This window comes from Lissotriton vulgaris, chromosome 11 (genome assembly GCF_964263255.1).
Source record: "Lissotriton vulgaris chromosome 11, aLisVul1.2, whole genome shotgun sequence".
NCBI classification, from domain to species: Eukaryota; Metazoa; Chordata; class Amphibia; order Caudata; family Salamandridae; genus Lissotriton; species Lissotriton vulgaris.
The window spans coordinates 160,005,210-160,145,060 of record NC_141699.1 but is presented as its reverse complement, the minus strand read 5'-3'; the positions used below and the strand labels follow the sequence as shown (position 1 = coordinate 160,145,060).

General features: G+C 46.8%; 1 protein-coding gene across 1 annotated transcript; it reads left to right on the top strand.

Annotated features, from left to right (window-relative positions):
* The first annotated feature begins 41,225 nt into the window (after window positions 1-41,225).
* ARPC3 (actin related protein 2/3 complex subunit 3) lies at window positions 41,226-85,150 on the top strand. The gene is made up of 7 exons (XM_086943016.1): window positions 41,226-41,323; window positions 57,126-57,225; window positions 59,391-59,467; window positions 61,944-62,012; window positions 62,860-62,986; window positions 63,399-63,493; window positions 84,883-85,150. Exons 1-7 carry the CDS (start codon window positions 41,318-41,320, stop codon window positions 84,943-84,945), a joined length of 537 nt encoding a protein of 178 aa, XP_086799142.1. The 5' UTR covers window positions 41,226-41,317; the 3' UTR covers window positions 84,946-85,150.
* Window positions 85,151-139,851: the final 54,701 nt, after the last annotated feature.

Below are 139,851 nucleotides of genomic sequence, written 5' to 3'. Positions count from 1 at the left end.
GGTTGCCCTATTCAGTCAGGAAGGTGCAGGCTTTGAAGGTGGGGGTGTAGAACCTGCACTTGCAATTGCGAGAGGATGTCTGCCCTGAGGGGAAGACGGAGCGGAGGATGCAATGAGAGGTAAAGGAGGTCTGTGTACCACACTCTTTGCGACCAAACCGGGGCGGTAAATATGACTTGGGCCCGGTCTTGGCAAATCTTCCTCAGAACTTGAGGAATCCAGGGTATGGGAAAACGCGTAAAGAAGCTGTGAGCCCCAATCTAACTGAAACGTGTCCCCCAACACCCCCACAGTGGATACTGGAGACTGCAGAACGACAGGTAGTTTGTGTTCTCGTGAGTGGCAAATTGGAGCAACCAAGGAAATCCCCAAATCCTGAAAATGTGATGGACCACCTCTGGATGGAGAGCGGCTGAGTACTGCCGACTGAGACAGTCTGCTCGCTTATTAAGCTCTCTGGCCACATTATTGCAATCACAAAAATCTGATGGTCCTGAGCACAGGACCAGAGTCGCAGATCCTCTCTGCAGAGACGATATGACCCAACTTCTCCCTGCTTGTTGATGTAGCACATTGCAGTAGTATTGTCTGTCAGGACCTGAAACGACTGACCGCGAAGGGAGGGAAGAAAGGCCATGATAGCCAAACGTATCGAACGCAATTCTAGAATATTGATGTGAAACAATCTTTCCTCTTGAGACCAAAGACATTTGACCTCCTGATCCCCTAGATGTGCTCCCCACCCCAGAGTGGAGGCATCCATTATCACTGTGGCCACCAGAGAAATAGGTTGAAACGGTTTCCCTTGAGACAGGTTGCCCGAAACACTCCACCATAACAGATCTGCTGACCATCTCCTTGAGATCTCCGTTGTGTTGAAACCACTGCCTGTGGAGGCACCACTGGAGGGCCCTCATGTGCCAGCTTACATGGTTGACCAACAGTATGCAGGGAGCGAATTGACCAAGCAAACGCAAGACCTTCAGGACTGGAACAACCGCTCCATTCTGAAAAAGTGGAAAGATAGCCTGGGAAAGGAAGAGGGAACTCCCGGAAGGGTAAGGAATACCATTCTCAACAAGGTTCAACACCCAGAGATCTGAAGTAACAGACCTCCAATTATGTAGAAAATGGGACACCTGTCCTCCCACGAAACAAGCATGCTATAGGATGGAGGAGCTAGAGCTGCTTTCCTGCCGTACCAGTTAGAGAGGCAGAAGAGAATGAGGAGGAGACGACTTGCTGCCGAGCTGAACCTCACAGACGACCTCTACCTTTTCCCCTGTATGACCTATAAAGTAGGTTTGCCTGCTGCTGCTGTTGCGGCTGCTGCTTGGCTCAAAAGGATAAAGTCCTGCCAAAACCACGAAACGTGCGGTATCCAAAGCCCCTGGACTGGGACTAGAGACCCAATGATCTTGCGGTGGCTCTGCTGTCTTTAAAGCGCTGCAGGGCCGAGTCTGCCTTGGCTCCAAATAGATGAGATCCGTCAAAAGGCAAGTCCAGTAGGGTAGCTTGGACGTCCGGTGAGAACCCAGACCTCTATAGCCGAGCGTGCCACCTGGTTGCAACAGAGGAACCAATTACCCTGGCAACAGAGTCTACATTGTCCAGACCCAACTGTATGACCTGGCGGGTTGCCGCTAGAGTATCAGAAAGTACTTCTGAAAAATGGCCCTGAACATCTTCCCGGAAGCTTCAGGATCACTACCCTTGCCAAGTCCATCAGAGCATGGATATAGTGGCCCAACAGGCATGTCTCATTTGTCGACTTCAGAGCCATACTACCCGAAGAGAAGACTTCCTTTGCGTATTGCTCCATACGTTTGGATTCCCTATTTGCAGGCGTAGACTGGAGTAGACTGGAAAGTCCCTGCAGACTGCTTAGAGGAGCACGACGCTTGGACCACTAAACTCGAAGACTGGTGGGTGGATAGAAAAGCAGGATCCCCTGGAGCCACCTCATACCTCCTTGCCACAGACTTGGACACCGCAGGAGCAGTCACTGGTTTCTGCCACACCTCCAAGATAGACTCAGTCAAAGCCTCATTGAAAGGAAGCAAAAGCTCCAAAACCGAAGAAGGGGAATGGAGCCCCTCCGTCAAGATGTTAGACTTCAGTTCAGCACTAGACAATGGTAAATCCAGCAGATCAGCTGTCTTCCAAACAACAGAGTGATACGAAGTCACCCTTGGAAGACCTTTTGGTCAGGAGAGCTCCCATTCAGCAGATGTATCCAGGCCACTAGCCTCCTGCAGACCCTCAAATTCTTGATCAGGTTCGATAATCTCACCCTCCTCAGCCTCCTCATGCTGTTCTTGATACTCTCCTCTTCCATAAATCTTTGCGCTTCCCTTCTAGACCTCATTCTCGGGTGCAGCACCAGACGTGGCGGCAGTGATTTTGAGATCGGCGGCGAAGGGAGGTCCACCAGGATAGTAGACGATGCCGGACGAGGTTGTTCCGGCACCGGGCCGGAGCCAGACGGTGTCGTAGAAGATCTGCCCAGGGCCCTCTCCCCTTCCAGAGACTGTACCGGGGTCGAGAACCTTTGCATTGGGAGGGGTCAACTCCTCAGAGCCATTGGCATAAAAAACATGAGGTGCTTGAGGGAAGTGAGGTGGCAATCCTCCCAGGGACTACGCCAGCGGACCCATGGGGCCAACCGGCGCATCAACAGGGTTAGCTGCTCTGGCAAACAAGCCAAACAAATCGTTGAGAAAATGCGAAGGATCCATATTCAGAGTCTGGAAGGCAAGATACTGTGGATCCGGTACTGCGGGTTCTGAGACCGCTCGAGGAGGCAGCACAATTGGCTCTTGTTGATGCGCCAGTGACCCAAGAGCCCGGGTTGGAGTAGCCGGCAGCGGAGGCGTGGTTTCTCTCGATGCCGGGGAAGTCACTGCTCTCAGAGACGGGGCTGGAGTCACCTCAGTAGGAGAGACTTCGTCCTTGCGATGACACCGGGGAGCGTGAGACCCCGACTTCTGTGTTCTATCCTTTGACGAGCGACATCGAGATCCATTGCACCGCTTCTTTTTATACTTCCTCAACAATTTTGAGTTACGCGGAGTCGGCGACTTGTACTGGGACCTCGACCTCCTTCAAACTCTTTCCTGCTTTTTTGCTTTAAACAGAAACAGCTCGGCCTCCATCTCCTTTAAAGCCTTTGGGTTCATGCGCCTGTATGATGAACACTCTTGTCGTGGTAGGATTAGAGACATCACACACAATTTTCATGGGGGTCAGTAATCAACATCTGACCCCCACATTCCCTGCATTGCTTGAATCCGGACTTCCTCAGGGTAGCCATGGTCGCAGCTACAAAGACCCGAAGACTTGCAACAAAGAAACTCCCAGGAATGGAGAGCCCTGGAAAAAGAAGTTCGACGGCACGGAAAAAAGTGTACTGACACCAGCACACTGACAAGGTCTATTCATGGCTCCGATGACATCACGCAGAGTTGTGTGCGGAGCTGTTCCATTGTGACGTCCTCGTCGATGTGGGAGAGCTAAGGAGAAAGGTTTCTATGGAAAGCTCCACATGGGGGTAATTCAAAAGTTGAGGAATCCACAGGCAGATGTATCCATCAGAAATGTGATTATATTTGTTCTACTTTTTCCATTTGAAGAGTAGCATGTTTTATGTAACATTGGAAAAAGGCAGAATGTTCATAATTTGTTTAGTTGTGATGACAGAAATCATTGATATCTGGGGGATGGATTGTTCACTCATCTGATACTTCCTTAAGTAATGCAGTACCAGGTGAAATTGGGGAAGCATTTAGGTGATATTGAGAAAGAGGTTATAGAAAAACACAGATACTGATTAGCAGGTGCTTCCTATTTCTCTCCAGTTGGTCCATGTGGCTTCTATTTGCAGTGGTCCTTTACATTTGTGGGATTATTTTTTTATGAAATGGTTTCTACTTAACACTTGTAACAAGAATTAATCTGTCTATCTGCAAACCTGCTTGCATATAAGTGAAGCTCCTACACCCTTGAATAGCTGGGGGTCCAGCTTCCCACCAACTGTGACAGGATTATTGAATAATCCCAAAAATTAAGGGCCCGATGTAGGTAATCTCGATTTACCTACTCTTAAATACCGAATCATACCGATTCGGTATTTAAGAGTAGGTAAATGGGATGTAGGTAACTCCACTTTTGAAATTACCGAATCGGAATGATTCGGTAATTACCGAATTGGTATTTACTGATTCGGTAATTGCCATTGATTCCTATGGGCCTCAAGGCCCATAGGAATCAATGCCAATTACCGAATCGGTAAATACCGATTCGGTAAAATTACCGAATGTGCAAGGGGGACAGGGTGTCACTTTGACACCCTGTTGCACCCCTCAATTGTGCATGGGCGCACATGTTGCTGACATACATGCCCTTAGTGATACTTCCAAAGGGGCAACATTTGTGCCCCTGCTGCTGCACAGCGGCAATGCAGAAACTTTTCTCAGCATAAACCATATTTCTTCCAATAATCAATCTTAATCCATAGTGAACCAACATGGTAATCCAAGTAATCCCAGTTTATCAAGTCACTCCGGAGACAGCCAGATGGTGCTAGAATGTTTATTCTGCATTTTCAGATATCATGTGTCGCCAAACATGCTTAAACAATGATACGTGCTTTAAACATTCCTTCGAGTCAGCACAGTAAAAGCCCAATGCATTTCGAACTCTTCTAAATTCTTCCTCAGGGGCACTGTAATTAATCAAAAAGAGCTGTATAAACAATCAGACTGAAGCGCAAAATATAATCTAACTGAAAATAAAATAATATGAACAAAACATCATCATGAAAGTCTAATTAACCTAACCCACCCTCTACTACATTCCCCATTAATTAATGCCTTAGCGTGAAACAAAATGCTGTAAAATCCACACCTTTTTTTTTTTTTTTGTGTTCAAAGCTTTTTTATTTGGAGCTGCAAGAAATACGACAGTACATAAGACCAGTTCGTGGATATACATACATTGCTATAATGAAATCATAAATAAGTCCAGAAAAAAAAAAAACATAAGACCAGAAACAAAAAACAAAATGTCCACACTCAATGTCTAATAAGCAGATGTAGACGAGTTGCGTCCAAAGTAACACGATGACTTGTTTAGCATGACCATTATCACATGACACGACCTGTGGAGAAAAGAACACCAACAATGGGTAGCAGAGGCAACATGAGCTAAGCATATGTGTAGATCTACACTGTATACAATGGGAGGATGCACATGACAGCTTATGTAGAAAAGTGCACTGAGTACCAAGTGTTCAGATTCATGGGGGTTTGAATGCGTCAAAGTGGTCATCTAGTGCGGACCAGAGTTTCCTGAGCGGCGGCCTCCATGGGGTGGAAGTTAAAGATATGTTATCTGCACCTCTTAAGTGGGAGACCCAATTTAGCCAGTGGGGAAAGGAAGCTTTGTGCGTGCTTTTCCAGTTATTAAGGATGATTTTGACCCCAGCCGTCAGCAGCAGGTCCAGTAGGGCTTTGTCATCATCATTGAGTGTGACGGCTTTGGCAAAACCTAGAACAAGCGTTGCAAATTCCCTTGGTAAGGTGATATGGAGTACTGTGTGTATGAAATCAAAGATCCTGTCCCAATATGAGGTAACACAGGGGCATTTGAAGATTAGATGTTCCAGATCTCCTCCCATATTCGCACAATTCCAACATGTGTCGTCGGGTTTGATTTTGTGAAGGAACAACCTCCTGGGAGTCCAGAAGGCCTTATGAAGCAGCCAGAACTTGGTCTGTGAGAGTGTAGGGCTAATTTTGTGGCGGGTGGTTGATTCCCAAGTGCTGGCCCAGATAGTGTCTGAGTTAGGTGTGGAGGAGAATGAGTCCCAGTACTTTTGGAGAGGTGCATTTAGGGTGGACGATTGCGGCCGCATTAGTTTGTACAGTCTAGAGACTTGGTGCCCCAATTTGTTAAGTGAGGTAAATAGACCCGGGAGGGAGGGGGGGACAACCGTCAGGTTAGCCTTCGCTAGTGCTACTTTAATGTGTAAGAAGTTATAGAATTCAACGTTATGGAGGTGGAACTTATCCTGAATTTCTTTGAAGGTTAGTGGATGCGAGTTCTCGATCAGTTGGTGTGGGAATAAGATACCCTTGTCTATCCAGGTGGGGTAGTTGAGAGGCTTCCCTTTGTATACAATTTTGGGGTTATGCCATAGAGATTCCCAAGAGGAGAGACGGAATTGATGTGGGAGGCATTTACTGATCTTTAGCAGAGCCAATTTAGTATTTTTGAAGATGGGCCCCGGACCTAGGCTGGGACGGAGTTTGGCGGTGAGTAGGGCGCAGGGGTTAAGACCCTCAAGAATAGATTTTTCCACAAAGAGCCACACTGGGGTGTAGTCAGATTGGGAGGAAATCCAATGCGACCCTTGTTTTGCTAAGAAGGCGATCTGGTAAGTTTTGTAGTCTGCCAGATTGACCCCACCTAATTTCTTGTCTAGTCGAAGTTTTTTTAAATTGATTCTGGCTTTTTTGCCCTGCCAGAGGAATGCCGAGATGACTTTGTCCAGTTTGGAGTGGAATACATTAGAAAGGAGGAGTGGGAGCATCGTGACCAGGTAGTTAACCAGGGGGGATATCATCATTTTTATAGTTTCAACCCGGCCCCACCAGGTGAGGAAGCGGGGTGACCATCCGTCCAACTGACTTTTGATTTTGTCTAGGGTTTTATTCTCGTTGTGTTTAAGGGTACTCAAAAGCTCATCAGTGAATTCGATCCCCAAGTATTTAATCACTCCCGTTTGCCAGAACAGGCCCGAATTGCCCAGCACTTCTCTCGAAGTGTGGATATTAAGAGGTTTTACTTCGGACTTATCCCTGTTTAATTTGTACCCGGAGAGGGAGGAATATTTATCTATTGAGGACATTAGTGCGGCAATGGAGTTGGCAGGGTTCTCGGTCGCTATCAGGATGTCGTCTGCGTATGCTGCTAATTTGATGCGTGAGTTTCCAAAGGAGATACCCTCAATGTCCCTGTTATTTTTGATATCTGTAAGGAGTGGTTCAAGGGCTAAAAGAAAGAGAGCTGGTGATAGGGGGCAGCCCTGTCTGGTCCCCTGGTACAGACGGAAGGGATCCGAGAGGAAGCCGTTAATAGCTATCCTGGCAGAAGGGGCAGAGTAGAGGGCCATCACCATCTTGATAAATGGGTTGCCAAGGTTGAAAGAGAGCATGCATTGGCGTAGAAAAGACCACGAGACCTTGTCAAATGCCTTTTCTGCATCTAAGGTTATCGCCACCATTGGTACAGAAGTGGATTTTGCCTTTTCTATAATATGACACAGTAATCTAGTGTTGTCGTTAGACATCCGGTTTTTCAGGAAACCTACCTGCGAGGGGCTAATTAATTTGTGAAGGATGGTATTTAGTCTGGTCGCCAATATTTTAGCATATATCTTGCAATCTATATTTATCAGGGATATTGGACGGTAATTTTTAGTGAGTAGTGGGTCCTTCCCTTCTTTGGGTAATACTATGATTGTGGCCTCACTCATTGAAGGGGAAACACCGCCACAGGCCGCAGTAGAGTTATAAAGTTTAAGAAGCGGAGGGTCAATCTGGTCTGCAAAGGCCTTAAAGAAGGGTGCAGTGAAGCCGTCTGGGCCTGGGGCCTTATTATTCTTCAGGGATTTGATTGCTGCCTTGAATTCTGAACTAGAGATTTTTGAGCCCAGCTGTGCGCTGTCTGCTTCGGAAAGTTTTGGAAGGCGGAGTGAATTGAGGTAGTCCTTGCAGGCGGATTCGTCTAATACCTTGTCATTTTTGTACAGATCTTCATAAAATGCCTTGAAGGTATCGAGGATGTTTGACTGTTTAGTGTGAATGACATTGCATGAGGTTTTAATGGACGATATGGTGGACAATTTCTGTTTGTGTTTCAGGTATGAAGCCAACAGTTTCCCGGCTTTGTTGCCTTCGCATAGCTTCAGGGCCTTAAAGCGGTTAATCCAAACCCCCGCCCGTTTACTGGTGATGGTATTGTATTCGTATTTTTTTTTGGTTAGCGTGTCTAGAACACCTGAGTCAAGCGGGTCGGATTTGTGCTGAGCTTCTAGAATACCGATCTGGTGTTCCAGAGACTCAAGTTCCTTATTAAGTGCCTTGTTAGATTTGGTCCTAATGGCGATGATGACCCCGCGTATTGTGGCTTTCAGCGCATCCCACAAGGTGCTAGGTGAGGTGTCGGGGTTGTCGTTTAGGGAAAGGTATTCCTCAATTGCGTTCGATATTATTAATTTGTTTGCGGGGTCTGAGAGTGTCTCCTCATTAAAGCGCCATCTCTTCGGGGGAAGGATCGATCTAGAACCAGCTAGTTTGGTGTGGATACAGGCGTGATCCGAGACTAATTTTGGGGCTATAACGGTCTCTTCTATAAGATGCGTGAAGGGGCTTGAGATCAATATGAAGTCGATACGGGAATAGGAGTTGTGTGGAGCAGAATAAAATGTGTAATCCCTACCGTCCGGGTGTTGTAGGCGCCATGAGTCTTTCAGGTGATATCTGTCGCATAGACGAAGGAGGGCCTCGTGTGAGCGGGAGGGGTGGAAGGCACATCTGGATTGCCTATCGAGAATTGGGTCAAGGGGGAGATTAAAGTCGCCTCCCATTATCAACAAGTCATCTGAAGGGATAGGTTCTAATGAGCGGCCGATTGAATTCCAGAATTCTGGGTCGTCTGCATTTGGGCCGTAAATATTTAGTATATGTAAAGGGTCGTCTTCCCTGAGGAGGTTAGTGATAGATAGCCTGCCAGCATCGTCATGGGAGTGTGAGACTAGAGTAAGGTTAGCTTTTTTCGCTAGGATGGTGATAACCCCTCCCTTCTTATGAGAAGCAGGTGAGGATAGGATATGTGATGCCCAGTGGATGTTCAAGAAGCGGAGATCGTCCTCTGACAGTTTGGTTTCTTGGAGTAAAATTATGTCCCCCTTGGATTTGGATATATACTCAAGAACTTTCCTCCTTTTTACCGGGTGGTTGAGGCCCTTAACATTAAGGGAGACAATCGTAAGATCGTCAGCTAGAGAGTTTGTCTTAGCCATTTGGGTTGAGAAGCAGCGTTGAGAGAATGCGCTCTGATTCAAGGGATATCATCAGCGACACCCCCAAATGCTCCTTACAGACAACGTGAGGGCCCCTGCGTGAAGGTACAGTGGACTGCAATGAAATGCAACTGACAAGTGTGGAAAAGGAAAACATATGAACAAAACAAAACATAGACAAAAAAATATAAGGCACTTTGAACTCTTGTAGCTCCATTTTCTCCCCCCCCCTGCACCCCTCCCCTCCCCACCCCCTCCCACAGTCCCTCCCTCCCCTCCCCCCCTATGCGTACATCGGGAGTGCGACGGCAGTCCCGTGCAAGGCGGAAATTAGGGATACATATGTGGTAGCTGTAAGCTTCCTTAGGCTAATGTAAGATAATGTTGGCATTAGTACCTGCAATTTTACAAACATCTAACTAATTCAAACTGCCTAGGTGGTGGAAAGAGCGACTTATTAACCATAACAATAACAATGACATGGGCGATGAATGGAAGGCAGTAGTGCGAACAGGATATAACTATTACACCTATAACTATCTGTAACGGTGAGCTATAAAGAACATTGCTGACTAAGTATAATCGGCACTATTACGACAATCATACAACGTTATACATGAAGGATCAACAGAACAACAGGGCTTAAGGCCTACTCACAGTGCCGATACCACGTGGAAGAGACCTGCAAAGGGAACAAAATGTCCGCTGTTAAGCATAGTTCGGCATATTGCGCTGGAGGATGACAACACGACTTCATTTGTGGAAGTATAACAGTGAGGATGGAATCGAGATTAGACTGACAGATTGCTCATGGACTTTAAGTGGGGTCAAGTCTTCCTCTTGTTCGAGAGGCCGGACGCCAGTTCCATTTCCTGTTCCTGACGGTCTTCCAGAAGATCAGCAAGGATTTTGGGGTCCGTGAAGAATCTCGGGTGGTCGTTGATTACAATCCTGAATTTCGCTGGACCAGCAAAGGAGAAAGGAATGCTTTTGGACCTTAGCTTTTCTCTGAGTTCCAGGAAACCTTTTCGTATTGCCACTGTGTCCCTTGAGTAATCTTGAGTAAAGATGATTCTATGGCCGTCCCACGAAATGGGGTGGTTTCTTCTTGCGAATTGGAGGATCAACTCGACGTGTTGGAATCTGAGTGGTTTGCAGATAAGTGGTCTGGGACCATTTGAGCTCTTAGTAGCGAAAGTGGGGATCCTGTGTGCCCTATCCAATTCAAGGCCGTGTGGGAAGTCCAGTTTGGTGACCATTGGGATCCATGCTTCGATAATGCCACGCAGGAATCCGCATCTTTTTCTGAATTCTCCGGAACACCAAAGATTTTGATGTTACCTCTTCTATTCCTGTCCTCCATTTCCGCGTTATGGCGCTTCAGCTCATCCGTTGTCTTTTCTAGGCATTTGATTTTGGAGACTGACTGTTTTGAGATGTCCTCCATGTCGCTTATTCGCTGTTCCGCCGCGCCCAGGCCTGTGTTAATTACATTTATATCAGCTCTGATCGCGGTAAGCTCAAGTTGCATTGAGTCGGTGTTGGATTTGGTGGATTTTGAGAGTTCATGTAGATCTGCCAGTTTCCTGAGGATCATTTCCATGTTAGCTGCCATGTCGGCTTTTCCTTTGATGGGTGAGTCCAAGAGAGAGTCTGGTTTCACCTTTTTAGGATTGTTCCTGTCTTCTCTGTTCGCCATTATTGCCTGGTGAGTGTGCTCGCTCGCAGTGAGTCTGTCTGACCCTATATAGTGTTGGTGGAGAACTCTCCTGGATGGCACGGATGAGCACCTTTGCGATATGAGAGGGTTGCAGGATTGCCGGCCCCGTCAGGATTGTGCTCGCGTTTGTCCTGAAGCAGTCAGATCGTAGGTGTTGTAGAAGGACACCGCTGGCTGATAAGGGTGAGCTCTCTCTTGACAAGAGAGTCGGCTGCAGGGCTGCTTATGCGACTGGGAGCGCCTGAGGCGATGGGGTGGTGGGGCCAGGGTCCAAGGCGTGAGTGGCACCAGTTGTTGCTTGCAGACAGGCAGGAAGTACATAGAATAGCGTGTAGACGCAAGGGATGATCTCTGCGTAGTTGGTGAGGTGTGATGTTCTCTCTCCAGAGTGAGAAAAGCCACTATGGGTGGTAGAATGCAGCCATGCGGTAATGAGGTCGGTTTAGGCACACCGCGTGGTCACAGTGGCTCAGGTGCAGGCTGTACACAGATGTTGGTGATGAGGCAGGCTGGGGTTGCACATCCCTTCGCTTGGAGGGAGGTCAGGGCTCAGGATGGCAGTGGATAACCTCGAGGCGACTCAAGAAGCTCTCTGAGAGCTGGAGTGTAGGGATTGCGTGGAGATCGAGAACAATGTCGCCGCCATTTTAGGGTCAGGCATTATGAGCCGGTTGGAGTCCGCATTGCCTTCCTGCTACTTTCTCCTGACGGCAAATGGGCATTTAGGGCGGGTTTTCAGGGCAGATGAGTCCTTACCGCCGGCTGTGTCGGATCGATGGCATACAGCGCACTGATGGTGCTCGCGTGGGTCAGGCACCCCGGCCGTGACTAGGCGCCGCCATTTTGGGCTGAGCCCGGAGTGAGGGACGCGCGAAAGTCCTAAGGGCAATAAATCCCCCAAACAGCACTCACAGTCAGCTCTCAGGACATCGATAGGCGCAGTGAAGGACCCGGTGCAGGTACCTACGATTGTAGCCGGATCGCGCCGTCGGAAACACTAGAATCACGGATCTCGCTCTCCCTTTTCACGGAGCACTCGGTCTAGGCGGCCATTCCTCCTGCCGTCCAAGCCACGCCCCGTAAAATCCACACCTTAACCCCAATGCTCTAAAACATAAAGTCCAAAGCTTTTCATGCATGTATGTCTGCAACATGGCACATTTTTTAAAGCAAAAAAAAAATGCTTTTTGAAGGGTTTTCATTATTTACCACCAACTTCTAGTTGGTGGTAAATAACGAATTCTTAAACCCTTGTAGCACTGCTTACAGTGCTACCTACATGTTAAATTACAGAGTCTGTAATTTTACCGATTCGGTATTTTACAGAATCGGAAAAATTACAGATTCGGTAAAATTACCGATTCTGTAATTTAACATGCCCCTACATCTCATTTTCCAAATACCGGTCGGTAACGGCCGAAATTACCGAATTTCGGCCGTTTCCGACCGGTATTTGCCTAAATACATCGGGCCCTTACATCTCAAGCAGATGGCGGCGTGGTCTTTTAAGTGAGTTGATACGGCAAGTAGACCATGCTAGCTTCAAAGGAAAAATTCATAGAACACTTATACAAAAATCACTTCAACATTAATTTTAACCTCTTGTTGAGATTCCTTATTTTCTGTTATCAAAACACCAGACCAAAGAATGAAATAAAACGGTCCTAAAAAATGTTTTGGCTGCTGTTTTATTCCCTCAGTAAAAATGACATTAATGTATTTCACCTACCCTATTCTTTTGGAATTCTATATTTTTTATATCCTGAAACATAACCGCACCCGAAATCACATGTTTACTCTAACCTTTGATACTAGCATATAATCTAGCCTAACCATAACCTAAACAATCTTCTACCTTTGGCCCTAACAATGTTTGTAACTTTTACCCTTACATTCAAATAAACCCAAGCCTAACCTTGACCCTAAACGTCAACAATGGCATACAAATTATATCCTGAACCAACTCATAACCCATGTTAAGCCAAACCAGAACCTAAACCCATATCCGTTATGACTAACCCTGGCCCCGACCCTAGTTTAATTCTAATTGTGAGAACTTACTCTTATCTTTACTTTAATTCTCAATTTATCCTTCACCGTATCATTCTCTTTATCATTTTTTTCATTGAAAAGTGTTTTTGTGATATAAAATCAGACATATTTACACATTCTTCATCATGAACATGGTATCCCCTCTGACTGATGTTTTACCCACACCCAGTAAACCAGTCATGCAATTGGGGCTAGGAAGAAGCATATTGTTAGATAATGTGTTAGCCTCGTGTGGATCGAATTATAAAGGGTAATAGAAAACGGCTTTGTTCTTAAACTTTAAAGAGCTAGCGAGGCCTCTGCCCATGAAAAGGAATACATGCTTGAAACGGAGCTCTGAATGCTGATTGGCAAGTTGGTTTGTAAATGCCCTCGAAGCAGTAACTGACCAACCAACTCCTAGATGCATCGAAGAAGAGGGCAACTGGTGCAGTCTTATATTGAGTCAGAAAAGGGGGTGGTGATGAACAGAGTGTCTGAATTAAGCAGACCACTCTTACCCAGTCCAAAGATCAGAGCTTGATCCATCACCGTTATTTAGCTCACTGCACCATCCCAGCTCAGAACCTAGCTATATGCAAATCAGTCTGTCCCTGGCCCAGTGCATCATGGGAACAGGGCAGACTAAACTACCAAGCCAATTCTTCACCAGAAAGGAGACAAGCTTCCAGGGACTGGTTTCTGGCATTTCAGCCGTCGTCGGCCCGGCTTGCTTGAATCCTGATGGTGCAGTGAGCAAGGGACTCATGTCTGAGTATACCCTGCCACACCGTAGCTTGTTTCCTTCCCAGTATAAGAATTGGCTTGGTAGTTTGGTCTGCCCTGTTCCCATGATGCACTGGGCCAGGGTCAGACTAATTTGCATATAGCCAGGTTCTGAGCTGGGATGGTGCAGTGAGCTAAAAAACGGTGATGGATCATGCCCTGATCTTTGGACTGGGTAAGAGTGGTCTGCTTAATTCAGACACTCTGTTCATCACCACCCCCTTTTCTGAATCATTTTTGTCTACCATAAGCGTGGAAGGGTATACTCAGATGTGAGTCCCTAGCTCATTGCACCATCAGGATTCAAGCAAGCCAGGCCGAAGACGGCTGAAATGCCAGAAACCGGTCCCCGGTAGCTTGTTTCCTTCCCAGTATAAGAATTGGCTTGGTAGTTTGGTCTGCCATGTTCCCATGATGCACTGGGCCAGGTTCAGACTAATTTGCATATAGCCAAGTTCTGAGCTGGGATGGTGCAGTGAGCTAAAAAACGGTGATGGATCAAGCCCTGATCTTTGGACTGGGTAAGAGTGGTCTGCTTAATTCAGACACTCTGTTTATCACCACCCCCTTTTCTGAATCATTTTTGTCCACCATAAGCGTGGAAGGGTATACTCAGATGTGAGTCCCTAGCTCATTGCACCATCAGGATTCAAGCAAGCCGGGCCGAAGACGGCTGAAATGCCAGAAACCGGTCCCCGGTAGCTTGTTTCCTTCCCAGTATAAGAATTGGCTTGGTAGTTTGGTCTGCCCTGTTCCCATGATGCACTGGGCCATGGTCAGACTAATTTGCATATAGCCAAGTTCTGAGCTGGGATGGTGCAGTGAGCTAAAAAACGGTGATGGATCAAGCCCTGATCTTTGGACTGGGTAAGAGTGGTCTGCTTAATTCAGACACTCTGTTCAACACCACCCCCTTTTCTGAATCATTTTTGTCCACCATAAGCGTGGAAGGGTATACTCAGATGTGAGTCCCTAGCTCATTGCACCATCAGGATTCAAGCAAGCCGGGCCGAAGACGGCTGAAATGCCAGAATCCGGTCCCCGGTAGCTTGTTTCCTTCCCAGTATAAGAATTGGCTTGGTAGTTTGGTCTGTCCTGTTCCCATGATGCACTGGGCCAGGGTCAGACTAATTTGCATATAGCTAAGTTCTGAGCTGGGATGGTGCAGTGAGCTAAAAAACGGTGATGGATCAAGCCCTGATCTTGGGACTGGGTAAGAGTGGTCTGCTTAATTCAGACACTCTGTTCATCACCACCCCCTTTTCTGAATCATTTTTGTCCACCATAAGCGTGGAAGGGTATACTCAGATGTGAGTCCCTAGCTCATTGCACCATCAGGATTCAAGCAAGCCGGGCCGAAGACGGCTGAAATGCCAGAAACCGATCCCCGGTAGCTTGTTTCCTTCCCAGTATAAGAATTGGCTTGGTAGTTTGGTCTGCCCTGTTCCCATGATGCACTGGGCCAGGGTCAGACTAATTTGCATATAGCCAAGTTCTGAGCTGGGATGGTGCAGTGAGCTAAAAAACGGTGATGGATCAAGCCCTGATCTTTGGACTGGGTAAGAGTGGTCTGCTTAATTCAGACACTCTGTTCATCACCACCCCCTTTTCTGAATCATTTTTGTCCACCATAAGCGTGGAAGGGTATACTCAGATGTGAGTCCCTAGCTCATTGCACCATCAGGATTCAAGCAAGCCGGGCCTAAGACGGCTGAAATGCCAGAAACCGGTCCCCGGTAGCTTGTTTCCTTCCCACTATAAGAATTGGCTTGGTAGTTTGGTCTGCCCTGTTCCCATGATGCACTGGGCCAGGGTCAGACTAATTTGCATATAGCCAAGTTCTGAGCTGGGATGGTGCAGTGAGCTAAAAAACGGTGATGGATCAAGCCCTGATCTTTGGACTGGGTAAGAGTGGTCTGCTTAATTCAGACACTCTGTTCATCACCACTTCCTTTTCTGAATCATTTTTGTCCACCATAAGCGTGGAAGGGTATACTCAGATGTGAGTCCCTAGCTCATTGCACCATCAGGATTCAAGCAAGCCGGGCCGAAGACGGCTGAAATGCCAGAAACCGGTCCCCGGTAGCTTGTTTCCTTCCCAGTATAAGAATTGGCTTGGTAGTTTGGTCTGCCCTGTTCCCATGATGCACTGGGCCAGGGTCAGACTAATTTGCATATAGCCAAGTTCTGAGCTGGGATGGTGCAGTGAGCTAAAAAACGGTGATGGATCAAGCCCTGATCTTTGGACTGGGTAAGAGTGGTCTGCTTAATTCAGACACTCTGTTCATCACCACCCCCTTTTCTGAATCGTCTTATATTAAGGGCCTGCAAACACACCCCCTAATACTTTTTCAGCACAGATATTTTTGACATCATTTTTTGAGTGGGAATGGTGCTGGATTTAAATTGTAACACTCCTACAAGTGATCAGTGAGATGCAAGGAACATCCCCTGGCAAAACATCAGTGAAGGCTTTCGTCTTGCAACTGATGGTTCTTGGAATGCTGTGTGGAAATGGAAATGAGAAGTGCGGTTAATTCACAACAAAGACTGCAGGTGTGCTTGTGCCCATGGACCCATGGCGCAGCAGTGGAGCTTCTTCTTTGGTGCAGCAACGAGGGAAGAAGGAGGAGGGCCGTTGATCACTCTAGCTCTATCATTACCTATCCATAAAATTGGTGGAAGTAACCACCTTAGGAGACTTTGGGAGGGTTGTGGGACCCAGTCCAGAAGCAGAACACCACTAGAACTAGAGGTGAGAATAAGGAACCACAGGGGCAAGGGGAATGTGTTGGGATGAGATACTCATTCTCTATAGGAGCGGTACATATTCCTGTTACCTGGATGGCCTGGGCCCCAATTGTATGGCACCTAGCAATTTCCAGTAAGTCATGATCACCCAGTATTGTAAGGTCTGTGGAGCTACAGATCAAGGAGACAGCAACCATGATCATAGTACTACTGGTAATCTTCATTACACTGAATCCTTCGATCTTTCATCACACTCCTTCTCTGAGTGCGATCACCCCTGAACAAGACATTTAACTAGCGCAACCCTAAAGATGTTTGTAACTCCTCCTATATTTCAGGATAAGAGATGTTATCTTCTTTAGGAACATAAACATCTTCTAATACGAAGTGGAGCTCGCTGACATTTAGAGGCACTTGCAGCACTAGAGGGTGGGTGGATGGATGGCAGAAATGTGAAAACTAAGCTGAAGAAAGACTCTGTGTAATGAGGATTACTGTAACTAATCTGAATATTCTCATTACCTTCTTCAACTCTTTATCTAATGAGGGTATTGCAAGTCATATGGGTGGCGTATGAGCAACACATAAGAGTGCTGAGTGTCTGCAAAACGTGGAGAATGTAAGAATGCATTAAACGAGAACAGGCGTGAGCAATTCACAATCCAGGCAAGGCTTCTGTGCTAAACACATCTGTCCTTACAGTATCAGCAAAGGCAGAGACTGCCATCTTGCAGTGGTCAGAAATTGTTTGAGGTGCATTGTAAGTGGCTGCCTGAAAGATCTCGAGCGTAGAGCCGTGTACACACTGCCCAGAAGGTTGTCATCATCTTCATGAACTTCCCAATGGCAGAAGAAACGTATCAAGGGGAGTAATTGTGGTCAATAATGAAGACACACTCAGATGCTATCTGAAATATCATTGAAGTTTAATAAGCCATCTAAATACAGCGGCCCGGGTGAGCAATGGCAGATCCTTGAGCAGTTCCAGTCTACACATTCCAAACACCAAGAATGTTATGGGTCTCAGGAACACCATTACTCCATACCACCATACCCTGAGACAGACCACACTCATGAAGACCCACAACACCCAGGCACGAGACTACCAGCACACACAGCCCAACACCAGATGGACAACACACACACCTCTCTCTGTTAAACAAAAATGTAATACATAAAGGAAAAGGTGCCACAGATAAGGATAAATAACTTCTTTATTTTCAGCTAAGAAGTGAACAACCAGCAGAGCAGAACAGCAACTGTCAGGACAATCAACTAACCACATTGTCTCTAGTAATTATTACATCACACGTTCTACCGGAAGCTAGACCCAACAATAACCTAGTCCTGGTACCATTAGGTAAAGACTCCATCCTACTCAGTCATTCTTCACATTTCCACCAACAGTGCTCCTTTAAACCGCCTTTATCCTGGATTTTTCCAAAAATGTTCAGCATTGCATCTGGTACTTTTTCTACACCTATAATGCAGCCAAACCTTCCCCATCGCCATTAACGAGCTCTTCACTACACTAATATGTTACGAAGGTTCTTGTAGTAGTGATGCAGAGGTGAAGAATGTAAATATTGTGCAATTCAACTCCAAAAATAGGCGAGGCAGAGCAAAGCCAGACACTACCAGTACATGCCTCCACTCCTCACAAAATACCTTCCATCATTCTAAACTCCACATAAATACCCAGAACATAGAACTAAAACAAATTCTTAATAAGTTTTATATCTCACTATATACTTACATATACACAACCACACTACACAATCCCCCTAAAAACAACAAAACAAGGCAAAAAGAAAAAGTTATTCGAACAAGTTATCATAAATTTCTAATTTTCTATGGTCTCTCACTGTCTTCCCACAAGTTGTTCAAATGCCTCCATCAGTACACGTTATACCCTCTTTGTCTCTGGTACCACAAGTTACATCACAGTTCATGGAACTAGCCTCAGATGATGATGCTGAGCTTGGGCCCATATTTCCAGAAGTCTGCCACCAATATCTGCTTGTGGGATTAGCAGCGCTCCCATTGATACACAACCCGGTTTTTACTATGGCAATACAAATCATATGCCAAACACCACCATCTTTTTGGTCAACAGTATTATTCATTATCTTGAAAATCCTTTTAGGTTCGCTAAATCTGTTCTCACCTTTGGCAATTTTTCTGGCACTTTTCACATGTACCCTTTGTGACTGTTGCGGTAGATAGCTAATCTACCACAATATTGTCATTTAAACATCTAAGATCTACACATAAATAGATTTTTGAATTGGCTCGCCTGTTGATGACCACTAGTGAATCCATTTAGATGCTTCAGTTGGCTTAATAATACCAGAATCTTATCATTTCTTCAATTCTTTCTTCGCTTCATCTCGTACAATAGCTGGGATATTCTGGGTTTTGTATATTTTAGGGATAGCAGAGATTTTACTCTAATTTAATGAGTGAGTGCTCTTACATCAAAAGGTTTTACTGAATTCCTCTAAATCCCATTGTCTCAAACTCTCACCATAACATGCAACTAAAACCTGCTCGGGAAACAGGGAGGGAGCACACTCCTGACCTCTCAGCCTGGTCGCCCCTTCGCCCCCTGCTCGGGGCTGTTAGGATCCAAGACAATATGTAAAGCTCTTTGAACCTTCCAACCCAGGACAGATGGACCCTCGGCTACCACATAAAGCTTACAAACGGCGTGTCTGTTGAACTTAAATACAAGCAATCTAAATCCTAACATGTCCACTTTGTCCCCAGTAAAAATCTTAAGATTAGCATCTGTAGGTTCTAAATGAGAGCCTATGAACAGCACAAATTATTTTTCCAATACTGAACGTGCAATGATAGTGAAAAGGGATCCAGAATCCGCTGCAACCTCCAAAGAAACTCCAGCAAAAGAAACCAAACACAATGGTTTATTCCTATTATTGTCATTATTGATCAATACAACTTTTTTTGTTTAAATTATGCAGTATTCTCTCTTAGCTAGTTTCCTCATCTGACAACTCTGGCCCACTTTTTAACACAAATTACCAAGTTTTCTTTGCTTTTTTTCCCCTGCATACTTTTTTAAAATAGCCAATTGTGCCACATACTAAACACTTTGACCCCTTTTGCTGGGCATTTGTCGAATCTTGCAGAATGAGAGGTACTTTCACAACAATGACACGTGATGATGGTTGTTTGATCTCGAGAAGCATTAAATACTTTTTGAAACTCTCTCTTACTACTCTCACGGTCACCTTTATCACTTTTACAAACAGGAGAAATGGTGGTAGTGTTCCCCTAGCAAGAGGTTTGGCGTTTTGACGACTGGTTTGGGGTCGGCCGACTATCGACTCTTTAGAGACTTACCATGGTCTTTATCTTCGTTCATACGTTTTAATCCTTACGAGGGACCTCCCGCCCAGTACTGCCTTACTAAACACTAAAACGGGCGCATTATTCTCTGGGATACGTGGAGGATAGGTTCCCTAATATTCATACCAAGTATAACTAACCTCTATTTTTCTGCCTACCGCGATATGCTATGAACAATAGAAGACTTTACACACAGTCCTAGCTGTGAGGATAGGAGTTGAGGGCATATATTCTCCTTTTCTACCATTATTGAGGACCCGCATTTAGGTGAACATATTCCACCCCAATAATCCGGACCCTGGATATCACTCCTATCTGTATTTTCATCTTCTTTGCCTTGAAAAAGTCTCTGTGAGACGAAATACGTGTCGGCAGTGTGAGCTGTGAAGTTGTTATAAAAATATGGAAATATAATAAAAAAAGAATAACATTTGGAAGAATACAACTTGACTTGGATCTCTGAATTTGGAGTTGTGGGAGGAATAACATTGGACATTATATAGCTATGATTGTCTACCAACGGTAGATTGTATAACTGGTGTTGACATATTTTGAATATAGACTTATGACTCCATACATCACATACTAATTGGACATTGAGCGGAGTGCTAAGTGGCCTGCTCTCTTTTTCTCTTCTACCTTTATCACTTTTATGAACGTCATGGCCCTTTACTGTAGCATCAGATAGCTTGTTGACAAAAGTGTCAGTGCCTAGTGGTAAAGTGGCCTTTGTGCAGCGTTCCAACAGTTCAGCTTTCTAAACCAGGGCAATATTAAGTTGGAATCTCCTTCAAACCAGTCTCTCCTGTATTCCTTTGTTTTTAGAGTACATAACTATTTGGTCCTGAATTATTTCGGCATGTATATTCTGAAACTTGCATGTTGCTGCTAGTTTTCCTCAATACTTTCACCCTTCTCTTGTTTTCTGTGCAAGAATGTACATCTCATTACACAGCAACACATACAGTGGGTGTGTAATGTTCATCTAGAACCAAAATTGGATTTTTTAAAACATTGGTGTCTACACTTCTGTCAAATACCTTATGTAGGACACTTTGCCACTCTGATGTCGGCTGAAGCTATTTGCAGCTGGAGAATGAAGAAGTCGGATAGCGTTCTCTGATAGCCTTCTACGTTAAATGTTAATGTGTGGCCCACTGATACTGAATCGAAATTCCCATCTTGGTAATGTTTCATTTACTTTCTTTGCCTGTGTACTCACCAGCATGTCAGCAGTTGCAGCGGTCACATGTTATATCACTCAACCAGCCACACAACAACTTGGTGATGTTCTGGTTAAGCAAAAAGAACAATTGATGGATGGAAGCTGAACAATGTCAAACATTCACCACCAGGAAAGAGATCTGGGCCAAAATCCATTGATTTTGTTTTTGCTCACTTTGCCATTCCAGTTTGGACCCCACCATATGCAAATCAGTCTTGACCCTGCTCCCCATGGGTAAAGTCCAGCCCAAACTGCCAAGCCAGGTCCTCCCTGGACTGCAAACAAGCATCCTTGGACCGGTTTCGGGGTATCACCCGTCATCAGCCAGGCTAGATTGTCTTCAGTGTCATGGTGAGCACAGGACACACATCTGGGCATAACCGTCCCACTGGGGGTGACAAATACAAAAAGAACAATTGATGGACGAAATGCTGAACAATGTCAAACATTCACCCCCAGTACAGAGATCTGGACCTAAGTTCATTGTTTTTTTACTCTACACACCAGTTCAGTTTGAATCTAGCCATATGCAAATCAGTCTTGACCCTGCACAGCTTTAGTTGCCCTAAGAGGGAAGGGTATGCCCAGACTTGACTGCTGTGCTACTGGATTCAAGCTAGCCTGGCTGATGAGGGGTAATTCCGTGAAACCGGTCCCAGAATGCTTGTTTCCGGCAGGGAGGACCTGGCCTGGCAGTTCAGGCTGGACAGTCCCCATGAGGAGCAGGGACAAAACTGATTTGTATATGGCTAGGTCCAAACTAGGGTGGCGTGGTGGGCAAAAAGACAGTGGATTAAACCCAGATCTTTCTGACTGGGGTGAATGTTTGCATTTTGCAGCATTCCGTCCGTCATTTGTTCTTTTTATTTATATCCAAGCAACATGAAGCATATGACACAAGTAGTGGAATGTAGAGCATTGGTAGAACGCCACGTCTTTTATTGTATGAATTCTTCAACATTCAAACCTGAAGCCAACACATTTATACACTTTCTTAAAAATCTATTGGATGTTTTGCACTAGACCAGCGGGTTGCAGTAAATACAACTTTACGTTCATTTGTGCTACGTCTAGAACTTTCAAGAAACCTTTATTTTGTCAGAAACAAATTATTCCCCATTGTCAGATACCATTACTTTGTGCATTTAAAAGTCTTATAACCATGTTTGTTGTGATCTGACATTCAAACTAATAATAAATTCATTTTAATCAACAAGAACCGCCAAGTGCTGCATGTGCAATAGAAGAATAACAAATGACCCAGTGAAATGGCAAATTTCTCTCAGTTTTTTTTCCGTAGAGGTACAACACACAGCAGTCTCTTACTGACAATTCTTATCTGGATCCAGTGTAGTGAGAACGCCCAGCCTTATGTCAAGGCAGTTATTATGTGCAAACCTCTAGACCTTACATTTTTATAGGGTTACACTCGCAGGAAACCAAACTTGCAAATGATCTTCTCAAATGTGATTTTGTGCACTCCAAAAATATTTGTTAATTTGCATAAGTAGATGCCATGTCCGTGGGAGAATGGCTGTCACCTTACATGGCTTAACACACTTAAGATAACAATGCAAAATAAAAGTTGGCTCGGGTGGATTGAAAGGGAAATCTTGGAATTTGGAGATACTTTTCAGGGACGGAATTATCCCTTTCAATTCTAGTAATGAAAAATGTGATCTTCCCTACCTACACATCAAACTGTAGCGCACTCTATGGAAGACCATCACTAAAACAGCAAAAACATGTGCCCACTCCAAAAACCAGAATTATTCACCCCTGCATGGACATACACAAAATACAACATCTCTAGTTAAAGCGTCACAATTCTACTCCGTTTAAGACCAAATGCACAGGTTAGAAATAAAGAAACAAAAACCTTCAGAGATGTTAATGTGTCGAGATTTATAGAGCAAAGGGCTACTCGACACAGTGTCTCGGCGCTATGCGGCAAGACATAGAAAAGAGAGTTAAAGATCCACTACTGCATACAGATAGATAATAGCAGGTATCTCTTCCCTCCAGAAAACACACACAACAACATGGAGGTGAATTTTTAAATGTTTCAATTTGTCGACCCAATCTCTGTTCCTTCCCTCAAATCAAGGTCTGTCACCCCAAAACAATTGAGAACGTAGGTCTCCTTGACAGAAATAAGTGCTGGAGATTTAACAAAGCAAAGGCATCTACTGAACATATGATGATACTATGTATGTCACTAACCAACCTCTGGACTAAAATCAAACATACTTTAATGGTATCCTGCCCTTAGTTATCACTAGTAGCTTGGTCCAGTTTCCTTAATTAGTAAAACCTCTAGGTGGTGCCCAAGTGAAACTACTTGACACTATACTATCTATTGCCATGCAACAAATAACTATCACATGGAAATGGAATGTACCAAAAAGCTATGAACAATAGTGTAATGTATTATGTAATGCTCACAAGCATCATCTTACGACTGATTTATGTGGGAGACTCCCGCTTTTCTAAGTAAACAAAATCCGGTAATTTTAACCTGCTTAAAGTTTTCTCCACACTCAATTTCTCTCTCTTAGTTGTTCATAAATGTTTGCATGCATGCCCTCACCTCCTGGAGCATACGGCTGAAAAGAAGTTGGGCAGCTTCTCTATCTTTAACCGCACTTGCTAGTTTGGATTTAGCAAACTCTCATCAAAAAGTGCCGGGTCTAAAATCAAACAATTGAAGAAGTCCCTAAACCCCAATGCCTCTTATTAACATAATCCCTTGTGCATGATGTTTGATTATCATTATGGTAAGCAGACCTTTTAAGTCACCTGCAAACTGTCGGTGTCACCTGCAGGGGCTCATTGTCTTCAGGGGGACTGGGAAGGTATGGTGGAAGAAAACCAGCTCCTCTCAATTAGTTAAAATACTGTAAGAGGAGAGTGTCCTTCCTGGCGGAGTCACTCTGTGTTTTGCAGTGGACTCGCACACTGGCTGGGGGACAGCCGGAAGGGGTATAAGACACACCCCAGTGCACGTCAACTTTTAAAGTGGTAGTTGTGCACTATTGTGCAAGAATACACTGGGCCTGATTCACATGCCTATCTTTTTTTGTGCGGAGTTCTCGAAAACGTACTAGTAACTCGTAGTTTGTGAATACCAAAAAGTGTCTGTTTACCTTTGTGAATCTGACCCACTGTTTTTGTCTCGTCATAGCAGCCATCGGCTACAACATAGTCATATTTAAATGTTTTTGTGGATATTGCCCACAGTAACTACATCTGAGGGAAGGGATGGGGGAAATTTGATGGAAAATTCACATGGTTTGGGGGGGAGCATTGTTGTACTATATTGAGATTTTAAAGTGCTCTTTAGATTTTTATGCACATTATACTGCAAGGCATATTTTTGAACATTTGTAGAAAATAATGCATTTAAAGCAAATATGTGCAGTTTTATTTAATGTCCTTGTGACCTTCAATAACACAGCACGTATTTCTATATAGAACTTGGCTTCTCATTCACCTGAAATGCTGGTAAGAGTGTGGCAAAAAGTATCTTCTGATGCCCAATAGCCTGGGAATGTTGGTCAAAACTGGGTGTGATTGAATACACCGTGATTATCAACCAAGGATGCCCCAACACCTATAATCAAATCACAAATTGGAATTTAAAAATGTGAATAAAGCAATAAGATCAAAACAAGCTTTCTCTTTTCACACTCCAAGCTGATGAATCTTTCTGGCTGGGTCAGGTGGCTCAGTGGACTGAAGCATCTACCCCAGTGATAGTCACAGTTTTGAATCCTGGTGGGTCCACTCAGCCTTTCATCTTTTTTAGGTCACTTAAAATAAGTACCATTAATTTGGGCAACAATAAACTACAGTTTTTCTATCAATGGTTTATAAAGACGGGGTAAATGTGGGCGCTATAAATAAGCCTTTTTCTTTTGCATTTTCAGGCATCTAAATCTTCTCTTTCCGACGAGCCCTATAACACTTCTGTTTAAAACCCTCTTCTTGCTAACACTTAACTCCACTTTTTCAATATAAAATCTACCAGGAAGGACTAAATGTTTACGCTTATCATTGCTATGTTTTCTACTTTATGTTACAGTGTAAAAAGGTCTAATGTCCCTCTCAGTGAGGTTATTGCTAAACAATTACTGGCATAAATTGGCAGCAACTTTATGGGAGATTTGGGCACCTCTCCCAAAGACTGTTCTGAAATATGAGCATCAAATGTTCTGTTATGGTGTAATTTAGACCAGCACCATAAGTAATTAATGAACAGATTGCTTCTCAAGAACATTTAGGCAAAATAAGTGGAAAATGGCGTGGTCTAAAGCACACCGGACCAAAATCTTTTGTCGAAATTAGATGGAAGTTTAGGGTCTCTTCCCCAAGTACTTTTTGCGGAAATCAACGCCAATGGTGAGTTTTAAAGCGCATTAAGTCAGTAATGTTGGTGAAAATGAATACAATGAAAATATCATTTTACTGATGCCATTGGGTGTTCTCCACTAAAGAATTGTTTTTAAAATGACTAGGACAGTAGAAACTACAGGGGCCGGCAGTGATGAAAATGGAAAACTGTAATCTGGGAACTCATTATAGGGACGGGAACGATTAGGGATTGCTCTGGGTGTTACTGCAGCTTGATGTCTTTAGCATCTGCTACACACTGCCTAGGTGAAATGTACTTCTGGCATTCAACATGCCACCACCATATTATCATCAGCACTTCTTAGCAACGCTGCTATTCTTTCTTGGACAATGCCAACACTGCTTATCAGGACCGTATTTCTAATGGCAGTGACACACAGCATTGGCTGTAGGACTCAACACAGTGTAATTGCTTGTACATGCTTTAAATGACAAATGTTACTATTATCCACTTTAATGTTAAACTATTGGTAACTGCCTTATCAACGCAGGCTGAGCCATGCGTGCCATTTCCCCGCAAGCCAAACCATGCTTGCCTTAACCACGCATTACCCTTTACCACGCATAACCCTTTACCACGCATATGTGTAGTTGAGGCAGTGTGCGATGGCAGTGTGCGATCTAGATGCTGGAATGGGCGGGCAGGAAGAGGAAGGATCAGGAGAGGACACGGTCATGTAAGTGGCACTGGGGCTGTGATTTTGGGGGGTCGTTTTTAGCGCTCTGGGGGGCGGGTTGTTTGTAGGGCAGGGGGGGCTGGGTTTTAGGGCTCAGGGCAGGCGGGGGGCCGGAGTCATTTTCATGGGTAAGGGGTCAGTTTTTAGGGCTCAGGGTGGGAGGGTTTTAGTCAGGTTGTTTTAAGAACATGTGGTCAATTTTTAGGGGGCGGGGTGGAGGAAGGGACAGTTTTCAGCGCTAAGGTCAGTTTTAGGTATCAGGGCGAGGGGGCAGGGTCAGGTAGTTTACAGGTGTAGGGGACAGTTTTTAGGGCTCAGGTGGGGGCCAGGGTGAGGGTAGTTTTTCGGGCGTGAGGTCAATTTTTTCGGTTCAGGGCTAGAAGGTGAAAAGAGACAGTTTTCAAGACTGGGGGCAGGGGTGTGATCTTTACCACACATGTCCCTTTACCAATCATGTCTTTACCACTCATGCCTTTACCACGCAATTTCGTGGTAAAGACGTGCTTGTGGTTGAGACCGGGTGGTTCAGGCATACGTTGTACCATCATACAACCATAAACTATATATTGACCGTCGGAAGATGAAAGACTGAAGTGGTATTTCCAGGGTTTGAGCTTATTACCTGCCAATTAACAGCCTTAATAAAATTGTCTTGACTTCCACTTCTCACCAGCATTGCTATACCTTTCATGGACAATTCCAACGCATCTGAAGAGGGCTGCTATACTTTCATGATTGTTTTGCTACAATACTTTTCAACAGGGCTGCTAAGAGTTTCATGGATTGTCTCCACACTTCTCAGTTTGCTGCTGTACTCTCTTGAACAGTGTAATCACTTCCCGGTAAGGCGGCATGCTTCCAATGGGATCACACCATCACTAAGTAACAGAAGGCAGATATGTAAATTAATATGTAATGTCATCATCAACAAGCACAAACAAACAGATAATGAGAGCTCCCCTCACCTTGCATTATGCTAATTGGATAAAATTCACTGATATAATTCAGTCTACTAAGTCAAAATAGTGAAGCAGCTAAAAACAATGCAAAGGATACAGATTGTAAATGCAGCGTACGGAGATTCCGGCACGAGTGCGGAGATGCCGCACTTGTAATTATACAATATGGAAGTCCATTTCTGAATCACGCCCACAGTGTATTTTTCACTAATATAGCCGTCAAACATGATTTTAAAAAAATGTTTAATGCAACACGAGACCAAGTTGTTGAAAGAGGTTCATGTTGACCACACTGTTCCTCTCAGCACCCCTGAAAGGGGCATGTTTCCATTCAATAATCATTCAATCAGTAATAAAGATATTGATGGCATCCAATATTTTCCTGATAACATATAGTAACCTTGAAGCAGTAGGGCCAGAGGACTTGGCCAGGCCATCCTAGGACCCATCCTTACTCTGTCTATTCTTTTTTTCACTGAAACCCAGCCTGGTCTCATCCATGACACACACACTCCACTTTCACAGGGAGGGACACCTTCCTGTACAATCAACGTTCTTCTGAGTGTTTCTGCCACACTTCCAAATTATGACATCCTATTAAAACCATGAAAGTATTGTATATGTCTACATTTCTATCAACATTTCAATAAATGTCTTGTGGTAAGACACCAAACCTGCCAGTATACTGATCTTTTGTCCATGTTATTCTGAATAATGAAAATGCACCAATGTTCTGTATATTGTGTAGGCATTTATATAGCGCACTGCTACCCGTAGGCGTCCTGGCGCTTCGACCGCCGCGAAACCCTTCCTGGCTTCCCTGAGAGATGGTCCCTTAATGGGTATCTCCAGGGTGAGACCAGGCATCCCCGGCGGTCTGGGGGGCCGTTAGTGAAGATGAGGCAAGCTAATGCCCAGAGTTGCCGAGTGTGATCGCTGATCAGAGTGGGCACCGAGGCGAGAGAATTATCGAGTCCGCTGACCCTGGTCCAGAAACCTGCCGCGCCGGGAATCGAACCCTGGTCCCGGGCCGTCCTCTGCTCTCGGGTCTGCCGCCTCTAACCAGTGAGCCACACTACTTCACTACATATTATTAGCTAGCCACCTAGTACGTCCACGACCCATTGTGGCAGTCTGTAGCCCAAACATCACCCTAATTTGTGTCTTGAAAAGTTGACAGTTGTGGGAATGGACTTGTTTATCACTAATTTCTGGCTTTATGGACATATTTTTCCACATATGCAAGCGATTTTATACACTATTCCCACTTCCCCGTTTGAAGAATAATGGTTTCCTCTTCTTCTTCCTCTCCCTCCATGTCTGGTTCTTTCAGTATAGACTTAGGGCCAGATTTATCATTGGATTGCGTTGCCCTTGCGTCACGCGTGTTGTCACAAGGACAACGTGATCCTTCAGTCCGATTTACCAAGCAACACAAGATGACACAAGGCCACCATGCACGGCCCTGCATTTCTTGGTATATCTGAAGTAACGCAAGGCAGCGCAACTCACTGTCCTGCGGTACTCTACCCTGGGAAGGCATTCCATGGGTGGAGCATTGGTGTTCCCAACAAGAGACAGTAAGCCCAAGAGGGTCGCCAAGAATGCCTGGAGATAGTGGAGAAATACCAGCAGGCATAGGGGAGAGAGTGAGTGTTTGAAATGTGTAGAGGAGAGAACAGAAGTGGCTGTCAGTGGTGGTGAAGAGACAGGGATGAAGGTATAAAAGTGTCTAAAGGGGATGGGGAAAATGAACATAAGAGTCTGAGTGAAATTGAATGTGCCAGAGGTGAAGTAGGTTTTCAGCCCTTACACACCAAAGCATTGTATAAGTGGTTAAAATTATAACCAGTATTAGCTAATAAGTCTAGACTTTTTGACCGCATAGGTTTGCCAATGTTTTCTGCTGATGGTGCGTAGGATCAGCAAAAATAAAAAAGAGGGAAAAACTAACATGCCTAATGATGCAGCTACTGCTGGCTGCTACGTCATTCCTTCGGGATTACATTATTGATGATGTATGTTTTGCACGTATCACCACGGTGAGTGCACTTTGGGAATCACGTGGGCATCATCTTTTTATTTACCGATCCAAGATTACGGACGACAGTTGGATCCATAAATTTAAAAAAAATTGTTGTGTCAAAGTGCTTTTTACACTGCAGAGCGATCCAACCGCAAATGAAAATTGCTTGGCCCACTAGAACAAAAACAAAATATTATGGACTGCGAGACGTTTGTGGACCAATAGTGGTGTTGGTAGAAGGTGAGGGAAGCAACAGGGAGGGGGTGATGGAGCAATCGAGATGCTTAGGGCTGGGTCCATGAGAGACCAAAGAATAGAATTTAATCAAAAAGTGGGGAAAGTATAGCAGAGATTGGGGGAAGGTATGAGGAACAACATATGGGGAGGTGTCAGTTTGGGGGGAAGCAGCATGAGGGAGAAAGCTAGTAAACACATACTTTCTTGGAGAGCTGAAAGAAAAAGAAAAAAGTATGCATATATACCAAGCGGCCCGATTTAGGTGGGAGACAAAAGTGGCCTTTTTTAGCTGTCTCCCATCTAAAATCTCTCCTGATACAATATAAATCAACAGGTAAAATACATTCTCTAGATTTATTTCTCAAAATCTCCCACTTCCATGTTCTAAAATGTTGGCATATTTGTGAAGGTGAGCAGTAGAAGAATACAGGCCATTAAATCAAACGACAGTAAAGAGGATAAGCTCCAGGGGAGGCACGAACACAAGAAGAACAAGCACTGGCGTTGCCAATAGGTCTCGCAGTAGGAAAGTTGGAGCTATTGGTTTTGTAAATGACAAAGCCCTTTATGTATTTAAAATGATAACCAAAGTGAAAGGCATTGTTATTTGCAATTGTAATGGCTCCAACTGTCGTACTGCGAGACCTATTGGCAACGTGAGTGGTTTTTCGTGTGTGAGTGGCGTTGTGTGTGTGAGTGGCGTTGTGTGTGTGAGTGGCGTTGCGTGTGTGAGTGGCGTTGCGTGTGTGAGTGGCGTTGCGTGTGTGAGTGGCGTTGCGTGTGTGAGTGGCGTTGCATGTGTGAGTGGCGTTGCATGTGTGAGTGGCGTTGCATGTGTGAGTGGCGTTGCATGTGTGCGTAGTTGAGTGGCGTTGCGTAGTTGAGTGGCGTTGCGTAGTTGAGTGGCGTTGCGTAGTTGAGTGGCGTTGCGTAGTTGAGTGGCGTTGCGTAGTTGAGTGGCGTTGCGTAGTTGAGTGGTGTTGCGTAGTTGCGCGGCGTTGCGTAGTTGCGCGGCGTTGCGTAGTTGAGCGGCGTTGCGTAGTTGAGCGGCGTTGCGTAGTTGAGCGGCGTTGTGTAGTTGCGTGGCGTTGCGTAGTTGCGTGGCGTTGCGTAGTTGCGTGGCGTTGCATGTGTGAGTGGCGTTGCATGTGTGAGTGGCGTTGCATGTGTGAGTGGCGTTGCATGTGTGAGTGGCGTTGCGTTGTTGCGTGGCGTTGCGATGTTGCGTGGCGTTGCGGCGTTGCGTAGTTGAGCGGCGTTGCGTAGTTGAGCGGCGTTGCGTAGTTGAGTGGCGTTGCATGTGTGAGTGGCGTTGCATGTGTGAGTGGCGTTGCATGTGTGAGTGGCGTTGCATGTGTGAGTGGCGTTGCGTTGTTGCGTGGCGTTGCGTAGTTGCGTGGCATTGCGGCGTTGCGTAGTTGAGCGGCGTTGCGTAGTTGCGCGGCGTTGCGTAGTTGCGCGGCGTTGCGTAGTTGAGCGGCGTTGCGTGTAGTTGCGTGGCGTTGTGTAGTTGCGTCGCGTTGCGTAGTTGCGTGGCGTTGCGTAGTTGCGTGGCGTTGCGTAGTTGCGTGGCGTTGCGTAGTTGCGTGGCGTTGCGTAGTTGAGTGGCGTTGCATGTGTGAGTGGTGTTGCATGTGTGAGTGGCGTTGCATGTGTGAGTGGCGTTGCATGTGTGAGTGGCGTTGCATGTGTGAGTGGCGTTGCGTAGTTGCGTGGCGTTGCGTAGTTGCGTGGCATTGCGGCGTTGCGTAGTTGAGCGGCGTTGCGTAGTTGAGCGGCGTTGCGTAGTTGAGCGGCGTTGCGTAGTTGAGCGGCGTTGCGTAGTTGAGTGGCGTTGCATGTGTGAGTGGCGTTGCATGTGTGAGTGGCGTTGCATGTGTGAGTGGCGTTGCATGTGTGAGTGGCGTTGCATGTGTGAGTGGCGTTGCGTTGTTGCGTAGTTGAGCGGCGTTGCGTAGTTGAGCGGCGTTGCGTAGTTGAGCGGCGTTGCGTAGTTGAGCGGCGTTGCGTAGTTGAGCGGCGTTGCGTAGTTGAGCGGCGTTGCGTAGTTGAGTGGCGTTGCATGTGTGAGTGGCGTTGCATGTGTGAGTGGCGTTGCATGTGTGAGTGGCGTTGCATGTGTGAGTGGCGTTGCATGTGTGAGTGGCGTTGCATGTGTGAGTGGCGTTGCATGTGTGAGTGGCGTTGCGTTGTTGCGTGGCGTTGCGTAGTTGCGTGGCATTGCGGCGTTGCGTAGTTGAGTGGCGTTGCGTAGTTGAGCGGCGTTGCGTAGTTGAGCGGCGTTGCGTAGTTGAGCGGCGTTGCGTAGTTGAGCGGCGTTGCGTAGTTGAGCGGCGTTGCGTAGTTGAGCGGCGTTGCGTAGTTGAGTGGCGTTGCGTAGTTGAGTGGCGTTGCGTAGTTGAGTGGTGTTGCATGTGTGAGTGGCGTTGCGTTCTTGCGTGGCGTTGCGTAGTTGCGTGGCATTGCGGCGTTGCGTAGTTGAGCGGCGTTGCGTAGTTGAGCGGCGTTGCGTAGTTGAGCGGCGTTGCGTAGTTGAGTGGCGTTGCATGTGTGAGTGGCGTTGCATGTGTGAGTGGCGTTGCATGTGTGAGTGGCGTTGCATGTGTGAGTGGCGTTGCATGTGTGAGTGGCGTTGCATGTGTGAGTGGCGTTGCATGTGTGAGTGGCGTTGCGTTGTTGCGTGGCGTTGCGTAGTTGCGTGGCATTGCGGCGTTGCGTAGTTGAGCGGCGTTGCGTAGTTGAGCGGCGTTGCGTAGTTGAGCGGCGTTGCGTAGTTGAGCGGCGTTGCGTAGTTGAGCGGCGTTGCGTAGTTGAGCGGCGTTGCGTAGTTGAGCGGCGTTGCGTAGTTGAGTGGCGTTGCGTAGTTGAGTGGCGTTGCGTAGTTGAGTGGTGTTGCATGTGTGAGTGGCGTTGCGTTGTTGCGTGGCGTTGCGTAGTTGCGTGGCATTGCGGCGTTGCGTAGTTGAGCGGCGTTGCGTAGTTGAGCGGCGTTGCGTAGTTGAGTGGCGTTGCGTAGTTGAGCGGCGTTGCGTAGTTGAGCGGCGTTGCGTAGTTGAGCGGCGTTGCGTAGTTGAGCGGCGTTGCGTAGTTGAGCGGCGTTGCGTAGTTGAGTGGCGTTACATGTGTGAGTGGCGTTGCATGTGTGAGTGGCGTTGCATGTGTGAGTGGCGTTGCATGTGTGAGTGGCGTTGCATGTGTGAGTGGCGTTGCATGTGTGAGTGGCGTTGCATGTGTGAGTGGCGTTGCATGTGTGAGTGGCGTTGCGTTGTTGCGTGGCGTTGCGTAGTTGCGTGGCATTGCGGCGTTGCGTAGTTGAGCGGCGTTGCGTAGTTGAGCGGCGTTGCGTAGTTGAGCGGCGTTGCGTAGTTGAGCGGCGTTGCGTAGTTGAGCGGCGTTGCGTAGTTGAGCGGCGTTGCGCAGTTGAGCGGCGTTGCGCAGTTGAGCGGCGTTGCGTAGTTGAGCGGCGTTGCGTAGTTGAGCGGCGTTGCGTAGTTGAGCGGCGTTGCGTAGTTGAGTGGCGTTGCATGTGTGAGTGGCGTTGCATGTGTGAGTGGCGTTGCATGTGTGAGTGGCGTTGCATGTGTGAGTGGCGTTGCATGTGTGAGTGGCGTTGCGTAGTTGCGTGGCATTGCGGCGTTGCGTAGTTGAGCGGCGTTGCGTAGTTGAGCGGCGTTGCGTAGTTGAGCGGCGTTGCGTAGTTGAGCGGCGTTGCGTAGTTGAGCGGCGTTGCGTAGTTGAGCGGCGTTGCGTAGTTGAGCGGCGTTGCGTAGTTGAGCGGCGTTGCGTAGTTGAGTGGCGTTGCGTAGTTGAGTGGCGTTGCGTAGTTGAGTGGTGTTGCATGTGTGAGTGGCGTTGCGTTGTTGCGTGGCGTTGCGTAGTTGCGTGGCATTGCGGCGTTGCGTAGTTGAGCGGCGTTGCGTAGTTGCGCGGCGTTGCGTAGTTGAGCGGCGTTGCGTGTAGTTGCGTGGCGTTGTGTAGTTGCGTCGCGTTGCGTAGTTGCGTGGCGTTGCGTAGTTGCGTGGCGTTGCGTAGTTGCGTGGCGTTGCGTAGTTGCGTGGCGTTGCGTAGTTGAGTGGCGTTGCATGTGTGAGTGGTGTTGCATGTGTGAGTGGCGTTGCATGTGTGAGTGGCGTTGCATGTGTGAGTGGCGTTGCATGTGTGAGTGGCGTTGCGTAGTTGCGTGGCGTTGCGTAGTTGCGTGGCATTGCGGCGTTGCGTAGTTGAGCGGCGTTGCGTAGTTGAGCGGCGTTGCGTAGTTGAGCGGCGTTGCGTAGTTGAGCGGCGTTGCGTAGTTGAGTGGCGTTGCATGTGTGAGTGGCGTTGCATGTGTGAGTGGCGTTGCATGTGTGAGTGGCGTTGCATGTGTGAGTGGCGTTGCATGTGTGAGTGGCGTTGCGTTGTTGCGTAGTTGAGCGGCGTTGCGTAGTTGAGCGGCGTTGCGTAGTTGAGCGGCGTTGCGTAGTTGAGCGGCGTTGCGTAGTTGAGCGGCGTTGCGTAGTTGAGCGGCGTTGCGTAGTTGAGCGGCGTTGCGTAGTTGAGTGGCGTTGCATGTGTGAGTGGCGTTGCATGTGTGAGTGGCGTTGCATGTGTGAGTGGCGTTGCATGTGTGAGTGGCGTTGCATGTGTGAGTGGCGTTGCATGTGTGAGTGGCGTTGCATGTGTGAGTGGCGTTGCGTTGTTGCGTGGCGTTGCGTAGTTGCGTGGCATTGCGGCGTTGCGTAGTTGAGTGGCGTTGCGTAGTTGAGCGGCGTTGCGTAGTTGAGCGGCGTTGCGTAGTTGAGCGGCGTTGCGTAGTTGAGCGGCGTTGCGTAGTTGAGCGGCGTTGCGTAGTTGAGCGGCGTTGCGTAGTTGAGCGGCGTTGCGTAGTTGAGTGGCGTTGCGTAGTTGAGTGGTGTTGCATGTGTGAGTGGCGTTGCGTTGTTGCGTGGCGTTGCGTAGTTGCGTGGCATTGCGGCGTTGCGTAGTTGAGCGGCGTTGCGTAGTTGAGCGGCGTTGCGTAGTTGAGCGGCGTTGCGTAGTTGAGTGGCGTTGCATGTGTGAGTGGCGTTGCATGTGTGAGTGGCGTTGCATGTGTGAGTGGCGTTGCATGTGTGAGTGGCGTTGCATGTGTGAGTGGCGTTGCATGTGTGAGTGGCGTTGCATGTGTGAGTGGCGTTGCGTTGTTGCGTGGCGTTGCGTAGTTGCGTGGCATTGCGGCGTTGCGTAGTTGAGCGGCGTTGCGTAGTTGAGCGGCGTTGCGTAGTTGAGCGGCGTTGCGTAGTTGAGCGGCGTTGCGTAGTTGAGCGGCGTTGCGTAGTTGAGCGGCGTTGCGTAGTTGAGCGGCGTTGCTTAGTTGAGCGGCGTTGCGTAGTTGAGTGGCGTTGCGTAGTTGAGTGGTGTTGCATGTGTGAGTGGCGTTGCGTTGTTGCGTGGCGTTGCGTAGTTGCGTGGCATTGCGGCGTTGCGTAGTTGAGCGGCGTTGCGTAGTTGAGCGGCGTTGCGTAGTTGAGTGGCGTTGCGTAGTTGAGCGGCGTTGCGTAGTTGAGCGGCGTTGCGTAGTTGAGCGGCGTTGCGTAGTTGAGCGGCGTTGCGTAGTTGAGCGGCGTTGCGTAGTTGAGCGGCGTTGCGTAGTTGAGTGGCGTTACATGTGTGAGTGGCGTTGCATGTGTGAGTGGCGTTGCATGTGTGAGTGGCGTTGCATGTGTGAGTGGCGTTGCATGTGTGAGTGGCGTTGCATGTGTGAGTGGCGTTGCATGTGTGAGTGGCGTTGCATGTGTGAGTGGCGTTGCGTTGTTGCGTGGCGTTGCGTAGTTGCGTGGCATTGCGGCGTTGCGTAGTTGAGCGGCGTTGCGTAGTTGAGCGGCGTTGCGTAGTTGAGCGGCGTTGCGTAGTTGAGCGGCGTTGCGTAGTTGAGCGGCGTTGCGCAGTTGAGCGGCGTTGCGCAGTTGAGCGGCGTTGCGTAGTTGAGCGGCGTTGCGTAGTTGAGCGGCGTTGCGTAGTTGAGCGGCGTTGCGTAGTTGAGTGGCGTTGCATGTGTGAGTGGCGTTGCATGTGTGAGTGGCGTTGCATGTGTGAGTGGCGTTGCATGTGTGAGTGGCGTTGCATGTGTGAGTGGCGTTGCGTAGTTGCGTGGCATTGCGGCGTTGCGTAGTTGAGCGGCGTTGCGTAGTTGAGCGGCGTTGCGTAGTTGAGCGGCGTTGCGTAGTTGAGCGGCGTTGCGTAGTTGAGCGGCGTTGCGTAGTTGAGCGGCGTTGCGTAGTTGAGCGGCGTTGCGTAGTTGAGTGGCGTTGCGTAGTTGAGTGGCGTTGCGTAGTTGAGTGGTGTTGCATGTGTGAGTGGCGTTGCGTTGTTGCGTGGCGTTGCGTAGTTGCGTGGCATTGCGGCGTTGCGTAGTTGAGCGGCGTTGCGTAGTTGAGCGGCGTTGCGTAGTTGAGCGGCGTTGCGTAGTTGAGCGGCGTTGCGTAGTTGAGCGGCGTTGCGTAGTTGAGCGGCGTTGCGTAGTTGAGCGTCGTTGCGTAGTTGAGTGGCGTTGCGTAGTTGAGTGGCGTTGCATGTGTGAGTGGCGTTGCATGTGTGAGTGGCGTTGCATGTGTGAGTGGCGTTGCATGTGTGAGTGGCGTTGCATGTGTGAGTGGCGTTGCGTTGTTGCGTGGCGTTGCGTAGTTGCGTGGCATTGCGGCGTTGCGTAGTTGAGCGGCGTTGCGTAGTTGAGCGGCGTTGCGTAGTTGAGCGGCGTTGCGTAGTTGAGCGGCGTTGCGTAGTTGAGCGGCGTTGCGTAGTTGAGCGGCGTTGCGTAGTTGAGTGGCGTTGCGTAGTTGAGTGGCGTTGCATGTGTGAGTGGCGTTGCATGTGTGAGTGGCGTTGCATGTGTGAGTGGCGTTGCATGTGTGAGTGGCGTTGCATGTGTGAGTGGCGTTGCGTTGTTGCGTGGCGTTGCGTTGTTGCGTGGCGTTGCGTAGTTGCGTGGCATTGCGGCGTTGCGTAGTTGAGCGGCGTTGCGTAGTTGAGCGGCGTTGCGTAGTTGAGCGGCGTTGCGTAGTTGAGCGGCGTTGCGTAGTTGAGTGGCGTTGCGTAGTTGAGTGGCGTTGCGTAGTTGAGTGGCGTTGCGTAGTTGAGTGGTGTTGCATGTGTGAGTGGCGTTGCGTTGTTGCGTGGCGTTGCGTAGTTGCGTGGCATTGCGGCGTTGCGTAGTTGCGCGGCGTTGCGTAGTTGAGTGGCGTGGCGTAGTTGATTGGCGTTGCGTAGTTGAGTGGCGTTGCGTAGTTGAGTGGCGTTGCGTAGTTGAGTGGCGTTGCGTAGTTGCGTGGCGTTGCGTAGTTGCGTGGCGTTGCGTAGTTGCGTGGCGTTGCGTAGTGGCGTTGCGTAGTTGCGTGGCGTTGCGTAGTTGCGTGGCGTTGCGTAGTTGCGTGGCGTTGCGTAGTTGCGTGGCGTTGCGTAGTTGCGTGGCGTTGCGTAGTTGCGTGGCGTTGCGGCGTTGCGTAGTTGCGCAGCGTTGCGTAGTTGAGTGGCGTTGCGTAGTTGAGTGGCGTTGCGTAGTTGAGTGGCGTTGCGTAGTTGAGTGGCGCTGTGTAGTTGAGTGGCGTTGCGTAGTTGCGTGGCGTTGCATGTGTGAGTGGCGTTGCGTTGTTGCGTGGCGTTGCGTAGTTGCGTGGCATTGCGGCGTTGCGTAGTTGCGCGGTGTTGCGTAGTTGAGCGGCGTTGCGTAGTTGAGTGGCGTTGCGTAGTTGAGTGGCGTTGCGTAGTTGAGTGGCGTTGCGTAGTTGCGTGGCGTTGCGTAGTTGCGTGGCGTTGCGTAGTTGCGTGGCGTTGCGTGGTTGAGTGGCGTTGCGTGGTTGAGTGGCGTTGCGTGGTTGAGTGGTGTTGCGTGGTTGAGTGGCGTTGCGTGGTTGAGTGGCGTTGCATGTGTCAGAGGCTAAATGTAGCACAGGGAGACCTCCAGTGGTAAGACAATCAAAAACAACTTAGAAAACATTTGACAGTATGAAGAGATCAAACTCATGAACAAGCGTGATACACCTCAGCTAAAAATCATGATAAATAACAACACACATTAGAAGTGAAACTGCAAGTACAGAAGGACCAGCTTTGCTTGTTTAAAACTCCCACTTCAGGCAGATGAGTGTAATGTGTAAAGCGTCTTGTGCACATGAGCAGATCGGAGTCTGGAAGCAAATACAAAGAAGAGGAATGACTGAGGCGCATTGGTGTGAAGCACATCAAAGGGCTTCTCCTCCCCTAATTAGCCGTTCTGGGGAAACTGAAAGTACGGCCGGCCTGCGGCCGGCCATGAATAATTAGGGGAGGAGAAGCCCTTTGATGTGCTGGGCTGGCTGGCCCTGAATGCGCGTGCATGTTATCACGTGGTTCACGGGCACTGCAAGAAAACCGCGGCTGAAAGCCCTTTGGTTTGAAGAGAAAATAGCCGACTTGAATTCTCCCCATTTCCCATTCCTGCGGAATGGTAAAGGCTCGACCTAAAAAGGCAAGTCATCAAATAAGAAGAAAGCAATAGAGAGTGGCAATAAAGCAAACTAAGGATAAGCTAAGCCAGCTGTATGTTTTTGGTATGGTCCACAAGAGGCTTTTACTTAGAGACTTCTACAGCAAGTCTGTCAGGGGAGGCCTGGAAAGGAGAAAAATTCTTAAATGAAAATTATCACACACTCTCACAATCCCAATTTGCAGTACTCTGTCTTAATACAGTTTCACTTGAAGCGTCACCCCTGGGACATGAAAAAGTCACATATACCCACACTGCAAACAATGGATTGTCACGCAGGAGCAGACCAATATTTTGCCAGCTTTGTAAATAATTTATGAATGATGAATTTACAAACATGAATTTGTTCTCCCTTTAACAACAACACCAATGTTTTCTCGATTATATAAATTGAATGTAATGTCTTAGTCAGTTTATAATCATTACTAGCAGGGCACAAGTCCAGGATACACATGGATAGATGGCGTCTACCCACTCTTTTCACAGGGTGGACGCCGTCTATAATGCAAAGAGGTTAAGCTCCACAGAAATACGGTAAACTTATCCTGGTGTAATTTTCAGACACTGGAACACATTCAGCAGCGTCTGCATATGGTCTGCTTTTGCTCTGAGCAGCAACGTGCAGGCCGGGAAGGGGCTTATCTGATTTCAGCTAGGACCATAACAAAGGCGAAGCTAACCCCTTCCGTGCTCCCGTCGGACAGCACTCCCTCCCCAGTGATGCCAACGGCCAACACAGCCCCGCCCACCCTTTAGAAAGCCTGCAGGCGTTAAGGGGCCATTAGACCTGACCTCCTATTGTTGGAGTAATCTGGCAGGGAGCCATCGGGAACCTCACACCTAAATGCACTGGTGGGTTAGCAAAGGCACAGAGCTTATCACTTCACAGGTATTCAAGAGAGGCATGCTTTTGACTTTGTTTAGTCCCTTCATATAAGCCACTTCTGTTCAACCTTTATATGCATCCCCTCATGGTTTCCCTCCGTCAAACCCCAGCTACTATCTTTAATTATGCTGACGACTTACAATTGATTTTTCCTGTTGATTCCTCCCCCTCTTCCTGCACTAACTTTCAATCCACCATGCTTGCTATCTCTGAGTGGATGCACTACAGTCAGCTGAAACTTAACCCTAACAAGACGGAGCTGGTGCTGATGGATGGGCAAGCCAACCCTTGGAATTCCAGCTTCTGGCCTCCCACTCTCGGGACCTCGCCCTGCCAACTCGGTAAAGAGCCTGGGCATCATCATAAGTAGTGACCTATCTATGAGGCCTCAAATTAATGCAGTTACATCATCCTGCTTCTTCCATCTGCGCAGGATATGCAAAATCTGTAGGTTTCTCACCACTGAGGCCCTCACCCTTGTCATCATGGCTCTTGTCACCTCCCGTATTGACTACGCCAACTCCCTCTATGTTGGAATACCAGCTTTCCATCTACACCGGCTGCAGTTGGTGCAAAACCAGGCGGCCAGACTGGTCTTTCGTCAGCCCAAACATCAACATATCTCGCCCCTGCTGAGGAGACTGCATTGGCTTCCTGTGGCCTACCGCTGTATGTTCAAACTTGGCTGTATTGTTTTTAAGGCTCTTGTCGATCAGGCTCCTGCCTTCATCACCTCCAGCCTTCAGCGGTACACCCCCTCGAGAGACCTTCGGTCCATCTCCCACAACCTTTTGATGGTCCCAAGGTACAAAGTTAAAAGCATGGTGGCTCGTGTTTTTCTTTACTGGCCCCCACTCTGTGGAACTCCCTCCCCATCTCTCTCAGACTATGCCCCAGTTATGTGCATTTTCGTAAACTTCTTAAAACCCACTTCTTTCAGTTAGCCTATTGAGGTTTTCTGCTGTACTGCTTACCCGCTGTTGTCTTTGAGCGCCATGAAACCATTTTGGTGACTGTGCTCGGAATAAATGTTTTTAACAAAACATAACAAGAGATATGAGCCTACACAAAACACAGATCTCTCCAGCAAACACATTAACCTCCAGATTTATCGTACCATTATTATTAAAATCCAAGATTTAATTGCCACACAAAGATCTCTGCAGCAGGTGTCTTAACACTATAAGATATTTTAAAATGCTGACTTTGCAACCAATTAAGCAGAACAGATTTACTGTCACGTTTCTCCTTGTTGCCAATTTCTCTGTGGCAGGGTTTAAAAAATAAATGTATAAATTGAGGTCCAGATTTTGCTTCAGCATTGTGTTATATCTTTTTTTAGCATGACACAGACGCAAAATCTCATTTGTTAAACAGGGTAATGCACTCAAATGTACTCATGATAGACCTGCTACAAATATGTTCGGAGCTATACAAAAGGAGATGATGGACGGAGCGTTTGAGCAAAACAAACACTCACCCCCAGTCAACTGATCTGGGTTTAATCCATCACCATTCTTTAGCTCACTCTGCCACCCCAGTTCAGACATGGCCATATTCAAATCAGTCTGACCCTGTGCCTCATGGGAACAGTCCAGCCCGAACTGCCAAGCCATGTCTTCCCTGGACCAGAAACAAGCATCCTGGAAACTATGTTCGGGTCATAAGATCTGATGTCATTTGATGTCACTTTGTGTGATGTTGGTACGCGCCATGATTCCACCTACATAGCCTAACTTGGTAAGTCCCCCCACATCTTTTTTAGGACTTGTGGCTTGTATTACTAGTTCTTCACTATCTAAAATATACTTAGAATAAAAGGCGGTCACGGTGTTCTTACTAGACACTTCCAGAACTAATACATCCATTTTCATGTCCCTCAGGGAAGTTCTTTCAATATTGTAAATTTGTAATCTAGGCCTGTACATGTTTTGTGTGATTGCCTTCTATTGTTTTATTTTACTTTTCTTCTTTCTCGTTTGTTTCTGTAACATGTAAATTTGTCAAATTCTCCTCATGCATTAAATACGAACAAATAAATAGACAACATTCCAAGATGGCCGCCCTATTTGCTTTCCCTGGGCGGTCTTCTAAACCTCAGCGCCAATCATTTGTGACGTACAACGGTTCAGGCACGCACTGTGAAAAGCCAGCTATCTTCCGATATATATAAAAGTGTGTTCGCTCTAAAGGGAGCAAATGTTGCAACACGCATTGAAGTCTAATACCATCACGACTTAAGTGTGCTTTCATTTTCTTATAATTGTTATCCAAATAAAATAAAACAACACCAATTACACCGAGTATGTAGATTTTATAGAGGTTATAATAAGTACAATGTTTTTCATTTCCAAGAAAAGAATGACTTTAATTCGAGGCATTTACCACATAATCAAGCCGTCCTTTCCCTCCCGTTCTATGTGATGGTAGCCTAATGCCCGTTAACGACGGCATTTGCAGAAGTGCTTTATTGCTGTTTCAAGTGCAGTCAGTGCTTGGCGTTATATCGCCACCTTGTGGTGGTGTGTGGGGTTGTTGCGGCTGCGCTTCGATTCTGCTTCCTGCTTCGACTGCTCAGGGCGTGACAGCGGAAGTGCAGAGCCCAGTCTCTAGACTCTGCTGAAGCTCCCCGTTCATCATCCCCAGCAAAGCCGAAAAGAAGAGTCCAGGATGCCGGTGAGTTGCCTGCGGGGTTTCACGCGCCTTCTTCCTTTCAGTTTCTAGCGATGGTGACAAAAACGAGGCTGTGTGTAAAGCAGGGGAGAGTATTTGTGCGATAGGTGGTAGTCAGGAAGTGAGAGGCTGATCAGGCCCTGGACCAACCACCGTCTGATACTGCAACCAAGGGCCCAACAGCCTCCCAGTGCTAAAGGGAATGTCGCAAACTGGGAATGATTCTTGTCCACCGGTGAACATTTTGTCTCACGGTAAAGAAATAGGTACATTCTTAAATTGTGAATATCTGCATTCACACAAGGAATGCTGTTGACTTGTGTTGACGTTTGGGCATAAGTGCTGTTCTAAATTCTGTAGACTGGAATATGAGGTAACGTTTACTTTTTTAAACATTTTTTTAAGTCGAGCCTACCAGCCAGTGCAAACGATCTGGTTGCAAAAGACCGACTATGTGCTTAGGCTTATCAAGAATTTACAATGAGCTTACAGCCCTCCCATTGCTTACCATTGTGGGCCTCAGTGTAACTTTAATTTTCTTGGTTCTTATTTAAAGGCTTTTCCTGGCCATCCTGTTTTTGTCCCTCCCCTGTAACATAGCCACTTACTCCCTCTGACTGACTGACTTCTATCCTTCCACTGCTCGCAATTTTGGGTCATAACTTTTTTTCTTTTTGCTTAAGCACTCCATCACCTTGCATGTGTTTTACAGGTCTTCCAGTGCTTCTTTTCCTCGCCAAATAAACACCCCCCTGTGCTCCGCGTTTGCTGGCTCTCTCTTATGTGCTTCTTTCAGTGGTTGATGTGGGCAGGATCGGAGGAGCACAACATGCCCATACTTTTTTGATTCGAGGAAAACTGTTCCCTTAATTTCGTGAAAAGACAACTGTCCCGGAACTGTTAATTCAGACACTTGAAATGCTACAGACAGTGCAGGGGTGGACTGGGAAAGGGGGCATTCGGCCAGTGCAGAAGCCCATTGGTTGAGGACAGCTGTGAGACATTATTTCCTGTCTACGTTTAAGGATGTTCGAGATCACATTAAGAATGACATTTGACCCTCTGAGCAATCGCAACATGCAGGGCGCCATCTTCCGCCCCGCCTGCAGACACAAGAGGGCGGTCTCGCCACGGGATTCCAGCAGAGCTCTCACTGCCTTATGAGGGTCAGGGTGAGGGAGTCGATGCAATGACAGTCTTCCTTTATTTTAGCCGAGCTGCTGGAATGTTTTACTAATAAATAGGAACAGGGAAACCAGGATATTTCTCTTATATGACACAGAATGTTTGTTGAAAAAAGAACAGCAGCGTTTGTTGAGGTATACTTGAGGTGAGGAAGTGGCTTTATAACTTTAACATTCTCCTGGACCTATCAGCCGCCTTCGACACCGTTTGCCACTGCACCCTACGCACCCGCCTCCACAACGCAGGGATCTGCGATAAGGCCCTGGAATGGCCCACCACCTTCCTCTCCGGCAGACCCCAGAGCGTCCGCCTCCCCCTTTCCATTCTGAAACCTCCAAGATCATCTGCGGCGCACCCCAAGGATCATCCCTCAGCCCGACATTGTTAAACGTCTACATGGCACCGCTTGCCCACGTCGCCCGACTGCACAACCTCAACATCATCTCTTACGCTGATGATGCCCAGCTGATCGACTCCCTCACCGCCAAAACCAACCTCCACAAAGGAATGAAAACCGTCGCTGAGTGGATGAAGAACAGTCTCCTGAAACTGAACTCTGACAAGACGTATGTCCTCATCCTCGGATCCACCCCCTCAGCCTGGGACGACTCCTGGTGGCCGACCGCACTGGGAGCAGCACCGAGACCCACTGACCATGCATGCAACCTGGGGTTTATCCCTGACTCAACACTCTCCATGACCAAGCAAGTCAATGCTGTCTTGTCCTCCTGCTTCAACACCCTCCGCATGCTCTGCAAGATCTACATGTGGATTCCCACCGAAACAAGAATGGTCACCCAGGCCCTCGTAGGCAGCGGGCTGGAGTACGGAAACACCCCCTACGCCGGAGCCTGGGCCAAACTACTGAAACGACTACAGCGCATACAGAATGCCTCTGCATGCATGATCCTCGACATCCCTCGCCACAGCCACATCACACCCCACCTGAGAGACCTGCACTGGCTTCCCGTCAACAAGAGGATCACCTTCAAACTCCTCACCCACGCACACAAGGCACTCCACAACACTGGACCGGCATACCTCAACAGACTCACCTTCTACACCCCGAACTGCAAGCACCGCTCCCCTGACCTCCCCCAAGCATCCGAAGAGCGACCACCGGCGGCAGATCGTTCTCCCACCTCGCCACCAAGACCTGGAACACCCTCCCCATCCTCCTACGGCAGACCCAGGTCTTACTAACCTTCAGGAGGCTACTCAAGACCTGGCTATTCGAGCAGTAGCAGCACCCCCCCCCCAGCACCTTGAGACCCTCACGGGTGAGTAGTGCGCTTTACAAATGACTGATTGATTGATTTTCTTTGCCTATGCTGTGCCGGGCTGGAGCAACAGGAAATTACCTTGCAGCTACTCTCTTGGTTGGATTGCCAACAGATATGCTTCTTATGCAGGGGCGTAAGTCCAAATAGTGCAGCAGGTGCAGTAGCCAGAGCCAGTTTGTCGGCATCATCAGTCGCTCATTGGATCGTACATCATTAATCTCAGATTGAGTCTGCAACAAAGGGCGTGTTGACTGTTATGCCCTCAGCGGCACTCTATTTATCATAGGTTTCGCTCTTATCGCGGACGGCGTTTATCTGCACCCCGATCTGACTAGTGGTTCTATCACAGAAGGCTCTTACCTGCATCCCAGTTTTTCTCTAATCGCGGACGGCGTTCATCAGTACTCAGGCCCGACTCGTATGTGTCTAAGTTTCAGACGGCGCTCACCAGCATCCCGGTCCGGCTCGTGATTGTGTGTAAATCACGGGCGACGTGTACTTCGAACTTCAGTTGGGCAGATCTACTTCAGTAGTTTTATATTACCATCTCGTGAAGGACACTTCTTGACATTACGCAGCATTGAATGCATAGTTTCCTGTAACATTCAGGGCAGCAAGACTTTTAACCTTGTGGCTTTTCCTGGTGAAGGCAACCCAGTGCCGAAACGTGTGTAGATTCCATCTGATCTCGAGCCACGTTTTCAACCATTGTTGTCTTGCCCTAGAGATCATTTTGTTCTCAGTGTTGGATTATAGTGCTGAATCTACCAACATGAATTAGGATGAATAACTTTTTTGAAACCGTTAGATCAGCAATTGTGGAAATCATCCTTTGAATCCATTATACATTTTTTCACGATCATTAATTTGAATATACATCAAGTATGAAAGTGAATGAGTGAGTGTAGACACGTTTGGAACGAGCATGGGAATTGATTCAACTATTGATCATGTCAATTGATATAAAGAATAAGGTTTTTGTAGTGTTTTTAAGACCATATATTTGTATATCTTGGTTCCTTCAATGTATTTATTATCATATATTGTGACAATTGTTTGAGTTGCCTTAGGACTTCACATTTGCATTAGCACTGAATGCCAAAGGGATAAGGAGCCAATTGCACCCCAGGTATGTCCCTTTATGCTCAAGATAAACAGGCTGCTGACTTAAAGCAGGTCTTTTTTACAGCAGGTGTGTAGTGCACTGGGATTACAGGCTATTGTAGTACAAATTCTAGGGAGAACTTTTGAGGCCAATGAAAAGTTGGAGAAAGGGCAATGCAACTGGGTGACACACAGTCGCACTCAGGGCCAATAAAGATTTCCTCTCTTTATTACATGAGCAGAGGCCAGAAAAAAACTAGGCTTTCTTAATAAAAAAAAAAAAAACAGAAAGAACATATGCAAAGCCTGCTGTGTAATGTTTCATGCAATTTAAATGTACCTTGCCATTATCCGCCACAATGGTTCTAGTTTTGATAATTTTGAAAGGATAAAAGGCTAAGTTTGCCCGGCCCGAGTCCAACTGTGCCCCGGAGTGTGCACATGAGCTTCTGCAATAGGCATTTAAATAATTCCGTGATTTTACAGGCTTGTAAAATACCGTAAGCCACCTGTTCTGGTCACCTGGTTTACTCACAGGCGAGAGTCTTGCAGTCTAGTATGTCATTGTGTGTGTGTAGTGGGTTTTTGTGCAACTTTCAAAGTGCCCTAAGATCTTCACATGGCAGGATGGCCACTCTCAGTGGCTTCATTAACCCCATGCATGTGGAGGACGGCCCCCGGGCCGTCCATCGTCACAGTGGGCGTATGCGGAGTACGGCCGGGGGCCATCCGAACTCCGCCCACTCTTTATTTCCCCAGCACCACGGAATTGCACCACGATCAAGGGGTTAACATAAATATTTTGGGGGGCTTCCAACTGCAGTTGCCAAGTAGAAGAGGTGGATGACTGAAGCTAGCATTTGGGGATGAGCAGAAATGTCTAATTTGGTGAGGTGACATTTCAGTCAAGGCCTGGAAAATAAGTATAAGTAAACCTGGAGGCCATTTAAAGTATTTGAGCAAACCGGATAAGCAAGAGTTTGGGGATTCTTATGTGACTAGGAAGAGCAGTGATCTGCAGGGTGAATAAGAATTTCAGAAACCTAAGAGTGAGAGGTGTTAGGAGAGTGAGGTTAAGAATGATGAGCAGGAGCCTCTGCAAAAATAAAATTGAGACTGGACACTTAGATGTATGAGAACGAGCCTCAAGGAGCTAAATTGAGCAGGGCATTTGCTGCGAACCTAAGAGTGAGAAGGAGCTTGTTGGGCTTAGGTTTGCACAGGCTCTTGGAAGATGTAGAGGTAATTGGGAACCTCAGGGCCATAGTTGGCACAGAGCATCAGTTGAGCTGATAGAAAAGACGCCACAGAGAATTTCAAAGTAAGCATTGTCTTTACAGACATGGGAGTCAACAGGAGGTTCTGGTAAGAGTGAGCAAGAGATGGAGGGTCTTCGGGTGAAGGGGTATATAAGTGGACTTAAGGGTAAACAGGATTGCAGGTCCTTTTCCTAACATCTGGTGCTATGCGTTCTCATATAATAGGGCTAGAGTTGTCTGTTATGCTATCCTTTATACTGTCTGGCCTAGTTCCCTCTCTCCCCGGTCAGGTATTGGGGGCTGCAAGGGGTCTCCGCTTTGCAGCCACTGGCTGCTAGTACATCCACTAATTGCTCCCATGTGGAAACCATCCTAGTAAGCAGTGGCCTGGGGTGTGTGGTATCTCTTTTTCAATGACCTCTTCTATTCTGTCTCGTACCTCCTCCCAGAATACGCGCAGAGTAGAATAATACCAGAACATATGTAATATATGTCAAGTCAAGTCAAGTCAATGAATTTATATAGCGCGCTACATACCCAGAGGGTCTCAAGGCACTTGAAGAGGGGTGGGGAATTACTGGTCGAATATCCACGTTTTAAGTTGCTTTCTGAATGCTAGGTGGTTCTTAGTGAGGCGAAGGTGAATGGGAAGTGAGTTCCATGTTTTAGCAGCCAGGTAGGAGAAGGATCTTCCTCCCATGGTGGTTTTGTTGATGCGAGGTACAGCAGCAAGGGCTTGATTGGAAGAGCGCAGCTGGCGGGAGGGGGTGTAGAAGGAGAGTCGTGTGTTGAGGCATTCTGGTCCGAGTTCGTAAAGTGCTTTGTGTGCGTGGGTTAGGAGGCGGAATGTTATCCGTTTATTGACGGGGAGCCAGTGGAGGTCTTTCAGGTGATCAGAAATATGGTCTTTACGTGGGATGTCTAGTACGAGTCTGGCTGCTGCGTTCTGGATGCGTTGGAGTTTTTTCTGAAGTTTTGCGGTGGTGCCGGCGTATAGGGTGTTTCCGTAGTCCAGTCGGCTTGTAACCAAAGCGTGGGTGAACGTTTTTCTAGTTTCGGTGGGGATCCAGCGAAATGTTTTTTTGAGCATGCGGAGAATGTTAAAGCAAGATGATGAAACGGCGTTGGCTTGTCTGGTCATCGAGAGTGAGGAGTCCAGGATGACGCCAGGTTCCGAGCGTGGTCCGTCGGGATGGGTGCTTTTCCAAGGGCCGCTGGCCACCAAGAGTCGTCCCAGGCGGAGGGGGAGGTGCCTAAGATAAGGACTTCTGTCTTGTCTGAGTTCAGTTTCAGACGGCTGTGCTTCATCCACTCGGCTACTTCTTTCATTCCTTCATGTAGGTTGGTTTTGGCGGTGTTGGGGTCTTTGGTGAGTGAGAGGATTAGTTGAGTGTCATCAGCGAAGGAGATGATGTTGAGGTTGTGTTGGCGTGCGATGGCCGCGAGGGGGCTCATGTATACGTTGAAGAGGGTGGGGCTGAGTGAAGATCCTTGTGGCACGCCGCAGATGACTTCAGAGGCTTCTGATTTGAATGGTGGGAGGCGGACTCTCTGAGTTCTTCCGCCAAGGAACGAGGTGATCCATTCAAGTGCTTTTCCTTGGATTCCGATGTTTCTGAGGCGTTGTAGCAGGGTGATGTGACAGACTGTGTCGAAGGCTGCGGAGAGGTCGAGGAGGATGAGGGCGACTGTGTCTCCATTGTCCAGTAGAGTTCGAATGTCGTCTGTTGCTGCGATGAGTGCGGTCTCAGTGCTGTGTTTTGCTCGGAAGCCGGACTGTGAAGAGTCGAGGGATTTGTTGATTTCGAGGAAGGTGGCGAGCTGGTTGTTGACAGCTTTCTCGATGACTTTGGCCGGGAATGGGAGGAGCGAGATGGGGCGGTAGTTTTTGAGTTTGGTGGGGCCAGCTGTGGGTTTTTTCAGAAGGGTGCTGAGTTCGGCGTGTTTCCAGCTTTCTGGGAAGGTGGCGGAGTTGAGGGAGCAGTTGATGACGTCTCGGAGGTGTGGTGCTATGATGGAGTCTGCTTTGTTGAAGATGTGGTGAGGGCATGGGTCTGTGGGGGATCCTGAGTGGATGGAGTTCATCAGTCTGATGGTGTCCTCCGTGGAGATTGGGTTCCAGTCATTAAGGATGTTCAAGGAGGGTGAAGGTACAGCAGAAGGTTGTGTAGGTTGGTCTCCGGGTTGGTTGTCGAAGCTGTTGTGGATGTCAGCGATTTTGTCGTGGAAGAACGAAGCTAGGGAGTCGCAAAGGGTTTGAGAGGGAGTGATGTCGTTGGAGTTGGCAGTGGGGTTGGTAAACTCTTTGACGATGTTGAATAATTCCTTGCTGTTGTGGGCGTTGTTGTCTAGTCGGTCTTTGAATGCGGCTCTCTTGGCAGTTCGGATCAGTTGGTGGTGTATGCGGGTGGCGTTTTTGAAGGCGTCCCTGGTGCTGGTGTTTGGGTCTTTTTTCCAGGCCTTCTCAAGGGAGCAACAGTGTTTCTTGGATTTCTTAAGATCATCGTTGAACCAGGATGCGTTTTTGTTGCCTAGTTTGATTTGACGCTTTTTCAAAGGTGCTAGGATGTCGGCGCTGTTGGTTAGCCATTGATTGAGGTTAATGGCTGCTTGGTTGGGGTTCGAGGAGTGGGCGGGGGGGTTTTGAAGAAGCGATGAGGTAATCTGGTCGATGGTGATTTTGTTCCAGTTTCTTCGCAGAGTAGGTTGAGGATGGTTGTGGGTTGCGGTCTTTTTGTAGGTAAAGTGAACGCAGCTGTGGTCCGTCCAATGGAGAACTGTGGTGTGACTGAAGGAGATATGTTTGCTGGAGGTGAAGATGGGGTCGAGTGTGTGACCTGCGTAGTGAGTAGGGGTATTAACAAGTTGTTTAAGTCCGAGGTTGGCGAGATTGTCCAGAAGGGTGGTGGCGTTGCGGTCGTTGCTCTTTTCCAGGTGAAAATTGAGGTCTCCCAATAGAATGTAGTCCTCGGAGGGGAGGGCGTGTGGGGTGATAAAGTCTGTGATGTCTTCACTGAATTGTGCACGGGGTCCTGGTGGCCTGTAGAGGAGGGTGCCTCGGAGTGTGGTCTTGGGGTCGGTGTGGATCTGGAAGTGAAGGTGCACCTGGGGCAAGCTGCTGTCTCCACCCCAAAGTATCTTCTAATTTGCATCGGGGTAAGTATATGCTCTGTGCAGAACATAATAGTTTTAGTTTGAACCTCACATTCCTGGACACTTTCAGAGTCCTTTCGACTATTATCTCTCCAACTGCTTTAGGAATCGGCCTTCCAAAGTCCTCCTCCCACTGCATCCGTAGTCTCTCTAAGGGTTTCTGTGTGTCGTGGCGTATCGCCCTACAGAGGCAAGAGACCGTTTTGATCTCCCTGCTGAAAGTATTACATACCAGCAGCCATCAAGCTCTCAGGGTTCTGTAGTGCCATTGCCCCAGCGCTTCCGCTGTCTCAGTGTAAGAGCTATGTGCATTAAGAAGTGGCCTCCAGGCAGGTCATATTCCGTCTGGAATTTTTCAAAGGGGAGCAGTTCAGAGTCCCGGAAAAGGTCTCCTATTACCCTCACCCCGCTTCCAGGCTTCCAGTCCCGCCCAGTGTCCCCCCTCGTGGAAGATGTCAGAGCAGGGCTATGGACAAGTCAGGGGAGTAGGACACTGCAACCAACAGGTCTCCAATTTCTAGCCCAGTATTGTCACCATCTTGATTTCTGATGTGTCCCCCACAGATTCCTCTGCACACATAGTAATATTTTCTCAAGTATCGGGCAGTCAGCGCAAATTGGTGCTGTTCTCTGCCCGGGTTCCTCCCAGCAGCCAGCCACTGGATCATCCAGTTAAGTTGAGCTGCTCTGTAGTATGTTTCAAAATCCGAGAATGCTAATCCGCCCGCTGTTGTGGCGGGCTGTATCATGGCCAGTGCCACTCTCCTGAGACCCGTTCCCCATATGAACAATACGATCATCGAATCTAGATCTCTAAATATCGCTCGGGGAATTCTAACCGGGAGGGTTCCGAATCAATCAATCAATCAAGATATTTGTATAGCGCACTACTCACCCGGAGGGTCTCAAGGCGCTTGGGGGGGGGGGGGCTTTCTGCTACTGCTCGAACAGCCAGGTCTTGAGTTGCTTCCTGAAGGAGAGGTGGTCTTGGGTCAGACGTAGGTAGATGGGGAGGGAGTTCCAAATCTTGGCTGCCAGGTAGGGGAAGGATCTTCCTCCCGCGGTGGCTCTTCGAATGCGTGGAACGAGGGCGTGGCTGGTCGATCGTAGCTGGCGGGTGAGAGTGTAGAAGGTCAGGCGGTTGTTGAGGTACCTAGGGCCCAGGTTGTGGAGGGCCTTGTGTGCGTGGGTGAAGAGTCGGAACGTGATTCTCTTGCTGACGGGCAGCCAGTGCAGGTCTCTTAGGTTTCTGGAGATGTGGCTGTGTCGGGGGATGTCCAGGATGAGTCGTGCGGAGGCGTTCTGGATGCGTTGAAGTCTTTTCTGTAGTTTGGCTGTGGTTCCGGTGTAGAGGGTGTTTCCGTAGTCCAGTCGGCTGGTGACGAGTGCCTGGGTGACCGTCTTCCTGGTTTCGGTGGGGATCCATCAGAAGATCTTTCGGAGCATGCGTAGGATGTTGAAACATGATGATGAGACGGCGTTGACTTGTCTGGTCATCGAGAGAGAGGAGTCCAGGATGAAGCCCAGGTTGCGTGCGTGGTCCGTTGGTTTGGGTGCGCTGCCCAGGGCAGGGGGCCACCAGGAGTCGTCCCAGGCAGAGGGTGATGATCCAGGGATGAGGACTTCCGTCTTGTCTGAGTTCAGTTTCAGGTGGCTGTTCATCATCCACTCGGCTACGTCTTTCATCCCTTCGTGTAGGTTGGTTCTGGCGGTGGCTGGGTCATTGGTGAGGGAGAGGATCAGCTGGGTGTCATCGGCGTAGGAGATGATGTTGAGGTTGTGTTGGCGTGAGATGGCTGTGAGGGGGCTCATGTAGACGTTGAAGAGGGTGGGGCTGAGTGATGATCCTTGTGGTACGCCGCAGATGACTTCGGTGGCCTCTGATCTGAACGGGGGGAGGCGGACTCTCTGGGTTCTTCCGGCGAGGAACGAGATGATCCACTCTAGTGCCTTCTCTTGGATTCCGATGTTGCTGAGGCGCTGTGCTAGGGTGCGGTGGCAAACAGTATTGAACGCTGCGGAGAGGTCCAGGAGGATGAGGGCCGCTGTTTCCCATTTGTCGAGCAGGGCTCGGATGTCGTCAGCGGCTGCGATGAGGGCTGTCTCGGTGCTGTGGTTGGCTCGGAAGCCGGACTGCGAGTGGTCGAGGGATCCGTTCGTCTCGAGGAAGGCGGCAAGCTGTCTGTTGACTGTCTTCTCGATGACTTTGGCAGGAAAAGGGAGGAGCGAGATGGGGCGGTAGTTCTTGAGGTCGGTGGGGTCTGCTGATGGTTTCTTCAGGAGGGCGCTGAGCTCGGCATGCTTCCAGCTCTCCGGGAAGGTGGCGGTGTTGAAGGAGCAGTTGATGATGTCCCAGAGTTGGGGAGCGATTTAATTGCGGGTTTATATAGCGCTAGGAATCGACTCCCGGAGGAGTATCTCCGCGCTTCGACTGCTGGGGAACCCGTCCTGGCTCACCCTGAGAGATGGTCCCTAATGGGTATCTCTAAGGTGCGACCAAGCATCCCCCGCGGTCTGGGGGGGCCGTTGTGAAGATGAGGCAAGCTAATGCCCAGAGTTGCCGAGTGTGGTCCCTGACTGGAGTAGGCACCGAGGCGAGAATTATCGAGCCCGCTGACCCTGGTCCACAACCCTGCCGCGTCGGGAATCGAACCCTGGTCCCGGGCCGTCCTCTGCTTACGGGTCTGCTGCCTCTAACCAGTGAGCCACACCACGCGATGGCGGTGTCGGCCTTGTTGAAGACGTGGTGGGGGCATGGGTCGGTTGGTGATCCGGAGTGGATGGTGTTCATCGTGTGGATGGTGTCTTCGGTGCAGACCGGGGGTCCAGGCGCAGAGAGTGGTGGTGGGGGACGTCGGTTCGGTGGTTGGGTGCGTGGTCTGTGCGCCGAAGCTGTTGTGTATGTCGGCGATCTTGCTGTGGAAGAACGAGGCGAGTGAGTCGCAGAGGTCTTGTGAGGGAGTGATGTCGTTGTTTCCGGCACTGGGGTTGGAGAGCTCTTTGACGATGCTGAAGAGTTCCTTGCTGTTGTGTGCGTTGTCTAGTCGTTCCTTGAATGCTGTCTTCTTGGTGGTGTGGATCAGTTGGTGGTGTTTGCGGGAGGCGTGCTTGAGGCCGGTCATGTTGTCTGTAGTCTGGTTTTTTCGCCAGACTTTCTCAAGGGTACGGCAGTTCTTCTTGGAGTTCTTGAGGTCGTCGTTGAACCAGGAGGCTTTCTTGCTGCCGGGCCTGCTGGGATGGTTTTTCAGAGGTGCGAGGTCGTCAGCGCAGTTGGTGATCCACTGTGTGAGGTTGTTGGCTGCTTGGTTGGGGTCTGTTGAGCTGGCGGGAGGGTTCTGGCTCAGTGATGTGGTGAGCTGGTCGGTGGTGATCTTGTTCCAGCTCCTGCGGGGAACCTGTTGCGGGTGGTGGTGAGTCGTGGTCCTTCTGAAGCTGAAGTGGACGCAGCTGTGGTCTGTCCAGTGGAGTCCGGTGGAGTGGCTGAAGGAGATGTACTTGATGGTGGAGAAGACTGGGTCAAGCGTGTGTCCGTCGCAGTGGGTGGGGGTGTTCGCCAGTTGCTTGAGTCCGAGGTTGTCCAGCAGGGTGGTGGTGGTGGTGTTGTCGTTGTTGTTCTCCAGGTGGAAGTTGAGGTCTCCTAGGAGGATGTAGTCCGCGGAGGGGAGGGCGTGTGGGCTGATTAAGTCTGCGATGTCTTCGCTGAATTGTGTGCGGGGTCCTGGGGGTCTGTAGATGAGGGTGCCTCTGAGTGTGGTCTTGGGGTCGGTGTGTATCTGGAAGTGAAGATGTTCGGCGGCTGTGAGGGTGTTGTCGGAGTTGGTCGTGATGCGGATGGTGTTCTTGTGGACGATGGCGATGCCTCCTCCTGTCTGGTTGACGCGGTCCCTCCGGGTGATCTTGTATCCGTCCGGGATGGCGTTCATCCATGTTTCCGTGAGGAAGGCGACTTCTGGAGATGTGGTGTCGAGCAGGTTCCAGAGTTCCACGGCGTGTCTGTGGATGGAGCGGGTGATGAGCAGGATGCACTTCAGTTGGTTGCTGCTGGTGCTCGGCTTGGCGGGTGCGGTACAGGTCCGGATGCAGGAGAACTTGCAGGATTGGCAGGCGAAGGGTCCGTGGGTGCGTCTTGGGGTGGCTCGGTAGCAACCGGGGGTCCGGCCGGTGTTGAGTGCGTTGAGGGTGGCGGCGTCATAAGTCCGGCGGGTGGGCTGGCATCTGCGGGGGCCAGGGGGTTTGGCGCTGGGCGCGGTCCAGGCGCAGACGGACTTGCCTTTGGTATACAATAGGCATGGGAATGTCACCATTTTCAGGATGGCTACTGTACCAGCTACGATAGCGACAGGGACTTCCAAAAATTTATAAAGGTTCGGAGCGAGCGTATCGCTTTGCCCACATTGCCCTCCAAGAGCTTTCTGTGGCCATGTTTTATTTTCACCTCTAGGTATGCTAGGCAGCTGGGTTCCCACTGGAGCTCACCTATGTCGGCCGGCGGGGTCTGTTAGGCATCATAAGGAACAACTTTGATTTGTGCCAGTTGATCTTCAGGCCAGAAAGCCTACCAAAGTGCTCCAGCATGGACTGTGCCCCTCTCAAGTCCTCTGTCGTATCTCTGAGGAAAAGCAGGTCGTCCGTGTACAGGGCTATGTGGTGGTGTGTGTCTCTCACCACCAATCCTCTGTAATCTTGCCTTATTTATTTGTTAATATGTTGTGTTAAAATGGGTATGTTTGCTGTCATAATTGCAGCAGTTTTAATTCAAAATAAATGTGCATTTGTTATCTTGTGTGTTAGTGCTTTTTGGCATGTATGACAGGTCATTTGCTGCCGTACGTTTTAGATGTATTTGTTAATTTGGCGTAATGTGCTTTGGATTTTTGGAGTTTGGATGAAGAAATGTTTGTTGTCCTGATGCATGAATGTATTAGGACATTAATATTTTGGGTCGACATTAAAGATATTTGTAGTACTGACATGCACATATTTTAAGGTAGATGGTATGGTTTGCTAGAGCATGTTGATATTTATAGGAACCTATTAGTCAATTTGCTTTTTTTCTTCATGGGTTTGAATGATTGGTTATATTCGTAAAGCTTCCAAAGTGGCCCTAAGATCCATGTCATCTTTTCAGCCAACCCTGACATTTTAATCAAAAGGACCTGTCAGCCCTCTGGCCATTACTCCACATCTTAACTTCACTTCAAACCCCCTCAACTGTTTCTCGCTACCACTTCCCCATTTGTTCAGGCAACACGTCTGCTGTTCAGCATGGCTGAAAGTCACTGAAAAAATCGCTATAATGCAGCCAGCGCAGGCCACACCATTACCCTTTTTTGTGTTAGGAGGGGCAGGACAATAAACTCAACATGGGGTGCGAAGAGACTCGTGTTGGCTCACCATCCTGTGATTCTGTGCTTTCAGTGACTTTCAGCCATGCTGTACCGCAGATGTGCTGCTAGACAAGGCCAAATAGGGACTGTGTTCTCTCTCGGGTACCTCTCATTCCCAAATGGTCCATTTATGATTAAATGCCTATGCAGAGAGGAGTTACTCCATCCATTTGGCCCTTCTTTATATTCACAGGTGGATTTTTAATTTGGCACAGTTGTGCTTTAGTAATATCTGGTGTTGCAGCAAGTGGGACCAGCATGCACAGTTTGCTTCACATTTTGCTTCGCCTTTCATTAGTGTATCCCATGCACAGTGCTTCGCCGTGTGAGTTGGGGACACCTATTATAGTTCATACAGGCTAGGGATGTCTCAATGTGATTGACTGGTCCTGGGATCCCCATCTTTTTCCCTTCTGCCCAACACCGATGAGAGTAGATAACCATAATGACATCAGATGTGCAGCAGGGGTACCATTTCCCTTTTGTTATGTCACATGCTGATCTGTATCTACTGTGCTCCGGAGAACAGGCAAGTCTCCACCCTGGATCTGGAAAATGAAACGGAGATGGACGTGCTCCAGCAGGTACCCCAAGTTATTGCGACTTGAGGCGCGTTTCCTCATGGCTGTTGCTTGGGTGGTAGGTGTTGCATTGCACACTCGGCCCAGCATTTCTCCTGTACCTCAAGATAACTGAAGGGGACCTGGTGCAATGCCTGTGAGCTGGGATGGCTGGCACCTGCCTGTAACACTCATGCACTTACCTCGCATCCAAGTACACCAGTGCTTGATTCTCTCTTTGTGTGAGAAGCTGATTCAGCAGCTGGATGGGAGTAGTCTGCCTTTCACAAACCAATTACCACGCCATCAGCCAGGGCATCTATTTCCAGCTGGTGAATTCTAATTCAGAGAGAGCTGGGAGTTCAGACCACAGAGAGTTTTGGCTATTCCCAAGCTGTAGAACCAGCCCAACGAGCATGGAAATTAACTCCCAGGTTGCGGGCATGTCCCACAGTTGTAAGCCTACGTAGCCACTGTGCACAGCTGGACAGGTAGGGTTCTTTGCCAACCAGATATGGGCAAACCAAGGAGGCCAACCAGATTACAATTGGCACTAGGCAACCTGGCCCAGGACATGATAGGGGACGCAGAGCTTTTTCTGGTCACATGAGTGTGAGTAAGTTGGGGGGCAGATGCTTAAAGTGTTGCAGCCTGTGGTCCCTACGTGAAAGAAGCTCACATTAGTTACTTCTGTTAACCCTGTGCTATCTATGGAAAAGGGAATTCTCTGACTGTATGAAACAAACTCTACAGCTGCCCGTGCCAAACCTGGACTGTATGTAGGGGGTTCTTGTCCTGCCTGTACATGTTGTGTTGGTATTTGTGGAAATTGGGACTAATGCTGTATCTATTCTGTATGAGGGAAGGTTGCATTGAGGGTCTTCACTGTACCGTGTGTATGTGTAAAGAAGTTTGCACTACTGCTGCTCATGCTATTCACCTCTTTTCTGTTGGAGTAATACTGTACTGTACCGGTTCTGAGTACAAGCACCTTGTTACTGCTGCCCCTGTTTGACATGTTCTGGGTATGAGGCAAGCTTGTGTGCCAGCTGCAGGTGGTATGCCTTTTCTGTATGAGAAAGCATGCACTGCTGCTTCCCATGTTATATTTTTTCTTTGTGTGAGGGAAGAGTGCAATTTTGGGGACAAGCTTAATCTGGTCGGTGTTTGGGGGAAAAGTCCCCTGCTGCTGCCCATGCTCTCTCGTTTGTGTCCACCTCACACCTGCACAGCTGGTGCAGTGCTGTATCAGTCTGTGTTTTATGAGAAAATGTTACACTGATACTAGTGGTGTAATACACTTTCTGTTAGAGGAACATTTTGACTATAAAAAAATCCTGACAATTGACTGTGATAGTCCTGGAGCAGTCTTGCCGTCATACTTGTGAAAGACTTTTCCCACTCATGCAAACGATTCATTTTTTGGTTGAGCCTTCTAGATACTGCAAGCGCTGCCTGTTGTGAGGCATATTGTGGCTTACCAACACTAGAGGTGCTTGGATTGCTCACCATTGGTTGGCTTTCTATGTCACTCTTATTGACTTGTTTCTTATTCGTGGGCCAGCTTAACAATCTCCTGTTTACCCAGTGCGCCCTCGACATGTCTAGCCCTGTTTAGAGTGAGGGCTCCTGTTAATCTCTGATTGTTTATTCGTACCAGACGCCTTGTTTTGCTGTAAATCAGCCACCGGCTTGTCTGTTTCATGCAACTAATATTCAACATAGCCCATATTCTCAAGCGTGTTTCCATGCTGTCCTGTCTGTGGCTAGGATCGCCTTCCATCACGTAGTTATTCATTCTGTTAGGCAATAACTGTTAGATTCCGCTCTAAAAGCCTGTTCACACTTTATATTTTTATTTCTCACACGTCTAGGCCTACCACTCAACGTTGATGGAGCCAGATACCAAATTAATTGGCAATATGGCCATGCTGCCAATTAGAAGTCAGTTCAAAGGACCAGCACCGAGAGAAAGTAAGTTCAAGCTGCCACATGTCCAGCCCCTCTTTCTTCACATTCTTCCTGTTATCTTTTAAAGCCATGTCCAGACACAGCCCATGAAGAATGCTGCTTAGCAAGACCCATCTTGTCTCTTTTGATCCTCCCTTACTTGATGTGTTTCTGCAATTCCCCAACTTTGCTTACATTTTTACACTGCCATATATACCATTCGACAATTCTCACACCGCATAGCTCCTTTTAGCACTTTTTTTCCCCACAACAGGGTGCTGTTTTACATTCCCATCGCTGCTGATCGCATCTAGATTTCAGCTGAAAATTCTTGCGCCAGGGCTGCAGGAGGATATGTGGTGTATGTGGCATTTCCTGCCACAAGTTGCAGTGGACAGTTCACCCTGTTTCTTTGCTTGCCTTAGAACATAGTTCTAGGTTTTACTTTAGACATGTGAGCGGTTTGCAACATGGTTGTGACACCAAAGCTGTTGAGTCTGCAGTTCACTTCAGCTAATAATGGAAGACTTTGGAAACCCATCATGAATAGCGGAACGCCGTTCTTGCACACATCTCGCTGTTCTCAAACAGCTTCGAGCTCCTTGCTGGAAAGAGAAACGTATACCTGTGGCCCAGCAAGGACCCAGATGCTTGGTGGATATTTCTTAGGCAAGGAAAAAAATTCTAATCAGTAGCTAGCTTCTTGCACAGGCACACAGATATGTGCTCCAGTGAGCAGCCATAAGCTGTTAGGATTTATTTTTTGGGGCAACTAAGAAAAGTTTTTAACAGCTTCTATCTCCTTTCTGGGACATAGACGCATAGCTGGGCCTTGGGTCGTCTAGCACCTGGAGACACTTAACAATTCTAGACATATCTCAACAATAGACATCTGGAAGAGCGCGTTCTCCTTGCCAAGGAATTAGTGTGAATGTCTGACACGCAGCAATAGAAACATAGGGATGTGTAGAGGTTAAAAATATATGGTTGTGGCTTGTTTCCATACATCCCAGTGCCAATACCTGCAACCAAAACACACGTAGTGTTTGGCACTAACTCCCAGCAAGCCAGTCAAGATGAGGCCGGTCTGGCACCAAATCTTAGAAACATGAATGTCTTTATATTAAAGCTATGAAGTTAAGATATATTTCAATACAGCCCATGGTCGAATACCTGCAATCAAAAGACAGGTAGCCTACTTAAGCATTTTGCATGTACTTGCTTAAAAACAATGTTGCCACCCACATTAACAAAGGGGTGGGGTCCCTTTTACAAATGGGTTAACAGCTCCTTCACAGAGTCGGTAAAATATGAATGTTTTTCGACCGCATTCCGGTCACAAAACATTCATACATGCCCCTGCGACGTGCTATTAGGAAGGGACGCTCTTGGATTGCCCTTGGATTGCCCCTTCCTAATACAGACTCACAAAACTTATTTTGAGAGTCAATAATAGGTTACTGACTCGCAAAATTGGGTTAGTACGTGCCAAACAACTCTTTAGCAGTCGCAAACGGCCTGATTCTTCTTTTGCGACTGCTAAAATGTGTCATACATGTGGCCCATGGTTTTTATACTTTCCACATAGTCCTAAGTTTGATAGCTCGCAAATCAACGATGAACTATAAACAGTCTTCTTGCCACAATTTCATGAACTCTGTTAATATTACCTACTTGATTGGTTAGACTCCATTCATAGGAAAAAACTAAAATATTCGGTAATGCCATACTCCACACATGCAAGGCACAATTTACTGTTAGTATTCTGAAATTCGTTTGCCCATTTGAAAAATGTGACAAAATATTGTCTATATTTGTTTAAAAAAATACAATCATACCCACATTTTTTCAGTATCTCTTTTGGCTTTATTGAGATATTGATGAAGGGTTTACCAATACATAGTCCGGAATGTGATAGGAAAAAACATAGTTTGTGAAACACTTTGGTAATCTGTCTTTTGCAGTTTGTAGACTTTATTAAAATCCCCTAAAATGTGTGACTAGCGTTCAGTTTTTGGAAAGTACACCTTCTTTGGTACTTTATGTTCTTGTACTTTGGGGTGAAAAATTTACATTTTGCATGTAGTTAAAATGTTTCAATGCCATCGTTTCATTTAATCTGCTTTTTTTCAATAGTTCACTTGTTAAAGAAACATTTTACAATTTTGTCCTCGTATTTCTTATTACAGCTAAAGATACAGATATCATCGAGGAGGCTCTTTATTACTTCAAAGCAAATGTCTTTTTCAAAAACTATGAAATTAAGGTAAGCCATTAGGATTTATGGTGAGTGTGTGCACTTTTCAACCCATCTCTTCTCTACCTTGGGAAACCCTTTGGTGTTATCTTGTTTTGCATTGGATACACTTTCCTCCTTTAACCAGTCACTTCCTCTTTTAAAACTAATGTTGAAAACTTGATTTTCATCATATAGAATGTATGTACGTGAAAATTCAGCTTTGAAATGAGGAACCTTTTATAACCTCTATATTTAGCGTTTCAGCATTAGAACATGCTAACAGTTTTACTTCTGCAAATGCATAGATAATTGAAATACACACTGGTGTCTCAAAGGTGTATAAGCTAAGAATGCGTAGCGACATGACTAGATTGTCCCGTCAGCGAAAGCCCTTTGGATTGATTAATAGTTCCATATCCACTAAAGCAGGGGTCGTCAATTTTTTCTGTAATAATTATGTTTATCATTAGTCTTGTGATAGAGACTTTATCAGACAAGATTACAATAATGGCCTCCATATGCAAGATTACATGCAGTAATCATCTCCGTACATCAGGCAGAGTTGCCAGCAGTAATGTAAACCAGCATTGGAAAGCCAATATGTCTCACCCATGAGTGAACTATTGGCTTTGGCATTCAGGTGGGGGTTGGTAACGGGGCGGGTGGGGGTGGAAAACAGGTTGGTTTAAACAAAAACACAAAATGGATTGGCCATCATAGCACTTTTTTTTTCCTTCTGTCGGGAGGGGCGAATAAACTGGGACAGAGGCGGGTGGGAGACGTAGAATAGACAGGAACAGGGGAGAGAAGAAACAGACAGGGCGGATGAGAAGAAACCAGGATGGTAGAGTGGGTGGGAGTGGGTAGACGGGGGTAAAAACAGGTACTGTTTCTTCTGGAAAAAGCGATGTGACACAGTCTGCATTGGCCGCGTCATATTGCTTTTTTCCCAAAAGAAATAGTAACTTAATCACAGCGGAGGGACACTAATAAAGCATAATTAATCTGTGCTTTGTCTGTGCGCCATGGAGAGAAAAGGAAGTGGCATGTGGCAAGTGCTACCAATTAGAAGGCAGAAAGAAGAGCGGCAATCATGCCAGTGAATGGTAAGCAATGGGTGGGTTCCAAGTCCATTATTGAAAACAAAAGTGTAGCGAGAGCACATGTGCTAGCGCATGCTCACACAGGTGAGACCTAATGAGGCTTTGACAGTTTGGAATGCCTTTGCATGGGTGATACATAGCATCCATAGCTGCAATGCCCATGGCACCAAAGTAATGATATTTGCAATAGGTTTCCCCAATCAACATGAGGTATCATTCACATACCAGCGTTAAATATATTTGAGCAATTAAACTATTATTTTCAAAACGTCAGCTTATGTATTCTGAAAATACATACAAGCAGTCAGTCTCTCCGCATCTTCGAGCCCTGCACTGGCTGTCAGTTGCCAGCAGAATAAAATTTAAAGCTCTGACGCTCGCGTTCAGATCTCTGCATGGCTCCTGTCCACAATACCTGAAAAGCCGCCTCCCGAGATACTCCCAAACCCGCGCACTACGGTCCAACGGCCGTGTCCAATTGGCCGTCCCGCGCACGAAAAAGGCCCGACTAGGCGGTCGGACTTTTTCGGCAAACGTCTCCGCTCTGTGGAACTCCCTACCACAAGAAATCCAACAGGCCCCTTCTGAACCCTGCTTCAAGAAACTGCTAAAAACTTGGCATTTCACCCAGCCACGCTAGCTTTCCTATATTTAGCCCCAGGTCATCCGTGTTCTACTAGCGCCGGGACACCTCCTAGCGAGGTAGCTGTTCGCGCTGTATAAAATCCAGTATTATTATTATTATTATTATTATTATTTTTTCCTCAGATACACACTTTTCAATGTTGGTATACTTCTACTTATTCAGCCAAGCAGAAGGTTCCTATTTAGTAGGCTGAGCTGCACACCAGAGAGCTAGTTACAGGTAGATGGAGAGGTAACACTAGCTCACAAGCTACTTGTTGGGGAAACCTGTACTAAATAAAGCCTGCATCCCTATTCTTGTTAGTTGATTGGCCACTAACAATTCCCACCCCCGGGCTTACTTTGTAGCTATGGGTTAAATCTACTGGATAACACAAGATTTGCGGCTGTTAAAGTAGAACTGCAGTGCAAATTATCAGATTGCTGAAACTGGTTTCAATTGTTAAATGTTAAATGTTTACATTTAGGATTCCGAATCAATGCTGGTAACACACCCATCGCCTCTTTCAGTCCCCCTAGAGCTGTTTAAAAAGTTAATCATAAGTAATGAAGCCCAAAGCAATTGAGGCTTGTCCCAGCCATGTCTCAAGAAGGGCTTGTAGGTAAATAGAAAGTGAGTGCTTGCTACACTGAGAAAATTATTTGAAGCATGCAATATTTTTAAAATGTTGATCTAGAATTTATGAGCTGTTACTGTGTTTGAATGGAAGAGTGATGCGACATTCTGAAAAAACACTTTAATTTTGTTAATACAGAACGAAGCAGACAGAACCCTGATCTACATAACACTCTACATTTCTGAATGCTTGAAAAAGTTACAAAAGGTAAGTTTTGAAATTAAATGTTCAATGCATTTTAGCATTGTCCTGTTGCAACTGAATGTGTGTTATAACTGTTGTGCAGCAGCAGCACGCTAATGTAGCAGTCAAAGATGTGTCACCTTAGTATCACATATAATATGGGTGCCTGTTGCGCTATCAAGTGTCGGATGTGGGCCAGTTAAGCTGTCCGATTGCAGTTTTCTGCCTATTATGGCATTGGTTGTTTACCCATTGTATCCTCAGGTGTCTGATATGGTTCCGTTATGCAATTCGATTCGTTTGTGCATTCTTCAGTCCGGTTCAGTCATCTGATTCCACAGGGGTGTCCCCCATTCACTGGAATGAGGTTTCGGAAAGCTGCAGTATTTTTGAAGGACCTCTCCAGTCTGTCTGGCTCTTTGCCAATGCTTCTTAATGCTCTTATGCAAATTAACCAACATGAGCTTTGTCTGTGTTTGCATACGCTATTGATTTGCTGCATATAATCAGTGAAATCAACGCACACCTCTTGATTGTGCAAGGACTGAAGCATGGAAATGTTTATACATTGTCCTTAATTATTGATTGACAGGCGCCCATGCCATATATTTTGCCCTCCTCTTTTGTGCGACATTTGGGGGTAAAAAGGTGCTACATTTGAAGTATTCTTTGATTTTTAAGATTTATATGTCCTTCACGTTTCATAAAAATAATTACTGATTTTGCTGGCGGCCAAGATGTTAAACTTACGATGAATCCAAAACTGTACTGCGTTGACATTCTCTATTTTTTTTAGAGAGAATGATGATGTTTTTCTCGTATAGAGACGTGAATGGATTTTTAACTTCTTCAATTATTTTATATTTTCTAGTGTAATTCCAAAGGCCAGGGAGAGAAAGAAATGTACACATTGGGAATTACACAGTTTCCCATTCCAGGGGAGCCTGGTTTCCCACTCAATGCAATGTACAGCAAGCCTGCAAACAAACAGGAAGACGGTGAGGTGGTGGGCCTTTGTTGAAGTCATGTTTGTTCTCCTTCGACATCTTTAATGGGAAAACTGTGATGTTTTTTGAAATTATAAAGATATCTGTTTCTCAAGTTCCTTATGCCAGTTAGTCAACGTTCACCTTAATTTGCATTTGTGGGAGCGTTTGCTGTGTTGCCACTGGGAACCGAGCCTTTGTGATTGTTGAGTGATTCGTTTTGTGAATGTTTACAGATGTAAATAACTTTATTCCAACGAAACATAGCATTTGGTAGATTGCGTAAGAACTAATGCCATGTGATGTTCCTAGTGCTTTTGTGTGCCCGGTATGTGCTTGTTGAGAAGGTAAGCACTTACCTGATTGTGATATCAGCCAGTGCTGGTGGACTGCTCCTCTTACGTTCCATCTTGTGTATCTGTAGAGGTGATGAGGGCGTACCTGCAGCAGCTGAGGCAGGAAACCGGTCTAAGGCTCTGCGAGAAGGTCTTTGATCCTCAGACCGACAAACCTAGCAAGGTAAGCACCAGTCCTACAAGAGAAACTACATTTCTTTCTTGCTTGGTAGTTGGCACTTGAACATTTTCGTTAGCTGTATGTTAGTCTGAAATTGTGGGAATATATTGAATATTAATCACATCACAGGCCTGTGATTCTGCAGCCTATTACATTGAAGGGGTTATTGTCCTGTATTTATTACAACACTCAAATACGTAGCGCTATGTGTTTGAACAACATTTACCTAGTTGCAATATATTTATGCTATGTACTAAACACATTCTCTTTATAATCCGCAGTATTACATTACAAATAATTGTGTCAGATAATTCTCATTTTAAATTCATATAATCTTTACTCGCCTACAGATTTCCTGCTCTTCCTAGGCAGTAGTAGATAAAGATGCCTTGTGTTTAATCTTTAATTACCTCTTACACCATATCATGTATTTTAATATTTTATTTGGTTGAGTCCAATTGGCAGAAATCGTAATGCATGTAACTGAAACAGTGCTAGGCGTAATGCATGTAACTGAAACCGTGCTAGGCGTAATGCATGTAACTGAAACCGTGCTAGGTGTAATGCATGTAACTGAAAACAGTGCTAGGCTTTGGATACTTAATTTTCCATGAATGTGTGAAATCTTACAACACACTTTTCAAATACATAAACTTCTAATTTGGGATGAATTTAGAACGGCAGAGTGCCAACATTTTCTGACTTGAGGTACTTATGTTTATATCAGTATTTAAAGAAACTGGTTAGTATCTTAATTTAGGGTTACAGTCATTTGTTTGGTAATCTTTCACAAAAGGATTTCACTTCTTCAGTAAACATAGGGCACCTGGAATATTGATTCCTATTAATGTTTTGAAACTCTTTCATTATCCTCAAACTGCTATGAAATTTTAAAAAAACTATTCCACATTCGTCTGTGCTGAAAATTAAGGCCTTTGACACCAATGGGAAATACATTAAGTAAACTGCTTAGTATCTTTTTGTCTTACATTTGTATTAATGAGAGTTGCCACTCCCCTTTCACCCTCTATTTATTTATTGATCAAATAAAAGGTATTTATTGTCATCCTTGTTACATATTGCCTGAAAGGCTGTGCTGCATTTTTGCCTTCTCAACAATCCTGCACTTTGGGTTTGTTATATGAAAATGGACTGCACAGACTACAGTCTCCTCTATGGAGCCATTGAGTGGTCACAGCACCCATAAAGCCTTCAGCCTTCGGCTGTGTAAACACTGACCTCCCTCAAGGTTTATTGTGGAACACTATACCTCAATTGTAGTAAATATGTCGAATATATACAATTTGAGTATCCTAACTGGTGGAAAACAGACACAGGCATTCTGTTAGGTGGGAGCAGACATGCCTTTCCTACTATCAGGAATGCAGGCAGTAGGAGCACACCTTTGTTTCTCTGCCTGCGTTTTTGGTGGCAGGGGAGCTCACATTGCTCGCCCACAAGCACCTCATGCCCCTTGAGATAGGGTCCCCGGGGCCACTAAGGGCTTGGAGGGGGTGGCGGGGGGGGGTTGGGGGTGCTGCATGTCCACTCCCCTTTTTTTTTTTTTAAAAGGCCCATTGAATGGTTTCCCTGGGGCCAATAGTGGTTTGGGGAGGGGTGCCACGCGCCTGCTCCTCTTAAAAATATATGTTTTGGCCCATGAGGACGTGGTCCCCAGCCAACCCCCATGTGCATGGCTGACGGCCGTTTGCAGTGTGGAGTTGGCCGTCTGCGGGGGTTGGCTTTCCGTATGGTAATAAAATATTACTTAAAATACTTAAAATATTACATAAAAAAAGCCCTAGAAATTCACTGAAAAAAACAAGGCTTATAGTAAAGTTATAGTTAAATGAAAATGTTACGGACTACGTAACTTTTTAAACATACGAAACCACTGAAATTCACCAGTTATAGTTAATCTCAAGTAGCTATAACTCATGCCCTAAGGTTACTATAACTCGCACCCTCAACATGCTCTGTTAATTACAACACATATTGCATCCCTGATGACCTCTTCTATGACATAACTGATAATATTACTGCAACATTTGCAATGAAATCGAGAGAGCACCAGCTCTGGGTATCATAACCCACTCTCCAATCCACAAGTTGTTTCATCCATTTCCTTAAATTTACATTGCTAAATTGATATTGCTGACGCATTTCAGCAGGACACCTTCCACAGTGGCCTCTTCTTTACTTATATGTGATGTCATTCTACTATATTGCTGTATTGTGGGTCCATTAGCAACTAGACTGACAACCTTTTGAAAATACTCAGAACAGATCGCCCTTTGTTTTTGTGCATGGTGTGTGTGTGTGTGTGTATATATATATATATATCAGTGCTCCTTGCCACCTTTTCCTGCGCACTCTCGGGAGGGTGCGGTTGTCACAGGGGTGTACCTGTGAAATAAATTATTGCTCCTACTCCTTCAAAAAGGAATAAGCACTCTGGGTGAGTTCAATAGTTATTTATTCTTAACAATGCGTGCAGACACACAGTTGCATTTCGGCTGTCGCCTTTGTCAATGTTGTCCAACAAATGCGACAGCCAAAACGTCTGCGTCTGCACGCATCATTAAGAATAAATAACAATTGAACTCACCCCGCGAGTGCTTATTCCTTTGGAAGGAGTAGGAGCATTAATATACATATATATATCTCAATTTCAAACACATCAGCCAATGAGGTTTAACCCACTTCAGTCTGCAACCAATAGGATATATAGCTACAGCTAAATCTCCTAACAATTGCCATCTGACTACCAACAAAGCGAATTGCAGTCCATGTCTCGTATTGTTTCTTCATTTAATGTATTCTTCTCTGGTGGCAGTTGAGAGTCATCCACGGTTCAAGATGGTGAAGAGTTGCTGAGACTCCCATAGTCAGCGAATCATCTATACTACTATTATAAAGAGAGAAATGGAAACCTTTGAGGCGGGTAAACTCAAGAAGTACAGCACCAATCACAACATCCAATACACCATTGTAAAGGGTAGTTTCAGCAGATGGACATAGACTATACATCTGGCCACCAAATACATTAGAAAGGTCAAAGAACATAGGGGGGTAAAGTAGTCCCTTGTGGGCGTTGTCGTCTTAAACCCAAGTGGGCGTGTCGTGTGGGTGATCGGGGGGCGTGGCGTGTGGCGTCTCATCATGCTCCAAGTTCGCCACCTTCACTACAGTGGGCGTGTCGTGGGCGTGGTTGTGGAGCGTTATGCTATAGTAAATGGCCGCGACGTGGCATTATGGTGTAGTAAATGGCCACGTACTACAATCAATCAATGTGGGCGTATCGTGGGCGTCAATCATATGGGTGTGTAAATGGGTGCGAACTACAAATGAAGCGCCGTCGCTTCATGCGCAACTTTCGACATAGGGAGGTGTAAATATCCATGTACAAACAACAATATGCAAGCCCCAAATCATACACAACGTTATTCATATGGCCCTGTAAATCGCTGCGTACTAACAAAAATATGCAATCCCACAATATTGATTAGCATAAAAAGGAGCGCAGCTACCAACAGCAAGCACGCAACAACATACCTTTCTCATGATTGGACGTGTCAGCGTTGTCAGAGGGGTTTGCAATACAAGTAAGTAAGAAAAAAAACGCGGCTTCCGGAAACATTGACGCTCCGCCATGACGTGAAACTTTAACTGTTTTTGGCCACTTTGCGAATGACTCCAAACGGCTCCGTCACACGGCTACACCGAGCCAGGCAAGTACAAAGAAAAAAAGGAAAAAACGCTACCATTCAAACCAGCACAAGCAAAGGCACTTTCATCACGCACGCACAGTCACTCCGGAAAAACATTCAAAATCAACATGCACACACAATGAAGAAAGTAAAGAGACGGGCAACTCAGAGGCACTCAAACAAGCACTCGCTAACGCACATTGACGCCACACAAATATAAAAATTCATCATGCACACACAACAAAGGCACTAAATACACGGGCTACGCGCAGGCACACAAACCAACCCTCGATAATCAATACAACGACAACGCACAGGCAACGGAAACACCCCTCAAACGCACATTCATGCAAAACAATCATTAAGACTCACTGGGACACACAACAAAAAAGATAACATTCATTTTCAACCCCGGACAACGTCGGGACGGGCTGCTAGTTTATATATATTTCAGCAATACTGCTATTTATTGAGAACGCTTAGGTTTTCCTGGAAATCTTGCATTGCTCGAAACAGCTGTATATTTCTTTCTTGTTTGGCAGTGGTTTCTCTTTTTAAGAATTGCTAACTGTTGTAGCTAAAAATATATTGTCTTTAAACACAAAGAAATACTAATAATTCTATTGCTTCTTCTGTGACGGACATTTTATCTTATAATAAACGAGTATTCCCTCTGTGTGACTTTGTCTTTGCCCATTATAATACAGTGTTAGAGACTATAGCAAAATGATTGACAAGTGGGAGTCAGACTTTCAACATAATTTTCTCCAGGTGCATACTATGTAGCTGCCTGCTGATGACATTTCAGGCACTTTTTCTCGCTATGGTGGCTGACTCCCGCAAATGCTAAAAATATTGTCTAGTGCTAAACCTAAAGATCAAATTGATCCCCACTTCTGATAGACTACTCATCTAAATCTGTTCTAGATAAAATTGTTATAATTTATTTTAGAAGACGTAACTGGTTCAACAGATACGGGCCGCACTCATAGATTGGGCTTCCAGGAACAGGGTTCTATCAAGAGGACTCCTAAATTCGGCACCATTATTGTAGCATCTGGGGAGCTGCCCATTATATCAGACCATATCATCCTGTCCCATTCTGCGACCAACTAAGCAGAAGTAATTAAGATCTCTGTTTTGGTCAGAACACGTGTATGTACACGTTAAACAGAAATGGCAAGATCTGTTGTATGCCTTCAAAAAGTACGGGGAAGAGTAACCACTTGTGGTCTTTCCAAAATTAAAGATTTTATACATTTCAGTATTTCACCGGTGTTACCTTCAGCTTCCAGGATCTTAAGCAAGATGTTGTGGTCTGTGTTATCAAATGGTGCTACATTTGTCGGCCGCATCAGCTCTGTGATATGACCGAAAAGAATGACTGCTTGTTGCCAATTGATCAGGTCATTAGATTATGGAAAGTCCTGAAGCTGACACTAGGCAGCTTTTTCAAGAGGCTTGCCCCTGTAAGAGATCAATGCATCAGCTCTCCTGTTCATGCGGTTTACTCCAAGGGTAGGTTTCTTAAACCGAGGTCTCACTATGACTACCTTCCAGAGATCTGAAAAATGGAATGCTTTAAGGAACAGTTAGACTGTCAAGCGACAGTTGGATTGCAATGGAAAATAGATTTATTGAATAACCATCTCCTCCATTGGATGTATGACGTAACAACGCGAGTCAGTACAACAACGCAAGTCTTTAGAAAAGTGTAATTTACTATTCCAACTCCAGTCCACTTAACAGTAGAGAAGGTGTTGGGGGTAGTAAACTGCACTATTTGTAATGTTAGCACGCCATCTAGCGCAAGTCGATGTAAAGACGTGTAGTGTAGTTCCTAGTTTCCCACTAGGCCCTGCGCATTGGAATAACATAAACAGTAGTATCGACGTGGAACTGCTTATATTCCAGGCCTCCACTGACTATGCTAAACTTAATTGGGTTGTGTTACCAACTAGCTCAGAGGTCACTGGAAACTTTCTTCTCTGCATAGGAAGTGATCAGCTTCCTTGGCACAGACAAGAAGGGATTCAGCTTTCCAACAACCGTGCAACATGACAACTTTGCTCCTCAGATCAAGAGTCGATCTCTAGGGTCGTGTGAAACAATAGACATAGATTTCACTCAGTCAGTCTAGTGCAGTTTACTTTCACAGTATGTAGAGAATAGAGAGACGGGCGTGTATCAATAAAGGTTAACATTTATTGAACAGTCTTTCTTCTCGTACAAGAGAAATGTATTGCCACAATTGCAATAACTGTTGTTATGAAAAGTACGTACAGTAAGATAAGAATAGCGAAATAGAACTGTAAAAGCATTGATATGGTTTCTTAGCCATACAATGGTTTAAAAGTAATAAAACATATATACAGTCATATATACATTAGGCTAACATACTCAACTGGTGCTTCTAACTAAGCCTACCCCAGTGTGCCTGACCTAAGCCTAACACGTGAGAAGGGGGAGTAAGTAAGTAGCTTAAGTTAAGTTGGTTTTGCCAAGGTTTGTTTCAAGAATTCTCGTCTAAGGGTTTAGTCAACACCATACCTCTGAATAGAATGATGGAGGATTGGTATCTCCTTCAGGGGTCTCTCTCGATATCCCAGTCACCTGCGAGGGTAAACTGGAAGCGCCGGGACTGGATTTCTCTGCACGAGAAAGGCAGCGGCTTCTCTCAGCGCGTCGAGGAAGGAGGGGTGACAGCGTCTGCGGGCAGCTGGGCTGGATGTCTTCGCAGAGGACGGCTGCACGGCTCCTCAAGCGTACTGCACCATAGGTCGCGCTGTAGCGGCGATAATGGTAATCAGTAGCTTCACCACCACAGGATAGCAGGCTGCAGCGACAGAGTGCTAGTTTTTACCAACACGGGGTCATGCAGGCAGCTGGCATCAGCAACATGTTCGCTCATTGCTTAAGGCAACGTTGGTAATATTTATACCTGACAGGTGCCGGGTTTGACGCAAGTTTGCTGGACATAAGACGTCAATTAAAGATGTCACTAGGAAGTGATAGTTATCAGTTGCTCATTAGAGTTCCATTACTAATCAAAACATAGCAAGCGGGGATTTCCAGGTTTGCTAAGTTTTTATCTTGTTGAAGAACTCGGAGTGTTATCTAGGAATATCAGATAGTGACTGCTGCTCTGTCATTGCACTAATTGGTCGCAAAGGAAGTAGCAGAGAGTCATGCTGGAATGTGGCTCTGTGGCTCTGCTCGTGTGAGGCCAGAGATGACTTTACAGAAAATCGCACTTGAACGGTTATGCCAATATAGGGAATAAATGGATTTATAGCCGAATAGGGGCATAAGGTCACAGTATCGATCAGGAACCTAGATAAGCACATGACACCCACTCCACGAATTCATGTCCATCAAAATTACTAAAACTAAGCAATTAGATGCATGTGTAACATGGTGTAACATAGCCCACCCCAAAATACATAAATGCATTCGAAATAGGCGTACTTGTAATACATGGAATTTAGGTACTGTACGTTTTTTAAAGCATAGTAATCATTCAAAAGGTATTGCATATGAAATCAATGAACGATTATGCATAAAGAATTACACATGAAGTATCTCTGACAGAAGAAATGCGAGATAAATCATCACATAAAAATGCATTGTAATAATATGTGTGCTAGAGGCTGGTGTTATGTTGTTATGTCTCTAGATGTGTTTTTAGAAATAGAAGTGTGAAGCTTCTGTTCTCTAAGAATAGTTTTTACGTTAAGCAAAGAATTGTTCGTGCCAAAAGGAGAGGGTCAATATTTTTTAAAATTGTCCAATTCAAAGAAAAAATCAGTTTACCAAAGCTCCTGGCAGTTTTATGTTGATCAAAACTGAAGGCCGAATTCAGAGTTCATTGGAACGCTGTGTGTCGGAAAGCTTCTCAAAAGTTATTGTTTCTCTGTGGGTGAGAACATCGTATCAGACAGGCTCGCAAAGAATTGGTCTACAAAATCAGGTGATAGTTCAACCAAATTAGATAGCGCTGTAACTTGGCAGGTGTGAGAATGATTGCTGTCATCGAAGACAGGACCAGCCCTGCTCACAGAACGTTGTACCTGGATGATGTTGCTTTTGTCACTCGCTCCACTGTTACCACTTGGCTGTAGTACAGGAGTCTCCACGAATGCCGTCATCAGGATTGGTAGCCGCTGGGGACAACACAATGCGTGAGCCGTTATTGGACTTAGCAAAGTATCGACGTCCGTTGGTACTGCTGATGGAAGTGAAAGACAGATGTCCAACACGCATTCATCGCCGCAAAGCATACACCGTAGCACAGGTAAAATGCAATTTTGCCATATTGGTCTGAATGAAAGGAACCAGGTCATGTTTAGATCTCTCAGCCTGGCCAATCCGAGGACGTTAGTTATCCTGTCCCTGTAGCGCATTGCTAGGATTGTTTCTTCCATTCCCATGGGAGCTATGTCTGAGCCGAGGTTTGCCATAACGTAGCAGAAGGGTCAAAAATAGAATCCCTGCGATGAGTCCAAAAAATAGTGGAATACCACCAAAGATGGAGTGCACAAAATTAGGAAAGATTCCAAAAATTGCCTGGAAGGGTGTTAGCAGTCCCGTAAAGACTGTCTTAAATATGCCTGGGATGCTTGTAGCACTAGACATGTTAAGGAGTTGGTCGAGCATTTGTACGAAATGCACGGGGCAATTTGTTGATAAAAGGTCATGGACCTCAGTAGCCGTCCTTGCGACTAGAAGATCATACGTCTCTTTAGATGACGTTATAGGCACTGTTGTCTGTAAAAGCACAGATTTCATTTTGCTTAATGTATCAATTCGTATAGAATAGAGATTCAGACGAGGCCAGAGGGGAGTCACTATGTCTGGAGGCCCGCTCGGGAACAATGCTTGCATGCAACATTTGACCATGGACGTTACTTGTACTAGATAACTTTTTCCGGGCGCGAGGCCACAGCACCTGTGATCCGTTCTTAGAATGTAACTCCCGTTTGCGAGTTGCATAAAGAAGGGCTCGATCTGAGTTGCAGGTGTGACTAGCTGGTGGCATGAAAGGTTGTTTGAATTGCCATCACATGCTCCGTGTAAATTAATACCCTGACACAAAAGTATACCGCTTAGTGAGTGTTTACAGTTGTCACCACTAAGAAATACATTTTTGTCGCTGTCACTATAGCAAGAATGAGTGTATGGTAATTTCCATTCGGATTTAACATATCCCTTACCCAATTGTTCATACTGGCCAGCAGGTATGTATTCAAGGCATTTATGAAATCGGAAAGTTGTTATCGGAATTGTGATAATTCCGTGTATTATCCATTCAATGACAGGGCTCTCTGACATTGTCAATGGTAATCTCTCGAGTTTCTCGATGCTCAAGATTGTATAGTCTGCTCCTTTCTGTGCCAAACTGATCTGTTTATCAGTAAGGTTAAAAATGGAAAATAATGACGTCGTGTTGATTAAACGCCAAGGCACATAGCCTGAACGAAGATTTTGCAGCGTCCAGCCTAGTTCTATAATAGAGCGTAATTGAGACTGGCCATGTTGTAACATTAGCAAATCTCTGTCTATCACATCAAAGGCAGAGGATACAATATTGTCCAAAGAATATATTCTGGAAGACAGAGTCATTAACCCATTGTCTACCACAGAAAGTTATTTTTCCAAATTAATACGATCAATTTCTCGTATCTTTTCAGCAGTTTCAATTTGCTTTACTTTCCAAGCCTCGTTGTAAGCAGCATAGATGCTGGTCGCTATGAAACGCTTTTGACGCTGTTTGCGTGGTCCAAGAATGAAATCGCGCAAATCAGCACCATCTTTTAATAAAGACAAGTGTTGCTTAATTTCAGCCAGTGTGGATGTAGTTAGCCATTCTAGGCAGAGTTTCCCTACACTGTATGTGGTTATAATTCCTGGATGTTGTCTCTGGGAATATCTCGAGTCTAATCTGGTCATTTTTAAACCCTGTGTTTTATTCAGGAATCTATCTTGACAGCTATTTGTGTCTGTAGGCCAGATTAACCACTTTTTCCAATCAGGATGTGTTCTGTTGAAATGTAAAATTTGTGACACGTCTAACTCAATATCAGCTGTTGCATTTTCAGGTATTGGCTTTGGTATAGACGGTGCTTTCATTTCTTTGTTCTTAGCTAGGCCAAGACAAGATGTTTGGTGTACAGTGTCATTTAGAAATAACATTTGTTCTGGTATCATGCAGGTTCTAAATAGTGCTTCTATGCCTTGCACCTGCCAATCTTTTGTACCCCAAATTGATTTCGTTTCAATATTATTTTTCCAATAATCAAAACCAAATGTCATCATTTTGTCATAAAATGCTTCTGAATATATCAATTTAGAATTTGTCAGCATTGTTTTCATTCCTGTTTTATCTAACAGTTTATAATAAAACGTTTCTGCATCACTGGTGTTAAACCCTGAAAAATATTTGAATTTCTCAAAAAATGCTTTAGAACTGCTTTTAGGTGGTGTAGAACAATGTTCCCATTGATTATACATAAAAACATTTCTAGGCTGTGCAGATTTATGCAAGTAATGATCCCTATAGTGGGTGTAACAGAATAACTGCTCATAACTAGATGAACCTTGTAAATAATCATGATCTGTGAATCTAGCTGACATTACTAAATCAGACATCATGTCATTAATACTGTTAAAGTCCCAATCATCAGAGAATGTACTTGGTGTCAAAAAGTCACTTAAGGAAACCTTTAGTTGATGAGGATACTTCAGGATTTCAACCGGACCATAGATCTCATAGTCTGTTTTCTCCCATACTACCCCACCAGGTATTGGAATTGCTGTGACATTTACTGTTGACAGTTCTCTTTTCTTCACGTGGGATGATCTGTGTGGTTTCAGGACTAGGTTGATGTTCTGACTTGCTGTGTCCATTCAATTGTAATGAACTTTCCTAAAATTAAAACTAAAATTAGGCATAGTAGGAGTATGAATACCCCTGAGATGATCCAATGCTCAATCAACGGTGAATCCAGATATAGTTCTTTGATTTGTTGAAGGAGTCCTGTTGTATTTTCTTTAGAATACTTTTTTGTTTCTGGCATCACTTCCGGGTCGTTTAAATCTTCAGAGAAGTTGTCGAAGTTGATGAAATAACCAGAGGCAGTTCTGTCAATTGATGGGATTGTTTTTTCAATCTGTCTCTCGGTAGCACTTTCTGATGCCACATCATTGTAGACTGGTGTTGTTTCTTGACGAACTGTTTCAATCTGTGTTTCAAGAGGCACGAGTTCCATGGCATTATTGCATAGTCCTTCATTGTGCACTGCAGGCTGATCGAATGTGATTAGTCTTTCAGTTTGAACCTCTTGGATTGTTGCAAGTTTGGGTATTCTGTTGTTTCTTGGGAGTCCACTGGGCCTACTGTTGATTATAGGCCACATGCTTGTGGTTTTACCAGATCGATGGACACGACTCTGTTCTCCTTTTTACCAGCAAGGGGCGGTAGCACAACTGATCTTGTTCCGGTGACTGCTAAGACAGGTACTGCTTTTCTGTAAGAAGGCCCAAATTCCTTCTTAACCGCGATCTTTTCTCTGACTAGATCCCCAATCTTTGGAATCCAAACAGGCCTTGCTGGGGCTGTTGCGGGTGGTGCCTCGTCAGTGGTATTTGGCTGTTGCTTTAACTTTATGTTGCTTAATGATTTTCTTGTTTCATTCAGTTCCTGTAAAACAGCCAAACGGTCTTTTACTTCAAACTGCTTTGTTTCTGCTTGTACCACTGACATCTGACTATCGAGGTCCTGAACGTTCATTCTTATTCCGAACAATAGTTCGTATGGGCTGAAACCTTTTAGAGAATTTCTTGGCATGTTGTTAAGACTAGTCTGGACACTTATTAAATGTTTGACCCACCCAGCGCCTGAACCTAATACCTTCGCTGTTATAGATTGCTTTATGTCCCGGTTTTTTCTTTCTACCACACTTGTGCGACGGACAAGAATACCGCAACCCAATTCCCATGCTGGCCATGGCCTCCTTATAGGCTCGAGAGCTGAAAGCAGGACCCTGGTCAGAACGGAACGTGGTAATTGCGTATATGCCGATATGGACTCGCAAATCTTTTATAACCTTTCTAGCGTCAGCCGAGCGCTGGAGGCCTCATTTTTTTTAAATGCATTTCGTCTTAACTATTAATAGGACGCAGGACGGGGTGTAGGCAGCGTTACGCTCTTTCTGATTGGTAGCCGGTAGCAAGGTTCGCTACTGCGATCCCTATTGCAGTTTTCACAGTTGTTTGCATATATTTGGTGTTCTACACTCATTCCCGGCCACCAGAATACTGATTGTAATTCAGTCAGTGATTCCTTGATCTCTCTGTGCCTTAGACCCAAACCCATGTGTGCGTCTGCTATTAAAAATATTCTCCTGTTCATGTTTGGAATTACTCTGTCCCCCACTCCAGGGATTCGAGCAAAAGGAACGGAGTTTGCATCGATTATGTATGCATAATTGAGTGGATAGTTTACGGGTAGTGCTGCACAGTCGCCTTGTACGGTCGTTTTTACTGCCAGCATGGTTTCCCCGTCTATATACTTATCTGTACGCTTTTTTGTGGCTACGGAAGCCGGTTTAGTTGCTTCCGCGGTGGCTGTATTTAGCCAATGAATTCCCTGCAACGTGAACGCCATCACGTTGAAGACTCTGTGCGTGAATCACGTGAGTCTTTTGTAGTTCTTTGTGTAAAAGAGCTACCTCGTTCCAGAGCAATTTATGCTTTATTGTGGCACCTGTGTCATCTTTGTAGTCGTTTTCGATCCAACTCTGCAGTTTGTTGTTGTAAGAATTGACGCAAAAATGAGAATCGCACACTATAAGTGTGGGGAATTCGCGTTCTGCATTTTCTAGCGCCATCTTTAAAGACCTGATTTCAGTTCTTTGAACCGAACAGTACTTTACTGATTCAGTTTTTGTTACTTTCGGTCTGAATTTACCGCACAGCCAACGACCTTTAATAATCGCACATGCTGCATCGTAGGATTTTCTCTCTACGTTGAAATGCTGTACAAAGCTATCTGTATAGATTATACATGCGTATTGTGGGAGAGGCAGGATTTCGATTGGCAGAGTATATTCTTCTTCATATTCTAAATCATTCAGTTCTTCGTATTGCGGGGCGAAATAGTATTTCACGTCTTCCGCTCCTAGAGAATCTATGCACTGTATCCATTTTGGATCCAGTGACACTGTAGGCAGGTTTACTGAGCTGAATAGCGCCTCGAAGGCGGATTCCGCTGTAAGGATATTAATCCGTTTGCCGTGTGCTAGTTCTCGTTCATTTGCTAATGCGATTTGCACTGCGTTCACAGTTCTTTCTGTGTGACTGAATGTTTTTTCTGCTTGTGTGTACAAGTGAGATTTAATTGAAATTGGTACCTTTTCTCCCTCATTAGAGGTCAGGTACGTGAATCCGCATCTTCCTGGGATGACTCGGATTACAAGATCGATCGTGTTGTCACGTGTATCTAATTTTGTTTTTGCTAACATGTCTGTTTGCAGTGATCTCAAAATTTCTGTGTGTTTTTGAGTCCAATTGATTTGTTTTAAATCAGGTTTTATTAGTTCGTAGAGAGGTTTAACCCTCTCTGCGTAATTTAGTATGTAAGTTCTTCCGAAATTCAGAAAACCTAGTATTGATTGTAAATTCTTCAGCGTTTTTGGAGCTTGGAGTACAGCGCACTTCTCTAAGAAGTTGTCCGCTAGGCTTTTCCCTTCACTTGATAATTCGTACCCTAAAAACAGTACTGTCAGATGGGCAATTCGGGACTTTTTAAAGTTGAATTTGTAACCCTCTGCTGCGAACCCAAGTATAATGGTGTTCACTCTTTTCAAGTGAGTATCCAAGTCGTCGTCTGTGAGATAAATATCATCTACGTAAGATAATGCTTCATCATCATAGATTTGTAGTAACTCTGTTACCCTAGCTGAGAATAGTCCTGGGCTGTTCTTGAACCCCTGTGGGAGTCGACAGAATTTTTTCTGTGACCCAAATGCGGAGAAAGCGGTCAAGTATCTGCTTTCTGGTGCAATGTTTTGACAAAAGAAACCATTAGAAATGTCTAATGTCGTTTTGTATTTTTTCCTAACTATGTTATTCATTAGGGCTGCACTATGCGAGTTTTGTACTGCAAAAGTTTTGCAACATGTATTAAGATGTCTGTAGTCCAAAACTAGACGATATGAATTGTCTGGCTTGGAGACAGGAAACAAAGGATTGTTCATTTGAGAGGTGCATGTTTCAATCACCCCCTGGTACTCAAGTTGATCTAAGATCTCCCTGACCTCTTTTTTAGCTTCTTGCTTTATGGGATACTGCCGTTGGGCAGTTGGTTCACTTTTTAGTTGGATTTTGTGAGGCGGTGAATCCTCATCCCATCCTACATGATTTTTATACAATGCAGGTGCCTGGGCTACAGCCCATTTCCTTGCATATGTGTATTTTTTGTGAATCGGTATGTGATTCGAGAAGGCAGGCATAATCACTTCTTCGCCACGAGGGCACTCCCTGACAAACTCCGGGGGCCAATCTTTTTCAGCTAACAGAATATCATAGCCTTTTGAGAGCTTATCCCAAAATAGACCCTTAATTTTCCTAGTCTTATCACCCTCTATACGCAATGTTATTTCGTATATTTTATGGGGCTCGCTAAGTCTGGTGTCGGCAGTTTCAACCTGAATGTATTCATTCGTGTCCACTGTCTCCAGATGACTCATCAAGATCTTGCGCGCTATACTGATTTCTGCTGCACTGTCCAACATTGTCAATGCCCACTCCCCGTTTTTCAACTGTGTCCTCAGTATTCTCGGCATGGTTGATTACTCTAATACTGGCTACCTTCTTTTTCTGAAATTGAGATTTCTTATTTTGAGCAGGTTCCTTGTCTTTGGACTTGGTGTGCTCTCCTGGGTCTGACCGTCCTCTTCTTTCCGAATTCTGTGGAAAAGATCGAGAGGGACGTGTATCAATACTTTGATATCTATCAGGTTTTTTCAGATTATCCCTATTTCTAAGGTTATATCTTTTCTCAGAGGGCTCCCGTTGGGGAGACTGGCGTTCTCGAGTCGGAGTTCTCTCCCTCCGTCGAGGAGACCTTCCTCTGGACTGGAAAACTTTTTCCTTGGGAGTGGATTGTTTATTTCCATCCCAGCTCTTTTTAGGAGTGTTTGAATTATTTTTAATAAATAATTTTTCAGGATTTTCGAGCAGTTGGGGTTTTACTGGTTTCCCACCCAAGCTGTCTCTACCTAATTCTTCATAGCATTTTTCTATGATTTTGGCAAGCTCAACAGGATCTTTTATATCTGTTTCCCTCAACTTCTGGCGAATCGCCACAGATGCTGCTTCTCCCTTTACATTGGCTAATAATATAGCCGTGACCTGCTTGAAGTCTTTCAGTAATTTCATACCTAGATTTAAAGCTGGTTCTGGACCGAATTCATTTTGAATCTGTTTTAGCACGTCTGGTATTACCGCCATGGACGGAACACCGTGTGTTTTTGTGTAAATGGAAGCAAAGACTGTACCCCAAGTGTCACAGTCCTCCACGTGTGGTGCGATTCCCATAGGAAGGCAGATGGTCAAGATTCTGTGTTTCTCAATAGGGGTAGTATCAGGAAATACTGCCTCTATTTGAGTGATTTTCTGGGCTAACCAGAAAGGAATTTGTTCCCGTTTTACGGGTGTTTTACCAAGACATGACTGTATGTTCTGTGGTGTAATTTTATTTGTGTTCCCCTGATGAGGGGTCAGCTGGTGTGAATTAACAGCTGGCTGGACTGTTGCAGTCTGTATTACATATTGGACTAATTGCCTATGTATTTTTATTAATGTGTTTAGCTGTACTAACAGCTCTTCTCTAGACATTTTTATAATGTCAGGATGTGGTGTGTAGCTGGCTAGAACCGGCCACGTGGCTCCTGGTCTACCTAGTGGACCGAGCCTGGTAATGTGATCAGTATGTTTTAGGGCGCCATTAAACCAGAGCAGGTGCTCTTGAAATTTAAGTGGGATTTCAATCTCCTCGAAAGGAGCGTACTCTCCCGGAGGTTCCTCTATTTTGTAATAGTGAAACTCTTGTGTTATAGCGTTTACCGCTGGAAAGTTTATCCATGAATAGAATACCTCTGTCTGCCGATACTCGTGAGCCTCTATCACGAAAATTACTGTACCACCTTGAGGTGTCAGTCCGTTTTCTATAAGTTTTAAAGTTATAGATCTTCTTAAGTGGACCGGGATGATAATAGCATCCGGGTCTGTGTATTCAGGACCTTGCTGAGTCGCATCTGCTGCGGCCCCAGTGGTTCCGTTATTTTCTACTGACATTGTATAAATGCAGTTTTTGCAGAGTAGGTCTCCAAGGAGACAAAGATTAGATGCACAATATTTTGGAACACTGTATCCTTCAACGTTGAATAAACCAGAGCTTTACATAGGAATCTCTTCCTACTAAGGTCGGGCGGATTTTAACCTTTCACCCACTCCAGACGTCTATTGGAGTATTTACGGGCGAAAGGGGTGTGAAATATGCACGACTGAGTTACTCTACAAGTCTTACGTTAGTTTATCGCCTTACCAAACGTTGGGCGCCATGTAGTGTAGTTCCTAGTTTCCCACTAGGCCCTGCGCATTGGAATAACATAAACAGTAGTATCGACGTGGAACTGCTTATATTCCAGGCCTCCACTGACTATGCTAAACTTAATTGGGTTGTGTTACCAACTAGCTCAGAGGTCACTGGAAACTTTCTTCTCTGCATAGGAAGTGATCAGCTTCCTTGGCACAGACAAGAAGGGATTCAGCTTTCCAACAACCGTGCAACATGACAACTTTGCTCCTCAGATCAAGAGTCGATCTCTAGGGTCGTGTGAAACAATAGACATAGATTTCACTCAGTCAGTCTAGTGCAGTTTACTTTCACAGTATGTAGAGAATAGAGAGACGGGCGTGTATCAATAAAGGTTAACATTTATTGAACAGTCTTTCTTCTCGTACAAGAGAAATGTATTGCCACAATTGCAATAACTGTTGTTATGAAAAGTACGTACAGTAAGATAAGAATAGCGAAATAGAACTGTAAAAGCATTGATATGGTTTCTTAGCCATACAATGGTTTAAAAGTAATAAAACATATATACAGTCATATATACATTAGGCTAACATACTCAACTGGTGCTTCTAACTAAGCCTAACCCAGTGTGCCTGACCTAAGCCTAACACGTGAGAAGGGGGAGTAAGTAAGTAGCTTAAGTTAAGTTGGTTTTGCCAAGGTTTGTTTCAAGAATTCTCGTCTAAGGGTTTAGTCAACACCATACCTCTGAATAGAATGATGGAGGATTGGTATCTCCTTCAGGGGTCTCTCTCGATATCCCAGTCACCTGCGAGGGTAAACTGGAAGCGCCGGGACTGGATTTCTCTGCACGAGAAAGGCAGCGGCTTCTCTCAGCGCGTCGAGGAAGGAGGGGTGACAGCGTCTGCGGGCAGCTGGGCTGGATGTCTTCGCAGAGGACGGCTGCACGGCTCCTCAAGCGTACTGCACCATAGGTCGCGCTGTAGCGGCGATAATGGTAATCAGTAGCTTCACCACCACAGGATAGCAGGCTGCAGCGACAGAGTGCTAGTTTTTACCAACACGGGGTCATGCAGGCAGCTGGCATCAGCAACATGTTCGCTCATTGCTTAAGGCAACGTTGGTAATATTTATACCTGACAGGTGCCGGGTTTGACGCAAGTTTGCTGGACATAAGACGTCAATTAAAGATGTCACTAGGAAGTGATAGTTATCAGTTGCTCATTAGAGTTCCATTACTAATCAAAACATAGCAAGCGGGGATTTCCAGGTTTGCTAAGTTTTTATCTTGTTGAAGAACTCGGAGTGTTATCTAGGAATATCAGATAGTGACTGCTGCTCTGTCATTGCACTAATTGGTCGCAAAGGAAGTAGCAGAGAGTCATGCTGGAATGTGGCTCTGTGGCTCTGCTCGTGTGAGGCCAGAGATGACTTTACAGAAAATCGCACTTGAACGGTTATGCCAATATAGGGAATAAATGGATTTATAGCCGAATAGGGGCATAAGGTCACAGTATCGATCAGGAACCTAGATAAGCACATGACAGACTTGCGTTGTAATGGCATAGCGTTGTTACATCGCGGTCGTTGTAACGACCGCGATGTAACAGCATCGCGGTGTACTGACCGCAATGTTAAGATTGCTTCCCACTCCATTGAATACATGTTTCTTTCTGAGAATATGTTGGTGGAGAACTTGAGATTTGATGTGTTTGATGTGAACATTTGCCAATGTGTGGCCAGCTGCATTAAGTAACATGCATCTTGGTGAGCAACTGTGTGTGCGAGAGTGAATGGACAGGAAACGAAAACCGAGAAGAGCAAAGAAAAACATTACAACTGGACAAAATTAGACATTGCCTGATTGGCCTCAGTACATTTGCCCATCATGTCCCCGCACCTGGAATTACTGTTCGGATCCTCGCAATTCTATGGACAGGGAAATAACAGGGTACACAAATGTTTGGGGAGTAACATGTAGGAATTCGTTTTCGTACACAGATTCCTGCATGTTTTTCCCTAGTGTTCTTTACTTCAGACAAAATCTCCATGCCCAACCTGACACCCTGGTGCTGCTGGGAACTGGTTACCAGCCCCATCAGGATTAATGGGGGCACTGGTCATCAGGCCTTAAAAGTGTCTTTCGATTGTCTAGATATATTTATTACTGCCATAATGGAGTTAAATCCCTTTTGTTTTATTTATATAACTGCTATATATAGTGCAAGAGCACCGTAGGAATTGATGCGATTTGTTTAATTGCAATTTCAAGGTCATTCATTGAAACCAGAAATGGAACAAACAGCTGGAGGAATGGGAACAAATGACCAGAGGGGACAGGAAGAGAAACATATTGGAATGGAAGAGGAAGGAGAATAAGTGCAATAGAGAGTGACACAGAGTTAAAAGAAGGGACAGGCGTGAAGGAGGTAGGGGAATGATGGGAAACTAGGAGAGAGCTGGAGGAAAGGGAAGGAAGGCGATAAAAGACAGCGCAGGAGGGAAAACTGAAAGGGGGAGTTTGGGGAGAGGGAAGGCGTGGCAGAGGAGCAGAGACTGGTTTGAGGAAGAGAGCAGGGAACAGAGAAGACTAGGAAAGGAGACAAGAGGGAGGAGGTGAAGGCAAAGAAAGAGGGTGATGAGGTGCCGGGATGGGAGAGGGAGGAATGAATGGAAGCAGACCTGGAGGGTAGGCAGGGAACGGGGACTAGGGCTTAAGAAAATCCAGCAACTACTAATGCAATAGGGTCACTGGCATGGCTTTAAGTGGACCAGGTCCTGCTGGTACTGAGCACAAGCAGTTCTTAAAAGCAGGTGCTGAAACGGGTCCTCATAGGGCTCTCCATTTTTACCTTCAAGGTGAAAAAAAAAAACTTAGCTCTGCGATAGTACGCCTGTCACTGCTTTTGACTTGGCTTCAAAAGACTAATTTTTCAGTATTGTAGAGCGCAAATATGAGCACCAGTTACATAACACCAAGCACATACTCGTGTTTTGAATCAGAGAATGTTGAGCCGACGTGAGGCTTAAATCTGCTTTCTCAGCTCGAAAGTCGCAACTCTAGCCTTAGCCACAACCTTCCCCAAAAGAACGGAAACATTTTAAGTGTTCTACCCAACGAAGTAGTAGTTGTTCCTGATTTAACTTATGCAATTTACAAACTTTGACAATAGTCCGGGCTTGTAAGTATTATGTTACTTGTTATGTTAAATAGCTGGATAAATAGACAGAAGCAGCAAAATACCAGTGGGGTGGTACACTATTCAGTGTTTTAGGCCACACCCTTAATTACACCGGCCACGCCCCAATGAGAGACTCCCCTCCAGTTTTTCATCCCACTTCAAGGCCTGGTCTCTGGGTCAGTTACTGTTTAACCCCCTGGCTGCGGTCGCGATTCTGCGCCTGTGCGGCACATTCCAATAGCGGGTGCGGTCATGACGGCCGGGAGCCGTCGGCACACGAGCACTGTGTGCCATGACGTCTCCCGGCCGTCATCAGCATGGAAGGGGTTAAAGGGGTTAGTCCTGGGAGGCAGTGGAAGAACTGATGGTCCACATGTCCAGAGAGAGGAGGAAGAACAGGGAATGGGGACGAGGGTGAATGGGGAGGAAGGAACTGGGGACTGGCAAAGAGGGCTGGAGAGGAAGGTTGGTAGAATAGGGGCTGAAGGGGAGAGGGGCTGGACCAGGAGAGTGGGCAGATGGAGAAAGGTGAAGGCATAGAGTGAGTGCCAGAGAGGAGGGTGAAGAGGAAGCATGGGGGAGGAAGGTAAGGGTGGTAGTAGGGGCCAGAAAGGAGAAACCAGATAGGGAAGGAAGAGGTGAGGGCAGAAAGACATGAAGATCAGAAAGGAAAAGAGAGGAGGAGGGGAAACATGAGAGGGAGAGTGGACCGGAAGAATGAGCTGCAGCTGGAGGGACACGGGAAACGGTCACGCAGAACATCCAAAGGGGAGATGGAAGTTGAGACCGAGGGCTAGGAGGGGAGCCCGGAGGAGAAGAGGACCAGTGGGGTGGGACTGAGGGCGAACGGAGATCGAGGCTGGGAACGAGGGCTAGGAGGGGAACCCAGTGCAGAAGGGGACAGGTGGGGTAAAGGTGAGGACAAATGGAGATGGGAACTGGGACGAGGAATAGGAGGGGAGCCCAGAGGAGAAGGGGACCGGTAGGGTAGGGTGGGGTAAGGGTGGGGGCAAACGGAGATGGGAGCTGGGACAAGGGCTGAGAGGGGAGCCCAGAGGAGAAGGGGACAGGTTGGGGGTAAGGGTGAGGAAAAACAGTGATGGGAGCGAGAAGCAGAGGGATAGGAAAGCATGCATGGGGAGGGGGACAAGAGGGGGACAAGTGAGGGGAGCAGCGATGGGGGAGGTAAAGACTCAGTTAGGGAACAGGCGTGAAAGGTTGAACACGCACAGAGGAGGGTAGAGGGGGCATCAAAAGGGATGAGAAGGGTCAAGAAGGAGTTGACAGTGAAGAGAGGGAGACTTGATTAAGTGGATAGGTGAGGTGCATGTTACGGGGAGGGGGGGGCGGGTGTAGGCCAGGTAAAAAGGATAGGTGGGTACATTTTGCAATTTTCAATTTAGAAGAACCTTAAAGGAGTAACATAACAGTAGTCCTCCAAATCCAGAAACCATCTAATCTGTGCAGGTGTGCGCTTCTAATTTCCAAATGCACCCTTCAGGTTCCCACGCCCCACAGATTGATTGTAGTGAGTTTTGTTTCGATGATCCTCCTTCTTTTCACTGTATTTGTATCAACCTGTTTCTGGTGTACATAAATGGCACGACTATTGTGTTACACCTTCTAAGGATCTGTCTGTAGTCTTCATTATCCTTCTTGTAGTGAAATGCAGAGCATCCTCTCCCAGTCACCAGGCCATCCCATGATCTTGCATTACGGGTTTTTAAAACATGATTGTAATAAAAAATAACATTTTACGATAGAGTTTTATGCAAAGTAATACGATATTTAACACAGCGGCATGATAGCGTGTATGAAATGTAAACAAAAAAAATGATTTAATTTTTTTCTTGAAAGGTTATACACTTAGTAACGTGCTTTTTTGTTGTTGTTTTTAAGTGGTGGACCTGCTTCGTGAAGAGACAGTTCATGAACAAATCTCTCTCCGCACCCGGACAATGAACAGTAAAACTGCACTGAGGGAAAAAACTCATGTGGATTTCTGCAGCAAGTTGTAGAAAGTTTTTGTCGTACTTTTATATAACGTGATGAGAACCCATTGTTGTCCTTTGGAACGGTATTGACGAAAAATGAAAATATATGGTCATTCAAGTGCTTCTGCAAGCAGTGTTAAGCTGGCGCTTAATAAAAGTAAATATATTTCTAATGTTTTTATATACGTGTTTCATTCGTCTTCGTATCTCAGCTCTATTTCTCAAAAGAATGTATCTAACAAGAAAGACCCTTTTTGTTACGCGAGTACCTGGAGTACCCATTATCAACATGGCATTGCACATTGAAAATTAATTTTGTATATATGCTAGAATGTTGCACCATGACCAGGTATAATAAATTCAGAATTTGGTACGGAATCAATTGATTAGTCTTTTTAATTTTTGATTTGGGTATGGAAGAATTCCCTCAACCCCCACCCCTCCAAACATGAACCACATTACTTGCCATGGCAACCTGAATAGTGTTGGCTAGGGCCTATTTTCGTACAAGACGGTTAAAAAATGTTTAGAAAAATCATTGTATGCTAAAAATATCATTATTTCTTATGACCGTCAACACTGTTGTGTGGTAGATATCCCAGAATTCCATAAACTGTTATTTATAATTAAATTATGATGGATTTGATCCATATCTGGCAGTTGACAAACCTGTGAAGCATTATGAACCTGGAGTAAAGCAGCTCTGCAGTGACCTACAACACCCCTTATAAACATTCGTGTTCCAATAATAAGCCTGTCGAGAAAAGGTACAGCGCTGCCACCTCACAACAGCAAACATGAACCAGATAAAGTGATTTAGTTACCTTTAAAATGGTGCAGCATGCGACCAAGCCAAATTATCATTTAGATGTGGGTGAAATTCGCTTGCTGAACAGTCCATGGGGTTGTTGAACAGATTGCAGAAAAGAGAAAATGTATGTGTGTGCTTTTTAAAGTCCTTTGATTTCAAAAATAAAACAACATTTGTAACGGCTTTGTAAGCGATGAAAAGGTGGCAACTAGAAGAAAGTATGGTTGGAAGAGTAAAAGTGCTGCATTGTGTATATTTGGCAACAAATCAACTTCACAAAGCCATGTTTGGTGACAAATGTAGTGTATAAATATTGAAAAAGTATACTAAATACATCACAGGTCCTGTATCTAATACTGGGTCAAGATTATAAAAAATGATTGCAGAACTACACAAAAGCCTCCCATAATTAAAAAAGAAATGTAAGTTTGTGGAATGTATTTTTTAAATCGACAGTAAGCCGTAAAAAAGAAAATTCATGATTTTTGGCACACCAGATTTTTATTTATATTTTTGCCTCGACCCGAAGCTGAAAGTAGGAACAGAGGAGTTTGGAAAGCTTCAGAAAAAGTAAGAAGGAAATGGTAGCGGGTTAGGCAAAGTCTGAGGAGAACGATATGATTGGAAAGGGGGCCAGAAAAAAACCTCGGAAAACGGGAGGAACAAAATCTGAGGGCAAGAATCGAAGATGGAAGAACCGAAGGCGGCACAAGGGGGGACGAGTTGGGGAGGAAAAGTAGGGGGTAGAAGTGAACAGATGATATGGGGTAGGGGTGAATTCGAGTGGGAACCCCTCCAACTCTCACAGCATCATTATGGCAGCAGAAGGATGAAGAATGGGCAGTTAGGGATCACCCGCAGCATCAAAGTAAAAAATACAATTAAGAGAAAGAGCTATATAATCCTAATTTTTTTTAAACAGGGGCAATAATTTTCAGTGTGAAAGGAATTCACCACGTTGGAATTGTTGTTCTAGTTAATGCTGTGCTTTAAAAAAAAATGAGGAAACTGTTTCTTCAATTTTGTTTTCAGTGTTGACTAACTTTTTTCCCCCCCGAGAATTTATTTGAACCAACTTCTCTAAGGACGAGGAAGACCAGGTAGATGTTTAAGTCATAGTCCAGGGGGATATTAATTAAGTCCCCTACTAAGAACATGAAGTACAAATAATTTACAGAGATGGCTGTATGTCAGAAGAATGCTTTCAGAAATAACCTCAGACATAGATAGATATTGTTCTAAATATAGTTAACAATATTGCTTTATTTGGTGTAGATTTTCTATCTTTAACTCCAAGGATATTTAGGCTTTTTACATCTTTCAGAGAATATTCTGACCAGGGAATTGTACTACACCTCAGGGATTAGTCCTTTTGAAAGAGGGCTTGCTTGCTAAGGAAGTAGAATTTAGACAGGAAGTAAATAAGTGGTATATTCAGATGACTGGAGAGAAATGGTGAGCTTATATTGGTGATGCCACGTAAACTAGTTAGGAAAATTGACTTTTCTCCTAACTTAATGCTGGTGATAAGATAGACGAATTCCAGGTGAAAACATACTCTGGGTGTACCGCTTTTCCAAGGTCCATTCAAAAGAAGCTGGAGTGGTTAACAGGCTGCATTCCAGGATGGTTAAGCTTGATGCTACGGTGTGTCTTTATATTTTTCCAAAACCGATCATGGTTCAGGAGATTTGCTACATAAAAAATTTGTGTTGAGACGTTATTGCTCCAGGAAAGGTTATGTACCTGGTATGAAGTGGAGACCAGGAAGCATGTATCCATATGAACCGAAGACAGAATGAAGACGGGAGTAGGCAGTTAAACTGCTATTATGAATAGGTGTTACAATGAGGTGTCCAGAAAGGATTGTAGTACCAAACAAATAAATGTTCGAGATATAAGATCTTTACTGATAAAGGAAAATGAAGCACAGTGAGAATTGTTGCTATTGGATGTGAAGAGCTTATGTCCCCAAGTGTAGACTGTGAGTCATGCAAGTATCCATATTATTATTAATATTTTATTTAGCTGAAGAAGCATTTGATCAGTGGACAACGTTAGTAACCTTGCTAGTCAGTGATTCTCATACTGTTTCTGGTTCGTTGAGAAGATTTGTGGGGTAGCCTAGTGAGGAATACTGGCATACAAGTTCATATGGTTTTGTACCAAAGAGTCTTTGTTTTGGAGGAGGGGTGTGGAGTTTCTATCTGTGCTAGAGAGCATTATAGAGTAAAGATATGCCAAGGGTATAGTGTCGCCATAAATCTAGAGTAAAGGCAAGATTCATGAAGATGGTGCAAGAGTGTTCTACGGGAGGCAAAAAGAATGTAGGACATGAGGGAGAAAGACATTCTGGTATAATAGCATGTTGAAGTGAAGTCTACTGATCCGAATAGGGGAATGAGGAATAGTGTTATAAAGTATGAATGTACTCTAGGCAGATCTTTCTTAGGATCTCCTAAACTAAGTAGTGTTTATATACATACTTTTGGATTAGGCGGCTGAGTGAATGGAATGTTGTAAAGTATTGGAATGTAGAATGTTGGGCATTTGTGGAATTTTTGTGGGTGTATGGGATTTGCTCTCTCTCTCTCTCTCTCTCTCTCCCTCTCTCCCTCTCTCTCTCTCCCTCTCTCCCTCTCTCTCTTTCTCCCTCTCTCTCTCCTTCTCCCTCTTTCTCCCTCTCTCTCTCCTTCTCCCTCTCTCTCTCTTTCTCCCTCTCTCTCTCCTTCTCCCTCTCTCTCTCCTTCTCCCTCTCTCTCCCCCTCTCCCTCTCTCCCACATGCACAAGCCCAAAGGACGTTACATTTATTTGTAAAGTGCCCTAACACCAGCGAGGGTATCATGGGAAGAGTGGTTTGTAAATGTCAGAAGAACCCTAAATCGGCAATAATAGCATATTTGTTACCTATTTTGTATTTTTTATGCTGTACATTTATTTTGGGGGACTTTGCTTGAAGAATCTGTTCTCTTAAAAAGTACGGCTAACAATGGGCATTGATTGGAATTAGAATATTTATATTTCTCTTTCATAAATACATTGTTGATAAAGCAATCGATCAACTCTGATTTATAGAGTGCGGCTAATCACCTGCGAGGATATCCAGGTGCAGGGTGGTAAGTATTTATGCTTCTCAGTTGCTGCAGCATTTAGCACATAATTAAGAATTTAGCGTCTTTGCCACATTTTTTGCTACGTAATTTGCAGATGTCCTAAAAATGTTTTTAACTCGAATGGATGAAAATATTACTGCCAGAAAACGTGTGGCATAATTTGGCTTTTTCCCACTTAATTTAGTTCACCTGCCCACTTAATTTAAATAACCTTGCTGTATAATTTAAATATCCTTGCTGCATAATTTAAATAACTTTGCCATTTAATCATATTGGCCCGGACAATGGTCTACCTCTGCATAGTAGTTTGGGGGCTGTCATGAGGAAACCTGTATTTCACGGGCAACCATCAAATATGTTGTTTTCAATCAAAGCACCCAAATGCATGCATGCATGCATACATATATAACACAGTGGCTGTCACCACTGTACTATTGTGGGTCAGCCTTATTTTTCATGGGAACTGTATTTTTTGATTTGCCTAGAAATGTTAGTCCCCCAAGGTTCTGCATGCCAGGTTTCATGAAAATCTTTGCAGGTGAAAAAGGTTAATGAGGGAGGGGGAGGCTAGAGTGGAAAAAAAGGTGCTTTTCCCATTTCAGGTCCTGTAGGTTTTGCTCATGCCTGTAGACTAAACAGCGGAATTGACTTACACCAAACTTGCATAAAATGTGAATGTTATTCATAAAGTGTGCTTTTGTTGGTTTAATGTAAATACATTCAGTAGTCTTTGAGTTATAAAAAAAAGTTGCCAGGCTGGCTGGAGAAGGGGTCTGAAAATGTTTTTTCTGCTATCTGGAAAGTCACAAGTCTGATCTGAATTCCTTTATTTGCTTTGCAAAGTGTTCATCCTCGGCATGCCAAAGGTTTAGAGTTTGGTGTGTTGGTAGTGAAGCAATCTCACTCGAACTCTGTTCGATGTGCAATCACAAAACCTCTCTCTCCATATTCAGTATCTTTTTCTTACTCGGCCAAAAACATTCTTCTCTTGAGATAACAAGCACTGTATGTCTTTAGGCATTGTAAGCTTAGATTACCTACTTATCAATTTTAAAATCTTAATCTCTAAATCTCCAGAGGCGAACACCAGTTGCCTGTAATTCAGTACACACATATAAATGTAAGGCAAAGAAAAAGAGGTCTCTGTGAATATGTAACCCCTTCCACCACTGATGCAGGCTTGTGAGTACACACCCAACAAGTCAAAATGTTCATAATTGAATAAGAAGGCTAAACCAGACAAAAATAAGTATTTTCTCGATATTCGTTATGGCGCGGCATACGCCTCTCTCTTTCCTTTATCCTGCTAATGATCGCTGGGATGCAGGACCCACAATGTCCTGTTGTAAAAAATCACTTGCACCAGCAGAGCCAAAGTAGTCCTGGTGTGCAAGTATCAAATGCAGCTCCCATGATGACTAGAACTGTTTGTTGTTGTTTGCCTTTTCTATTTTCACCTTTGATCAGACTGCACTGTTATTTTCTGTTGGCTCAGGGTGTCTCAACTGCCCTTCTCATCTTCCCTTATTTGTGACTTCCTTTCACACAGACCGGGACAGTCGTCAGTGTGCAATGTGTGTCTGTTGCTCTCCACTGGTGCCTTTCCCTTCTTTGTGTGCGGCGAGTGCAGCCAGGCAGCAGTCATTCCCTTTTTAGGCAGTTTGTGATCAGAAGAGCTCGATGAGGCCCTTTCCGCCTAAGCTGTAGACAGTTTTTTCTTATTTGGTTCTTCACCAGGACCAATTCTCTAGGTTGCAAATAATGAAACATGGCATTTGAAGAGACTGGGGCAGCTTACTGGACTTGGCGAGACATAGACTGCACTACGTTAGATAGTTATTATTAATAGTTCAAGATGGTGTCATTAAAGATGGAAATGAATGCCGTAGTAGGGATACTAGGCACTCCCATTGGTCTCCCTGTGAGAATTTCATCAGGACTCAGTCCAGTCTTTCTGTTTGGACTGTAATGCATGCTCATGAGCACCAGAGGAAGAGTACTGGGCCCTTTCAAGATATTAGCTGCACATACATGAGCCAGTTTATTAATTATCACTCCATTCAGTCTCTCCACTAGGAAGATTCAGGGTGATGTGCTCAGTGTAGTTGTTGGGTATTGCCAACATTTTCACTAATCAGTTGCATGATCTCATTTTTAAAATGTCAGCCTGATCACTTTGTATATACATCAAAGACGCCATGTGTGGGATCAGTTCTTTCAGCAACAGATTTGCCACAGACATTGCATCACATCTGCGCGTTGGCTAGGACTTCACTTATCTTGAAAACATGCACACCATCACCAGAAAATGCCAGCATCTTTCATGGGAGATTGGTTAGGTTGATAAAATCAATCTACAGTACCAAGAAAGGTCCATATGTAGAGGAGAATGACTGATTGACACACTAAACATTGTGAACCATGATCTTGAGCAGCTTTCTGGACAGTGTGTTTGACCATATTCTCTGAAAGCTGTCTGTCATTGCATTACTTCCTAAGTGGGTGGGCCCATGGAACAATTTGGTCATCTGTGTCAATAAGGTATTTGGTAACGGCGAGGTATTTACCCATTAAGAAGTTTTTTGTCTCCTTAAAGGACGGAAGTCTTCTGATGGCAGGTGGGAGAGAGTTCCAAATCCTTTGCGCAGCCCCAGTGAAGCCCCAGTTGTAGGTTTTTTTTTTCTTGAAGCGTGCAGGTTGCAGCAGTCGTACTTTACCAGAACGGGAGTTTCTGGGTCCACCTGATACCACAAGTTTTTGTGCCAGAAATGCAGGGGAGTTGTTATAAAGAGCTTTGTGAGTAATGTGGAGAAGTGTGGCTCACTGGTTAGAGCAGGCAGACCCTGAAGCAGAGGTCAGACCCGGGACCAGGGTTCGATTCCTGACGCGGCAGGGTGTTGAGCTCAAAATGTCCACGGACTCGATAATTCTCGCTTCGGTGCCTGACCTAATCATGGGTTCACACTCTGCAACTCTGGGCATTAAGCTTGCTTAATCTCCACAACGGCCCCCCGCGGTGGGATGCCTGGCTTTCACCTTGGGGATGCCCTGTAGGGGCTATCTCACAGGGAAAAAACCAGGACGGGTTCCCAAGGCAAGCGCGGAGATACCCCTTCGGGGGTCGATTCTGGCGCTATATAAGAAATATAATAATAATGCAGGCCGGTTTAAATTGGATTCTGGCCTCGAAGGGAAGCCAGTTCAGCGCTTTGAGGTGGGGAGAGATGTGGTAATGGGTGGCGTTCCCCTACCAGTTCAGGATGTAGGTCACTTGAATAAGGACATAGCAACCTGTTGAACTGCTCAAGAGGGGCGGTCGGAGGGGACACTATTATACACTCTAATACAATTGCTTATGCCAAAAAGCACTCGTGCACATCACCAGATTACTAAAGCTTCCTAAACCTAAGATGTCACAATGTGACAACCTTCAATGGGGCCGCATCTAATCTGATTTGAAAGCTTACCAGCAAATCCAGTCTCAAACTTGAGATTTTTTCCAAAGTCCATAAAGTCTTCAGTGAGAAAAGGCCCCAAGTGCCAGCAGAAATTTGCTTTGTGGTACAAAACTCTGCTGATCAAATGCCAACTTGATTTAGAGCTTTCATTCAAGATGAAGCACAGAAGCAGATCTTTACAAGGTCCAGGACTGAATGTCCTCAACTCCACCTCGAGATCTACACCCATGAACGTGTTTCAGGAGTCTCTTGAAAACCGAACAAGTCAGACTTGCTTTCTAATCGACATTAGAGGCCATCACTGGCCTGGTCGCAGAACGTAAGTTATAGGCACACAATTCAATTCAAGAAATCTTTATTCGATCTGTTATGGTCCTAAAAGAGCACATAAAAAAAGCTTATAGAACAATTACAAATATGCATCATACAATATACAAACCGGTAAATATTTTTCTTAACTTAAGGCTCACAATAACTGCCTGCTGGCAAAACTGAACCATTCTGATAACATTTCACATTTGTCAATTTTGACACAAATAACTGTCATAAAAACAACTGAATCTAAATTACATATCCATTGATTTCCTGGTTCTTACAACAGATTTAACAAGCATTTACAATGCAATAGGTCTCGCAGCATTAAAGTTTGAGTTATTGGCATTGTGTATGACAATGCGTTGCATAAATATTTTAGCAAACTTTGAATTGGTGAGCAGTGAGAGTGTGTGCAAGAGTATGCTGTTCTTGAAAGCAGTGTGGTAGAGAGTGCAGGAATTTGGATGACCTGAGCAATGTGGATGATGCACCTCATGCACGGGGCTGACGCAGTTATTATTCACACAGCTCTGATGATGCACCTCAGGCATGAGGTCGCAGCTGTTATTATTTACACAGCTCTGATGATGCACCTCAGGCACGGGCTCACAGCTGTTATTATTCACACAGCTCTGATGATGCACCTCACGCACGGGGCTGACGCAGTTATTATTCACACAGCTCTGATGATGCACCTCAGGCACGGGCTCACAGCTGTTATTATTCACACAGCTCTGATGATGCACCTCACGCACGGGGCTGACGCAGTTTTCATTTACACAGCTCTGATGATGCACCTCAGGCACGTGTTCACAGCTGTTATTATTCACACAGCTCTGATGATGCACCTCAGGCACGGGCTCACAGCTGTTATTATTTACACAGCTCTGATGATGCACCTCGTGCACGGGGCTGACGCTGTTATTATTCACACAGCTCTTATGATGCACCTCAGGCACGGGCTGACAGTTGTTATTATACAGCTCTGATGATGCACCTCAGGCACGGGCTGACAGTTGTTATTATCATACAGCTCTGATGATGCACCTCAGGCACGGGCTGACGCAGTTATTATTCACACAGCTCTGATGATGCACCTCATGCACGGGCTCACAGCTGTTATTATTCACACAACTCTGATGATGCACCTCACGCACGGGGATGACGCAGATATTTTTCACACAGCTTTGATGATGCACCTCACGCACGGGGCTGACGCAGTTATTATTCACACAGCTCTGATGATGCACCTCAGGCACGGGGCTGAAAGAGTTATTATTCACACAGCTTTGATGATGCACCTCACGCACGGGCTACAGCTGTTATTCACACAGCTCTGATGATGCATCTCACGCACGGGGCTGACGCAGTTATTATTCATACAGCTCTGATGATGCACCTCGTTCCTACCAGGAGGATGGGTTTCACCCACCCCCCACTGAACTAATCGTGGATGCTAAATAGTACAGATAGAAGTTAGCCATCCCTAGGCCCCCTTCATACAAATCATGCTGACAGATGTATAAGGCTAAACAGGTTCTGAAATCATGCCACAAAAGGGAAATGGCCATGGAATAGCAAAATGATGAAACCACTGTAAGCATCAGATACACAAGTTGAAGGAGAGAAATAAAATGCCTCACTGGAGAGGAAAAGGGTGGGTGCCTAGTGTGCAATGGTTACTGAACATTATATCTGTGTTACTCACAAACTGCACAACCCTTCTTCCAGCCAATCGAGTCTCCAAAAATGTACGGAAAGTACACAACTTTAGTTTTTTTCAAAGCAGTTTAGAAACATCTGCTCTAAAATTGACTTGACTTGATAATATTCCAAGCAATAGCGCATACGCTGGGATAATTTATTACGTCACAACTTCATAAAGAGTAGTTCAATAAAATGCGAGCAGCAGCAATCCAAATTAAAACAAATTGACAAACCTAGTCGGTCAGGCAAGTCCTATTGGCTTTATCAATGCTTGTTCAGTAAGTTCTTATTGCTGAAATTTGGCAAGATTTCATCACTAATCCCACCACACAAAGGTGTTCAATACAGATATTAGAGTGGATGGTGGGGCGTGCAAAGCAATAGGCTCGTTTTAAGTAGAATTTTAAAATAATTAACAATGTCACTAAGGCCGGGATGCTGCAAGGAAGGTAGCATAGGCTTCTGCTGGGCAGGAGAACTTTCTGTCTGCCTCCCTTGGCACTCTACCCTACCCTCTCCGGCTTGTTTACTTCAGGTCAGTCCCCAAACACCTGCTCTCACAGCCTCCATCAGGATTTGGAACACTATTAGCTGCGTGTGCATAAGGATAAATAAAAAAGGTAAACATTTGAGATTCGTGTCCTCCTGGCAGCAGGAGGCTGTAACAGCCTCTCCTTATGATTATTATGTGTTTCCACCTTCACACCCCTCAGCCAGCTAAGGGTTGTAATGTGCATCATCTTGCTGGCAAGAAAATAAAATATTTCCTTGGGGGTTGGCATCAGGAGCGTAAACTGAGGGTTTTAAGGCATATATAATTTGTCAGTCAGTTCTTCGGGCTGGTTTTGCAGGATTTGGTGGCGCATCATGAAAATGGTTGATATCGGTGTATACTGCGCAGTCTTTTCCTCAAGTCACACACCTCTTTATATCACATAACCTAACAGGCATATGTGTAGGACGCACACTCACCCGAGGGGTCTCTTTGCACTGTTTGCATATAACAGATGTTTCGCTTTTCCTAACACATTGGTTCTCATGTTATCGACCTCAGAAGGATAAAAGGCTGAGTGGCCCATTGGAATTTAAGCACAACAATAAGGAATAGCCAGGGAGTCACTTTTTGACACTAGCAAGACTCATCGGTCCCGAGACTTTAAGAACTGCATTTTTCAAAAGTTAAGAAGGATTCTGTTTTCGCTGTTGTTGCACCAGTGTTTATGTCCATCATGGCTGGCAGGAGAACACGGAGCTCAGGCAGCGTTAAATAGTGCCGGTCCTTGCAGTGCTGCACACTGACAGTGAAGTTATGCAAAAGACTAACAGTGGCAGGTTCATCCTAATTAGTAATCTATCAATCCATAAATAAAGAAGTGGCGCAGGAATGCGGGGCTTTTCTCATGAGCCCATAAGCAGGGACTGCCGAACACCAAGGCTGCCTGATCTTGATGCCACATTGTGCCCCCTTCACTTGCCATTCAACTCTCTCTTGTGCCGTGGTTTTCAATCCTGTTTTCTTCCTTCTTCACGGTTTTCCTTTATGCTTTTTACTCATCCTGTCTTACCTTTCTCACTCTGGCTGGGGGTCAAAGTCCGATCATGAAGAAAAAAAAAACGACCCGGGCTCCAAAGCGAAGTGTTAGTGCCCATCCAAATAACCACCGCAGAAATTAAGCCCCAGGCACCTTGCAGTGCTGAACACTGGCAGTGGAGTTATATAAAAGGACCATTATTCACTGGTCGGTCATTAGTCTTCTAAAGACTGCCAGTCACTGGCACCACCTCCATGCGGATGTAACACACATTCTAACAAAAGTCAAAGCGGACACGGAAAATGAAGTGCCTATATGCGCTGCTTGGAACCTCGAGGCACTGGGTAGAGTTTATTTACTATCAGTGATAATGCCTCGCCGAACTGTATCGAACGGCACTTCTTGCTCAGTTGAAGGCTAGCGCTGCGTCTACCTTCATTCCCCACGGCCGCTCGGTACCATAACGGTGACACCAGCTTTTTCACAATCTGGAAGACTTGAATTATCGCTAGTTACAAAGACAAGACACCAGCTGCGCCACTTCTAATTCCAACAGGTTTCATCATTGCAGGGCCTTGCAGGCTGATGAGACAGCATAGAGAGGCTTCAGAAAAAGGCGAGCTCCCTCTCACATCGAGCCTGGGAAGCAAATAAACAATAATAGACTGCTTGCCAAGACGTGATGGACCCTCAGGGCTGGTGGCTGCCCTGCATGGGGCAAAACAAGCCTGGACACGTGAAGCTCACAAACAAAAGTGAAAGCTCATTTAAAACCAGTTATAAGTATTTGCATTTGGCAAAAATAGTAACCGCTGATTTCAGTTAAGGCCCAGTGGTGAAATAAGCTGGTGATGCTTGCACACCTTACCCGATTCACAGGCTCCCTTCTGCGTCTAGAGGATGGCGGGTAGCCCTTGTTGCAGCGCCTTGCGGGTCTCCACCTTCATTTGCTACACATTGTCATAGGCCCTTCCATCGCTGCCACACACCTTGGAAGTCAGCTTGCACTGGCAGTGGCACACGCCCTTGGCCATGCGCTTCCCTGCTGGGTGCTTGCACTCAAGACTGTCCCCACACAGCGGGTCCTCTTTACGGCGCAGACGAGACAGCAGTTGCAGCGGTCGGGCACGTAACTGCTGGGGCAGTTGGAACTTGGGCATCTGGAGACATCACAGCACGAGGAGCACATGCTGAGGCCTAAAGGGTCCGCCGCACACTGCCCTGTGATCGCGGACACAAGTAGGCACACTAACATGTTGGCATGTGCTGATTTTCAGCATCAACATTTTTTAAAACTAAATAAATAAACATAACATTTACAAAAATGATGAAAGCTGTGCAGTTCGGCTCAACTAATAACCCTCTATTGTGTGGTTTAGTCAAAATAGTAAAAAGTGTGCAGACAAGCTCACATGCACTCTGAAACCTGCCAATCTCCCCTGCCTAGAAATACAAGACGTGCGTGCGCACTGACAAAAAACGAAACCTATCGTGGGGCGGAACTTCCGTCTTGTGAAGCCCGTGCCCACGGAGTGCCTGGCCAGAGGAGCAGCAGTGACTCGGGGCTCCCTTGCCCGAGGGAGAGCCCCGCGGAGGCTGCAGATGTCCGGAGTGGCGGTAAGTGGGCCTTACTTGGAGGAGGAGGGGGGGTGGCGGGTCTTGGTGCGCTTGTGTGTGTGTGCAAGTGTGTGTGTATGTGTGCGACAGCAGGGGGGGCTTGGTGCGCGTGTGTGTGTGTGTGTGCGCGCGTGTGTGTGTGTGTATGTGTGCAGCGGCAGTGGGGGGAGGGGGGCGGGGGTCTCTGTATGTGTGTGTGCCTGTAGGTGTGCTCGTGTGTGTGCGCATGGGTAAGCAGGGGGAGGTGTGGCTGTGTGGTACAGCTTTCCAGGAGAGGAGATAGGAGCTGACCACAGCGAGCACGTTTGCGTGCGCGTGGCCCGCTCAATTCCGAGCGCGCGGCCAGCTCCTGTCCCCTCTCCTGGAAAGAAGAATCCCAAACAATAGGTCTCTGGCGAGACCGCGCTTCGCGCGGTTCAACGCCACAAGTCCTAAAAACGAACTAACCTGTAAACATACTTCAGGTGAGTTAAGTAATTGCAGGTGACTTAAGGCCTCTCTCTATCTGTAAATCCTTATGTCCTTTAAAAAGGGCTTACGAAAATATTTTCGCACAAATTTGAAATAGTTACAAAAATATATAAAAGCAGAAATGACCAACTAGTTTTGCTATTGCCGGAGCAAGGCAAAGATTGAACTCTCATGAAGCCAGGGACATAATTAAAACAAAGTAACCGCCAAATTGTTCCTGCTCGAAAACAAAAAAGTAGGGATCTTTACCAGTGTGTAAGGTCAAGGGACATGTAAATAACGTGCTCAACTGAGGGTAGTGTTTGGTTGATTCTATCCTATTTTCTTCACATTGATCTAAGAAGTAGCACTTCACCCTGCATTTGAGCATATTTATACTCTTTGGATTTGTGAACAAAGAAGGCAAACCCATCACACATCTTTCCCAAGTGGACGCCTTCTCCCCCATCTGTAATTTTTTATTTTTATGTCTGATCATACACTGTTGTATTGTTCGTCTGGCACTCTTGAGTGACAAAGCGATTACAAGTACCTCCCTGCAAATCTTCCAAACAACTAAATTATCAGTAGCTGTGTTTGTTATGGTAGGAAGATTGTTCTGAAATGTTTTGGCCTTAGTAATCGATGTGTGGCTTATTTTCGAAAAAATAAATTTCATGATGTGTATTATACTTTTTACGGAAACTTTCCAATGATTACAGAGTGTACTATGTCACAATCTGGCCCGTTCAGAGCCGCAGGGGTCTAATCTGAAACTCCCAGGTGCAAGGTCTTAGTTCAATGCACCAACACACACTACAGTTAAACTACGACCTACTAAGCTCTACTGTGCAAGTGATGTTTTCTGGTCACGACTAGTCCCTCTAGATGAGTTCAGGGACATAGGGGAACTCCAGACCCTCTTTCGTAACCGAATAAGACACTCAAAATAGCACTAAGAAACACTGTATCGAACTTTGAAATACTTATTTCGAATATCCAAGTCTATTGCAAAAACTTCAAATGGGAACCACACAGAATGCGAGAAAAAAAAATCAGCAATGCATGATATGGCCAGCGAAAACAATATGAACGTTCCCTAACATGGTTAGCATGTTCCTAGCATTCTTACACCCCATTGGTTCTTCTAAGTGCAATGCTTACGTTTATCGGAATTCTATAGATAGAGTTTAAGATGGATCACACAGCATACTTTTCAAACTAATTATTACCTATTTAGCCATTTTCTATCATAACCCATGCCTGGTAATAAGTAGTACTGTGCAGAAGGCCATTTCTCTGGGCTGCTCTAGGAGCCACAGAGCAATCCCAGTCTAAAGCTGGTTTGGCATGACCTCTGACCTGATAGTTCTATCACGAAGCCTCTCTAAACTACAGCAAATCATAGGAGTTTTTTGCACCTAATCACCGATTTTTTCTCTCATGTTTATAAGTTTGGTGTCACTAAATTCCCTACAAGACAAAATAAGTATGGCGATAAATGCATCACCTCGATTCACAGGTAGACGTTTTAGTTTCTACTCTAAACAACCACAATCTAATCAATAAAAATCTATCAGCCTACATAGGAGGTGGACATGATTCTAACACTTTTGCACATGTTTAAACTTCACACTTTTTAATAGAAAGAAATAACAGTTTGCAGTCAAACGTGATAAAAATAGAAGTGATTTAAATGGGCCCTGTCACAGTATTCCTGACATCCCCGGATTGTAAACTGAAATAATATTGTCTAAAAAAACAAATTATAATATAAACATATATTATTCATATTGATACTAAAAGAATAAAATGCAATATGAAACGAGGAATAAAAACAGTGCCATAAAAAGTTGTTTAAGAAAATACTGGATGAAATCTTGCAAAGCAATATTGCTTAAAAAACCACAACATATATGCCCATATGAGCACTCTTAGATTAAAAGCAAGCCATTTTATCTTTAACTAATGTTGCTGGATTCAAAAGAAAAAAATATAAATAGTATCTGAAAAAAATGCGTACAAACTTTCCTTCGAAACACTTGCCATTTTATTTTAGAAAAGCAGGTGCAGTCTTTTTCCTTTTTAGGTCAAGCCAAGACCGCGCGCATTTGCTGTCTTCGAGACATCTGGTATTCACTCTATGGGCTTGAAACACGCCCAGTGCTTCTCACTGGCTGTTTCCTCTGGCTTTTGAAATTCCTTTGTTTTTGGTGAATGTTTACTTTTGTTCCACCTTTTGGTTGCTTAGTTCCCATTCTGGAGACTGCCCCAGCTACATGGATTCTTACGCTATCGGCCATATGCTTAGTTTCAGTGCGCTCTTTTTTTTGTATTTATTTAGCTGTGGTTGCAACTTTGGCTGTGGGGTGGCCACACCTTTCTTTTGTGCTACATGGCAGAGCACGCCCACCACTTCCACCTCCTATTTTTCTAAATTTTGAAGAGACTTTAATATATTTTCACTCATTGCTACACCAGTTTCAGGAGCACTGTGTTTTAACTACTTGTTTGATCTTTGTACTATCCTTGTTATATTGCTTTCCCCCCTCCTGCTTCGTGTTAGGAGCCCTCCCTACCCTCTGAGCACAAAGTGTTCCCCCCCCCCACACCCACTCTCTCTTTTTCTGTATGCATCGAGTGAGACAGGAAGAAGCCCAGGCACCCATCTCATCCCCGGATCACTTTCACGGTGCTCGGATGCCTACTGGGATGACTTTACTGTGCTCAAAGTGACTGCACCGCTTTGGTGCTCAGGAGGCTTTGTGCTGCTGGCAGGGTGGTCGACAGCAGAGTCTGGGAAGCCAAAGCTTGGCTGCACTTTTAAGTTTGCAGACGTGACATCTGTCAGACCAAATGGAGCCTCCTACCCAAATAGGTGAGTCTCTTGATCGGAGGGCAGGTGGGGCACTTTAACAAGCTGACTCTCGAGTCCACAATGATTCCGCATCCCCCAAAGTGTCCGGTGGGTTGGCTGTTGGTAATCTAGAAATCAAGACAATTCCCCAGCGGTGAAAACATCTTGAACCCGTTGTTGCCAGTCAACAGCCAGACGCCAGGAAACACTAGGAGTGTTGAGGAGCCGTTTCGGTGGGTGCAGCAGCAGGCAAAAACAATTTGCTGCTGGCCTGGGCTAATCAACAACTACAGGCCCTGAAAACAACAGAAGGCGCCTGGTCCATGTGTAGCAAAGTCGCAGCCTGTCTGTTGTGTTTTTTTTTCTTATGCTTCAATATCCTTGTGGCTTCGGAAGCCCGGCCTGGTTTCAGCTTTGTTATGAATGTCCGTGGAGACGACCACCACTGTGAGTTAACCACACCGAGAGCTAATTTTTGAGTACAGTGTGATATTGCTTGCTGGCTACGTGTTCTTGTGAGCCCCAGGGGTCCCTCAGGATGCTTCATCGGAATCTCACAAGCTCACATTTCAGCAGCGTGATGGAGATGGGCTCGTGTTGGATCGTAACACAGCTTCGGATCCTCCATCGTCTGCTGCACCAATACCGCTAACTGTCCCTCCTTAATATGTTTCGGTGAAAATAATGTGATCTTCACTTTCACCCTTCAGCTACTCAACTATGCCTAGTTCCGTTCCTCTTCTGCTGCCCAGGCTGCTCTACTTAGGTTTTGCTTTTGCCTAATTGCCCCCTCCCAAACCCTCTTGTCCTAACTTCTGCTTACTCTTTGATAATACCTTCCTAAATTAGTGTCTCCTTTTTAGCCCCAGCCTAGATTCTTTCTTCTGTGCCAGTGCCCTCTTCCTGCTCACTCATCCGGTGTGCTGCCACATAAATAGTGAGCCGTTCTCATTCTTATCTGGTACAACACACTGTGCTTGTGTGGTCACTCCTTCCATTCCCTTCTCAAGTATGTGGCCTGTTCTGTTCATTTTGGCTGTTCATTGTGCTTTCTTGAGCTAATTCTGCTATCTTTCTAATCTGCTTCTTGTGTATAAAGCTACATTTCTTTTATCGACCTCCTTCCTTGTCCTCCTGCTGCTGTTCTCCTCCTCACTCTCCTTCCTTGTGTCTCACCACACTGCTCTTCTCCTCCTCACTCTCCTTCTTTGTGTCTCACCACACTGCTCTTCTCATTCTCACTCTCCTTCCTTGTGTCTCACCACACTGCTCTTCTCCTCCTCACTCTCCTTCCTTCTGTCTCACACTGCTCTTCTCCTCCTCACTCTCCTTCCTTGTGTCTCACCACACTGCTCTTCTCCTTCTCACTCTCCTTCCTTGTGTCTCACCACACTGCTCTTCTCCTCCTCACTCTCCTTCCTTGTGTCTCACACTGCTCTTCTCCTCCTCACTCTCCTTCCTTGTGTCTCACACTGCTCTTCTCCTCCTCACTCTCCTTCCTTGTGTCTCACCACACTGCTCTACTCCTTCTCACTCTCCTTCCTTGTGTCTCACACTGCTCTTCTCCTCCTCACTCTCCTTCCTTGTGTCTCACCACACTGCTCTTCTCCTTCTCACTCTCCTTCCTTGTGTCTCACACTTCTCTTCTCCTCCTCACTCTCCTTCCTTGTGTCTCACACTGCTCTTCTCCTCCTCACTCTCCTTCCTTGTGTCTCACCACACTGCTCTTCTCCTCCTCACTCTCCTTCCTTGTGTCTCACACTGCTCTTCTCCTCCTCACTCTCCTTCCTTGTGTCTCACCACACTGCTCTTCTCCTCCTCACTCTCCTTCCTTGTGTCTCACCACACTGCTCTTCTCCTCCTCACTCTCCTTCCTTGTGTCTCACCACACTGCTCTTCTCCTCCTCACTCTCCTTCCTTGTGTCTCACCACACTGCTCTTCTTCTCCTCACTCTCAATCCTTGTGCCTCACGCTGCTATTCTCCTCCTCGCAGTCCTTGAGCCTCAAACTGCTCTTCTCCTCACTCTCCTTCCTTAACCGCATCGCTGCTGCAGTGATTTTTGCACTGTGCGGCTGTTTTCTAATTACCGCGTTACATGACGAGCTCAAAATAGGACGACTGTCCGTTGTTATCCACAGTGGTAAGTCTAGCGTTTGGGTTAGTCCCCCTTTGTCCTCACGCAATTTACACCTCCTGACGTGTGGTTAACTGTGTATCCCTCTGTTTACTTCTCGACAGTGCCCGGCTGGGTTCACTGTAAGTAAATTTATTTTACTTCCTCACGCATGGGTTACATATTGGAACATACCCCACTGCAAGGTACATTTCTTATCCCCTACCCGTGAATACATAATATTCATGGCGACTGCACATAAAGTTACTATTTTACACATTTTTTCTTTTAGATGTCCCTCACTGCCCAGTCCTGATGAGACCCATACCTCAAGGGTCGAAACGCCGTCGACGTAATAGGAAATGAACCAGACTACTACAGTGTCTATGATTGTAGATAGCCGCTGTTTAATAAATGGTTAAATGATTGTTTTTGGTCAATTTTCCTTCCCTGTAAATATTCACAGCTGAAACTTGTATAGCTCACTTAATTTTACACATTTTTGTTTTGCTCACAATATCACTTGGGACACATTGTACTTTGATATATTGTGTGTATGTCACAGATATAATTGCAGTATTATCTGTCTTGTTTGAAATACAAAAACACATTTTAAACTGGTACAATTGTGTTTCTTTCTTTTTGCCAACCTCCCTCTAATAATTGAATTGCCATTGAGCTTGTTACATTGACCAAGTATTATATAAGTAATATGCCACAGGAACCATTGTTTTCTGGATAAACGCATTACCCTGGTTCCGTCGTGAGTAGGGTTTCCCTTGTTCTCTTTTTCGATTTCTCTCATATGGCATGGAACTGTACTGGCATATTGGAGTGGAGTCTTTCGCCGCCTTGCTGACATGATAAAGAACAAACTGACCTCGTTCCCTTTAATGACGTTGCTGGGCTATGTGAAGCGGCTCAAGCCCGGCGTGCCCCTCTTGTCAGCTGTCGCCTTACTCCTAGCCAAACAACAAATTCCTTAACATTGGTGCAGCCCAGTGGCTCCGGCAGCTAAAGCTTGGATGAAGGGCCTAATATATTGTGACACTACTAGTGATACATATGCCGCCATGCAACCACTTACCTCTAGGCCCAAAATTATCTGGCATCCACTCTGCTCCTACCTACTTTTGCATCCCAAAGAAACGGACTAAATGTTACATTAAATATGCTTCACAGAGAGACCTAAAGTGTAAGCGATGAAAGCAATGCCACTGGTGAAACAGGAATGAACAGTGCTTGCAATGTAAGGATTCCGCTTGATTTGATTGCTATTTACTTATTTTAACGCTACCAGTCCCTTATTGGTCAACTATTCCTGTATGTTTTATTAGTTTGAGTATTAATTGGTCTTTGTGTAATTCTTTAAACACAATAAATAAAAAAAAGTCTGCCTAGTGTTGCCGCTACATGCATGGACCTGTATTGGCCGAATCGGTTCTAAACGAAAATATTTCTATTCTTTTTAATAGATTAAAAACATTATTAACAGCTGTTTTATTTACATCCTGGTTCTGGAAGCATATAATTCCCTCTAGCGCCTCAAAAATGTAAGCCCATACCATCGATGTTACTCATGGTCTGTGGATTATTAGTTATTTTACTAGTGCCTGGAAGTGATTTTATCCACTCTGTACGCACGTTGAAAACCCTGCTCGTTGCTTGCAGATGTGAATCTATGATGCCTTGGACTTTACAATTAAACACCACTATAGTATAATGTACACAACACCCTTTACACCACCCAAATATACTCTATACACCTACACGGCACTCCATGGCACTCTATACTACTTAACAATACTACTGCACTAAAAAACTATGCTCCACTCTGACAATCCACTCCACTAAACATGACTCCCTTGCACTATAAAACACTATACTCCCCATATTACACTACACACCACTCCATAACACACCATACCACTCAACACCACTATACTACACACCACTCCATAACACTACACTCTACTCTAATTTTCAAACCTTCACTCAACACACCTTTACACCAAAACCAAAAACCGTTAGCCATACTACCTAGCAACAACACAAATGCACAACAAAACAACAAACAAATAAAAAAAGAATTTGCAAAGTCACAACAAGCACAGCTATTAACACGTTATACGTTAGTCGGAAACAGAAATGCTTATAGCAATTGTTTATGATAACTTTGCAGCGTGCTAGACAGCAGCCACGCTTCTCTATGACCTACCGTAAACACATTGTCAAAGCCAATAGCTCTAGCTAAACACTTAAAAGGACCCAAAGAAGAGACCTATTTGCTATGTCAATACTTGTTTATACTGGAACTGTGGTTTGTTAGTCTCCATTACATCCATGCTTTTCCCTTTGAAGATGAGGCACCAGGAACAGCATCTAAGTATGTTCCTTGTGTTGTTTCTTTACCTTTAGTTTAGCACCAGATGACAAGATATATGGGCATATGCACTGGAACAGCTTTTGTAGATCCAGGGAGTCCAAAGAAGGTGTCATTACCTAACTAGTCTTCCTCGTCCCAGTCCTCACACATGGAGCAATGTCTCCATATCAGACAGAATTCACCCAGCTTTAAACACTCCTCACTAGTGCCGCTCACATATGACTCCAGCAGGAAGACCACTGTAGGAGAGCAGGATCTGCTTACTATGGTTACCCCCTACTTTTTGCTGGTGTTTCACCGATTTGTCAACTTTAGTCTGGCTGGGGCCCTTATAATCAGGACCCCAGCCTAGATGCTTCCTCTCTAAACTGATTGCATGTACTTTAGGTACACTCCAGGTTGGTTACTGGGTTACCCTAGTGAGTCCCTAGTATATGGCACCTTGGGTACCAAGGGCATAGGTACCCCAGAGGCCTACCAGGGGCTGAAACATGTATTATGCCACTACTGGGAAGTCTTCCAAAATGGCACCACAGGTCTGCTACAGCAGCCTGGGTAAGGTGGTGCTTGCACCCCTTACTAAGATATAGGCTACCTATACCTACCTTTAAATACAGACACATGTAAACCTATAAGTCACTCCTATGGCAGGCCATGACAATCCTGAAGGCAGAGTGCTTGGTTTTGTGTGGGAGGGTGCCCAGGCATGAGCTGAGCTGCTCTGCTGCTTTCGGAATCACTTCTCTGTAGCTGTTTTGTGATGCAGCCATACCATATACTCCTAAGTGCATTATAACCTTAGGGTAAATGCTAACTTTGGAATGGCTGCATTAAAACATGTAGTGTTTGGCGTCAAATTCTTCAGAATCCTACCCCCTGCCAGTCGTGGCGGCGTGAGTAGAATTCCACCCTTCTGGAGGGAGAAGACATGTACAGCCTTACCTGACCATTAATAGTTTAAAAGAGCCCCAGCATCACAAAATGGATGCTGCTGCCACAGACACGAGGCTGACCTCCTGCTGCTGGATGAAACTCCGGCAGGGGAGGCCTGGACAATAGGTTTCCTGTCACAGGGAGGTGTAACCACCTCCCCCAGACAGGCTTTAGTGTATTGGGGCAGGGTGGGTGCATTCAGTGAATGCTTTTCAGACAGTGCCTGGGGCACACAAGGTGTCCCTGTGCATACCCCATTTCAAACCGGTTGCTGGGGCACTCAGCCCCAGCTCTGGTGCGAAACTGGACAAAAGGGAAGGGGTGTAACCACCCCCTCCCCAGGTCCTCCCATAGGGGGGACCTTATAGTTAGTCCAGCCCCTAAACTTAGTATACGTATAGGAACCCAGTCCCTAGGACTTTAGATTACCCTTGACGAAACTCTGCAACATATATCTTGGAACTTTGACATTCTATTTCGACTAGAAGACGGAAGGATCTACCTTGGGGTAAAGGAGTGACTCCCCTGTTCAAACAGGCACCAAAGAAGCATCTTGTCAGTCTGCATTTCCAAGGCTCCTGCCGGATCCCGAAGGATTTGCGACACAAGACACGGACTTCCAGACCTCTCCGAGAGACGTGGGACCGGAACTCCTGGACACCGTGCATATTTGCAAGTGCACCTACTTCCAGAGCTTTCCTGAAGTGGTGCATTGGGCTACTTGTAGTCTAAGCCCTGAGCACCTTTTGCACTGAAGATTGTGGATCTACACTCCACGAGTGTTCTGTGGGCCCGCTTCTAGCATTTCTGCTCGAGGCCCCTTTGCGATCCCTGGTCCGTCAACTGGTGGGTCCCCACGAAGGTAACTCTTTTGTTTATTGGGCTTCCCTGATTGCTCCAGATGTGCCCTGACTCCCCTCCAAAGGTCGGCCCCAAAGCCAATCTTTGCATTCTGCATGGTTTACTGTTGCCAAGGCTTGTTGAGTCCAATCCGGATACCGACACTGCAGTACTCGACATCCGACCTGGGACAGCTTGAATCCAGCTCCTGGTTGTCGTCAACGCCTCCTGGTCCTCGTGGCTGAAGAGTCAAGCTTCACCTCCTGCACCTGAAATACCCCGACATCCATGGGCATCTTCTTACTGCCTCCCTGGTCACTGGCAAGTGACCCAGACTCTGTCCCCTCTGCTTTCAGGTTCTTCATATCTTCGATCCACTCTTGGATCCACCGAACACTTTTCATCTGGTCGCCTGCAGCACTTCTTTGCAGCTCTCCATAGGAAACGACGACGAAACCCGACACGAAAAGGCACCTATGCACTCTGCTGCCCTGGGTGAGGTAACACGAGTACTTCAGTGCTCCTGTGGGTCTTGACTCTCGAACTGCCCAGTTATCAAGGGGTTTGTTCCTAGTCCACTCCAAAGTGTCCCTAATCTTTAAATTTCTAACCGCAACTTTCTCCGTAGAAGTCAATGGTGATTTGCGGCTGTGTTTAGACACTGCACTCGTCCCCCGTGGGTCTCCTGTGTCACTACCTTGGTTGGTTCCTGGTTGCCCCTGCGGTTCTACAGGCCCTAGGCCTTGTCTCTATGACTGTAGTGGTACTTATACCACTTTTTTAGTATATGGTTTGTGAGGCCCCTAGGGCAAAATGTTTATTGTGTGCTAAATAAGTTTACTGTATGTACTTTTGCCCTCTAGCCTCATAAAGAGACTAGAGGGATGTGTTTAGATTAAATACATATATTTTATATTTACCTGTTGTGGTTGTCCTTTCATTTGGTCATTCTCGAGATTATAGACTGGTAAAACAAGCTGATTTACATTCCTTCAAGACTTAGCCTGAAGCTGCTCTCCACAGCTACCACTAGGATAGTTTTTTATATAAGTTGTATTTAAACCTACCATCAATAAGGGTGGTTTGGACTGGTGCAAGGTGCCTACTAGAATAGTGGACAGCATATGCCAGGCCAACTTCTCACAACCACCTACTGTGCCTGAAATGGGAGGAAACTTTCCTTGTGTGTTGGCTCTCATTACCATTGATTGTTCAAGCATCCAAGTGATTGTTGGCTCGAACATTGGAAGAAAGACTTACCCATCTATTGTGCATATTTCACTATCTGCACCTGCAATGCTCAACAGTAGGCTTGGTGCCTTTTAGTGGTCGTAGCAGTTGTTACCCATAGATTGACTAGGGGGCACTTCCAGCTGACCTTTAAGAACAGTTTCTTGTAAACAACTTACACGCCAAAAGAAAATCAATAGCTGCTGATATATACCTATATACATGTATTGGTTTTGGATTAGTAGAGCATTTAATTTGTTGTGCGAAAGTTATATTGCTATACATAATATTTAGTTTGTTTTGGTAAAACTAAAGCCACCCGTATCTTTGCTGGAGCATGGCTACTTTGTCAGTCATGCCAATATGTGCAGACACTAACCCCTCTTGCTAACGCGTTCATTTGGAATTTGTCTCTCACTCCAGTTCATGTAACCATCAGAATGTTTTCTTGATGGTGGGCATATGAGTATTTACAGGGAAAGCCATCTGGAGGCAATCCTTTTCCTCCAAGACCAACAGTTGACCCTCTGACTCTGCCGAATGAGACAGTTCATCTGTCTTCCTCGGGCCCAATTCTGCTAGACTTCCCGCCCCTTACGGTATCCTCATCCCTAGCTTTGATGAAGAACTTAAATCTGGCTCACCGCGCGATCCTTGCCCGGCAAAATTTCTAGCGAGAATGGCAGATGTTGTCAACCCCATAGCCAATCCCATTCTTAACCTCTCCTTGAGTCAGGGAGCTCTGCCACACCCCTGGAAACAGGCCATGGTTATTCCTCTCCTTAAGAAGCCCAACCTGGACCCAGAAGCCCCGTCCAATTACAGATCGATCTCGCTCCTCCCAGCACTCACCAGAATCTTAGAGAAACACGTTCATAGCGTGCTCTCTAACTTCCTGGAGTCGAATGAGTTACTCCATGAGTCCCAATCGGGCTTTCGTTCGAACCTAAGCACCGAGACGGCGCTCTTGGAAGTCTCTGAGATTGTGAAGGAGGTGCTGGAGGCAGGGTGATGTTAGTCATGTTAGACCTGTCGGCGGCGTTCGACACCGTCCCCCATGAGGATCTCCTCACTAGGCTACATGACATCGGTCTAGGGGGGACGGTGCTCAACTGGTTTCGTTCCTTCTTAGCCAACCGCCGACAGACGGTCTGGGTCTCATCTGGATCTGCCGAAATGCCGCCATTGGGAGTTGGAGTTCCTCAGGGCTCAGTATTGAGCCCTACTCTATTTAACATCCTCATGACCCCTCTGGCGACATTGGCGGAGTCCTATGGGGCCCGGATCGTCTCATATGCTGACGACACCCAGCTTCTTTTCACCTGCCGCAAGAGCGAAGATTTCGATGGGGAAAGTATCCGTGAGTGCCTTGGGGCTGTTTTTAACTGGTTCCAACTGAACAGCCTCAAGTGCAACTCGGATAAATCCGAGATACTTTTCTTCGGATGCCCATCGGAACCGGATTGGCGTGGTTGGTGGCCTGCCGACATGTTCTCCCCAGCTCAGTCATCTAAATGGGCTAAGAACCTGGGAGTTAAAATTGACAACGAGCTCACGCTCAAATCCCAGGTGGCTACTCTGACAGGGACATGCTTCGGGATCCTCAGGATGCTTCGAAAGTTCTTTCCTCTACTTTCTGAGGAACACCGGAGGATAACTGTACAGGCACTCATAGGATCCAAATTGGACTATGCTAATGCTTTGTATCTGGGTCTGCCGGAATATCTCTTACAGCGTATGCAGGTGACCCAGAACGCTGCAGCACGAGCGATTTTTGGCCTGCATCGCCGTACTAGTGCCTCTAACCTGCTTCAATCCCTCCATTGGCTTCCTATACGGAAGAGGATAATGTTCAAGGCCATGACCCTAGCCCATAAAGCCCTGCATGCCAATGGTGCAAAATACCTCCAGAAGAGGCTGGACTTTTACCGTCCTGCACGATCTTTACGATCAGAGTCACTGGCTCTGGCTGTGGTGCCACGTATAAAGAGGGCCCGACTGGGCGGTCGGTCCTTCAGATTCCTGGCCCCTCAGCTATGGAATTCTTTACCGCTGTCCCTGCGGGCCACATCGAATCTGCTTGCCTTTAGGAAGGGTCTAAAGACTTGGTTGTTTTCTGGTTAGGGCGCTTTCCCCTTTTTTAGCCTCTGTTCTCTTTTCTGTTATGTTTTTCCAGTCTTTCTGGGTCTGGAGCACAAAGCGCCGGGACACTCCTTTGGAGTAGCCGTTGCGCTATACAAGACTCATATATAACATAACATAACATAACATAACATAACAATGTTCAGCATTCGGTCCATCATATTTTGGTGTTGCTATAATCTCCCTAAATGGGAAGGGTATGCCCCGACATGGGTCCTGTGCTCTCTATGCCACTGGTTACGAGCTAGCCTGGCTGATGAGGGGTGATTCCCCCGAAACCGGTCCCAGGACGCTTGTTTTCTGGTCCAGGGAGGACCTGGCCTGGCAGTTCAGGCTAGACTGTTCCCATGGGGAGCAGGGTCAAGACTGATATGCATATGGCTTGGTGCAAACTAGGGTGGCATGGAGAGCAAACAAACAATGCATTTAACCTAGATCTGTGACTGGGGATGTATGTTTGACAATATTCAGTTTTCAGACCGTCATCTTTTTGTGCTGCCACTTTGTCAGTCATGCCAGTGTGAGCATACACTAACCCCTCATGCTAACTTGTTCATTCAGAATTTGTGCCTCACTCAAGTTACTGGATCCATCAGAATGTTTTCTTGATTGAGTGCATAGGAGTATTTGCCAGGAAAACCATCTGGATGTTTTTACCCTTACCCTGTGCTTGCATTGCTGTCAAAATGTCTGTGCCAATCTTAGAGATCTGGTTACCACTGCTAAATTTGAAAGTATGAACTGCTTCCTTCTTGGCTACGTCAACTGCACATTTACGTTCAGGTCAATTCCCTCACTTTTACAGATTGTGGTATGTTAAATATGGACTAAAGTTTGTCTTTTAAGACTGCTCCCTTTCTCCAGAGCTATTTTATTTAAGTAGTTTCCTTTTTGAATCTCTGAATCTTTTAAATTACCAGTGTACTAAATTAGCATTGTACATGGCATGGGTTCACATGTTAAGTTTGTTATTTTGTGCTTTAGTGCGGAAGGTGAGCATGGTATGGGCTTCATGGTGGCCTGTCGTCTGTTTCTGCCTTTAGAGTTTCCAGGTATTTATCCCAGGAATCGCTATGTTGAGTCTCCCCAGTGCATCTAGGCAGCGGGTGCCAGGCCTCTTCCTCAGAGTGGTATGTATTTATCCCCAAATATCTGAATGTGTCAGACTGCCATTCCAGAGCCAGGCGAGGCAGTGCCTCGCATTCTGGTTGTGAGAGACTATGTAAGGGTAACAAGTAGGACTTGGTCAAATTCAGTTATAAGCCTAAAATACTTCTGAAATCTACAGTGTTTCCATCACCTGTGGGAGGGTTCCATGGGGGTTGCAGAGGTACACCAATGCATCTTCTACATATATCAAAATAGCCTCCCAGGTGCCACCATTTGGCATCCCCCACTGTTCAATCAATCAATCAGTACATTTGTAGAGCGCGCTACTCACCCGTGAGGGTCTCAAGGCGCTAAAAGGAGGGGTGCTGTCATTGCTCGAACTGCCAGGTCTTGAGGTGCTTCCTGTTGTCTTGCAAGCGCACCAAGCCCATGAGGTGTTCCATCTCTAGGTCTCTAGGTCGATTATGATCGGTGATAACGGACTTCCTTGTCTAGTGCCCTCATGTATGTTATGTTATGTTATGTTATGTTATAACAATTTATTATGCGCACAGCGACTCCAGCGAAGGAGCGTCCCGGCGCAGAGACAAGGAGCAACATAACACAACAGGGAGATAGGGCCTCAGAGAGATGGCTAAAACAGGAAAGTCTTGATGGCTCTAAGGAAAGACAACAGGTCCTCAAGCAGTCGGATTTCAACTGGGAGGGTGTTCCAGATTAACGCAGCTTTCACCCTGAAGGAACGACCCCCCATCCTGCTGAGCCTAAATCTGGGGACAACAGCAAGGGCCTGACCTTGAGATCGGAGGTTGCGGGTGGGAACATAGAAGGAAATTGAGTTGGCCAAAATCTCAGGGCCTATACCTCTTAGGATTTTGAAGGTCAAACAAAGGACCTTAAAAAGAATACGCTTCCTTACAGGGAGCCAATGCAGGGAGCGGAGGACATTAGCCACCGGGCAGAATCTAGGTAGGCCGACAATGGCTCTCGCCGCGGCGTTTTGCACCCGCTGCAGACGAGTTAACTCAGCCTGGTTAGCCCCAGCCAGCAAAGAGCTTGCGTAGTCCAGACGGGAGATGATGGTTGCCTGGACTACGAGCTGTCTGGTAGGGGCATCGAAGAATTTAAGAACTGGTCTTAAACCTCTTAACAGTCCAAAGCAACAGGCTGCAATTTTTTTGGTGTGCCCTACGAATGTGAGACCAGCGTCTAACCAGACCCCTAGATTCTTCACCTCCGACACCGGGGTCGGAGTGGGGCCCAGCTCCGAAGGCCACCACTGATCGCCCCAGAGCTCCACTCCCTTCCCGACAACCATAACCTCTGTTTTTGTGGCATTAAGCTGGAGACAGTTACCTGTCAACCAGCTGGCCACCGCCTTCAGTCCAGACTGAAACCTGGGGGCTTCCTGTTCCGCATCCCCGCTGAGAGTAACCGCCAGCTGTGTGTCATCGGCATATGAGACCAAAGTTAGGCCCCACTGCCTTGCAACATCAGCCAGCGGTCTCACGTAAAGGTTGAACAACGTGGGACTCAGCGAGGACCCCTGCGGAACCCCATGGCCAGAGGCTGGAACCTGGACTTGAAGGGAGGGATGGCAACACAGAAGGAACGGTTGTCCAGGAAGGAGCGGAACCATTGCAGCGCCTGGCCGCCAATACCGATCTCCTCGAGCCGCTGCAGGAGGATGCTGTGCGATACAGTATCGAAGGCGACGCTGAGGTCTAACAAAATCAGCGCCGCCGTCTGACCAGCATCCAACCTCGCACGGAGATGTTCCACCATCACAAGAAGGGCAGTCTCCGTGCTGTGGCCAGCACGGAAGCCATTCTGTGTGGGATCGAGGGCATTGGACCGGGCTAGATGTTCAGACAGGGCCAGATTGACATGGGCCTCTGTCAACTTAGCTGGCCAGGGTAGCAGCGAAATGGGACGATAGCTTTCCGGCTTAGACGGGTCAAGGGAGGGTTTTTTAATAATCGGAGACACCACCGCCTGCTTCCAACTAGTGGGGACTACCCCCGACTCCAGGGAAAGATTGACAAGGGAGCGTATAACCGGGCGTCCCAAAAAGGTCTGGTCTCGAAAGAGGGCAGGCCTCACTGGATCAGATGGAGACCCAGATTTAACTTGCATGGCAAGTTTGTCAAACCCATCCAAGGTGAAAGGGGGAAATGAGAGCAGAGTGGTCTGATGAGGTGTCTCCTTGGAGCTACCAAGCACATTTCCAATACTAGGGAATGTCCGATATATAGCCTGGACTTTTCCCAGGAAATAGGAAGCGAGGGATCCGCAGTGTGCGACAGAGCTCTCAGCCGTAGAGGTAATCCGCTTTGACATAAGATCTTTGACCGCCTTAAAGATGGCCTTCGACGGGTTGGTGCTGTTCCGGAATTCCTCGGCATAGAAGGCCGCTCGGGCACGACAAATGGCCCGGTGGTAGAGCTTGACGGACGCGGCATATGCAGCTTTTAACTCAGCCCCATATGTCTTCCGCCAGGCCCTCTCCGCCCGTCTACAGGCTCCCTTCAGGGCGCGCAGAGCATCATCATACCAGGGGCTCGACACACGAGGATTGATCTTCGTCGTTACAACAGGTATCAAGGCGTCCAGAGCCCTAGTGAGCCAAGAGCAGAAGAGGTCATACCCCTCTTCTACATTATTCAATGGGCCAAGGGGCTCCACTGACAGAAGATGGTGGAAGTCTTCCAGCCTGAGTTTACTCCAGGGTCTCCTGGGTACCCGTCTGGCTGAAGAGGTAGAGGTAGTGGCTGATGTAGGACAACAGATGGACACCAGAGAATGGTCGGACCATTCTACAGGAGCAATCGACGTGACTTTAGCCTCTGTCAGATTGGTGAAAAAAGGGTCAAGAATATGTCCCCCGGAATGAGTAGGCTGGGAGACCAGCTGGGAAAGTTGAAAGGCCTCTAAGTCCATAAGAATACTACGTGCTGTCAGACTGGAAGGTGTGTCGAAATGCAAATTTAGATCGCCCAGAATGGAAAAATTGGCGCAGTCAGTGACCAAGGTGGCAACGGTGTCCGGGAAGGCATTCCTGAACGCCACGTCACTGCCCGGCGGACGATACACCACCATCCCAGAGAGTGTAAATTCTGGGCTGACAGAGACTTTGAAAGAGGCACTTTCACAGCCAGCAGTCTTAAGGATGGTCCACACACAGGAAAAGCTAGACCTCACTATCAGGGCTATTCCCCCCCCTCTAGATAGCCTATTCGCAGTGTACATAGAGTAGCCAGGAGGGCATACAAGATTGGGGATGGCAGTGTCGGCTTCCTGAAGCCATGTTTCGGTTAAGGCAAAGATATCCGGGGCTTCATTCTCAATCAGATCGTACACGTTCTGCTGATGTTTCAGGATCGACCTGACATTGAGATTCATGATCCGCAATGAGGAAAGTAAACCCCTGCTGTGCAGGGCGGCAGAGGGACTACGCCGGGGGAGAGGCACCGGGGGGTCAAGCACCAGACCATTGCAAGGGCAACGGTAAGGACCGCATAAAGGATGAACAGGCTGTAGAGTGCAAAGACAGCTCACCTTGCTGATGGAATACAAGCGCTCCCTAGAGTATGTTAGCATGGCGGCAGTGCTAGGTATGTTAAACGCCGGAGAAATCGTGCCACCCATGCAGACTTGGGCCATTGGGTTGGTATATGTCAGGGGGTTCCTACCTGCCACGACTCTGCTGCTGATGTTTGTCCCTCTTCGTTTCCACCTCGGCACACACAGGATGTTCGTGCACCTTCCACGGCCGCCTGGGCTTGCCCGGGGGCGGGGCCTTCATCGGTGACGTCGTACTCTGATGTCCAATCATCTTCCACAACGGCGCTGATAACGCGAGGTTTCGAACAGGAGGGCGCGAACGCCGGAGCAGCACAGGAAGCATCGGGCGTCTTCGCCGCTGGACGGAAGGAACCCGGAACCGGATTGCTCGAGGAGACTGGAGCAGGAGACGGGGAGAGACCGACAGCAGGAGAGCCAGGAGGCCAACGGAACCACGCTTCGCCCAGCCACACTTCACCTGGAGAAGTGTGGCACCGCAAGGTACGAGCTCGTATACGGGGACTCTTTCAGTCGGAGGGAGGAAACGGTTAAGGGGCGGGTGAGAGTGACTAAGGGACGGGATTGCATAAGGTGCCGCCTTGATAAAGAAACACGACAGAAGGTGATGGTCCCTGGTGTCCCCCTCACGCCCCTACCCTACCCTTTCATCGTGTCGGATAAACAACGCAGTCCAGTAATGTGGCGTTTTCTTTCTTTCTTTTCCTTTCCGCGCCACGCCCCCTGGGAATAAGAAGATCCTCCTACAGATGTACCATCCGGGAACCCTGGCCTGACGGAGGAAACTACTTTATATTCGACCTACAGTTCTGTTATCGTATGGACTTTAATAAATCCTTCAGTACCACTATACTTTCCTCTGTGGTTTTGCCTCATTGCTCGCTATCCCAGCACTCGCAACCCTTACAAGTGGTGCCGTGACTCGGATTTCCCTTTGAACCGTCCTCTGATACAAGATGGAAGCTTTAATTCAACAAATGAAAGAGGCTCAGACTAAACTCGAGTGGGCAATAGGTAGGCTTTCCTGTTTTCAGTTTCTATTTTTGGTAAATTCTGGTGGTGTTTTTTCAGTGTTTTCCAGTGATTTCCATACCTCAAAAAAACAGTGCTTTTCAGTGTTTACTCATTTTCGCGCCATAAAAAACAACTGAAACGGTGTTTTGCCGGTGTTTTTGGAACGCTTTGCTTTTATGATTGCTTTTTCAATTTTTATTCATAAATTGTATACTGCTCTACAGTTCAGAAGCTTAATAAAGTCATGAAATACTTTCTATTGTTCTTTGATTCTGCAGCTCAGATTTAACAAGCATTTGCAATGCAATAGTTCTCGCATTTATGCGAGTTTCAGCTATTGGCATTGTAAATGACAAAGACTTTTATTTATGTTTTAAAAACAAAAATAAAAGGCATTGTTATTCGCAATGTGAATAGCTCAAACTGCTTAAATGCAAGACCTATTGCATTGTAAATGCTTGTTTTAAATGGAAGCATGCATTGGTCACTCAGCAAGTGTTTGTCAAATATACGTAGAGAACTTTTTTTAATGCTATTATAAAAATTGCAATGTGGCTGAAGGGGCATATGCAAGTCAAACAAGCATTGGCATAGCCATAAGGTCTCGCCTTTGGGACCTTACAAGTGTTTAGTTATCCAGCACAATATCCTTCGTGCAACAACATCAACTGTTGCATGGCTTAACACTTATAAGGTCCCAAAGGCGAGACCTATTGCCTATGCCAATGCTTCTTTGGCTTTGTGAGCTTGCACATTCTGTGTGCTCAGCGCAGACTTCGAAGAATTTTAGTGAGGAGGCCAGGCAGAGGATGTACACAAAGAAAGTTGTTTTTTGTTTTGTTGAAACAATGCGCTTTGGTTCTATTCACCTGAGAGTATGGGCTCGCATGACGGCATCAAAGCACTCAAGCCTTAACAAGCTTGTTAAATGAAGAGTAGATAAAGGAGCCATTTGCTTGTGCTCCCAGGTTACCCTGGTGCCCTACCCTTTTGTTTAACTGGCTATCGGAATTTGGCGCCATTCCACTAATCTGTATTGCCCTGCCTCCACAGCAAGTGTAGTCCTACAACAAACTTACTCTGAGCTTTCCGAGCACGAGCAGCAAGGGTGTAGGAGACATCCCATTTCTGGGGAGAACGCACAGCCTGGGAGAGCTAAGCCAGGGGCTCTGGCTCGGCCCCAAGAGCCAAAGCAGGAGTCATCAAATGATGTAAATCCGACAATACGTCATGAAACAATATGATCACGGTTTTAAAATTAAAAAAATAAATGTACCAGTGTCTCGGGTACATAAGATTTACATCAAGGCATTTTTACTTTTTTAAACATGAAATAGTCAAGAACACATACATATTCCCATGACCTGACTACCTTCCCACGAGTTACCCAAAATGCTGGTTTGCTTTCTCTAATTGTTTATACAGCCTATATTACTATTAAATGTATAGCAAGATTGTTATATGTTACACACAGAGAAGTTTGGTTTTTAGAACACAGATCCTTTACCAAATTATTTCAATGTGCTCGCAAAGTGAATAGCTAAGGAAAATGATACGTAGTTGTGGGGCACTGGAATTATGCGGCACAAGAGGGCCAATTATGCTGCAGAAGAGGGCCAAATTACGTGGCAGGGTTGACGAAATTATGCAGTAAGAAAATGTAAACTATGCTGCCTAATGCGGCACATTTGCTGATAGTATTGCTTCACTATTTCAACACTTGTTAACACTGTCTGGGAATAGGTTGTACCTCATTAGTACCAAGTTTAACAGTTAAACATAGCCATAAGCAACAGAAAGATGACCAGTCAACCTTTACAATGGGCCTTCCGTTACACTGCAACACATGGCAGGAAGCTTTGCCAATGCTTGTATCTAATTGCGATCAGGAGCTAAACTTTCCTAAAAACACTTTGTTTTCAAAACAGGCATTCCAGCTGTAGCTTTAACATAAAATAGCACCTTCATTCCCCATCGCTGGGTCCCTTGGCTTACATAACTGAACGATATTGGTAGAAGTTCAATACCTTACGTACCACAATTAAAAGAAGAAAAAAAAATTAAACGAAGATGTCGTGCAGTCCCCAAAGAACTGAAGAAGATTTCTTTATTCTTCATTTGCCACTTTAAAATTCTGGTGGTGGGAATTGCCCCTAAACTCCCCACTCAAAAATCTGGTTGAAGGGTGATACATCCCTCGTAGTTTGTACCCCCACCACGAGCAGTGGGTGTTTACATGTGCACTCTGCGCAGAAGCACGACAGAGAGCACTAGGTCACGAGCAAGATTTATTTATATTTATTTATTAGAGCTCGGTTCTTGGGTCCCGGCCATGGCTAGCACTCGGAACTGCAGGCAGTGGCAAGAGAACTCAGGAAGGGGAGGAGGTGGGGCTCCACTGCTGGAATAGCAAGGGGCGCTGGACAATCAGTTGGGGTCACGGTTTGAACAGGGGTGCTGCTGTAGCAGAGTTCTATGGCTCCTGATCAGGCGGGCATCTAGAGACAAATTTCGGGGGCGGGGGGGGGGGGGTGGGGGGGGGTGCTGAAAAATATCTCTGGGGGGGGGGGGGGCTAATTCTAACAACCATAGACAGCTGTAAGAAGGGGTGAAAACATAACAAAAGCCTTCATTACAAGTAAATGGTCTTTCAAAGACCTGTTAACAACTCGGGTGCGGCTGCAATCAGACGGTCGCCAGGCACCAAAGCTGTGTCAGCCCGGGCTGACACACACGACGGGGGTGTGGGGGGTGGGAGGGGGGCTGATACATTGAAGGCGAAAGGCGCCGCAAGTCCGCTTTAGGCTGCTCCCTGTCACTGTGTGGCATCATTCTCTGGGCTCAGCAGACCCCCCTTGCTAGGACGATTCATTATTCTGTGTGGTCCTGCTGGTGCTCTGCTACCATACTTACGGAAGGCAATTATTTTTTTTAACAATTTTCAGTCGTAATCCTCAAATTACGCAAGTGAGGTTCATTGGAAGGCATAAACTCTTGCCGTATACGAGGCAGGTTATTACGAGTTGATACCCCATTACAGATGAAGCATTAGCATTAGGGTCTGCTCTGTGACACCTCAGTGCTCTCCGTGACCCCCAACACTGCGGCAACTCTCTCCTCACACCAAAGGGGTGAAGCAGAGCCCTGTAGCCCCCCCGCAGTGCCTGTGTTAACAACATCAAAGCCTTATTAAGGAAACGGTCTTTTTAAAGACCTGTCAAGTACTTGGGAACGGCCTGCGGCAGTAAGACAGCGGAGCACAACAGCTCCTCACCCCCCATGTGAGCCAGGCAGGGGGCCTGGTGTTGCTATGGCCCTTGGGCCATTCACACCACGTCTCCCCATGTGCATGTGCTGGACCGGCCCAGAAGCACTGTTTTCGCCTCACACCTCCGCGCCAGGCACCACAGTTTATTATGCTTTGGCTCCCTCAAGTGGCCAAAACCTGCAACAACGATGAAAATCAGTGACACTCGGTTTAAACCAGGTCAGCTGATTTTCATCCTGTAGGATATTTTCGAGTAGAGTCGTTTTTAACCGAATTCCGAACAGCCTAGCAATAGGCCAGACCGCTACTCAGGCTGACACGGACCGTAAAACGTTTTCTAACGCCATACAGGCTCAAGTTGATAATCTCGTGAAGTTGGCTGAGGGACAGAATCAACTTTTGGCTGTGTTGGGACAAGGCAGAACAAACGCTCCTGGTCCCGTTGTTCCACTACAAAAATTCACTCCGGGTGACGATCCTTTGGCTTTCTTCCTCAACTTTGAAAGAGCTGCCAGAGCCAGTGCTTGGCCGGGGGATAGGTGGCCATTCTACCTTGCACCATTGCTAACTGGTGAAGCCCAGTCCGCTTACCAAACGGTTAATAGAGACGGCACTGCAGTGTATGCCGTTGTAAAGAATTATATCTTGGATCGGCTGGGTGTTGATGAAGAGACTCACAGACTCAAATTCCGACAGGAACGTGGCACCCCCGGAGACCTTCCCAAAACTCTGTTTTACAAAGTAAAAGCAGCCGCAGACCTCTGGTTGAAACCGCAGGAAGGTAACATAGACGATGTAATGAATAAAATTTACCTCGAACAATTTTTAGAGGCCCTCCCTTATGCCACACAACGCTGGTTGAAACAGCACGCAGGACTAACTCTCGAGCATGCCATTGAAATGGCCACCTCTTATGCCCATGCTCAGGGTCGACCCCCGGTAAAAGAACCGGAAAAACCTCTGAAACCCGTACCAGTGAGAGTCGAGAAAAAGTATGTAAAACCTCTGTTTGAACCTCAACGACCACGCTTTCCCAAGCCTGAGGTACAACCTACTCCAGGTCCTCAATGCTACGATTGCGGAGAGTGGGGACACATAGCGAGGTTTTGTAGAAAAAAACCAAAAGAAAGGGAGGAAGAGCCCATGGATGTCAGTTATGCACCGTATTCTCTTCTCTTTGCGGAAGAAACTGGACCGGTGTTTTACGTAAGTGTCACCATACATGGGAAGGTAGTAAGGGCCCTACTAGACTCCGGGTGTAAACACTCGGTTGTGCGCCAAGAACTAGTACCTCACTCGTGTTTAATGGCGGGAAAAACTGTACACATATGCTGTGTTCATGGGGACGTTAAGGAATATCCCCTAGCCACTGTTAGTTTGTGTACTGCTGCAGGAACTGTAACCGAGGTAGTGGTGGGAGTAATGCCTTCTCTGCCGGAACCTGTGATCATAGGCACTGACAACCCGGGATTTTCTGCCTTGTTAAAGGATGCCTTGCAAACTGGTCCCCGAAATGCGCTGCTTGTTCCCGAGCCCTGGGCTAGAGACACACATTTTAGAACAGCGCAGCTGAATGACGCTACGCTTTCCAATGCTTGGCAAATCGCCCGCTCGGGTCAAGACCCTTCACAGAGAACTTTCCCCACCTTTATTGAGAAAAACGGGTTGTTGTACAGGTTAGCCAAGTCCGGTGACACTCCCCAACTCTTAGTTCCTGTCGACTTCAGAGACCAAATACTGTTTTTCGCACATGCACATTTGTTGGCAGGCCACTCAGGGGCAGAAAAGACAGGACAGGCTATTCTAAAACACTTCTTTTGGCCTGGAGTATATGCACAGATACAACGTTATTGCCAGGAGTGTCAAATTTGCCAGCGAAGGAATCCTTATGTCCCCCCATCGGTTCCATTGAACCCCCTACCCATCATCGGAAAGCCGTTTGATAGGGTAGGGATGGACCTTATTGAGCCCTTACCGAAGTCGACACGGGGACATTTGTATGCCCTAGTCTTGGTTGACTATGCCACTCGGTACCCTGAGGCCTTCCCTCTCAGAGCAGCCACTTCTACAGCCATCGCTCAGAAATTGGTAGAAGTCTTTTCCCGAATGGGCTTTCCTCGGGAAATCATTACTGACCAAGGAACCCCCTTTGTATCACGACTCATGGCCCAAGTATGTAAACAACTGGGAGTCAAGCATATCAAAACCTCTGTATACCATCCCCAGACAGATGGCCTAGTTGAGCGATATAATGGTAGTCTAAAACTTACCCTAAAGAAGCTTCTGTCCGGGGATAGTAAGAATTGGGATCAGTTGTTGCCTTTAGCCCTTTTTGTCCTTCGAAGCCAAAAACAAGCTAGCCTGGGTACATCCCCGTTTGAGTTGCTGTTCGGTCGTGCTCCCAGGACATTACTGGAGATTACGAAGGACAGTTGGGAAAAAGAGGGAGTTCAAGAGGCCGAGGCTCTCTTGGACTATACACGACAACTCCAGTCGAGACTCCACAAACTTAGAACGCTGGCCCATGAACATCTAGCTGTAGCCCAAAAGAAGCAAAAGACCTTTTACGATAGGGGAAAGAAGTGGAGGGAATTAGATGTGGGCGACTGGGCTTTAGTGTTGTTGCCATCCTCTACACACAAGCTAAAGAAAGAGTGGCAAGGACCTTTTGAGATTCTCCGGAAAATAGGAAAGACCACCTATGTGTTGCGTGTAAAAGGGAATAAGACCCAAATGTACCACATCAACCTCCTAAAAAAAATGGTTGGGAAAACCTCCCCAGTCGGTACAAACTGTTGAGACCATTTCTCATACAGTGCACAAAACCCCTGTCAACCCTGAAATAACGGAGACTCAAAGAGAAGAGATACTGGCCCTACTTCTCCGTTACAAGGATGTCTTTTCTGACCAGCCCGGGAAGACCAACATAGCGGTTCACACGATTCCCACTCCCCAGGGGACTGTAGTGAAACAAAAACCCTATAGGATTCCGGAGGCTCGAAGACAGGCCTTTCAGGACGAAATCGAACAGATGTTACGTTCTGGAGTCATTGTACCCTCGAAAAGCAACTTGTGCTCTCCGGTTGTTCTTGTTCCCAAACCGGATGGCAGTATCTGTTTTTGTATTGACTTTCGAGCTGTCAATAGGGTCTCAAAACAGGATGCTTATCCACTACCTCGTGTGGATGAACTACTGGAGCGTCTTGGTGAGGCACAATATATTACAACTATTGATCTCACCAAGGGCTATTGGCAGATTCCCCTACACCCAGCAGATCAGGAGAAAACGGCCTTCTCCACCCCCTCAAGCCATTTTCACTTCACTGTTCTTCCCTTTGGCCTCCATGGAGCACCGGCCACATTCCAAAGAGCAATGGACACAGTACTATCCTCACACCAGCAGTATTCTTCCGCTTATTTGGACGACATTGTTGTCTTTAGTAAAACGTGGGAAGAACACAAAGAACATCTTGAGAACATACTCTCTAGTCTTCGCACCACGGGGTTCCACATCAATGCCAAGAAAACCCGAGTAGCCTTAAAAAAGGTTAAGTACTTGGGGTACGTGCTCGGCAATGGACTGATTGAACCCCAGACTGAGAAAGTTAAGGCTATCCTGGACCTTTCCTATCCCAAAACCAAGAGGGAGTTGAGGGCTTTCTTAGGTTTAGTGGGCTACTACAGGCGCTTCATTCCACAGTTCGCTGAATTGGCCGGTCCTCTCACGGACTTGTTGAAGAAGACGCAGTCGTCCCCAAGGCTACCGGCCCCTGGTCCTAAGGAGTCGACCGCCTTTCAGGCCTTACAAACTGTCCTTACGACTTCACCTGTTCTGGTTTCCCCTAACTATAGGAAGCCTTTCATTCTTCAGACTGATGCCTCTGGGGTGGGTATAGGGGCTGTCCTTTCCCAGGAGGATTCTGATGTACTCGAGAGGCCAGTTCTTTTCATCAGTCGTAAACTCTTCCCCAGAGAACAGGCTTACTCCACCATTGAAAAAGAATGTTTGGCTGTCCGCTGGAGTGTGGAAAAACTCCGGTACTATCTGGAGGGTCGTCCTTTTGTCTTGTATACGGACCATGCCCCTTTGACTTGGCTGCAACGCAACCGTGGCCACAATGACCGCATCCTTCGGTGGTTTCTTGCCCTCCAGCCCTTTCAGATTGAGGTTCAACATCGCAAGGGTCGTGATCAGGGCAACGCTGACTTCTTGTCCCGGTTTCCTCTTTCCCCCGATCGGGGAAATCCTGGGGGGGGGATGTGTCAGGGGGTTCCTACCTGCCACGACTCTGCTGCTGATGTTTATCCCTCTTCGTTTCCACCTCGGCACACACAGGATGTTCGTGCACCTTCCACGGCCGCCTGGGCTTGCCCGGGGGCGGGGCCTTCATCGGTGACGTCGTACCCTGATGTCCAATCATCTTACACGACGGCGCTGATAACGCGAGGTTTTGAACAGGAGGGCGCGTACGCCGGAGCAGCACAGGAAGCATCGGACGTCTTCGCCGCTGGACGGAAGGAACCCGGAACCGGATTGCTCGAGGAGACTGGAGCAGGAGACGGGGAGAGACCGACAGCAGGAGAGCCAGGAGGCCAACGGAACCACGCTTCGCCCAGCCACACTTCACCTGGAGAAGTGTGGCACCGCAAGGTACGAGCTCGTATACGGGGACTCTTTCAGTCGGAGGGAGGAAACGGTTAAGGGGCGGGTGAGAGTGACTAAGGGACGGGATTGCATAAGGTGCCGCCTTGGTAAAGAAACACGACAGAAGGTGATGGTCCCTGGTGTCCCCCTCACGCCCCTACCCTACCCTTTCCACGTGTCAGATAAACAACGCAGTCCAGTAATGTGGCGTTTTCTTTCTTTCTTTTCCTTTCCGCGCCACGCCCCCTGGGAGTAAGAAGATCCTCCTACAGATGTACCATCCGGGAACCCTGGCCTGACGGAGGAAACTACTTTATATTCGACCTACAGTTCTGTTATCGTATGGACTTTAATAAATCCTTCAGTACCACTATACTTTCCTCTGTGGTTTTGCCTCATTGCTCGCTATCCCAGCACTCGCAACCCTTACAGTATACTAGGCCTTTCGAGAGTAGTGCCTCTAGGTTATAGCCCATTTTCTTTAGCCCTGCAGTTAGATAGGGCCACACTAAGTGTCAAGGCCTTCTCTATGTTGAGATAAGGCCGTAGAATAGGTTAGTGTGATTGTTCTCTTCCATACTTCAGAAGGTTCAAGAAAGTGTTCCCATTTGGTATGAGGCGTTTTGATCAGTGTGCACCAAAGGGGTGGGGGGGAGTAGCAGTGGTATTCTGTTGGATATACCCTTCCCTAGATAGCGGCCTCTAGCAATGCACCTCCAACCGGTTTCTGTCAGATTTGGGGAGGACGACGATTAATGCTGCTCACAGTCACTGGTAGGGTCAGTTCCCTCACCTAGTTGCACAATTGCAATAGTTTCAAGGTGTAGCTCTATATGTGGAGTACACCTCCACTGGCAGTCCCTCTGTCTTATTTCACACTACTTGATCAAATGTGATTAAGCTCCTCGCTGGCCAGGTGCTCATTTAGTGTATGGCCCTGTAATGGGTCAAGCTGCGTCAGGGGGATGCGAGCGAGGTACTATTGCAGTGGGGGCCATCCTTGAACGCTGTCCCTTTTTATAGGGCGCTGGCAAGAAGACTTTATTAGTGTCCACTTGTGCATTCAGTAATACCCGTGTGGTGGGACCTAATCACAGACACTTGGGATCCAGGGGAATCGATGCACAACAAACACGCCACTCTGTCTCCATCCATGTGCTGTTTAGTGATATATTCTGTGTAGTCTGGGTTTCCCAGTCTACCCGCTGCCACTTTGTGCTCTCATTTAAGATGTGTGATGTCAATGTAAATTCCATGCGTACCTTGGCCTCCCAAATATGTGTTCCAAGGCCAGAAACCGTGTGCTTAGTCCTAACTTTACAATCAATCAATCAATCATTACATTTCTAAAGCGCCCTACATACCCGTGAGGGTCTCAAGGCGCTAGGGGGGGGGGGGCGCTACTGATCGAAGAGCCAGGTCTTGAGGAGTCTTCTGAATGCCAGTAGGTCCTGAGTCTGTGGTAGGTTGGTTGGGAGGGTGTTCCAGGTCTTGGCGGCGAGGTAGGAGAAGGATCTTCCGCCGGCTGTGTGGTTTTCCGGATGCGAGGGACTGGGGCGAGGGCGAGGTTGGCTGAGCGGAGGCTTCGGGGGGGGGGTGTGGAAGCTGAGTCGGTGGTTGAGGTAGGTAGGTCCGGTGTTGTGAAGTGTTTTGTGTGCGTGGATGAGGAGCTTGAAGGTGATCCTCTTGTTGACGGGGAGCCAGTGTAGGCCTCTCAGGTGGGGTGTGATGTGGCTGCGGCTGGGGACGTCGAGGATCAGTCGAGCTGAGGCGTTCTGGACTTGTTGTAGTCATCTCAGTCGGCTACGGCCCTCATTCCTCTGTGGAGGTTGGCTTTGGCTGTGCGAGGGTCTTCGGTGAGGGATATGATCAGCTGAGTGTTGTCGGTGTAGGAGATGATGTTGAGATTATGTTGTCGTGTGACGTGGGCGAGAGGAGCCATGTAGATATTGAACAGCGTCGGGCTGAGGGAGGATCCTGTGGAACCCCGCAGATGATCTCGGTGGTTTTTGAGCGAAAGGGTGGGAGGCGGACGCTTTGGGTTCTTCCGGAGAGGAAGGATGTGGTCCAGGCCAGGGCCTTCTCTTGAATGCCGGGGTCCTGGAGGCGCGTTCATAGGGTGCGGTGGCAGACTGTGTCAAAGGCTGCTGATAGGTCCAGGAGGATGAGGGCGGCTGTTTCTCCTTTGTCCATCAGGGTCCTGATGTCGTCAGTGGCAGCGATGAGGGCGGTCTCGGTGCTGTGGTTGCTGCGAAAACCGGATTGGGAGGGGTCCAGGATATTGTTGTCTTCAAGGTAGCGGGTTAGCTGTTTGTTGACGATCTTCTCTGTTACTTTCGCCGGGAAAGGGAGCAGGGAGATGGGCCGGAAGTTATTGAGGTCCATGGGGTCCGCCTTGGGTTTCGTTAGAAGGGCGTTGATCTCAGCATGCTTCCAGATTTCCGGGAAGGTGGCTGTCTCAAAGGAGCAGTTGATGGTTTTCCGGAAGTGGGGCGCGATGGTAGTGCTGGCCTTGTTGAAGACGTGGTGAGGGCAGGGGTCCTATGGGGATCCGGAGTGGATGGAGTTTATGGTTTTGATGGTGTCTTCGTCGCCAATGCTGGACCAGGTGGTCAGGCGACTGGTGCGGGTGGTAATCGCAGGGGCGGTGGACTCGGTGGTGGGTGCGGGGGGGTTGGAGTTGAAGCTTTCATGGATGTCGGTGATCTTGCGGTAAAAGAAGGTGGCCAGGGAGTCGCACAGGTCTTGTGATGGTGGGATGTCGTTGGTGTTGGAGCTGGGGTTGGAGAGTTCTTTCACAATTCTGAAGAGCTCTTTGGTGTTGTGTGCGTTGTTGTCTAGGCGGTCCTTGAAGGCGGTCCTCTTGGTGGTCCTGATGAGTCGGTGGTCTCTGCGAGTGGCACTCTTAAGGGCTGTCGGTGGGTGGTCTCCGGGCGAGAGTGGTCGTCAGTTGGTCCTCAGTGACCTTGTCCCAGCAGCGGCGCGGCAGCTGTGGGGTGCGGTGGTGTGTGGTGGGTTTCCTGAAGGTGAAGTGGACGCATCTGTGGTCGGTCCAGTGGGGTTCGGTGGTGCGATTGAAGGAGACGTGGGGGCTTACAGAGAAGATGGGGTCCATTGTGTGATCGGCAGTGTGGGTGGGTGTTGTCACTAGCTGCTTGAGTCCGAGGTTGTCAATCAGGGTGGTGGAGTTGGCGTTGTTGTTGTTCTCGAGGTGGAAGTTGAGGTCCCCGAGGAGGATGTAGTCCGTGGAGGCGAGGGCGTGGGTGCTGATGAGGTCGGTGATGGTGTTGCTAAACTGTGGTCGGGGTCCAGGAGGTCTGTAGATGAGTGTTCCTCTGAGGGTGGTGTTGGGGTCGGTGTGAATCTGGAAGTGCATGTGTTCGGTAGTGGTGTGGGTGACGTCGGTGTTAGTTGAGATTCTGATGGTCTTTGTGGACGATCGCGATTCCCCTTCCTACTCCATTGTCGCGGACTTTGCAGTAGAACTTGTAGCCCTGTGGGATGGCTATGGCGATGTCGGGTGCTGAGGTGGCGTTCAGCCAGGTCTCCATCAGGAAGGCGATGTCGGGGCGGTGGAGTCTAGGAGGTCCCAGAGTTCGATGGCGTGCTTGTGAGCGGAGCGGGTGTTCAGGAGAATGCAGCGGAGGTGGTTGGGTTCTTTGGCTGGTGTTTTGGTGGGCTGGGTGCTGGTGTAGCTGCAGTTGCGGCAGCTGAAGGGTCCTTGGGTGCGTTTCTGGGTAGCCCGGTAGCAGGGGTGGGCTTGTCCGGTTTTCAGTGCACGGAGGGTGCTGGAGTCATAGTGCAGTCTGGCGTAGTGGGGGGCGTGGGGTCCAGGGGTTCTGGTGCTGGGTGCGGTCCAGGCGTGGACGGGCGCAGACGGGCTTGCCTTTGGCGCGCCAGCGGCGCGCCCGCTGCGCATGGCGACCTCCATAAATGGCCAAGTGGAAGGGAGGAGCAGCTGGGAGGCGGGAGTGGGGTGGCCAATGGGCGACAGAGGGAGTGGATACAGAAGAAAAAAGGGGCGGGGAGCAGCGGGGGAGAGCGGGGGGGAACGGAAGCGGGAAACAGTCACGGGGAACACGGAATCGGCAAATTACTGGCAACAGAACAAAAAATACAAGAAAACTGGCAAACAGGCACTCAGCTGGAAAAGAGTGCAGGAGAAACGAGCACTGGGGCGATCAGCACAGCTCAGAAGCGTGGCGGCAGCGGAGGGGCAGGAGTCGGAGCGACCGGCACTGCACCATGCAAGGTTTTAATAGAGAAGCGCCCCTCCCCCAATGACTGCTTTGAAATCATCCCACTCCACCACTCTGTCTATGGCAGTTCCTTTATTCTCTGTGAAGTAAGCCTATTGTTTCGCGGAACACTGTTTCTTTTAGAGCAGTGTATACAGCTTCCATGTAGGCATTGGCGTACAACGCCTGCCCCACTGTATCATCAGTTTTAAAAGATTGTGATCAGCCAGTGTACCACTCAGATGGCATATCAATATTGCAAGGAATAAGGTTGATTCTGGTGTAAAGTTGCTGAACAGGGGAAAAGGACTGCTCTCTCGCATCTGGGTGCATTTGACTGTGGTCTAGCTGTAGTGCCCAGGGAAAGGAGGGCAACGGGGGGGGGGAGTTGGAGGTAGGGTGGAGATCCTGTCTGTGGTGTCCACGAACCAGAACTAGTATGTCTTGGACTAATGTCCGGGGGAGGGTATTAGTCAGTAATTGTGATTGGTTGCTGTTAGGGACGTATATCGTGACCACAGGGATCAGCACCCCCTCAAGTAGCTCCTCCACTATAACCTAATTGGTCCTCAAGGTCTATCAGTGTGAGGGCTATCACCAGAAGGAGCAACCCAGATGAGCACCACAAATTGGCCCTATCACAGTTTGAGGAGTTCCATAGTGGTCAGATTTGTTTCCTGAAGAAATGCAATGAGTCTGTCTATTTCAAAAGTAGGAATAAGTAAGGTGGTGGCGTCTAGACATGGGCATTCCCTGGAAATTCCAGTGCAGTATCTTTTATATGAGTATGGATGTCATGTGAAGATTTGCCATACTGGTGCCGAGGTTGTCCACCTGCCCCCTCCAAGCTCAGATTTTTAGAGTCTGTGCCCACAAGCGGGCGGGCCTTACCCACATTTATGGTGTAATGATGGGTTTTCACGAACAAAAACAATTACCCCAGCTGCCAGTGCCTGGTCGTGTCTTGAACATAGCCATGGCCAAATCACAGCTTAAATGGAAATCGGAAAAGGAACGATCTGGATCCAGGTGTTACAGTCTCTTGGGTTGTTGAGAATGATTCACAATCTGTGCCCTGATGGTGGTGTCCATTACACCCCTTTTGCCCCAGCCAAGGCCAGGAGGAATGTAGCTTTCTTAGCCCACCCTCTGGGGGGCCCTGTATTCCCCCCAAAAAAGGATAGATTTTGTGGAATCGTATCACTTGGCCAGGCATCACTGGCCTGAGTTCCGGGCCTATGTGCACATCTGCCATGACGAATTCCAAGTCAAAGGTCATCTATCAATCTACAGGGAGGCTGTTTTTAGGGGAGGCTGCTTTTTTTTTTTACTTTGGCAGGATTCAACCTATGGCACACTATTGGGCCTACTCTGGGGGAAGCCGGTTCTGATACTTTCTTGAGCTGGACAGTTTCCAGTCAGCATTCAGTTGTATGTTGGAGGGCACACCCCTTAGATTCCAGCCAGCCCGAGTCATCAGACAGTGTTGTTAAAAACAAAAAGTGGCATCAGAGTCTACCACACACAATTTGTCTGGGTTCATAAGGAATATTTAAGGTTGAGTTGCTGAAGCTTATGTTTGATCTGCAAGAATGAACCTCTGAGTCACTGTCCTTCTGTAATGTAGTCTGGATAGATGTTCACTGAGGTGCTGGTAATTTGCCAAGAACCCTTGGACCTGGCGACTTGCAGGATGCAGTTGAGGTCCCTGTAGTTGAAGAGATGCACCACCACCGTCCAGGATGGACCCCCTGGAAGGAGGGGGGTCTCACCCAGGACTCTGTGAACCCAATTCCAGGAAGAACATGGTAGATTTACTGCCAAGGACAGCAACCAATCCTTGAGAAAGAGCTCCATACTAGGGCCTTCTGAAAGTCCCACCACTCGGATATTGTTCCAGCGAGATTAGCTTTCGACATCCTCTGAATTGGCGCGTAGTTGGGAGATCTCCACCTAGAGGGCCTTGAGGTGGGACTTCCTCTTCGTCAATGAGGGGTGCATTCCGTGCAGTGCAGATTAGGTCACTTCTACTCTGTCCTAGAAGTTTGCCTAATTTGCTCATAGGAGCCCTCTATCAATTACTAAGGAGTCCACTTGGGGTACCACAGCAGTTTTCACATCCTCTTATGGCCTGCAGCAGCTCATCAAATCTGGAGCTTGTGCCAGGATCAGATCACTGCAGCGCGCGATAAATGAGGTGCACAAAGCTGTGGAGCACATGGCTGGTTAAGAGGCACGGCGATGTGGCGCTCGTGCCTGATTCAGAACGCTGCAGTGCACTGTATGAGCTGAACAGAGCTGTGGAGCTCGTGCCTGGGTCAGAGCGCTGCAGTGCGCTGCATGAGCTGCACGATGCTGTGGAGCCCGTGCTCTGATCAAAGCACTGTAGTGCGCTGTATGAGCTGCACAGAGCTGTGGAGCTTGTGCCTGGATTAGAGCACTGCAGTGCACTGTATGAGCTGCACGAAGATGTGGAGCTTGCGCCTGGGTCAGAGCACTGCAGTGCGCTGTATGAGCTGCACGAAGCTGTGGAGCTTGTGCCTGGATCAGAGCACTGCAGTGGGCTGTATTAGCTACACGGAGCTGTGGAGCTCGTGTCTGGGTCAGAGCACTGCAGTGCGCTGTATGAGCTGCACGACGCTGTGGCGCTTGTGCTAGGATAAGAGCACTGCAGTGCGCTGTATGAGCTGCACAAAGCTGTGGAGCTCATGCCAGGATGAGAGCACTGTAGTGTCCTGTATTAGCTATAGAATGGTGCACATATCTAGTCTGGGCCTGAGCTGCACAAGGGTGCATAGACCCTGCCTAAATCAGAGCTCTCAAGTGTCGGGTATGAACTGCACATGTGTGTGCACACAGGAACACTGATCCTGCCTGGGTCCGTGTTCTGTTCTGCAGTGCCTTGTATGAGATCTGAGCCCTCAGTACCCTTTATGAGCCGCACTGAAGTACACAGGTGCATATGCCCTCCTTGGGAGGTCGCCCCTTGTCTTTTATGTACTGCATACAGGTGAATCGATCCTGCCTGTGTCTCTGTCCTGCGGAGTCCTGTGTGGGCTGAAAACACATAGAAAGCTTTAGCCTGTTCTGCACGAGGCCCCTTGCCCACTGCAGCCCAATACAATTCTACGACTACACGTACAGTGATTGCGATCGGTTCGTTGTGTGGTGCAGTTCAACATTCTACGCGATGAAAGGAAGGGTGTTGCTCCTGCATTTATTGTGTCACCGTTTGTCCTAGCTAAGGCAACATCATAGCTTACTGTATGTCTGGACTCTGGGTGCCTTGTGCATTGCATTCTGCAGAACTTATGTCTGGGTCTGGGTGCCCGGTGCATTGCATTCTGCAGTACTTATGTCTGGGCCTGGGTGCCTTGTGCATGGCATTCTGCAGTACTTATGTCTGGACTCTGGGTGCCTGGTGCATTGCATTCTGCAGTACTTATGTCTGGACTCTTGGTGCCTTGTGCATTGCATTCTGCAGTACTTATGTCTGGGTCTGGGTGCCTTGTGCATGGCATTCTGCTGTACTTATGTCTGGGCCTGGGTGCCTGGTGCATTGCATTCTGCAGTAGTTATGTCTGGACTCTTGGTGCCTTGTGCATTGCATTCTCCAGTACTTAAGTCTGGGCCTTGGTGCCTTGTGCATTGCATTCTGCAGTACTTATGTCTGGACTCTTGGTGCCTTGCATTCTACAGTACTTAGGTCTGGGCCTGGGTGCCTTGTGCGTTGCATTCTGCAGTACTTATGTCTGGGCCTGGGTGCCTTGTGCATTGCATTCTGCAGTACTTATGTCTGGACTCTTGGTGCCTTGTGCATTGCATTCTGCAGTACTTATGTTTGGGCCTGGGTGCCTTGTGCATTGCATTCTGCAGTAGTTATGTCTGGACTCTTGGTGCCTTGTGCATTGCATTCTCCAGTACTTAAGTCTGGGCCTTGGTGCCTTGTGCATTGCATTCTGCAGTACTTATGTCTGGACTCTTGGTGCCTTGCATTCTACAGTACTTAGGTCTGGGCCTGGGTGCCTTGTGCGTTGCATTCTGCAGTACTTATGTCTGGGCCTGGGTGCCTTGTGCATTGCATTCTGCAGTACTTATGTCTGGACTCTTGGTGCCTTGTGCATTGCATTCTGCAGTATTTATGTCTGGACTCTTGGTGCCTTGCATTCTACAGTACTTAGGTCTGGGCCTGGGTGCCTTGTGTATTGCATTCAGCAGTACTTTTGTCTGGGCCTGGGTGCCTTGTGCGTTGCATTCTGCAGTACTTATGTCTGGGCCTGGGTGCCTTGTGCATTGCATTCTGCAGTACTTAAGTCTGGGCCTGGGTGCCGTGTGCATTGCATTCTGCAGTACTTATGTCTGGACTCTTGGTGCCTTGTGCATTGCATTCTGCAGTACTTATGTCTGGACTCTTGGTGCATTGTGCATTGCATTCTGCAGTACTCAAGTCTGGGCCTGGGTGCCTTGTGCATTGCATTCTGCAGTACGTATGTCTGGACTCTTGGTGCCCGGTGCATTGCACTCTGCAGTACTTACGTCTGGGCATGGATGCCTTGTGCTTTGCATTCTGCAGTACTTATGTCTGGGCCTGGGTGCCTTGTGCATTGCATTCTGCAGTACGTATGTCTGGACTCTTGGTGCCCGGTGCATTGCATTCTGCAGTACTTACGTCTGGGCCTGGGTGCCTTGTGCATTGCATTCTGCAGTACGTATGTCTGGACTCTTGGTGTCTTGTGCATTGCATTGTGCAGTACTTAGGTCTGGGCCTGGGTGCCTTGTATTCTGCCGTACTTATGTCTGGACTCTTGGTGCCTTGCATTCTACAGTACTTAGGTCTGGGCCTGGGTGCCTTGTGTATTGCATTCGGCAGTACTTTTGTCTGGGCCTGGGTGCCTTGTGCGTTGCATTCTGCAGTAATTGTGTCGGTGCCTTGTGCATTGCATTCTGCAGTACTTATGTCTGGACTCTTGGTGCCTTGTGCATGGCATTCTGCAGTACTTATGTCTGGACTCTGGGTGCCTTGTGCATTGCATTCTGCAGTACTTATGTCTAGACTTTTGGTGCCTTGTGCATGGCATTCTGCAGTACTTATGTCTGGACTCTGGGTGCCTTGTAGATTGCATTCTGCAGTACGTATGTCTGGACTCTTGGTGCCTTGTGCATTGCATTCTGCAGTACGTATGTCTGGACTCTTGGTGCCCGGTGCATTGCATTCTGCAGTACTTATGTCTGGGCCTGGGTGTCTTGAGCATTGCATTCTGCAGTACTTACGTCTGGGCCTGGGTGCCTTGTGCATTGCATTCTGCAGTACGTATGTCTGGACTCTTGGTGCCTGGTGCATTGCATTCTGCAGTACTTATGTCTGGGCCTGGGTGTCTTGTGCATTGCATTCTGCAGTACTTATGTCTGGGCCTGGGCGCCTTGTGCATTGCATTCTGCAGTACTTATGTCTGGGCCTGGGTGCCTGGTGCATTGCATTCTGCAGTACTTATGTTTGGGCCTGGGTGCCTTGTGCATTGCATTCTGCAGTACTTATGTCTGGGCCTGGGCGCCTTGTGCATTGCATTCTGCAGTACTTATGTCTGGGCCTGGGTGCCTGGTGCATTGCATTCTGCAGTACTTAGGTCTGGGCCTGGGTGCCTTGTATTCTGCCGTACTTATGTCTGGACTCTTGGTGCCTTGTGCATTGCATTCTGCAGTACTTAAGTCTGGGCTTGGGTGCCTTGTGCATGGCATTCTGCAGTAATTATGTTTGAGCCTGGGTGCCTCGTGCATTGCTTTTCTGCAGTACTTATGTCTGGAATCTTGGTGACTTGTGCATTGCATTCTGCAGTACTTAAGTCTGGGCCTGGGTGCCTTGTGCATGGCATTCTGCAGTACTTATGTTTGGGCCTGGGTGCCTTGTGCATTGCATTCTGCAGTACTTATGTCTGGGCCTGGGCGCCTTGTGCATTGCATTCTGCAGTACTTATGTCTGGGCCTGGGTGCCTGGTGCATTGCATTCTGCAGTACTTATGTCTGGGCCTGGGTGCCTGGTGCATTGCATTCTGCAGTACGGATGTCTGGACTCTTGGTGCCTTGTGCATTGCATTCTGCAGTACTTAAGTCTGGGCCTGGGTGCCTTGTATTCTGCCGTACTTATGTCTGGACTCTTGGTGCCTTGTGCATTGCATTCAGCAGTACTTATGTCTGGACTCTTGGTGCCTTGTGCATTGCATTCTGCAGTACTTAAGTCTGGGCCTGGGTGCCTTGTATTCTGCCGTATTATGTCTGGACTCTTGGTGCCTTGTGCATGGCATTCTGCAGTACTTATGTCTGAACTCTTGGTGCCTTGTGTATTGCATTCTGCAGTACTTATGTCTGGACTCTTGGTGCCTGGTGCATTGCATTCTGCAGTTCTTTTGTCTGGGCCTGGGTGCCTTGTGCATTGCATACTGCAGTAGGTATGTCTGGACTCTTGGTGCCCGGTGCATTGCATTCTGCAGTACTTAGGTCTGGGCCTGGGTACCTTGTGCATTGCGTTCTGCAGTACTTAAGTCTGGGCCTAGGTGCCTTGTGTATTGCATTCTACAGTACTTAGGTCTGGGCCTGGGTGCCTTGTGTATTGCATTCGGAAGTACTTATGTCTGGGCCTGGGTGCCTTGTGCTTTGCATTTTGCAGTACTTATGTCTGGGCCTGGGTGCCTCGTGCATTGCATTCTGCAGTACTTATGTCTGGGCCTGGGTGCCTTGTGCTTTGCATTCTGCAGTACTTAGGTCTGGGCCTGGGTGTCTTGTGCATTGCTTTCTGCAGTACGTATGTCTGGACTCTTGGTGCCTTGTGCATTGCATTCTGCAGTACTTATGTCTGGGCTTGGGTGCCTTGTGCATTGCATTCTGCAGTACTTATGTCTGGGCGCCTTGTGCATTGCATTCTTCAGTACTTATGTCTGGGCGCCTTGTGCATTGCATTCTGCAGTGCTTATGCCTGGGCCTTGGTGCCTTGTGCATTGCATTCTGCAGTACTTATGTCTGGGCCTGTGCGCCTTGTGCATTGCATTCTGCAGTACTTATGTCTGGGCCTGGGCGCCTTGTGCATTGCATTCTGCAGTACATATGTCTGGGCCTGGGCGTCTCGTGCATTGCATTCTGCAGTACTTATGTCTGGGCCTGGGTGCCTAATGCATTGCATTCTGCAGTACTTATGGCTGGGCCTGGGCATCTCGTGCATTGCATTCTGCAGTACTTATGTCTGGGCCTCGGTGCCTTGTGCATTGCATTCTGCAGTACTTAGGTCTGGGCCTGGGTGCCTTGTGCATTGCATTATGCATTACTCATGTCTCGGCGCCTTGTGCATTGCATTCTGCAGTACATATGTCTGGGCGTCTCGTACATTGCATTCTGCAGTACTTATGTCTGGGCCTGGGTACCTTGTGCATTGCATTCTGCAGTACATATGTCTGGGCCTGGGCGCCTTGTGCATTGCATTCTGCAGTACTTATGTCTGGGCCTGGGCGTCTCGTGCATTGCATTCTGCAGTACTTATGTCTGGGCCTGGGTGCCTTGTGCATTGCATTCTGCAGTACTTATGTCTGGGCCTGGGCATCTCGTGCATTGCATTCTGCAGTACTTATGTCTGGGCCTGGGCGCCTTGTGCATTGCATTCTGCAGTACTTATGTCTGGGCGCCTTGTGCATTGCATTCTGCAGTACTTCTGTCTGGGCGCCTTGTGCATTGCATTCTGCAGTGCTTATGCCTGGGCCTTGGTGCCTTGTGCATTGCATTCTGCAGTACTTATGTCTGGGCCTGGGCGCCTTGTGCATTGCATTCTGCAGTACTTATGTCTGGGCCTGGGCGCCTTGTGCATTGCATTCTGCAGTACTTATGTCTGGGCCTGGGCGTCTCGTGCATTGCATTCTGCAGTACTTATGTCTGGGCCTGGGTGCCTTGTGCATTGCATTCTGCAGTACTTATGTCTGGGCCTGGGCGTCTCGTGCATTGCATTCTGCAGTACTTATGTCTGGGCCTGGGCGCCTTGTGCATTGCATTTTGCAGTACTTATGTTTGGGCGCCTTGTGCATTGCATTCTGCAGTACTTATGTCTGGGTGCCTTGTGCATTGCATTCTGCAGTGCTTATGCCTGGGCCTTGGTGCCTTGTGCATTGAATTCTGCAGTACTTATGTCTGGGCCTGGGCGCCTTGTGCATTGCATTCTGCAGTACTTATGTCTGGGCGCCTTGTGCATTGCATTCTGCAGTACTTATGTCTGGGCGCCTTGTGCATTGCATTCTTCAGTACTTATGTCTGGGCGCCTTGTGCATTGCATTCTGCAGTGCTTATGCCTGGGCCTTGGTGCCTTGTGCATTGCATTCTGCAGTACTTATGTCTGGGCCTGTGCGCCTTGTGCATTGCATTCTGCAGTACTTATGTCTGGGCCTGGGCGCCTTGTGCATTGCATTCTGCATTGCATTCTGCAGTACTTATGTCTGGACTCTTGGTGCCTTGCATTCTGCAGTGCTTATGCCTGGGCCTTGGTGCCTTATGCATTGCATTCTGCAGTACTTATGTCTGGGTGCCTTGTGCATTGCATTCTGCAGTACTTATGTCTGGGCCTGGGCACCTTGTGCATTGCATTCTGCAGTACTTATGTCTGGGCCTGGGCGCCTTGTGCATTGCATTATGCAGTACTTATGTCTGGGCGCCTTGTGCATTGCATTCTGCAGTACTTGTGTCTGGGCCTGGGCACCTTGTGCATTGCATTCTGCAGTACTTATGTCTGGACTCTTGGTGCCTTGTGCATTGCATTCTGCAGTGCTTATGCCTGGGCCTTGGTGGCTTGTGCATTGCATTCTGCAGTACTTATGTCTGTGCGCCTTGTGCATTGCATTCTGCAGTACTTATGTCTGGGCCTGGGCACCTTGTGCATTGCATTCTGCAGTACTTATGCCTGGGCGCCTTGTGCATTGCATTATGCAGTACTTATGTCTGGGCCTGGGTGCCTTGTGCATGGCATTCTGTAGTACTTATGTCTGGGTCTGGGCACCTTGTGCATTGCATTTGCAGTACTTATGTCAGGGCCTGGGCGTCTCGTGCATTGCATTCTGCATTACTTATGTCTGGGAGCCTTGTGCATTGCATTCTGCAGTACTTACGTCTGGGCCTGGGTATCTTGTGCATTGCATTCTGCATTACTTATGTCTGGGAGCCTTGTGCATTGCATTCTGCAGTACTTACGTCTGGGCCTGGGTATCTTGTGCATTGCATTATGCATTACTTATATCTGGGCAGTCTGCAGCATTGTCTGCCATGTCATGGTCTCGCCTGGCAGCCTTTTCAGATTTTGGGCAGCCTTTCTCTGCATTGTTGGGCATATTCCGGGGTACCCAGAGTATCTCTACAAAATAGTATAGATGCATGGATTCTATTGGGTCATGTGCCCCTTAACAACATATTGTTTCCTGTGACCTTTGGCACATGCCAGACAGGTAAGGTCACAGTGGGAGGGGTGATGAACCAGGAAACGCCACTCCCAGGACTACTCACTACACAGCGCTTGTATTCTGTGGCAGATCTGAGAATAAGTCGGTCCCGTCCTTGACTGCACGGAGATGAAGCAGAATGGAGATCACAAACGGGGGAGCTGTGAAGTTTCAGGTGAGAATTGTGGAGAGTGCGCCCCCCACCTTCTGTGGCGAGGATGTCCTGTATTCAGCATTCTGCCTCCGTGCACCCGGCGTCTTGCATCTGAGGGGAAACCTTCCTAGAAAGGGGTTGATTTCTGAAAAGGCTTGTCATTTTATTGGCAGGTAGGGATGGTGCACAGTGATTCGTGTCAGTATAAATCTGGCACTCCACACATACTTTTCACCAGATTCGACCGGCCATGGAAGCACGGGTTGCTGGGTAATTTGTTACTTTCTCCATTGCCTGTATATGTTCTCACTGTGTGTGCTAATCTCTACTTCTGTAAGGATGTCTTCCGGTTTGTGCCTCTGTTCTGTGATAGTCGGCCCTCTACTGCTCCACTGATTGTAGTCCCCTTGTGTCTCTCTATTCTTAGTGTCTTCTCCCTACCAGCCTGTATCCCAAAGTGAAACCCGTCTTTCCTTCGTCACTTTCGCCATGTGTGTCCCGTGTCGCGCTGTGTTGTCTTCTGCCCCCTGTATAATCTCCCTCTCTCTCTGACCCCTTGTGTCCCTCTGCCTCTCCTGGTGTCACTGTTCTTTTTCGTGCCCCTTAGTTTTACTGTCTCTATTAGTCACTTAGCCCGGGTGTGTCACTCTCTGTCCTAGGTGATTTAAATCTCCTTTCCCGTGTTACATGCGTTTGTTCTGTGCCACTGTCTGTCCCCAATTTGTCTCCAGCCTCCTCTCTTCTCGGTCTGTTCTGTCACTGTTACCAGGTCTCGATTATCCTCTCATCAAAGTGACCCGTTTCTTATGGACACTTCTTACCACAACTTTGGGGAATATTTCCTAGAGGTGAGACTGTATCTGGAAATTTTAAAGCAGTACTCGTGCGCACCGGTAGGTGGTGTCACAGCTCCAGCCTGTCATTTCGGTAAACGTCTCCTGCCCCATTCAAACTACAGCCGCCCCTCAGACACGCTCTGCTGTAAGCGGTGCAGGGGCTGCCCATTCGGTGCATGGCACGCCTGTCTAGAACTCCACCTTCAATCCTGACGTCATTTATTTTCAGGCTACGAAGTTTAGGCGTTGTTCTATTTAAAGAAATGCAGACTTTGCCCCATTGAATGTACTGCAGCCCTGCCCGTCAGATTTGTAGCACGCACTGTCACCCGGGAGGGTATCTTGCAGCCGAGGTGTAAGTCTAGCCAAGCCCTTAGCACAGTGGGACTACTTGTCTCGAAAAGCTTGGTTTTCAGAGTAGGTTGTTATGTGTAGTGGCAAATCGTTCCACACTTTAGGAGCGATGTGAGAGAAGGGGCGCCTGCCATGGGCGTAGGAGACACTAAATTTCTGGGGGGGACAGGGACAATCTTGTGGACTTTCCAGTGACCCTATACAAATCGCCCATTGTGAGAGACCGTACGCGCGTTAAATGTATACAATCGCATAGTTATGAAGAGAAATATTAAGAAAGGCAGGAAAGTAGTGGACTTGAAAGATGTACTGGCTACTCAAATGTGGTACTAAGATCATCCTGCTCAGTTGCTAAATGGTGACAAGTACAAAGAAATGAAACTGAGGGACTTGAGACAAAAACTTCACTAGCAGTATCCTGAGCCGGGATACCATCAGGTGTAAAACTCCACATAGTTTTAAGAGCAATAGAGAATTGTGAAACACAGAACTAGGAGAGAGAGTGGGAGTGTGTGTGTGAGCTGCACGAAGGCTCAAACATGGTGCAGGTAACCTCTAGCCTATAGTCCACCGGTACTCTGCCATAGCCTGCCCTTGCACCCAAAATATGTAAGGGAGTGAGTAAAAATTTAAAGTCACTTAGCTGAAAATCTAATTTGTACAGTGTTCAAAAGCATAATTTTTCCTGAAATCCCACTTGAGTGTCCC

What these genes read in the sequence shown, in the direction of transcription:
- ARPC3 (XM_086943016.1), top strand. An exon ending in AGGACCAGCACCGAGAGAAA is followed by an intron (nt 57,226 to 59,390) that starts GTAAGTTCAAGC and finishes TTCTTATTACAG; the next exon opens with CTAAAGATACAGATATCATC. An exon ending in AGACCGACAAACCTAGCAAG is followed by an intron (nt 63,494 to 84,882) that starts GTAAGCACCAGT and finishes GTTGTTTTTAAG; the next exon opens with TGGTGGACCTGCTTCGTGAA.